The sequence below is a fragment of the Leopardus geoffroyi genome, chromosome B4, assembly GCF_018350155.1.
Source record: "Leopardus geoffroyi isolate Oge1 chromosome B4, O.geoffroyi_Oge1_pat1.0, whole genome shotgun sequence".
Lineage (NCBI taxonomy): Eukaryota > Metazoa > Chordata > Mammalia > Carnivora > Felidae > Leopardus > Leopardus geoffroyi.
The window spans coordinates 83234707-83355188 of record NC_059341.1 but is presented as its reverse complement, the minus strand read 5'-3'; the positions used below and the strand labels follow the sequence as shown (position 1 = coordinate 83355188).

General features: G+C 47.8%; 7 protein-coding genes, 2 long non-coding RNA genes, 1 other non-coding gene and 1 pseudogene across 35 annotated transcripts; 3 read left to right on the top strand and 8 right to left on the bottom strand.

Annotated features, from left to right (window-relative positions):
• The first annotated feature begins 5125 nt into the window (after positions 1-5125).
• ANKRD52 (ankyrin repeat domain 52) lies at positions 5126-22581 on the top strand. Of its 3 annotated transcripts, none has more exons than XM_045463626.1 (28): positions 5126-5283; positions 5608-5691; positions 6171-6249; positions 6470-6540; positions 7553-7753; positions 8558-8645; positions 8788-8930; positions 9232-9444; positions 9690-9768; positions 10088-10202; positions 10385-10467; positions 10574-10691; positions 10898-10966; positions 11143-11283; positions 11360-11440; positions 12649-12760; positions 12966-13037; positions 13306-13507; positions 13769-13856; positions 13933-14050; positions 14658-14877; positions 15079-15166; positions 15275-15358; positions 15467-15612; positions 15832-15914; positions 16113-16195; positions 16378-16469; positions 16907-22581. In XM_045463626.1, the coding sequence occupies exons 1-28, from the start codon at positions 5257-5259 to the stop codon at positions 17155-17157; spliced, it is 3231 nt and encodes a 1076-aa protein (XP_045319582.1). In that variant the 5' UTR covers positions 5126-5256; the 3' UTR covers positions 17158-22581. The 3 variants fall into 3 exon arrangements, with proteins under 3 accessions (XP_045319582.1, XP_045319584.1, XP_045319583.1); XM_045463628.1 differs by having other exon boundaries at positions 5140-5283; positions 16378-16531; positions 16907-17061; XM_045463627.1 differs by lacking the exon at positions 12966-13037 and having other exon boundaries at positions 5140-5283.
• On the bottom strand, positions 18977-28224 carry SLC39A5 (solute carrier family 39 member 5). 2 transcript variants are annotated; one of them, XM_045463629.1, is made up of 12 exons: positions 28097-28224; positions 27315-27423; positions 26759-27113; positions 26063-26246; positions 25058-25220; positions 24711-24880; positions 24327-24467; positions 23847-23943; positions 23588-23761; positions 23392-23472; positions 23058-23248; positions 18977-22801 (listed from the first exon to the last, which is right to left on the bottom strand). In XM_045463629.1, the coding sequence occupies exons 3-12, from the start codon at positions 27040-27042 to the stop codon at positions 22658-22660; spliced, it is 1629 nt and encodes a 542-aa protein (XP_045319585.1). In that variant the 5' UTR covers positions 27043-27113; positions 27315-27423; positions 28097-28224; the 3' UTR covers positions 18977-22657. The 2 variants fall into 2 exon arrangements, with proteins under 2 accessions (XP_045319585.1, XP_045319587.1); XM_045463631.1 differs by lacking the exon at positions 23392-23472.
• Positions 28225-28364: 140 nt separating this feature from the next.
• Positions 28365-34160, bottom strand: NABP2 (nucleic acid binding protein 2). Of its 4 annotated transcripts, none has more exons than XM_045463645.1 (7): positions 33650-34160; positions 31891-31992; positions 31404-31542; positions 31218-31289; positions 31004-31085; positions 30846-30909; positions 28365-28896 (listed from the first exon to the last, which is right to left on the bottom strand). In XM_045463645.1, the coding sequence occupies exons 2-7, from the start codon at positions 31967-31969 to the stop codon at positions 28697-28699; spliced, it is 636 nt and encodes a 211-aa protein (XP_045319601.1). In that variant the 5' UTR covers positions 31970-31992; positions 33650-34160; the 3' UTR covers positions 28365-28696. The 4 variants fall into 4 exon arrangements, with proteins under 4 accessions (XP_045319601.1, XP_045319602.1, XP_045319600.1 ...); XM_045463646.1 differs by lacking the exon at positions 33650-34160 and adding an exon at positions 32417-32534; XM_045463644.1 differs by lacking the exon at positions 33650-34160 and adding an exon at positions 32071-32520.
• A 174-nt stretch (positions 34161-34334) lies between these two features.
• Positions 34335-63103, top strand: RNF41 (ring finger protein 41). Of its 4 annotated transcripts, XM_045463634.1 has the most exons (8): positions 34347-34528; positions 35057-35168; positions 37263-37447; positions 54701-54813; positions 58249-58520; positions 59215-59350; positions 59823-59926; positions 60767-63103. In XM_045463634.1, the coding sequence occupies exons 4-8, from the start codon at positions 54724-54726 to the stop codon at positions 61116-61118; spliced, it is 954 nt and encodes a 317-aa protein (XP_045319590.1). In that variant the 5' UTR covers positions 34347-34528; positions 35057-35168; positions 37263-37447; positions 54701-54723; the 3' UTR covers positions 61119-63103. The 4 variants fall into 4 exon arrangements, with proteins under 4 accessions (XP_045319588.1, XP_045319590.1, XP_045319589.1 ...); XM_045463632.1 differs by lacking the exon at positions 35057-35168 and having other exon boundaries at positions 34335-34528; XM_045463633.1 differs by lacking the exons at positions 35057-35168; positions 37263-37447 and having other exon boundaries at positions 34356-34528.
• Positions 48980-49443, bottom strand: LOC123590440 (annotated as a pseudogene).
• A 9597-nt stretch (positions 63104-72700) lies between the features above and the next one.
• On the bottom strand, positions 72701-74636 carry LOC123590441. The gene is made up of 2 exons (XR_006708760.1): positions 74000-74636; positions 72701-73757 (listed from the first exon to the last, which is right to left on the bottom strand). It is a non-coding gene; the product is annotated as an uncharacterized LOC123590441 (long non-coding RNA).
• On the bottom strand, positions 73784-73865 carry TRNAS-CGA. The gene has a single exon. It is a non-coding gene; the product is annotated as a tRNA-Ser (tRNA).
• Positions 74637-94521, top strand: SMARCC2 (SWI/SNF related, matrix associated, actin dependent regulator of chromatin subfamily c member 2). Of its 12 annotated transcripts, none has more exons than XM_045463619.1 (30): positions 74638-74826; positions 76915-77034; positions 78151-78236; positions 78705-78786; positions 78888-78980; positions 79582-79651; positions 79882-79951; positions 80640-80715; positions 81021-81152; positions 81252-81367; positions 81747-81871; positions 82907-82966; positions 83088-83125; positions 83411-83541; positions 83810-83881; positions 85926-86039; positions 86515-86668; positions 87354-87446; positions 87683-87799; positions 87892-87954; positions 88296-88554; positions 88789-88950; positions 89213-89277; positions 89476-89611; positions 89694-89860; positions 90278-90412; positions 92039-92420; positions 92715-92798; positions 93078-93143; positions 93695-94521. In XM_045463619.1, exons 1-30 carry the CDS (start codon positions 74716-74718, stop codon positions 93769-93771), a joined length of 3456 nt encoding a protein of 1151 aa, XP_045319575.1. In that variant the 5' UTR covers positions 74638-74715; the 3' UTR covers positions 93772-94521. The 12 variants fall into 12 exon arrangements, with proteins under 12 accessions (XP_045319579.1, XP_045319575.1, XP_045319574.1 ...); XM_045463618.1 differs by having other exon boundaries at positions 87680-87799; XM_045463623.1 differs by lacking the exon at positions 87354-87446 and having other exon boundaries at positions 74637-74826; positions 87680-87799.
• A 1367-nt stretch (positions 94522-95888) lies between these two features.
• On the bottom strand, positions 95889-100370 carry MYL6 (myosin light chain 6). 4 transcript variants are annotated; one of them, XM_045463636.1, is made up of 10 exons: positions 100332-100370; positions 99757-99834; positions 99560-99625; positions 99189-99450; positions 98700-98727; positions 97692-97835; positions 97289-97462; positions 97122-97199; positions 96783-96827; positions 95889-96085 (listed from the first exon to the last, which is right to left on the bottom strand). In XM_045463636.1, exons 2-9 carry the CDS (start codon positions 99771-99773, stop codon positions 96799-96801), a joined length of 798 nt encoding a protein of 265 aa, XP_045319592.1. In that variant the 5' UTR covers positions 99774-99834; positions 100332-100370; the 3' UTR covers positions 95889-96085; positions 96783-96798. The 4 variants fall into 4 exon arrangements, with proteins under 4 accessions (XP_045319592.1, XP_045319593.1, XP_045319594.1 ...); XM_045463637.1 differs by lacking the exon at positions 96783-96827; XM_045463638.1 differs by lacking the exons at positions 99189-99450; positions 99560-99625; positions 99757-99834; positions 100332-100370 and adding an exon at positions 98980-99088.
• Positions 99340-107110, bottom strand: MYL6B (myosin light chain 6B). Of its 3 annotated transcripts, none has more exons than XM_045463641.1 (8): positions 103546-107110; positions 101883-102117; positions 101117-101144; positions 100736-100879; positions 100332-100505; positions 99757-99834; positions 99560-99625; positions 99340-99450 (listed from the first exon to the last, which is right to left on the bottom strand). In XM_045463641.1, exons 2-7 carry the CDS (start codon positions 102069-102071, stop codon positions 99597-99599), a joined length of 642 nt encoding a protein of 213 aa, XP_045319597.1. In that variant the 5' UTR covers positions 102072-102117; positions 103546-107110; the 3' UTR covers positions 99340-99450; positions 99560-99596. The 3 variants fall into 3 exon arrangements, with proteins under 3 accessions (XP_045319597.1, XP_045319599.1, XP_045319598.1); XM_045463643.1 differs by having other exon boundaries at positions 99588-99625; XM_045463642.1 differs by lacking the exon at positions 103546-107110 and having other exon boundaries at positions 101883-102133.
• A 3798-nt stretch (positions 107111-110908) lies between these two features.
• Positions 110909-119861, bottom strand: LOC123591642. The gene is made up of 3 exons (XR_006709439.1): positions 119539-119861; positions 111806-111812; positions 110909-110921 (listed from the first exon to the last, which is right to left on the bottom strand). It is a non-coding gene; the product is annotated as an uncharacterized LOC123591642 (long non-coding RNA).
• Positions 119862-120482: the final 621 nt, after the last annotated feature.

Sequence of the window (120482 nt, the reverse complement as noted above, 5' to 3'; positions counted from 1 at the left end):
GCACCTGGGTGGCTCAGTCCGTTAAGCATCCTACTCTTGATTTCGCTCAGATCAGGATCTCACCGTTGGTGAGATGGTTCCTGAGATGGATCCTGGTGTCGAACTCCACGTCAGGCTCTGCTCTGACAATGCGAAGCCTGCTTGGGATTCCCTCTCTCTCAAAGTAAAAAAAAAAAAAAAAAAGAATGGTGGTGCCTGCTGTTGCATTTAGAGATATTTTTGCTATTACACTGCAAGCCCTTCCTCTGCTTTTGTTCTAAATCTTTGGTCACATTTCCAAATTCAGGAAAACTTTGTGTGAAAGGGAGAAGAAGGATAAAGTAATTAAAGACTGTGTTGCCTTTGGGGTCTAATTGGTGTGGAAGAGAAACATCTTGCCTAGAAACAGGGACCTGGAAACAGATATAATTCCTCCATCTCCCTCATCTTTCTTGAAAGGAGCATTAATTGCATTAATTGGCATTAATTTTAGGACTTCCACTGGATATTGATTAATTTAAAATTTTTTTAGATTTTATTTTTTTATTTTTTAACGTTTATTTTTGAGAGACAGAGCATGAGCAGGGGAGAAGCAGAGAGAGAGGGAGACACAGAATCTGAAGCAGGCTCCAGGCTCTGAGCTGTCAGCACAGAGCCTGACGCCGGGCTTGAACCCACGAACCGTGAGAACATGACCCGAGCCGAAATCGGTCGCTTAACCGACTGAGCCACCCAGGCACCCCTAAGATCTTATTTTTTAAAGTAATCTCTGTACCCAATATCAGGCTCAAACTTACAACCTGAAATCAAGAGTCACATGCTCTACCAACTGAGCTAGTCAGGTGCTCTGGGTTGCTTTAAATTTTGAGCCCACTTTATTTGGATCTCAAGGAACAGGAGCCATCCCTTGAACTCTGGCTTTCATTTAACATTTTATAAGGAAGGTATTTTAATCTTCATTTAAAAAAAATTTTTTTTTCAACGTTTATTTATTTTTGGGACAGAGAGAGACAGAGCATGAACGGGGGAGGGGCAGAGAGAGAGGGAGACACAGAATCGGAAACAGGCTCCAGGCTCTGAGCCATCAGCCCAGAGCCCGACGCGGGGCTCGAACTCCCGGACCGCGAGATCGTGACCTGGCTGAAGTCGGACGCTCAACCGACTGCGCCACCCAGGCGCCCCTTTCACTTTATATTATATATACATGAAGCCCAAAATTGGTGAATGATCGATCTTGCCTCTTTTTCTCTTCTAACATTTCTTTTACCCTCAGCACCCCTGCCCCCACCACCAGGATACAGTGTCTCCTTGCAGTTCAAAGATGATAATCTGGAGTCACTTTCAGATGGCCATGTGACCTTCAGGGACAGATTTACTCTTTCCAGCCCTGCTTCCTTGTCCCGACCCACTCCCTCTGACTAAGGACTTACACATGTGAGACAGCTGCATAGAGTGAGGAGAAAGGATCTGGCTTGGTAAAAGACAGAAATTAACCCGGATACATGACTGAACTGTGACCTCATTAACACTATTCTTTTAGAGTTAACTGCCACAGAATCCCCAAGGTACAATAGGCCTGCCAAGTCAATTTGCTTATTGTCCCCCTACTAATTAGATTAGCTAATTACTGCCATTTAAACTTTTCCTAGTTCATTCTTTGTACTTGAACAACCAATTTCCTGCCATTTCCCTGTCATTCTACATTGATAACTTCCTTCAAGTACTAACTCAAAACACACCTCCTCTAAGAAGACCCTCTTTTGACTGAACCCATCCCTGAACATTACTCCAAACACATAATGCCATGTAAAATAGTGTGTATCCTATATTCTCTAGTTGTTTCATATGTATATGTATGTTCTTCTAAGTTCCACAAAAATAGACACCTCTATTTACTTCCAAACCAGTTAGTATGGGGCTGTACTATGTATTCAACAATGGTTGAGTCCTCAATCAGCATTTGTTAAAAGAATGAAAACTGAGGCTTAAAAACAGGCAGGTATCTGCGTAGAGTTACCCAAATGTGAATTCAGTAGTTGGATCACAGGACTGTCTTCATAGAAGGGCTTTGCTACCACTTCCGGCCTCCTCTCAGATTTTTTGTATCTCCCTGAAATTTGGACGTATCTGTGTTACCTACATCATATCCCTTTTTTTCCCTACTGGGAAATCCTCTTTCTCTGCTCTGAATAATATTAAAAATAACTCTTGTAGCCCTTCCTCCTCCTTCCAGCTGCTCAGAGAACCCGGCTGGCAACCTCCCTTGTTCACCTCTACTCGCGCGCCAGAACCAGGCACGTGACCCCAGCTCAACCCCTGACTCCAATTCCTCAGGTTACCAAGAGCTATTTCAGGCAATAGAGGCCACATAGTCCCCTCCTCCCCATCCTCTGGGTCATATCCTAGCTTAGCCCTTCCTGGAAGGGTCTAATAGTCAAGTCAATATGTCCCAACACACATACCCATCCGATCTCCAGCTACTTTCAGTTTCTATTGCTTCAGCCTCATCTTTCTCCTCCTCATCAAAGGTCAAGTGCCTAGGAGTGCCTGGGAGGCTCAGTCAGTTAAGCATCTGACTCTTGATTTCAGGTCAGGTCATGATCTCACAGTCTGTGGAATCAAGCCCTGCATAGGGCTCTGTGCTGACAGTGCAGAGGGTCTGCTTGGGATTCTCTCTCCCTCGCTCTCTGCAACTGCCCTGCTCACTCTCTCTCTCTCTCTCAAAATAAATAAATAAACTTAAAAAAAAATGTTAAGTGCCTGTTCCTGCTCTGTTAGAGCTACAAAGAATAATGTATACCCTTGCCTTTAGAGAGCTTCAAATCTTTTTTCATAGAAAACCAAACAAACCCAAAGCAATATACAGTCCTGTGTTGGCTTTGGCTAAGAAGGAGTTTAAAATCTATTCTGAAATGTTGGACACTTGTATGTCAAAGGTAAAAGGTGAAATGAGCAACAAAGATGTGCAGTTTAAACCTGACTTCTACAGTGTAAATTAAATATGTAAATGTTAAGGAAGCCCAACAAAAGAGAAAGAACCTGTTAACTGGGGAATACTTCCTGGAAGAGGTAAGTTTTAAGTAATATTGTAAATTTTATTTTCAATATGGTAAAAGTTAAAAAAATTAGGGGCACCTGGATGGCTCAGTCAGTTAAGTGTCCAACTCTTTTAAAAAAAAAATTTTTTTTTTCAACGTTTATTTATTTTTGGGACAGAGAGAGACAGAGCATGAATGGGGGAGGGGCAGAGAGAGAGGGAGACACAGAATCGGAAACAGGCTCCAGGCTCTGAGCCATCAGCCCAGAGCCTGACGCGGGGCTCGAACTCCCGGACCGCGAGATCGTGACCTGGCTGAAGTCGGACGCCCAACCGACTGCACCACCCAGGCGCCCCGAGTTAAGTGTCCAACTCTTGATTTCGGCTCAGGTTATGATCCCAGGGCTCATGAGTTTGAGCCCTGCGTCAGGCTCTATGCTGACAGCGCAGAAGCTGCTTGGGATTCTCTCTGTCCCTCTCTCTCTGCCCCTCCCTTGCTCGTGCTCTCTCTCTCTCAAAATAAATAATTAAAAAGTTAATTTATTTTATTAAAAAAAATTTTTTTTAATGTTTATTTATTTTTGACAGAGACAGAGACAGAGACAGAATGCAAGTGGGTTAGGGGCAGAGAGAGAGGGAGACACAGAATCCGAAGCAGGCTCCAGGCTCTGAGCTGTCAGCACAGAGCCCCACATGGGGTTCAAACTCACGAGCTGTGAGATCATGACCTGAGCTGAAGTCGGACGCTCAACCAACTGAGCCACCCAGGCGCCCCTATTTTATTTTTATTAAAAAAATTTTTAAAAATCTTTATTTATTGAGAGAGAGAGAATGTGAGCAGGGGAAGAGCAGAGAGAGAGGGAGACACAAAATCTGAAGCAGGCTCCAGGCTGGAGCTGTCAGTACAGAGCCCTATAGGGGGCTGGAACTCATGTGGGGCTCAAACTCACTAACCGTAAGATCATGACCTCGGCTAAAGTCTGAGGTTCAACTGACTGAGACACTCAGGCATCCCTAAAAAGTTAAATTATTAAAGGTGTATAGTAATAGGTAGTTTTCCCCCTCATTCCTCATTCCCTGTTCCCCAGTTTCTCTTTCCAGGAAAAAGCACTGGTATCAATGTCTTGTGTATCTTTCTGTTGGGAATCAAGACACCAAAGGCAATGAAGGGCATAGACTGTTAGAGAGCAAAGGAGGGTTTTTATATCTCTGTCTTGACAGGGGGCCAGCTTGCTACACTTCTTCCTAAATGTATTCCCTCTTAGAACATATTGAGTTGCTGAGCTCTGAACAAGACCCTGGATCACCTTTTCTAAATGGCACCAATTTTTCAACATCACTTTTCTTTCCTCTTTTCCTTTTCTGGGTTGGGAGGACCTCCATCCAGATCTTGCCTGATTGGCTGTTCTCTGGCCTCTCCAATACAGGAAGGGAAGCACCCCCACCCTTTTCTGGGGAGAAGCCGTAGAGCCTTTTAAAGTGTAGCCGGCCTACCACCTTAACCTGGCAATGGAGTAATTGGGAATTCGAAAAGTGCTTCTTCTGTTGGCTTTGGAGGCCTTCTTCCGCTGCCGGCTGTCCCAGCTTATTTGTGGGGGATTTTCTGCAGCTGGAGAGTCCGTTTTGAGATTTCTCTCGGCAGTTTGAGCACTTTTGCTACTTCCTCTCTCCCCAACTCATGTCACTGCCAGTAGAGATACGAGTCTTTCTTCTCTCTGGGGCTATTGCCATATATAATCCCCAGATCTCCACGCCCCTGTTTCCCCAAGTCTATGGGGGGGGGGGGGGGGGGGTTCGGGGGCATGTAATCGCTGACGGGAGGAGTTAGCTCCGGCGGAGGCATTGTGGTGGGAGGCACCGCAGGGCCAAGGCTCGGGTTGCCGGTAGGGTCTTGTGAGAAAAACTCCTGGGCCTCCAGACTGGAGCAGAGAGCACACCACGGCGGCTTGGGGAGCCAGGGAACCAGAGCGCGAAGTCGGGGGTGCCGGGGACGTTCCCGGCGCCAGGGCGGGGCGGAGGGCGCCAGGCCGAGAGCCGTCTGCGCGGCAAGAGCCCCGCGGCCCGGCCCAGGACGGCCGCCAGGGAGCGCTGCGGGCTCCCGCTCGCCCGCCCCCCGGTAGGCGGGGCCGCGCTCTCCCCGCAGCCGCCGCCGCAGCCGCCGCCTGGGCCGCCCCGTGTCCCCGGTGGAGCCGCCGCCGCCGCCGCCGGGAGCTCGATGCGGACGGAGCCCGGGCCGGGCCATGGGGATCCTCAGCATCACGGACCAGGTCAGCCCTTCAGTCCTTGCCCGCTTCCTCCTTCCTGAGCCCGGCGCAGCCGCCACGCGAGCCCGGGGATGTGCGGCCTAGGCTGGGCCCGAGCCCGGGGCTCCCGCGGCTCCCGCCCCGCCCCACGCCGTGCTCCCCTCAACCAAGCCGGTGTCCTTGGGGGCCTGGCGACTGGCCAACACACCGCGGGAGTCCCCTGCAGCCAGGACCCCCGAGCGGAGCCCCTCCAGCGACGCCCCTCATCAAACCAGGTGTCCCCCCACCCCAGCCCCCCACTCCTAGTTCCGCTCCGGCCCGCTCTTTGAACGCTGGTTCTCCCTGCAGCCGCCCCTGGTCCAGGCCATCTTTAGCCGAGATGTGGAGGAAGTGCGTTCCCTCCTCTCGCAGAAGGAGAACATCAATGTACTGGTGAGTTGGGATCAGGGAGAATGATGAGCCAGTAATCTGGGCCCTGGTGTTCTGGACCCCTCCCAAACAGTGGGGCGGCTCCGTGGCTCCTTGGCTAGGATGAGGCCGCAGCACTTTCTACCCTGGGATGGGCGCCTGCTCTACATTTGGAGATGGAGAACAGGTCAGGCTTGAAGCATAGACCAGTGAAGCTAAAGATGCCCAGAAACGGTGTTCTCTCCTGAACCATTAGTGTTTGCAGCGCCCCCACCCCTCCTGGAAGAAGGAGACTGCTCACAGCCCCCTGGCCCTGACCCCTTGACTCCTGACTCTCTGACTCTGACTCTGCCCTCCCTAGGTTCTTGTTTTAATTTAGGATTGGGATTTAGGAGGCTGTCGAACCTATGGGAAGAGGTGGGGAAAGGCCTGGAGCTCTAAGACTGGGGCTGGGGTCTGTGATAGTTCAGCGTCACAGCCACTGTTCTTTTCTGCCTTCCCAGGACCAAGAGAGGCGGACCCCATTGCATGCTGCTGCCTACGTAGGCGATGTCCCCATCCTCCAGTTGCTACTGATGTCAGGTGAAAGTGGGGAGCTGGAAGGTGTGGCACATAGGGAGGGGACCTGAGGAAAGAGCCTGTTTTGTTTTTGTTTTTTTTTTTTTTTTGTATCTAAGAATTGTTCTCTGGTGTTTGGTCTGGGAGAGGCTTCATCTCTATCCATATCCCCTGGCCTGATTACTGGCTTCCATCCCCACTTGCTGTCTACCTCCCACCAAAAGAGGAAATTATATCCCCATAGGTGCTAATGTCAATGCTAAGGACACACTGTGGCTGACCCCTCTTCATCGTGCTGCTGCTTCCCGAAATGAGGTATTGGCATCCTATGTCCTTTCACCCTTCCAAAAGAGGATGAGTTGGTTAAAGGTGGAAGTTAAGGATTGGAGAGCCTCAGCTCTCTGCCCTACAAGCTGATCTACCCCTAGGTCAGGATACTAGACCTTGGCCCCTCCCTCCTACCCCTAGAACTGGCTGGTAAGGGGGGGCTGAATGTTGCCAGCTGATGTGACGTCAGGGGAGAGCTTAACACTGGGCTGGCAGACTGCAGGGGGCCCTGCTGCCAGGCCTGAGTGACTCATCCTTCCCTGGGGGGCCACCTTGGAGTCTGATCCCCCTCTGGGCACTGAGATTTCTTACCTTGTGATGGAGGGATTGGGGGTAGTGATGTGTTGCCTTCCTGCCTCTCAAGCAGCATCAAAGTTGACAGCACAGGGGTCAAACTTGCCTCATCAATTGGGTCCATCAACCTTGAAGAGCAGGAGGAAAAGGAGACCTCCCTCTTGGTTTGATGGTCACTTCCCTGGCTCCATCCACCAGGGGGAGGGACTAAGGCCAACAGGAATAGGGTGTGTTGTGATTAGGAGGGACATTTTAGCCTGGGTTTTGGAGAGGAACCAGTATCTGTTTGCTTACTGAGGTAACGGAAATGATTTTGGTGCCTATGGAAGGACTGAAGGAGGGTATTCGGGGCATTAAGGCAGGAGTGTGTATTTTTCCTAGAAATAGTGAAGGATTGGCATCCTCTACTTTTGCTTGGTAGTAGCTATATGCTTGATCAGGGTCTGAGTTGGGGAGCGATACCAGGTGACTTGAGGAAAAGGAAGGGGTATTTTTTCCTCAGCAAGGTAGGGAAAATTTTAAGTTCTAGAAAGATCCAGAAGATGGGAAGTAGGTATTGAGAGGCTATGTATGTTGGAAAAATGAGAAGACACTCTGTGCTGGGGGGATGGGGCCACATGTGCCAGGCTGACCTATTCTTCCCTCCACTATTGTTTTACCTCCTGCTCCCCCTGTATTTTCTTTCTTATCCCCTGCTCCTTAACAGAAGGTGCTGGGATTGCTGCTGGCACATTCAGCAGATGTGAATGCCCGGGACAAGCTGTGGCAGACACCATTGCATGTGGCTGCCGCCAACCGGGCCACGAAGTGTGCTGAGGCTCTGGCACCCCTGTTGAGCAGCCTCAATGTGGCTGACAGGAGCGGGCGCAGTGCCCTGCATCATGCAGTGCATAGTGGGCATCTAGAGGTGAGGACCGCTCTAATCTGTGCCTGGTCTAGTGCCTTCCCTTTGTCTTTGCTTCCCTACCCACTCATCTTCCTCTGCTTCTGGGTCATCAGGTCTGAGGAAAAGCAGCCTGGATGACTATATAAGCACTTGGGCTCAAGCACCAAACGAATGGTCGGGTTAGATTGAAATTTTTGACTTGGTCTTCAAGAGGGTGATAAACTCTGAAGTTGCATGGAAAATGTTTGCATACATGCCTTTTTCTGAAGCGAGTGTCCATGTCTTTCAAAATGTTTTTGAAGATTATTCAAAAGAATTTAAGAACCACCAGCTCATGGGGTGCCCAAGTGGCTCAGTCGGTTAAGCATTCAACCCTTGATTTCAGCTCAGGTCATGATCTTATGGCTTGTGACTATGGGCTCTGGCCACATTGGGCTCTGTGCTGACAGCATGGAGCCTGCTTGGGATTCTCTCTCTGTCCCTCCCCTGCTTGTGCATGTGCGCTCTCTCTCTCTTTTTCTCACTCTCAAACTAAATAAATACACATTAAAAAAAAAGAAGAACCACCAAATCAAATGAAAACACTCCCTTGAGTTTCCCTCAAACTTCCAACTCTCTCTGGGATCTCCTTCTTAGTCTCTGCTTTCTCTGTTCCCTCTAGTTCTCCAGATTGTTCTGTTCAAGAACAAAGACATTTGGGTGCCTCAGCCTTTTCAGGAACTGAGGCTTCTGCCCTTAGGTACATTGAAAGCATGAACCTGGCTTAGGTACCTGCCCTTAGGTACACTGAAAGCATGAACAGGTGTGTTTCATATTCTGATACAGACGGTGAACCTGCTCCTGAACAAGGGAGCCAGCCTGAATGTTTGTGATAAAAAGGAGCGGCAGCCTCTGCACTGGGCAGCTTTTCTAGGTGAGAAAGGGTTCATGGGAAGAGTAGGAATTTGACATTTAGGATTTCCCAAGGTAGGGATGGGGATTGCAGCCTTTGGAGAGAGACGCCCAGGGTCTTAGCTCACCCTCCACCCCCTTGAGAGCTTCTTCTCTCTTCCTAGGGCATCTGGAGGTCCTGAAACTGCTGGTGGCACGGGGAGCAGACCTCAGCTGTAAGGACCGCAAGGGCTATGGGCTTCTCCACACAGCTGCTGCCAGTGGCCAGATTGAAGTGGTGAAGTACCTGCTCCGGATGGGGGCTGAGGTCAGGGTGCTGAGCACTGGGGCTGGGCACTAAGGGCATGGAGTTGGAGGTCAGAGTCTGTGTATGGAGACATGAGGGTGCTGGGATTGTTGGAGTGGTTTTGGGAGGTGGGCAGGATATGGTGAGATATGGTGAATAATGCTTACCGTAAGTAATAGTGCCCTCAGTCTATCGAGTCAGGAACACGAGGTATCTCAGGCAGTTGTTGGGATTCTGGGATTTTCTAGGTTATCTGTGCCAGCTTCCACTTTGTTTAAACTGATACCTCCCTATCCCTTTACTTGTACCCCTGAAAATCCAGATCGATGAGCCCAATGCTTTTGGAAACACAGCTTTGCACATCGCCTGCTACCTGGGCCAGGATGCTGTGGCTATTGAGCTGGTGAATGCAGGAGCCAATGTCAACCAGCCGAATGACAAGGGCTTCACGCCGCTGCATGTGGCTGCAGTCTCTACCAATGGCGCTCTCTGCTTGGAGCTGTTGGTCAATAACGGGGCTGATGTCAATTACCAGGTACCTGAAGGGATGAAGCTGCAACCTAGCTCTGGAGGTCCTGACCATATCTTCCCCTCTGCATAAGTCTGGGGAATTGTCCACTTGCCTCCTGGGTTGATCAGACCTTGTCAGGGACCCGGGAGAGTGTGGGCTGAGCAGATGTCCATATGACCACTCCGTCCTCAGAGATGTGTCCTTTCAAAGGGGGGAAGAGGGTATTCCCTGTGCTTTGCACTGAAAAAAAAATTGCCATGTTTTCACAGAGCAAGGAAGGGAAAAGTCCTCTGCACATGGCTGCCATCCATGGTCGTTTCACCCGCTCCCAGATCCTCATCCAGAATGGTATGGACTTGGGAGACTTTGTCCCCCGCTCCCTTCTCCTCCCTCCCCCGGAGAACTCATCCCTAGAAACCCTTTTCTTTCCTTAGTCTACCTCCCATATCTTCCAGTCAGGATCGGCACTGAGAGCTCTGAGCAAGGCACCTGTAGAAATGGCCCAGGTCTGCATGCCCCATCCCCTGAGGCTTACAGACAAGATAACACATGTGGAATGCTTAGCTTGGGATGTGGCACATAACGAGCACTTGTGTGGTAGCTGACTGGTATGAGTGGTCTGGAGCCTCAGGTCTGCCTGAGTTTGTGTGTGTGCATCCCCTCACAGGCAGCGAGATTGATTGTGCTGACAAATTTGGGAACACGCCACTGCACGTGGCTGCTCGCTACGGACACGAGCTACTCATCAGCACCCTCATGACCAATGGCGCGGATACCGCCCGGTGAGTCAGGGCCCCTTAGATCTGTAGTGTCTGCTCACATCAAACGTGGAGGCACAAAGAAGCTTGCAAAAGGGAAGCTTGTGGAACCTCACTGTCTCCTAGGCTGGTGGGGGGCCACAGAAAAGAAGTCTGTAACTGGTCCCTCCTTGACTTAAGGACTGAGTCCCTCAACTTCTCTCCAGGCGCGGCATTCACGACATGTTCCCTCTGCATTTAGCTGTTCTCTTTGGATTCTCTGACTGTTGTCGTAAGCTTCTTTCCTCAGGTATGTGCTGACTGGTTGGGGGGTTGGGTACGGGTGGGTGAGTAGAGGCCTTTTCCCACTCTGTTCAGTGCCCTCAGATGGGATCTGTGCTGTTCTGGCCCTGCAGGTCAGCTGTACAGCATTGTATCTTCACTCAGCAACGAGCATGTGCTTTCAGCTGGGTTTGACATCAATACGCCTGACAACCTTGGCCGCACCTGTCTTCATGCTGCTGCTTCTGGAGGGTACGTTCTCTTACTTCCAGGTGCTGAGAAGAGATCTGGGCAAGGGTCTGGACCCTTCTCTGCTGCCCGGGTCTCTCTGCCTGTCACAGTGAGAGCAATCACAGCAGAAAGGGCTGTCCAGTGCCATCCTTCCTTAGCCCCTCCCTGTGCCTCTGGCTCCTCTTTGAGGCTCTCGTTCTCTTAACCCTCATCCTCTTCCCTTTTAGGAATGTTGAATGTCTTAATTTGCTGTTGAGCAGTGGAGCTGACTTGAGGAGGAGAGACAAATTTGGAAGGTGTGTCAATATGCAGCAGTAGGCACGGGGAGTGTCCTAAAAGAGAGATAAATGGTGGAGGGAGTGGTAGCAACTTGGAGACTAAGTGAGGAGAGTATTGCAGAGCAGCTTTAGGCTGCTCGTGTGGTTGCATTTGGGTCTGCCCTTGATTCTTTTATTCATTCTTTTCTCCTCAGGACCCCACTGCACTATGCAGCCGCCAATGGCAGCTACCAGTGTGCAGTCACACTGGTGACTGCTGGGGCGGGTGTCAACGAGGCCGACTGTAAAGGCTGTTCTCCCCTCCACTACGCTGCCGCCTCTGACACCTACAGGAGGTGAGACTCTCACTTTGGCCTTCTCAGCCCTGTTCACCTCCGTGAGCCTCCCCTGACTTCACTCTCTGTCCTCCAGAGCGGAACCCCACTCATCGTCCAGCCACGATGCTGAAGAGGACGAGCCACTGAAGGAGTCCCGCAGGAAGGAGGCCTTCTTGTGAGTAGCCAAGAAGACCCCTGGGATATACTTTCCCAGCAGTGCCAGCTCTGGTCCCATGATTCTCCCATCCACTCCCCGTCCTGCCACCTCATTTCTGCTGCTTGCTGTTGGCCAGCCAGCAGTGTGTTGGGAGCGATCTGAGCTTAATCCTGGACTAAGCATTGTGGGTGAAAACAAAAGTATGAGACACAGTTCCTTCCCTCAGGGAACGGATGGTCTTCTTGAGACAATCAGAAAAACTTAACGCACAAAGCCTTTTATTTATTCCACAAGATTTAAGTGAGGATTTACTTATTAGGTACCAAGTACTGTGCTAGATGCTAAGGATAAAAGACAAATTACCCCAAATTTCTGCCTTTGAAAGCTGATGATCTGTTGGGAAAGATAAATGAAAGGGCACTTACGCTTTCTAATGTAGAATGTTAATGATAGAGAAGATGATGCAGAGTAAATGGGGACTGTGTCCTATGTTCACAGTTTGTCTATAAATCTAAAAGTGTTGTGAAATAAAACATTTTTTTTAAAAAAGGATACTTACAATCCAAGAAAATCCAAGCTTTGACAACTTAACCTCTCTGTGCCTCTGTTTCCTTAACCATCATAAGGAATAAGAGTAGTAGCTGCCTTGTGGGGTCATTATGAGGATTAAATGATTTCATACACATGAAGTGCTTAGAATAGTACTTGACACATAGTAAGTGCTAAATACTAGATTATTATTACTGCTAGTCGTACTACGCTATGAGAAGGGTACCAAGGGAGTACAGAGGAAGAGGCACCTCACTGGGAAGATTAGGGAAGGCCTCACAGAGGAGAGGATGCTGGGACCGAGTTTGAATGAGTAGGAATTCTTCAGATGGGCTGGAAGGAGAAGGCATTCAAGGCAAGGGGTCAGCGTGTCTGGAGGTAGGGGGAAGTGTCGATTGGCAGGTTGATAACATAATTATGCTCTAGGTTCTCTAGGAGAGCGTTCCAAGGATAGAGAAAGGCATTGGAGCCAGAGTAGTTCAGAGCTGATGTGAAGGAAGTGGTGGGTCTCAAGTGGAAGGGTCGAACGGGCAGGAGTTAGCCTTCCTAGAGCAGCGGATGGGTGTTGGCCAGCTAGGCCTGGAGGAGCTCCCTTGCACCTCTCCTCTGCTTTGCCCGCACCTGGGCCCTCACCAGCTGGGCCTGTCCCTGCCTCACAGTCTACCCCTGCCCCCCAGCTGTCTGGAGTTCTTACTGGATAACGGTGCAGACCCCTCCCTGCGGGACAGGCAGGGCTACACAGCTGTGCACTATGCAGCCGCCTACGGCAACAGACAGAACCTCGAACTGGTACGTGTGGGATCTGGCCTGGAGGAGAGGAAGCAGGGGCAGGGCTCATAGTCACCTTTGTGTCTGTGAATTCTGAAACCGAGGGGTGGTTGACTCAGATATGGTCTCTAGGTCCAGGGGTGTAGGGCATTACTGTGGGTAGGGGACAGGGGATAACATTTTGGGAGTTTGAGAACCTCAGCGCCTACTCTTCTGTCCGTTGCAGCTCTTAGAAATGTCCTTTAACTGCCTGGAGGATGTGGAGAGCACCATTCCAGTTAGCCCTTTGCACTTAGCTGTGAGTCCCAGGTCTTTTCCTCTTGCCTTCCTTGTCCCTGCCTGCCCTTTGGTCCACACACAGGTGCTTCTGCTATCCTGGCTTCTGCTTTCTTGGGGGGACGTGGCAGGCAGGCAGTGCCCAGGGTTGGGTGTAGTGTAGGTGAAGAGTCTGAGGGACCCAGGGAGCTCATGGGGAGGACTGCTGCCTGGAGTTTCCCCAAGGGGCCCAAGAGCAGAGTGAGGGCAGTGTCCCAAGCTGTTTCCATTGGTTGCCTGCTCCCCTCCAGGCCTACAACGGTCACTGTGAAGCCCTGAAGACACTGGCTGAGACGCTGGTGAATCTGGATGTAAGGGACCACAAGGGCCGGACCGCGCTCTTCCTGGCCACTGAGCGAGGCTCTACTGAGTGTGTGGAGGTGCTTACGGCCCACGGCGCCTCTGCTCTCATCAAGGAGCGCAAACGCAAGTGGACACCCCTGCACGCTGCTGGTTAGTACCCCCTTTAGGCTGCTGGTACCTCCCCTTGCCACACCAGGCCTTGGAGACTGGTCCCAGATCCCTCCCGAATGGGATTGGGGTTGGGAGTGGAGCAGGGTGAGGAGAACTTCAAGTCCTGATTCGTGGCTTCCTATCCCCCAAGACTTCAGCCTGCCCCAGGTCCTTCCATGATCTCCACCCTGGAGTCCTTAATGCTTGACCTGGCTGCCTCCTTCCCCTTGACCATGCCCTGACACAGGCCTTTTCTCTTAGCTGCCTCTGGCCACACTGACTCCCTGCACTTGCTGATCGACAGTGGGGAACGCGCCGACATCACTGATGTCATGGATGCCTATGGACAGTGAGTGTGGGCCAGGGGTAGGATGCGGGTTTTCCTGTCCCTGCTGGCCCTCATCTGTCTCCCACCCCCTCTGTAGAACCCCACTGATGCTGGCCATCATGAATGGCCACGTGGATTGTGTCCATCTGCTGCTAGAGAAAGGATCCACAGCTGATGCTGCTGACCTCCGGGGCCGCACCGCCCTCCACCGTGGGGTGAGTGACCTCCTGGGTGGGGCTGCTCACAGACAGGTCTGGACATGGGAGCACAGGACCCATCAGAAGTAGGACAGCAGATTGCCTAGCAGGTGGGCCAGGATTTTGTGCCCAGGGTCTTATTGGGTCTTACTACATTTGCTCCAGGATGAGTACCTGACATGTGTAGCTGATCTCTCTGATTCCCTTGCTTTGTAATCTCATACAGCCACATGCTCACTACTCACACTCTGCTCCAGGATACCCAGACTCTGGTCCTGGCCCACTGGATAATGATGCCACTGTCCCAGTCCTTCTCCGTGATCACCTGTCCCAAAGCCGTCTCCTCTTCATCCCAGGGGACTCTTTGATCCCTTAGTCAATTGCAATTACCTTGCAATTTGTCCCCCCACTACTCCAGAGTGCCCTAATTCACTCTTGCCATTCTGGTTGTCTGTTGGCATAGAGAGAATGCAGGAAGGAAGGAGTCCTAACATTTAGAGTGGTTGCTGTGAAAATAACGATCGGAGCCCTGGAAGTGGTTCTTATGCCTGGGCCAGCTCCAGTGACTGGCTGTTTGAAAGGGAGTGGCCCTTCACCCTCCCTCACACCATCATGTCATCCACAGGCAGTGACTGGCTGTGAGGACTGCCTGGCTGCCCTGCTGGACCACGATGCATTTGTGCTGTGCCGAGACTTCAAGGGCCGCACCCCCATCCATCTGGCCTCAGCCTGCGGCCACACTGCAGTGCTGCGGACGCTGTTGCAGGCCGCCCTTTCCACAGACCCCCTGGATGCTGGCGTGGACTACAGTGGATACTCGCCCATGCACTGGGCCTCCTACACTGGTGCGGGCCTGGGGCCCTGGCAGCATAAGAACGGGAGTGCGATATGGGGGAGGACAGACCAGAACAGAGACCACAGACCCGTGGATTGAGGGAGGGACGTGGGTTAATCTTGATCTGGAAGTGGAATGGAGTGTCCAGAGATGTTGGGAACCTTGTTGTCATCTCTCTCCACCCCCACGGCTCTTCCTTTTTCCTGCTCAGGACATGAAGATTGTCTGGAGTTGTTACTTGAACACAGCCCGTTTTCATACCTGGAGGGAAACCCCTTCACTCCTTTGCACTGTGCAGTGTAAGTCCCTTCCTGTGCCTCAGCCCCACTTGAGGTTCTGTGACCCGGGCTTAGGACAGGCATTCCATTTTTCTTGTCCTTCCTGTTGACCCTTCCTTTCCCCCCCAGAATTAATAACCAGGACAGCACCACAGAGATGCTGCTGGGAGCTCTGGGTGCCAAGATTGTGAACAGCCGAGATGCCAAAGGACGGTGAGTGGTACAAGGCTTGGGGAGAAGCCCCGGTCACCTCTGGCCTCCTTTTTCTGCTCAGGCGAATGAGCCCTCTGTTCTCATTCTGCCCTGACCCCCACACTGCAGGACCCCTCTTCACGCCGCTGCCTTCGCGGACAATGTATCTGGGCTCCGGATGCTACTGCAGCATCAAGCCGAGGTGAACGCCACTGACCACACTGGCCGCACTGCGCTCATGACGGCGGCCGAGAACGGCCAGACCGCTGCTGTGGGTGTGTAGGGGCCACGTGTGGAAGGGAGGAGCTCCCCCTTGGGTTTCTGCGAGATGGGGCAGCCCTGCCTGTGGGGCTCAGGAAACAGGAGTCATGTATTTGGTTATTTCCCTCCTCTGCAGATGGGATGCAAAGTATATGCAGATGGAAGGGCCGGGAGCCATGAGGGCTGCTGCTCTGGAGGGAAGGCATCACTCCTTTGCCCCCTTTCTCTTGCAGAATTTCTGCTGTATCGAGGGAAGGCAGACCTTACTGTGCTGGATGAGAACAAGAACACTGCCCTCCACTTGGCTTGTAGCAAGGTGTGGCCTGGATTGGTGGTGGTGAGGGCCACGTAAGGGGGTGGGCTTGATGAAGGGGGTGGGTCTGCCCAGTTGGAGAGAGGACTGGAGTGGCAATCAGGATTGTCCAGCCTGTATAGCTTTTTGTCCCCTGAACCCTTCCCAACTCCTGCTCTATAGCCTGTCTGCCTCCACTCCATCTCTGTTCTTCTTCCTCAGGGCCATGAGAAATGTGCCCTCATGATCCTGGCAGAAACCCAAGACCTTGGCCTTATCAATGCTACCAACAGTGCGCTGCAAATGTGAGTTCCCGGGGAAGGGGGAGCCTGGCTAGGGGAGGCAGATGGGTAAGAAAGAGCCACATGCATTCTGGGGGCTCTCTAGAGCTCACAGTATCTGTTCAGCAGTCTTGCTACTCTGGCTGGGTGTGAAAAGGCAGCTTGGATCTCACTGATTTCTCGTTCTTTTTTTCCTTTCTTCCAAGGCCACTCCACATTGCTGCCCGGAATGGTCTAGCTTCTGTGGTGCAGGCCCTGCTAAGTCGTGGGGCCACAGTGCTGGCTGTGGATGAAGAAGGTGGGTGGGGTCCAGAGCCCCCCGCCTCTCCTGGGTTTGGGGTCAGGGACATTCTTCAGGAGGTGACTTCTTAACTTTGCTATAAACTGGGTTTTTTTCCCAGGGGAACTCATCAGAGCAGGGACCCAATACCAATACGCTAGCATTTCTGAGGGGAATCTGACAGAACTAGGTGGAGCCAGCAGGGTCCTCAGGAGGACCTTCCACACACCTCAGCCTCCCAGACTTCTGTCCCCTGCACTCCACCCTTTACCCCACACTTTGACAGTCTGCCTGTCGGTGCCCCTGGGCCCTCGTAGCCCTTGAATTCTGATTGTGCTGGGCTCTTGCCCACCTTGGCTACCCTCCACAGATGAGAGCTCAGGGCCTGGCAGAGGGTGGATGGGGCCCCGGGGGTACAGGACCCTGTGCCTCAATTTTCCCCCTCCACCCTGCAGGTCACACCCCAGCGCTGGCCTGCGCCCCCAACAAAGATGTGGCAGACTGCCTGGCCTTGATCCTCTCCACCATGAAGCCTTTCCCACCCAAGGACGCCGTCAGTCCTTTCAGCTTCAGCCTGCTCAAGAACTGCGGCATCGCAGCAGCCAAGACGGTGGGTGGCTGCGGCGCCCTGCCCCATGGGGCCTCCTGCCCCTACAGTCAGGAGCGGCACGGCGCCATTGGGTTAGACGGCTGCTATTCGGAGTAGCCCCCCATCAGTGTCCCTCCCCCTGCCGGTGGCTTGATATCTTATTCTATTTATTTAGAAAAAGTCTATACATTTAGGGCACTTTAAAGGAGAACACGACTGGGTGGGGGGGGACAGAGGGGGGAAAAATGCACTGGGGAGCAGCTGCTCACCCCTTTGCCACACCATCCTGGCCTGGCAAGGGTCTGGGACCAACAGGGAGCACCCCAGGCCCTTGGTACCCCCAGGGCAACCCCTTCTGCCAAGTGTCCCCAAATGATTGCTAAATGCCTGGCTACCCTCTCTTTTACCCCATCTCTCAGTTCCCCCTTTCTGCTGCCAACTCCCCCCACCCTTTCCTCTGTTTCTCCTCTTTGTGTTCCGCTGCCCATGCCCCTACTGCCAGGCAGATCCCTCCTCTTCTTCCATACCCATCACTGCCTCCCTGCTCGGCTGGCCCCTCCATCCCCGCAGCAGTGAGAAGCCTTAATTTCTGGTACTGTGTGAGCACTCTGGGGGTGTCCCCCTCCCCCTTCAGGGGCAGCTAGTGGATGAGGGGGGAGGGTATTTAGCACTGGGGCCTGGAGCTTTTCCCCCACTTCTGTACCCCATCACCCCTAAAGTTCAAATGCAGAACACTTGAAGCAGCAACTACTGTACCTGGGCCCCAATCCTGCACTCTCCCCTGGCTCCTCATATGCAAATCAAGGGCTGGTTCTGCCCCCACAGCCTGCTCCTCCCTGATTCCCTTCCACTCCTGGCCTGGTCCCCTAACCACGCACTTTAACCTTGCTTCTTTCTTTTAACTTCTTTTGGGAGGGCAGAGCCTGTGGCCATTCCCTCCCTGGCTCCCCTCTCCCTTAACTTTGAGCTTGTCATGAATTTTTAAGTAAGCATTTTATCCTTTAGGGGAAGAAACAAATTAATATCCTGCCCATTTCAAGACCACAGCCCTAGAATGTCCTGTGTGTTTCAGGCATGTGTTTGCATGTGTGGGGAGGGAAGGACAATATTCTTCCTCCTGTGCCCCCCAAACCCATAGTTCCTCTGTACCCCCACCTTCCGTTATGTCCAAGAGTACCCACCGCCCCCAGTCACTCCTGATCTGAAGCCAAAGATGGTGGGAGGGGCAGGGCAGACTAGGGACCGTGGCTACTCGGGACCCAGGCTTCCCCTCTGGTGTGAGGATGAAGCTCTGATCTAGGGAGTGACGAATACACACTGAGGCTTGGTCCCTGCCCTCCCAGCAGCGGGGAGACATGGGATTGAGCTAGGGGCTGCACTGAGAAGATTCCTAAAAGTCGCACCCCAAAAGCCAAACTGGGCCAGAGTGAGGAGGGGGCAGTTTTCTCTCTAAATGTAGCATTGAATTTGGCCCTGGTCCCTTCAAACGCCCTGTCCATCCATCTCCCAGCTAAGCCTCCTGGACAGTTGGACCCGCTCCCATAGCCCAGTGTTCCCTTCCTCACACTCAATACCTCAGCCAGGGGCCAAGACACAGAACTTGAATAGAGGTCATGCCCCCTCCACCCCCACAGTGCATCCTTGCCCAGTTTGGCTGCCATCAGTATTGTCCCCTGAGAACTGGACAGGCTTTGTTTACACAGTACAGGGTCTCCTCCGGGGGATTCCTCAGTCTCCTCCCCTCCTACGCCCCCTCACGCTTGCTTTGTTCACAACCTCACCCACTTTTCAGTTGTTTTTCCTGCAAGTCTTGCCACCCTTGCCAAGGGTGGGCTGAGGGGGGAGGGGGTATCCCAGGGACCCCTGCCTCGCTAACAGATACCCTTAACCATACCTCATGCTGGTTCCCTGAAGCCTGGGGTGTTTGTCCAAGTCCTTTTTGTTTTTTTGTTGTTGTTGTTGTTGTTTGGCTTTTTTTTTGTCATGGTCTCTTTTTATCCCCTCTGTCTGTGTCTTGCTTCCCCTAACCCTCAGTTCCTAAACCATTTCAAAGCTTCCAAATGACCATTATTGGTAAGAAGGATTGTGCAGCTTTTAGTTTTTATTTTTGTTTTCAAAGCCAAAGGGCCTTGCGATGCCCCTCTTGCCCACCTCCCTTCATACCCTGCCCTCCCCTATACGACAATCAATGTGACCTCTCTTAAGGGCTGCAGCCCCCCCCCCCCCCCCCCCCCCCCGCTGGTTCTGCAAAGCTTGCCCCTAACTTTAACTGTCTCTCCTGAAATCTTCCCATTCCACCCCCTCCCTCTCATTTTGGTGCTGGGAATTAGGTGATGGGGGGGGGGGGGCAGGGGGAGCAGAGAGATAGATTCTCCAGAGAAGACTCTTGGGGTATCAGTCGTGTTCTCCTTTATCAATGTTTGGCGATGACAGGAAGATTCTGAGTATTTGTCAGGAGCCCCATTGTTTTGCTAGATGAGATTTCTGGTGGCTGCCTGTCCCCCTGCTGCCTCTTCAGCACACGGTCAGCAGTGCTGGGGCAGGTTGTGGGGAGTCCTCTGCCTCTCCTCATGTGGCTATGAGGAGGCGTGGAGGATGAGCAGCCTCCTCTCCTTATGCCAAAGGAAATCCCACACCCCACCCTGGGCTCCCCAGCCCCTAGTGTTTTTTGAAGCGTTTTGACCATTCTCATGGCGACTGCATATTTATTTTAATGTTAAGATTTTTTTTTTTTAAACCTCTTTGACTTAAACGGGTGTGGAGAAGTAAAACAGGCAGAATGCCCCCCAATCTTAAGGGGGTAGGGTGGGGAGGAAACACCTCCTTCCCTTTGCCCTCCCTCTCCCCTCCCCCTCTCCCCACCGCAGCTCTAAAGCACTTGCTTCAAGTAATAAGCACTTTTGAGAAAAGGCCTATTTTAAGTGAGGACCCTGGGAGCAGCCCCAGGTCCCAGCAAAGGAGACAGAGCGAGGGCTACATAGGAGACAGGGAAACAGGTGTGTGAATCAGAGGGCGAGATAAGAGCCAGTTTTTAGTTTCTGATTTTGGGGAGATGTTTCTGATTGGGCGGTGGCTTTGGTAGGGTTGTGTACTATCCTTCAGAAAAACAAATGGCACAAACTGTGGGTCCCAGGATGGGCCAACAAACCCGGGTCACTGCCACTGTCCAACTGAGACTGATGGGCCACCTCCCCCACTGTGGCCCCCTGAGCCATAGGACTGCTGAAAACCACTGAATGTACAGCCCAGGTTGGGGTGGGGAGCAGCCCCTGGGGGAGGGGGCTTCTCCTTCTGTTTGGTGCTGTGGGGGGTGGGAGAGATGAGACTGAGGGACTGCCACCCCACTTAGACATGTGTTCCTTGGGGTGGAGGGGCTGAGGAGGGTCTACCTCCCTCTCCAACCCCGGCATGGCCCCTCTTCCTTCCTCATCCCTATCCGTTTTGACTGTAAGTCCAGCTCACCTTTGCCTTCAATATGTAACCAAAGGAAAACTCAATACTGTTTCCACCGCTGTCTGCCCACCCGAGCACCTTCTTACTCCCTGGACCTTAGAAGGGGAGAAGGGGCTGGGGGTGGGGTGGGGGGCGTGGGGCCAGAGTGAACGGTTCTACAGCTGTATCCCCCAAACCTCTCGGGTCTTGGAAGGGACCCTGAGAGGTGAGGCTGGGGCCTAGCTGGAGGGGCTGGGAACAGGCACACTCTGTATCTTGTGCACATGAGTGTTTCTTTGTCTGAATGACTCCAGTGACTACGCTCCAGCAGGGAGGCCCCTTCCTCCTTCCCTCTCCACCGTTTCTCCCCCTCTCCCCACACCCCGTGTTCATCCCCACCTCCCCTTCCCACCGCAAAGGAAAATAGCCTTACAGACCCTAGCCCAGAAGCCCTCCTCCTGGGGCAAACCAGTATGGGGCCCCATCCCGCCTAGTTTGAACCCTACCTTTTAAGAAGGAGGGATAAGGAGCAAAGCAGCCCCTTCCCCTCTAATCGTGGTGGCTCCAGCCCTCCGTGGCCTTGACCCAGGTTGGCCAAGGGCGGAGGCAAGGAATCTTTGAGGACCAAGCCCAGTGATCTGGGAAGAGGGAGGTGGAGAGGGAAGGGCCTGACTTGGGGACTCCCTCCTCCCGACCCAACCCTAGAGAAGCGACCAAATCCCAGAGATGGGAGGAAGCTGGGGTGGGGAGGGTCTGCTCTATGAATTACTTGAAGGTACTGACTCCGAGGCTGCTGTTGCCCACTTAGGTGTGAGGGGGACACTGTCACTGCATTTGGGAGGGCAGAGGGCGGCGGGTGACGAGAGCATGTGCCCTTGGCCCTCATTTACTCCTGCTAGGCCCTTTCCCTGGGGAGCCTGGCTTTGCCCCCAGGGAAATCGGGGAGAGCCTTCCCCTCCCATCTCCATCCCTCACTCTGGGCACCCTCTCCAATTGCACTAAAGTAGCTGTTGTGCCAGTCTTACCCCCACACCAGGGTGGGGTCTCTGCTTCCAGTCCTTTCTCCCCCGACTGCCTCCACTCCTGTCCCGGACAATCTCCTTGTTCCCCTGTATTCCTGGATAGCTCAGCTTTGTATGTGTGTGTTTTGGGGGTGGGGGTGGGTTCTGGCTGGAGTGGGTTCGCTAGGGGTTTGGGAAGGGCTAGGGGAAAGATGGAGGACAAAGTCTCCTACCCCCTTCCTCAACTCCAAGCCACAGAAACCTGGGAGGGAGGGTGCCTACTCTCGCTGCCGTGTGTCTTGCAGATGTGCCAAAATGGGGGTGGGGGGGGGGGGAGGGGAGGGTGCCTGGCAGAGCGGCCCCCAGGGTGGCTCTCTCAAAGCAATACAGTTCCTCCTGCCTGGGGGACGGCAAGACAGGGGAGAGGGTTGGGTTGGGGACCTGGGGGTTCCCTGTGTACAGCTGTGTATATTCAGGGGTGTTCTCTGTCTGGTACCCGCTGTGGGCGTCTATGTGTGTGTGAACCTCCCCTTCCCTGTGCCCTGCATGACCTGTGATGCTGCAGACACCACCATCCTGTGTGCAGGGGTGTGTTGGGGGCACCGAGGGGCATGTTTCATGTCCTGTTGCACCCTCCACCCTGTGACCCATGTACTCGGTTGTAGGAAGTAAAGAGAACTGAGCACAATTCATTGGATTCTAGTTGAATCTTTCTCTAAGCAATTTTCCTGTTCTTGCCCTTTTCCCTGCCCCGGATCCACCTGTGGTGCTAGCGTTGGGGTCAGGGGTGTTTAATGCTGGTGGGCAGCAATAAAGGGCAGATCCGCCCAGATGCCTGTATCCCCAGGGTGCTGAGGGCAGCAGGAAAATGTGGGGACCTGGCGGTGCATTTGCCCCACCCTACCCCTCCTCCCTGGGCTAAAGCACAATGCGCTCCCTGCAGATTGATGCACCTTGCACCCTCCAGGCCCCTGCTCATGTCCTCCCCCGACCTGCTTTGAGCCCTCCTCCCACACTTCCTGGTTTTCTATGCTGTTTCGGTGCAAGTACAACTGTCGTAGTCATGGCTTTGGGATGGGTTCTGTTTATTAAAATCCTATTGCTCCTACTGGCCCTGTGTCCCGCCTCCATTCCTGTGGTTGGGGGGAAGGAAGGGCAACCTGGCGCCTTTCCACTGGCCCCCATCAGCCATCAGAGACCAGGGGCCATAGCTGCTCCTCCAGCATGGCTATGGTGAGCATGAGGCTGCCCCCCAGCAGCAGCCCCAACCCCTGCAGTAGCACATGGAGCGTAGGGAGGGGCTCGGGAGGCCGAAGCAGGGCTGGTAGCTGAAAGAAAAAAAGAGCATCAGGATCCTGGCATTGTCTCTGCACCACCCCACGTCAAGCATGAGAAGGAGGCGTCAGAAAGTACTGGCAACCCCTCTGAACTCTTCCAGGCCCTTGTTTCTCAGACTCCACCCAGCCTGGGTCCAGCACCTTTCCAGGTAGCCAGTGGTGGAGGCGGAAGGACCCATACGTCCCCCTCCGCTGAACCCACCTCCCTGCCTCCCTTGCTTTCCCTGCACTACCCCACACCTCTCACCATGTCCACAAGGGCCACATAGAGGAAGACCCCAGCAGTGACCCCAAACACCCAGGAAGTGAGAGGGACAGGGCCCAAACTGAGCCCCACCCCCAGGGCTGCACCCCCTAGTCCCAGGGCTCCAGACACCAAACTCAGCAGCAGCAGCCTCCGAAAGGGCAGCCCTGCTCGGAGCAGCATCGCAAAGTCACCTGTGAGGAAGAGACGACAGGGTGGGAGGGACTAATAAGCCAGGGCCGTCCCTCACCCCTGTCACCTGCCAGCCTCCTAAATTCCACCCCTTGGAGGCCTCTCCTTTCTAGAGTCCACCCCACCACACTTCTGCCATTCCTACCCAGTTCATGGGGTAGCTCATGGCAGAAGACTGCTAGGGTGGTGCTGAGGCCACTGGAGAAGCCATCGGAGAAGGCAGCACCTGGGGTTGGCAGGATTGGAGGTCATCAGCCTGGGAGAAAGCTCTCCCCAGGGGCACAGGGGCCTGCATTCCTTTCCCTCCCCCACTTCCTGGTAGCCCTCTCCTCCCATCACACCTATGGCCAGCCCATCAGTGAGGTTGTGCAGACCGTCTCCCAGGAGGACCATCCACGTTATATTGGCATCACCACCACCCTGGTGCTCGTGACTGTGGCCTTGGTGCCCAGTAGGAGCTGGGACTGGTGGGGGCTGGCTGTCCTGCTCCCCACGGCAGCCCTGAGCTTCTGGCTCTGCAGGAAGGACAAGAACAGTGCCAGTGGCTGCAAGTGAGAACCGGGAGCTGGGAGCCTACTCTTCATTTTCTCTTCTGGTTACCTGGAGCTGCCTGCAGGGGCTGAAGGGCCATCCCACTGCCATCCTCCAGGTCCAGGGCTGGTGCTCTGAAATCCTTTCTTTTTCGCCTGCAGCATCTCTGAAATGGGAGGGTATCCCTCCTGGTGGAGGAGGCAACAGAGCCAGGGGCTAAGGAGAGGCCTGGCTACCAGCTGGGAAAGTGAACACCTGGGTTCACCTCTGGCACTTGGAGATATTTTTTGGCTTTTCCGCTCTCTTCCCAGGTTGGCACTCCTTGTTTCTTGTTGACTTGAACTTGGGAGAGGAGGCCGCTTGGCCAGGAGTCCCAGGTCTATGCTAAGGAGCCCCCTACCCACTCTCTGTTAGTTGTCAGGACTGCACACTCAGGAAAACATCAGCGCACCAGGAACACACCCCACACCCTCACCTCCTGGCTTGCGTAGCCAGTTCTTGGCCAGGACTCTAGTTTTGGCAGGAGGAGGAGAAAAGGGTATCACTCACTGGCCTGAGCCCTCTGTGCCGCAAAAGCCCTAGCACGTTCTCCAGCACAAAGAGCAGGAAGAGACCTCCGAGTACCGACAGTCCTGGTCCCAGGTCCTCCTCTGGTTGTCCGTTAGGTCCAGCATGCTGCCCTCCTTGTGCCTGACAGAGAGGGGGTCAGGGCAGACCCCAGAAGTCCCCGCACCTGACAACATCCCCCTCCTGTGTGGGACGTGGCAAGCCTTCACTCGCTACTAGAAGGCAGCTGTGGGCTGAAGCTGAGGTTGGGGAGTGGCTCGTGGGATCTGACAGGAATAAGGAGGGGATGTCCTATGACTGGGAACACCTTGGGTACGTGGAGGCTGCCCATCACGGGGCAGGGAGCAAGGAAGGGGCTTCACGTACATGTGGCAGCAGGTGTAGCAGTGCATCCCCACAAAGAGTGCCCACGGCCAGGGCCCCCAGGAAACCCAGCAGGGGCCGTAATAGACGAGGTCCCAGGAGCCGCAGCAGCAGCAGGGAGAGGGGAGCAGGGAGGCTGAGCAGCAGGACTGCCAGGGCGCTATGAACCAAGGCTGGGGAGAATCAGGGACTGAAGTTAGGCTAGGGTTGGAAGGAGGGCCTCAGAAGAAATGCAGGGCAGAGATACACTGCAAAGGGAGGCAGGACCCCGACAAACCCATCTTGCTTGGCCAGGGGCCCACTCCCTGCCAGGGTTCAAGGCACCCTGCCACCCACTCTCACCCACTGACCAGACAGAAGATCCCCTGAGGGGGTTGGGGTTGGGGCCTGGATGCAGACACGGCTGTCGATCTGATAAAGCAGGGCTGGACACAGCAGAGCAAACTGACGAGGGGTCAGAGGAGCAGCAGGGCTCAGGCCAAAGTTGACCAGCAGCTGGGAGCCATTCAGACACTAAGGGAGTTGAGTTAGAGGTCATATATTGGGGCATTGCTGAGAACTGTGATCTTTAATGTCTGTCCTTCCATTGTATGGATTCTTGGGTCTCTCCAGGATCCCCTTTGCTTATGCTGGCAGGTGCATCAGGGACTGGGGTGGCTCCACAGGATCAGTGTGTTAATTATTAGTGGATATTCAATCCAGTGCAAATATTCAATTCAGTGCAGGTTGGGTGCTAGTAAACATTGCCACCATCTCTCTCCCTCCCAAGCTCCTGATGATTTCAACGATTTGGTGATGGAGTTGGTTGGACAACTAGAGCACTCCATGGCAGAATCTTAGAAGGGAAAGAATCTGAAATGCCATCCAACTTCCTCACAACAGCCCTGTTACATGTTCATCCAGGCTTGGCTTGAGTGCTTCCTGTGATGGGGTGCCCACCCTCACCAGGCCTGCTTCACAGTTAGCTTTGGCTGCCCTCTGGTGTACATGGAACATGTTCACTGCCTTTCTGGCTGAAGACAGCCATCTACTCCCTGCAGGTTTCCTCTCCAGATAGCCAGCCCCAGATCCTACCCTCAGCTATTTCTCTGGATTCTCTGCTTTGCCACCAAGTGTGGCCCCTAAACCTGTCCTTGGAGACTTGGGTGTGGGTTCATGTGCGCTGAGCCCAGAAGAAGTGTATTTCACTCTTGGAATAACATACCCTAAGATCACATCTGGATTGGTTTTGTTTTTTTGTTTTTTTGTTTTTTTTTTAATTAACTGTATTAAATTACTCTTTAAACAATTTCAGGCCATCTAAATCCCATAGTCCTTCTCCCCCCAACCCCCACCCGGGAGATCAACAGACTCACATCCTCATTCAGATGGTCAGCCAATGAATGGTCCAGCAGCAGAAGTCTGTGAAAGAGGTCCAGGCCAGAGGGGGCTGGCCCACGGGGCGATGCTGGGGCCTTTGGCTCCTCTGGGTCACCCCACTCTGAGGGACCCAGAGGCAGCCCAGCCCAGACATCCACACTCAGCTCAGGGTCCTGTGATCTGGAGCAGAGGGGATAGCAAGCCAGACTTACTCATGTTCTTTAAGAAACTCCCCTTGAGGTTCCTAGGGTGCTTAGGGGGAAAGGGAAGACCAGCCACTAGCTTGAGTTCCTGGGACCCAGAAATCGTGGAATGTCAATTCTAGAAGGATCTGAGAATTGTCAATTTATAGGAGAGTCTAGGAATGAGGGGTGTGAGGGTAAGAGAAATGGGACTGGGGGGAGAGCAGCCAAAATGCTATAAATTGGGAGCCGAGTCAGCCTGGAGACATTGAGCACTGGGACTAAGAGCAAAGAATTGTAGGGTCCGGGGATCTGGAAGAGTAGAGAATTAGAAAGCAGTAGAGGCAAAGGGGGCCTTGAAAGAATACTAGGAGTCAGATTTTGAAACATTTGTAATTCCAGAAATCTGACTTTAGGAAGCTAGAGGTCGGCAACTGGAGACTGATCCAAGCACTGAGAAGAGGTGGGCATGTGGCATTTTGGGGTAAGGGAAGGAAGGGTTAGTAGTACCTGTATGTGGAATTGTCTCCAACTGGGGGTATAGCCCGACCAACCGGAGGTCCATGGTGTCCTAGGCGAAGTCCCTGAACTCGGCCTAGCCCCAGGCTGTGGAGAAGCCGCGCTAGGCCCCCGGCTGTCAGTGTCCCGTTCTCCCCATACAGGCCAAACAGCTGGGCCAAGTAATGGTTCTGCTCCTGCTCAGCAGGGCCCAGGTTGGGGGCTGAGCCCCCTGCCAAGCCCAAGGCCACCCACACACACAGGCCAGCCAGCAGATGACTCATTGGGGGCCCCATTATTGGGGGCAATGGGTTAGAGGCTCTGGTTCTGGCTTCTATTCCCCTTGGAACATCCTGAGGACTGTGCCCTGGAAGAACAAGGAGAAAGGGCCTGGGCTCCTGCTCTGCTGTCCAGCTCAGGCCTTCTGTTTTTCAGTTTCTAGAACACCTTCCTTGACCCAGAATGCTTCCCTCACCTGATCCAGAGCTGACTTCTCATCCTGTCCTCCAAACTCCACCCCTCAACCCTGCCTCACCTCTCTGTCCCCCTTCAATCCACAGGGCCTCACCCTCATTGGCAGTGTGAGAGTCGTCACCTCAGGTCCCGGTCAGGCCTTATTGTGGACACTAAGAGGTTCCTGAGTCAGGGAGGGGAGTGGGGCTCAGCCTCCAGGTGCCCTGGTGGAACGGAGGCCACGTCAGATAGAGGGCTGGGATGGACAAACGCCGCCCCCCTCCCAGCCCACCTGCCTTGGGGCGGGGTCAGGGAGGGGAGGGGCCAGTGTGGGAAGGTTCACATCAGAGAGGAGTTAATGGTTCACTGGTCTCTGGGGTGGGGGTCAAAGGTCAGTCTTGGCTGGGGCCCCTGAGTAGGGAGGGGCCACCCTCTGCCCCTGGAAAAGCCACATGGCTAAGGAAACCCTGAGCCTGGCCTTTTCTTCTAAATAACTCACCCCACTAAGCCAGTTGTACCATTTTAACCTTTCCCTGCATATACTCTCACCCCCACCCTCCACACCTTATATCTGGTACTGGGCTTCCTCCATCTCCAACCTCCATCCCCACAATCCCCGGGAAAGTGGGATTCGGGTGTCCCTTAGCTGGAAAAGAGGCAAAGAGGCAGATAAGTGGCAACCCCAGGTGCATGGGGAGGAAAGCGTTCTTAGCAACTCCTTGTCCCAGCAGAGTAAGAGCCAGAGCTCTGGAAATAGATGATCAAGAAAGGGGAAGCCCTGGTGGGAAGAGGAAAGAAATATCTGGGCTCCCTGCAAATGTCTGACCTGGCTTAAGATCAGGGGAGCACAGTCTGATTAGGGCAATTAGTCCAGGGGGCCCGAGGTTTTGGCGTTACCTGACAGCAGGAGACTGGAAGGACGCCCAGAGGAAGGGGGACACAGCCTTCTTGGCTCCAGCTGTGGGGGGGTAGGCAGGCAAGCGGGCAAGGGTCACCTGCAGGGAGGGGGCAGGGGAGGGACACTACCTTAAAGGGGCAGGCCTGCTTTGCCTAGGCTTCCTTACCTGTAACTTGTCTTCCTTCTATCTCCTAGGGACACCCCACTTTCCCACATGTCTGACTGCTAACCTCTTCATTTTCCCACGAAAAGCAAAGGAGTCCAGTACAGAGTGGTAACATTTATTAGGAAGGAGATATTCGATTTGATTTCCACATCACACACACAAGAAACAGACTGTGACTGTCGTTTCTAAAGGGAAAGAGGGCAGAGGGCCTTGAATCCCCAGGGATAGGCAGATCTAGCTGGGTAAGGCAGGGAGCATGGGCTTAGGGTGGATAAGGCCAACTGCTCACCACCCCTCCAGTGAAATTCAGTGGATAAAATACTGCTGCCTATCCACTCCCACCCCCCACAAGCCAGCAGCCTAGTAAAAGGCTGTGTTCTCTAGGAGACACTTGGGCTATAGTGGGTGGTGGGAAGGGAGGAAGAACGTCTTGCTATCTCTTGCTGCTCCTCCGGGTCTCTTTGCCGTTACTGACAGGGTTGCTGGAGGGGCCAGGAGGGCCGGCAGCTGTGTGGTTGGGCTGGCTTCGGGTAATTCGGGTGCTGGGAGGGTGCGAGGGTGCGTGAGGCGGGTGCGGGCCACCACCAGGACCTGGTGGGGCACTCAGTCCATTCCCGTTCTGGGTCTCAGAGGCTAGTAGTGGGAGAAGGGGAAGAAACACAGGAATTAGAAAACTAAGGTAGGAGAGAGGTCCATCCCCAAGGCCTCCCTCTGTGCCCTAGAGAGTAGCACAGTCTTCACCAAGCACAGCGGCACATTCGGGCCAGCTGGACCAGTTGCAAAGAGCAGGGGTTGTACAAATGGAGCCCTGAGAAGACTCAATCATTTGGGAAGTTGCTACGTGAATCCTAGTGTGATATTCTTCTCTTCCATTCACCTTTGTATCATGGAGGTCAGACCTAGCATTCGCTGTTTAGCTCTAGGCTTAAGGACCTCTGACAAAATGCCCCTTTGTCGAAAGTCTTTGTAAAACTGGAGAAGCATGGGAAGGGGAAGGACCCAAAGCTTCTGTGTTATGTAAGAAGCAGCTTTAAAAAAGGAAAGTGTGGTGGGTATCACGATGATACATACATTTTCATTTTGGAAAATAAAGATAGGAATAGGGAAAAAAAAATATTACGCACACCCTCAAAATGATAAGTAACATTTTGGTGTATATTTCACATGTTTGATTGGAGCCAGGTGTGTGAGATGATTTCCTTGAGCTCCTACAACTGTGCACATCACTACCCTTGCCCCTACCAGTGTGTCATCTGTAGGACCATCTCCTTCATAGACTACAAGCTCCTAAAGGCAGGTGCTGTGTTTTTATTCCTTGGCATTCCTCATCTGTGTTTGTCAAATGAAGACAGAGGCCTTCCTCTCTTATACAGAGGGCACTATGAGCCCTAAAAGGGGTAGAAGTCATAGGCTAGTGATTCTTAAACCACATATCTGCTTGGACCCAGGCTGTTCCACCAGACTAAGATATCTGTTGCCAGAATGGAAAAATAATGCCTTTTCCTCAATTCACAGAAAAAGTTAGGAGTACATAGGGAGTTAATGTTAAGTTCTTACGCCAGACATGCTTTTTATTAAGACTTTTGCACCTGTTAGCAGATAACAAAGTGAACAAACATCTGGCAAATGAGCATTAGGACCAAACAGGCTTAAATGTACCTTATTTAAAATACTTTTTATAAGTTATAGTTATGGAGACCTGGACATATGTAACAGTCATATTTTCCAGTGAAAATATGGATGCTGATTTTTATGGTGGAATTAAATGTTATTTCATGGTGTTTCCAAAAAAACCATGATCCCAGTGGTTCTGACACAAACAATTCTGAAAACCATGGTAACTAGGGATGGAGACACAGACTGAGCAAGGGTAGAAGCAGCCTGAAGCCTAGTGTCACAGGGAGAAACCTAAGACACAGATCAGAGGCAAGAGGAGTCGAACACCCAGGCAGTAGTAGGCTCAGCCGGGAGATTACCCAGAAGGAGAAAAAGACCAGTGAAACCCAGTTCCTAAAGAGAAGCCAGGGGACAAAGGAGGTGGTGTTGGTGGGTGATTCTAATCAAAAGCAAGAGACCAAAAAACAGGGTCTTGGAGTATATCAGATGGAAGAATCCTAATCCTGAGGTCCACAGGCTAGAAGAAGGGTCTTTAGTTTCAAGAAGAGTGGTGACTCCCCAAAGTGAACTACTAGTTAGGTGCCCTAACTCTGTACAGTGTAGACTGCACGTTAAGTCATATACATCCATGTTAGAGCCATGTAACGAGTCAAAAGGACAAGGGGGAAAGGGCAAGGACCTGCCAGAGAAGAAGCAGAGAGAAACAAGCTTGAATAAAGGAGTGCAATCTTGTTGGATAAACTGTTTTCATTTGTGTCCTTGAGTGGTAGTGGCAAAAAAGTACCAGAGCTCTATCAGTGACAGAAACAGGTCCCCAAATCTTTTCCCCACAAGGACTTGCAAAAGAACTGGGAGAATTAGGTGGAAGGGGATACATGGAAAGAAGACAAATTGGGAAAAAGGATGAGGGCAATGCATCTTTCCATGCTAGGGAGAGAACCAGCGGATGGAAGGGAAAGGTTTACCTGGAGAAACGGCAGGGGGTCCGGTGGTAGGCTGGGGAGCCGTAGGGCTGCTGTCGTTCTGGACCTGAAGGCACAAATTAAATACTCAGACCTTGTTCCCTACCATGCTTCTTGGCTGGACCTACCCTCCTTCCCCATATCAAGGCCATGGGACTCACCGTCTTATTGGGTGCCTGCTGGGCACTGTACTCTGGGTTTGGCTCACTGAAGTTAGGAACCTCAGAATAAACCATACAGAATCTGCAAAGGGAGAAATTAGTTAAAGCCTCAGACCCAGCCTCTGGAGGCCTGAGAAAGGTCTAGATACAAGACATGGACTATATGCCCTTATGCTGGCTGGTGCTTCTGCATCCCAATCCCCAAAACACTTACTCTCCAATCTTTTGAAGATCACCCCCACGTCCAGTGTATAGTGTCAGACAACCTTTGAATACTGAAGCGTACCTGTGGGGGCATGAAAAGTAGGACTCAGAGTACTCAGAAGAGTTATAGGGACTGTTAACTCTAACCCCCTTGACTGTTACTAGCCTTGGATAGCCAGGAATAACCAGGAGTTACCCTTTGGTGAGCCGAATAATGTCTCCAGGCTGGATCAGGTTGCCCACGTCGTCCCACACAGAGATATTGATGCTGCCCGTTTTGTCCGCCACCTTGCAGGTCCGAACCTCGTGCCCGTCCTTTGTCTTGGTCACTCGGCCTGGAGGGAACAGACAAATGTTGGGGTGGAGGTGAAGAGAGGGTCAGAGGGATGAGATCTAGATATGGGTGGGTGAGGGGGAGTGGAGGGACAGCACCATGGAGAGGGCACTGAGTGGAAAGAGGCCTGAGTGGCGCTGGAGGCTTGGATCTGGCGAGTTCCATCTACTCTGCACTCGACTACAACTCTCCAGGCCAGGGTGTAGGAGATTCCGCGTAAGCAGCGTTTTGGGGTGCACCCTGACATCCCGGTAGCTAGTTAACAGAGGAGGTGATGCTCTTCCCCTCCTGCCCCCTCCCCAACCCTGAGAACCCCCGCGCAGGGGTCCCACCATCCCAGAATAGCCACCTGTCTCCAGCACAATGAAGATGAGGTTCAGATTCTTGAGCCCAGGCTTGATATCTTTAACGAAGGTCTCCGTCGTCATGCTGCCCGAGCCTCTGCACTACACTAGAAGGGGGAAAGGGGAATGATGGCTCAAGGCTTGGAGTCTTTGCCCTTATGCTCCATTTCCCAAGGCCTACCTACCACACTAGGCTGGGGTCAGGCAGCCGCAAATCCTCTAATTCTTCTAAAAGGTTATAAACCAACTTCCCCAGGAGCCTCCAACTTCAAGATCAGAATTTCAGGGTCTCTGTATAGGCTGCTTCGGGACTGGAAGGCCCCGTCCCGGGATGCTCTTTCGGTCTCAAGCCCAGAAGTCGGGGAGCCGACGGAGACGGGGGGGGGGGGGGGGGGGGGGGGGCGGGTAGGGAAACTGGTGCAGACCCAAGGAATGGAATTTTACTCGCCAAACCTTCCCGAACCCTCATCCGGACAACTCAGGACTCGGTCCATCCCCTCCCCCGCCCACAGCCCACCACCCACCACCCACCCAGCCCGCAGGCCGGACAGTGCACGCAGCAGAGCCGCCCGCAGGGGGAGCCACAGGCCCCGCTGCCGCCGGATGCAGCGCGGTGGAACGCGGGAGTACGGACATTCTCGGAAGTTTCCGGCTGGCCGCCTCCGACCAATCAGCACTGTCCCGGCGCGCCCCGCGCCCGCCGCTGGACCCCGCCCAGCCAACCGGGATCCAAGATTCACGCGCCGCAAAAGGGGCGGATTTTAGGTATTAAAGGAGCCTGGTAGGTGGTTGGCTTGGCCAGGAGAAAGATTGACCACCAGGAGGCGCCTCGAGTCCCACTTTTCCTTTCCCTTACTGGGAGGATGTACCTAGGCTCTGAAATTTTCTCTTTAAGACATGACACTGGAGAAAGGACCAGAGGTTTTGGAACACGGTGGTCAAAAGTCTGAAACAGGCTCCGCACTTGTTTTCTCGACAATTCTTAAATATGTAATTGCATTTTGCAGACAAGAAAACGTAAGTTATATAAAAGGCAGTGCTTAGCACACAGGTACTTTCTTTTCCCACTGCTATAATCCTTATCTCTATTCCTGATAAGGGGGTCCTCATTTTTTTTTTTATTTTTTTTTTAAGTTTATTTATTTTTGAGACAGAGAGAGACAGAGCATGAACGGGGGAGGGTCAGAGAGAGGGAGACACAGAATCTGAAACAGGCTCCAGGCTCTGAGCTGTCAGCACAGAGCCCTACGCGGGGCTCGAACTCACAGACTGTGAGATCATGACCTGAGCCGAAGTCGGCCGCTTAACCGACTGAGCCACCCAGGCGCCCCTGGGGTCCTCATTTTTAATGCACGACCCAGCGCGGTCAGGGTTTTGGAAAAAGTGGCCTTCACACCAGAGGCAGACACCCTTTTTGAAAGAATGGAACCCGGGGCACAGAGAACAGCATTTGCATTAGTCTCTCCCAGAGTCTGAAAGACACCTCTTCCTAATGTACTTCTCTCACTAGATCCCAGGGTCCGGCCCGCCTCCTCTCCCAGACCCCAGAGGATTTAACAGAGGAGGCCCAAACCTTTAGTTCCCTTTGGGACTTGTTAGAAAATCAACAAAAGGTTCTAGTTCTGTAATGTTGTGTATAAACTAATTACATATGTACAAAGCACTACCATTTGTTTAGCGAATATCCATAACAAATACTGTTTAATATCAGATTAGCTTAAGAGGTCATGTAGTTGTAATGCTTTGGTTTAATTAATCCCTTACCTTCTAGAGAGCTTTAGGCTCCGCCTTGATTTTCCTCGGATCCCAGGTTCTCTCCTGCCCACACCCCTCAACTACGGTGTCGTATCCCAAGGAAATCAAGGCACAACCTAGGAAGAGGGACATTTTATCTCCCTTCCCTCCCCTTAGGTGCTTCAGGGAACTCTATGAGTGTCCGGAGAGCCAACGTAGACACAACAGGAGTGCGGCGAGGAGAGGTAGGGAACCCGTTGGGCACCTTAGATTAAAGCTTTGCGGTTAGACACTCCAATTCTCCACCCCGTGGTCGCCGTATCCACTCCCGTGACTATAAGTCATAGGTTCGGGAGGCTCCGGGATGCTGACCACCACTCTAGTAACGGGAGATGGCAGGTCACACTGCAGGCCAGCCTCCTCGCAACGATCTCGCATCTCGTGGCATCAACTTTAGATGGGACTCGTACACCTCTCCAAAGCGAAGCCTCTGCCTCCCGGGAGCCAGCCTCCGGCTCCGCCCCCAACACTCATGCTGGGAAGAACATAGAGTTCTCCCTCCCAGATGACTATATAGTCCTCGTTGGGATCATAAAGATTTCCGGTGTAGAGAGGAGGCCCGGCTAACCTTCCTCCCTCCTCGTTGGTCGCTCTTGGCGTCTAGTCTAGGTCCGAGTTAAACAGAGAGGCGGAGTTTGGTGACGAGATTCCGCCGGGTTGCGTAGCAGTGGTAGGCGGGGCAAGGATCCGTCTCACAAGGCGACGAGTGGTTGGGACCTTTCCTCTCCTTCCCCTTCCCCTTCCCTTCCCAGGAAAGGCTGGGACCCGGCACCCGAGCTATTCCGTGGCCGCTGCGGCCTCAGCTCCAGCCGGGCCGGGGTACGGAGAGTCCAGACCGCTTCCAGGGCGGTGCGTACTGCGCCTGCGCCGGCTTCCACCTACAAGAGGGTGTGGGAGGGGAGGGGGCGATGCCCCACCGGGATTGGGGCACGGGTTCGAGATATTGGAGGTCAGGAGAAGGGTTAGGAGTAAAGGTGGAAAATGGAGCAAGGGAACAGGGATAGGGAGGAGTCGGGAGGTGAGAAAGGGGCGCTGGAGGGTGGGTTGCGGGGGAGGTCCATTGGAGTAGGGTAGCCTTAAGTGCGGGAGGGGTCTGGGCTGGCTGGAGGACAGGAAAGAAGGGACCTGGGGTTGCAACGTGGTATTTAAATGGGCAGTGTTGACGGGTTGAGAGGGGAGGAAGGGAATATTCTGGGGGCCAGCCTGGGCAGGGGTGGCGGAACCTGAACCCCCGCCCTCGAAGCGCCATAGCTTGGCTCCTCTCCCGTGCCTTGTCTTTGGCAGCCTTGTCTTCCTTCTCCATTCCTACCCCCCCTTCCCCTCCCCCCCTCCGTGAAGGAATCTCACATTCCTTACATCCCTTCCTTGGGTTTGCAGCCAGGCCCTTTATGCAGACTTCACTCACCGGAAAGCCTTCCCCAACCCAGAACTCTGTGAAATTGGGGAGTGGGAAGGAGGGGGCTGGAGAAGGAGCAGAAAACTAAGAGAGGTGAGAGTGTTTTGCTTGAGGGACTGACAGACATCTTCCCCATTCACAAACTGACTTCATTCCACCTAACAAGTGTGGCTATTAAGGAGCCACTGTTCATGGGGGATGGGCTGTGATAGTGACAGTCTAATCACTTCCTATACAGGTGGTTTTAGAGTCTGACAATAGGACAAGAAACTGATAGTGTTGCTGGCTGATAGTTTCCCTCCAGATAGGAATGGGGTAGGCTAGTGTTAGGGAATCTGAGTGATATGATAGTGGTACTACCCTGTGTGTCCAGCTGACTTTGTGGCTGGGCCTGGTTCCTAGTAATTAAAAAGGAACCAAGCTTCTTTCAAGCATTTCCTCACCTGCCTTCAGTACTCTTAAATTTATTTTGCATTCTATTACTACAAAACCTTACCTGAGACATAGCTGTATTCAGTATGTTTTGACATTTATTATGTCTCTGATTGTTCTAGTACAACATATTAGGTAGATAAGGCAGGTATCTTCCCTACTTGTCGGGTGAAGACATTAAAAACTATAGAAGGGATAGTTGGCTTGTTTAAAGTCATACAGTTGGCAGAGCTGGGACCACAACCCGTCTCCTGACTCCTGGTCCTCCTCTCAGTTGAAAAATCCTGTTTTGTTCTGGCTAAGGAAGCATCAGAGTAAGATTGTTTTTTTTTTCCCCAGAGTGGGTAACAGTTTGCTTTCTGAGTCTGGAGCTTGTCAGTAGAAGACTGAGTATAGCCAACAGCAGTGGTTCGTGGAAGCATTTCGTGGAGTACAGGTGCATATGTCAGGCTGTTGGGAGATAGGGTGTTGTCAAAATGGAAGCAGCATTATATTCTCCTTTGTGTTATGGATGAGGGAGAAGCAACTCCCACCCCCAACCCCTCAAATAGAAAGTGGGTCTGGCATTGCACATTTATCTCTCTGTTAGTTTAAAAATGCCACGCTAAAACGTGTTGTGGCTGATGAGTATAGTAAACTAATCAGTGTGTGTGCCAGGCTCAGAAGATGAAATAATCTCAGTTTTATGTATAAAAATTATCATCATCCTATTCCTTTGTTATACAGCCCTTAATCTATTGATAGCCATGTGATGTTGACAAGAGGAGTTGGAATAGTTGCTATGCTCCTGTGTAGTATTGAGTAGATCTCTCAGCACCCTTCATCTGAAGCCTTGTCCCTCTTGGTTCCATTCTTTTAGTAATGAGAGTCTAGTCTGCCTAATCATACTGCTACCTCTAGTATTCCCAGTTGCCCACTCTGGAATAATTTCCTGTTTCACTGTCTCTTCATTAAAAAAGAAAAAAAAAAATTTTAGTGTTTATTTATTTTTGAGAGAGAGAGAGAGAGACAGAGTGTGGGCAAGGGAGGGGCAGAGAGAGAGGGAGACACAGAATCCAAAGCAGGCTCCGGGCTCTGAGCTGTCAGCACAGAGCCTGATATGGGGCTCAAACCCATGAACCTCGAGATCATAACCTGAGCCGTTGGACATTTAACCCACTGAGCCACCCAAGCGCCCCCCCCCCTACCTTTTTAATAAAGCCTGATACCCTCAGGAATATTTTCTGACTTGGGAAGTAGAATCACACCTGTATGAACATTCTTGAGTATCTTCTTATGAAATAGTATTTTCCAGTTGGAGGGTGGGATTAGAATTCTTTTTACATGAATTCAGTAATTTATGTGAAAGCATTTGGGAAACATTTAAGCATCATACTGTGCATATAAGGTATCATTGATCTGTGCGTTGTATAGCCACAGATCTGGAATCATTGACATTATTTGTGGTTGTGTACACCGAGTAAGAGAATCTTTCTGTCTCAAACAGTGCTTCTTCTTTATATTTATTCTTGTCCCTTTCTTTGCCTCTCTCAGCTCTGTTTGAATCTCTTGGACTGTGTGTGTGTGTGATTTCTTAGCCAGTAACCTCCATCCTTAGAAGTTAGTGCTGTGTCCTCAGCTCTGAAACCTGTAGGCCTTAATGGAATTGTCTCCTCCTCCTCCTCAACCAACTGCCAGATCCAATCTGTCTAGTCTCACTGCCAAGTGGAGGTAGTTCCCCTGACTCACCTTTTTCTTCCTTGTTCCTATTAATAGAGTGCTCCTGATTGTGACATCACATCCATCCCCTTGGCGATGGAGCTTGTCACTAGGAAGGAAGACTCAGTCGGAGAATAGCCAACAAGATGGGTTACTGGGAGCGTCTCCTGAGTGGCACTGAGTGGAGGCATCAGGGGGTTGGAGCCTTGTGAACAGGGAGCCTACCCCCCAACACTTGGAAGGTAAAGAGCCTTGATTCAGAATCCCATTCCAGAATTCAGGTCTCTTCTCATCCTTTCTGAGTTCCTTCTGCTTTTGAAAACCTGATTCTTGAAATTCTTCTGCATAAAGCTTTCTGTGATTAATCCACATCAGTCTGTTCTTTGCCTATTTATATCTTACAGTAACCTTTACTTGGAAAACTGCTTAGTAAATTTTATGTGTTTTTAATGTGTTTTATATCTTGCATATACTCACTCATTGGACTCAAGCCTACACCTTAGTTTGAGGACAAGGATTGTGTTTTCTGTATCTTTTACATGCCTCTTTTGGCAAGGGGGCTGTGTATAGAGGATGAAGATGAGATTTGGGGCAACCACACAAAGAGTGCTTGGTGCTGGTGACTAAGTGGGAGGTCCTTGCTGCCCTTTGAGGCCTAGTAGGCTTCCCTTCAAGTGTTAAGTACATTCTTGAATTGTGTGCCCTCCAGATTCTTTTGTAAATTGAACCAATTAAAATATGCTAAAGGAATTTTAATTTTGAAATCCTTTGTGGTGGGGTGCATGGCTCACTCAGTCAGTAGACCATGTGACTCTTGATCTCAGGGGACTCTTGATTGTGGGATCATGAGTTCAAGCCCCCTGTTGGGCATAGAGCTTACTAAAAAACTAAATAAGTAAATCAACCAATCAACCCACCTACCCCCACTGTGGTAAATCTAGTATGGATCACAGCATTCTAGAATTAAACAGAACCTTTGGGATAATGTAGCCCATCCCCTCATCTCACAAGTGAGGAAATTGAGTTCCTCAGAAGTAATTTCTCTAAGAGGAGGAGTGACTTCAGTCTAAGGACTCTGCTGCTTAAAGAAAAAAATACCACTTCCTTTCACTTAAAAAGTCGAGAAAGTTGAGGTGTCTGGGTGGGCTCAGTCAGTTAAATGTATGACTTTGGCTTAGGTCATGATGTCACGGTTGGTGGGTTCAAGTCCTGTATTTGGCTCTTTGCTGTCAGCATGGAGTCCACTTCATATCCTCTGTCTCCCCCTCTTTGTGTTCCTCCCATGTATGCGCTTTCTCTCTCTTTCTCAAAAATAAACAAACATTAAAAAAAAAAAAGGCGGGGCACTTGGGTGACTCATTCGGTTAAGCATCCTTAACCGCCTTCGGCTCAGGTCATGATCTCTCGGTTCACGAGTTTGAGCGGTTCACGAGTTTGAGCCCTGTTTCCAGCTTTGTGCTAACCGCTCAGAACCTGAAGCGGCTTCAGATTCTGTGTCTCTCTTTCTGCCCCTCCCCCACTTGTGCTCTGTCTCTTTCTCTTTCTCTCTCTGAGAAATAAATAAACATTAGAAATTTTTTAAAAAGGGGCTGGGTGCACCTGGGTGGCTCAGTTGCTTTAACAGTCTGACTCCGATTTCGGCTCAGGTCATGATCTCATCGTTCATGAGTTCGAGCCCCACATTGGGCTCTGCGCTGACAGTGTGGAGCCTGCTTGGGATTCTCTCTCTCTCTCTCTCTCTCTCTCTCTCTCTCCCCCTCTCTCTCTCTCTCTCTCTCTCTTCTCTCTCTTTCTGCTCCTCCCCTGGTCACATACTCTCTCTCTCTCTCAAATAAACTTAAAAAAAGTCAAGAGAGTTGCCTAAAAAGAGGAAGGTCAGTTAGTCATAAGGCACCTTGTATAATGTAATTACCCCTAATTTATTTTTTCAATATTTTTTTCTTTTTTTAAATGTGTATTTTTGAGAGCAAGAGAGAGAGAGAGAGAGAGAGAGAGACAGAGCAGGAGTGGGGGAGGAGCAGAGAGAGAGAGACACAGAATCCTACATAGGAAACACAGGCTCCAGGCTCTCAGCTGTCAGCACAGAGCCTGACTCAGGGCTCAAACCCACGAAGCATGAAGTCATGACCCGAGCCAAAGTTGGTTGCTCAACTGACTGAGCCACCCAGATGCCCCTACCTCCTAATTTAGATATTTTTGTTTTATATGCTGAATCTCAGAATCATGTAATTTGTAGAGCACCTTAGAATTTATGTAGTCCAAGATGCTTCATTTCTTGTGGAGTATGGAAACTGAGGCCCAGAGAGGTTAAGTAATTTGCCCAAGGTCACACATTTGGTCCGTTGTGGAGTTAGAACTGGGTCTCAGGTTTCTGTATTCCCAACTCAGTTTCCTTTTTTTCCATTCACCGAGAGACAGGAAGATTTGTAATGAAATGTGAGACCCTTCACCAGTTAATTTTATTCAGTAGATTGAAATTCCTAGACATTACCTGTTTCTTTACACTGGAGCAGGTTATGGGGCCCTCTAGCTATGTGTCTGGTGGTTTGTAGTAATTGGGGCTAGAGAATCCTCAGCCTCTGCACATCTGTTGTAGTCAGGGCAAGGAGAAGGGAGAATTGATAGAAGTGAGTCTACAATACGTATACCTGGCCTTTACCTTTATGCTTTTGCCAAGGATTGGTAACAGCATGTCCTTTTTACTCTAAAATATGGATTATAGTTAGAGTGGCTTCTCTGATATTTATCTTTGTGTGTGTGGGCGCTCACATGCTTCTGACAGAAAGAGACAGTGTGCGTGGTTTGCACATCTGTTCATGGGTTCAAGAAACCCTGAATAAAGGAGGCTAAATGTTCAGGTTCCTTTAGGAACAATCTGTTTTGAATTCCTAGCTCTTTCCCGAGGTAGACCAGAGGAAACAACTGCAACAGCAGGTTAAAAGGGTATAGAAAGGGATAGGAGAAAGCTCTTACATTTTTATGGTAATACTGACCAGAACTATATAGAGAGACCCCAGTATAACAGTAAGGAAATAAAGTAACATAACATTGAGTTCTGGCCTACAGAAAAGAAGGCTGGGAATGCAGTCTTTAGGATGTTCAAATTAGGGAGGTTGGCCAAACTCCTATAAGCCTGAAGGGACAGACACCTCAGTGCTACTTTAGTTCAGCTCCCCAGTTGAGTGAAACCTTCCAAGGCCTTTTTTTCTACAACTCAAGGAAAATATCCAGGAAACTGTGCTTCCGGTGGCTATGGTCACTGGCTGTGACTCTTGAGGTCCCTGTGGTTTCAGTTTTATTAAGGTTTCTGCCTCCAGGGCAGTGAGCAGTTGAGTTCTTGTGGGGCATTCCCCTTGGAATGAATGAAAGCCTGCCCCTATGACAGCCTCATAGCCATGTTCAGAGTCCCAGAGAGTAGAAAGAATAATCAAGGAGCCTAGCCCATCAGCTTGATTATCTGCTTGAGGGCAGGGCAAGGAGCTGGCTTCCAAGGTTGTATATGACGTTTGTTTCCTACAGATGACAAATAGGGAATACCCTACTCAGATGGGAAATCTAAATTTCCCCTTAATTCTTGAGGCTGCACCCCTGAAAGAATGCAATTGTGTAAGAGTGGGTAAAATGGGAATCTCTGAGCACATAGAGGGACTTTTGATTTAGAAAGAACAGTGGCCAGCATCTCCCTAGAGCTTTGTAAACCCTGACTTTTTGGTGGTAACCTTGTAGCTCCTAACCCTAACTCATGGCTTCCCATGTGCTCTGGCCATCCTTTGCTAACAGAGGCAAGTTCTGTTCTGTTTATTTTGGGATGGGAGATGTCCTGAGACCCCATTAAGATAAGTTGCAGAATTTGTATTCCTCCTTGAGACAATGTTGTTAGCATTGATTTAAAATGAAAGTGCAGGGGTGCCTGGGTGGCTTAGTTGGTTTAAGTGACTTCAGCTCTGGTCATGATCTCACGGTTCATGGGTTCGAGCCCCATGTCAGGCTCTGTGCTGACAGTTCAGAGCCTGGAGCCCGCTTCAGATTCTTTGTCTCCCCTTCTCTGTGTCCATTTCCCGCTCACACTCTGTCTCTCTCTCAGAAATAAATAAACGTTAAGAAGAGTTAAAAAAAAAAAAAAAAGATAAAACGAAAGCACAACTAGGTATTTATTCAGAGGATACAAAATGCTGATTCGAATGGGTACATGCACCTCAATGTTTATAGCAGCACTATCAACAATAGCCAAATTATGGAAAAAACCCAAATGTCCATCACCTGATGAATGGATAAAGAAGATGTGGTGTATATATATACAATGGAATATTAATCGGCGATCAAAAAGAGATGAAATCTTGGGATGCCTGGGTGGCTCAGTCAGTTAAATGTCCAACTTTGGCTCAGGTCATGATCTCATAGTCATGGGATTGAGCCCCACTTTGGGCACTTCTCTGATGGTGTGGAGCCCGCTTGGGATTCTCTCTCTCTCCCCTTCTCTCTCTGCCCCTCCCCTGCTTCTGTTTTCTTTCTCTCTCAAAATAAATAAACTTAAAGGGGTGCCTAGGTGGCTCAGTTGGTTAAGCCTTTGGCTCTGGTCATGACCTCCCAGTTTGTGGGTTCGAGCCCTGCATTGGGCTCTGTGCTGACAGCTCAGAGCCTAGAGCCTGCTTTGGATTCTGTGTCTCCCTCTCTCTCTGTTCCTCCACTGCTTCCTCTCTCTCTCTCTCTAAAAAATAAGTAAACGTTAAAAAAAAATTAAAAAAAGGAAGAAAAACAATGAAATCTTGGCATTGGCAACAGCGTGGATGGAGCTAGAATATATGATACTAAGTGAAATAAGTCAGTCAGAGAAAGATAAATATCGTATGATTTCACTCATGTGGACTTTAAGAAACAAAACAGATGAAAAAAGAGGAAAGGAAGGAAGAATAAGATAAAAACAGGGAGGCAAACCATAAGAGACCCTTAAATTCAGAGAACAAACTGAGGGTTGCTGGAGGGGTGTTGGGTGGGGGGATGGGCTAAATGAGTGATGGGCATTAAGGAGGGCGCTTGTTAGTGTGAGCACTGGGTGCTGTGTGTAAGTGATGAATCACTAAATTCTACTCCTGAAGCCATTACACTATATATTAACTAACTCGAATTTAAATAAAATTAAGAAAGAAAGAAAGAAAGAAAGAAAGAAAGAAAGAGGAAGGAAGGAAAAAAGAAAAAAAAGAAAGGGAGAAAGAGAGAAAGAAAGGAAAGAAAGAAAAGAGAAGGTGCAAGAGAGAAAGTGCAGGGGCGCCTAGGTGGCTCAGTCAGTTAAGCGTCTGACTCCTGATTTCGGCTCAGGTCATGATCTCACAGCTGTGAGATCGAGCCCCAAGAGCCCACACTGGGCTCCACACTGGGCCCAGAGACTACTTGAGATTCTGTCTCTCTTCCCCCTGCCCCTCCCCCTTGTGCATATGCACTCTCTTACAAAATAACTAAAAAAATAAAATAAAAACAAAAGTAAAATCTTAGCATCTAGATTTTTTTAAAACTTTTTATTTATTTTGAGAAGGAGGAAGTGAGAGAGAGGGCATGAGTGGACGAGGGGCAGAGAGAGAAAATCCCAAGCAGGCTCCACACCGTCAGTGCAGAGCCAGACATGGGGCTCGAACTCAAACTGAAATCATGACCTAAGCCAAAATCAAGAGTCAGAGGCTCAACTGACCCGACCCCCCAGGCACTCCTCTTAGTATTTAAATTTTTTAATGTGTACAGTAGGGGCGCTTAGGTAGCTTAGTCAGTTAAGTGTCTGACTTTGGCTCAGGTCATGATCTTGTGGTTCTTGAGTTCCAGCTTCTGAATCAGGTTCTCTACTGTCAGTTCAGAGCCTGCTTCTCTCAAAAATAAACGTTAAAGGAGCCTGGGTGGCTCAGTTGGTTAAGCAGCCAACCTTTGATTTTAGCTCAGGTCATGATCTCATGGTTTGTGAATTCGAGCCCCACTTCGAGCTCTGCACTGATAATGAGGAACCTGCTTGGGATTCTCTCTCTCTCTCTGCCCCTCCCTTGCTCAAGCACTCACATGCACATACTGTCTGTCAAAATAAATAAATAAACTTAAAAAAATAAGTGTTTAAAAAATATGTACAGGGCACTTGGGTGGCTCAGTCAGTTAAGCCTCTGACTTCAGTTCAGGTCATGATCTTGCACTCTGTGACTTCGAGCCCCATGTCGGGCTCTGTGCTGACAGCTCAGAGCCTGGAGCCTGCTTCAGATTCTCTCTCCTCTCTCTGCCCTTCTGCCTCTCATGCTCTGTCTCTCTCTGTCTCTCTCTCTCTCTCTCTCTCTCAAAAAAAAAATAAACACTAAAAAAATTTTTAAAAATGTGTACAATACACATAATTAAGTTTTATTTTTTAAAGATTTTTAAGTCCTTTCTGAGCCAGGTCTCCCTAATTTTATTTTATAAATTGTTTTTTATATAAATGGGACCAGGACACCTGGGTGGCTCAGTCATTGAGCATCTGACTGTTGATTTCAGCTCAGGTCATGATCCCAGGGTTATAGGATCTAGCCCCATGTTGGGCTTCTCACTAAGCGTGGAGCCTGCTTGAGATTCTGTCTCTCTCTCTCCTTCTGCCCCTCTCTCCCATGCTCTCTCTCTCTCTCTCTCTCTCTCTCTCTCAAATTAAAAAAAAAAAAAGGGACCATACTATTCATAAAACATACATTTTGCAACTTGAATTTTTCAAATTGGGAGGCAGCTTAGCAGTGGTTAAAAGCTTGGCTCTGGAGCCAGTCTGCCTGGATTTGAATCTGGCTCCACCACTTGTTAGCTGTATGATTTCGGACAAGCTTTTTAACCTTTGTGCATCTGTTACTCATCTATAAAATGTGGATAATGACGGTCCCAACCTCATACAGTAACTCATAGAGTTGTAGGAATTGGATGAGTTAATATTCAAGAAATGCTTAGAATAATGCCTAGTGGGGAGACTGGGTGGCTCAGTCAAGCTTCCAACTTCGGCTCAAATAATGATCTCACAGTTTGTGAGTTCAAGCCCCAGCCTACTACTTTGGATCCTCTGGCCCCTGCCCACTGGCCTGCTCTCTCTCTCAAAAATAAACATTTATTTAACAGAATTTTTTTTTTTTTAACAGAATTTTTGTTAATGTTTACTTATTTCTTAGAGAGCCCACATGAGTGGGGGGAGGAGCAGATAGAGAGGAAGACACAGAATCCGAAGTAAGCTCTACATGGTCAGCACAAAGCCTGACTTGGGGCTTGAACTCACGAACAGTGAGATCATGACCTGAGCCGAGGTTGGATGCTCAACCGATTGAACCACCCAGGTGCCCCCTTAAAAATAAAATTCTTAAAAAAAAAAATACTGGGGCGCCTGGATAGCTCAGTTGAGTGTCCCACTCTTGGTTTTGGCTGGAGTTGTGATCTCTTGGTTTGTGGGTTTGAACCCTGCCTTAGGCTCTGCGCTGGCAGTGCAGAGCCTGCTTGGGATTCTGTCTCTCTCTCTCTCTGTCCCTCTGTCGCGTGGGTGCACTCTCTCTCTCTCTCTCAAAATAAATAAACTTTTCTGGGGTGCCTGGGTGGCTCAATCGGTTAAGCGTTCGACTTCACCTCAGGTCATGATCTCGCGGTTCACAAGTTCGAGCCCCGCGTCGGGCTCTGTGCTGACAGCTCAGAGCCTGGAGCCTGTTCAGATTCTGTGTCTCTGTCTCTCTCTGCCCCTCCCCTGCTCGTGTGTGCTCTCTCTCTCTCAAAAATAAATAAAATGTTACAAAAATAAATAAACTTTTAAAAAAAGTACTAAAAGTAGTACACTTAGAGACAGCTTCTCTGTATCCTCCTAGAAGCTCTCCAGTATAAATGCATACACACGTAATATACTTTTTAACAAAAACGGTACTATATCATATATAACAAGCATAAATATGTCATTTTGTCATATAAATATATAATAAGATATAAGACAAGATATATACAAAGTATATTTAAGTAATTTAAATAAATTATTAATAAGAAACAAATATATCTAAGTCATATTAATGTCTCCTGGTATTGCATTTTTTTTTTTTTTTTTAATTTTTTTTTTTTCAACGTTTATTTATTTTTGGGACAGAGAGAGACAGAGCATGAACGGGGGAGGGGCAGAGAGAGGGAGACACAGAATCGGAAACAGGCTCCAGGCTCTGAGCCATCAGCCCAGAGCCCGACGCGGGGCTCCAACTCACGGACCGCGAGATCGTGACCTGGCTGAAGTCGGACTCTTAACCGACTGCGCCACCCAGGCGCCCCAAGTATTGCATTTTTTAAAATCTCTTTCTTTTTAATGTTTGTTTATTTTCGAGAGAGAGACTGAGTGCAAGCAGGGGAGGGGCAGAGAGAGGGGGAGATACAGAATCGGAAGCAGGCTCCAGGCTCTGAGCTGTCAGCGTGGAGCCCGACATGGGGCTTGAACCCACAAACTGTGAGATCATGACCTGAGCCAAAGTCTGTCGCTTAACTGACTGAGCCACCCAGGCACCCCTCCTGGTATTGCATTTTATAGATGTAAGGAATTCTGGATATTTGTGGTGTTCTTGATTTTTTTGCTGTTATGAACAACACTGAAACAACCTAGTACATTGTTTTTGCACCCTTCTAATTATTTCCTTAGGCTAAGTTCCTAGAAGTAGGATTGCTAGATAAAGGGTATATACTTTTTGGGGATATTTACTGTGTTTTTGTTGTTCTCTTTAAAAACATTTTTACTAGCGAAGTATAGTTGACATATAATGTTATATTATTTTCAGATATATAACAGTGATTTGACAGTTCTGTACACTCATTGCTTACCACCATAAGTGTAGTCCCCGTGCAACATTATTACAATATTGTTGACTTATTCCCTGTGCTATCCTTCTATCCCCATGACTTGTTTTGTAATTGGAAATTTGTACCTCTTAATCTCCTTCACCTGTTTTACCCATCACCCCCACTTACTGCTTCTTTTGTTGTGATTCAATTTGATCAACTTTTTCTTGCGAGAGTACCTTTTTTCCAGACCTTATTATAGTGTAGACATGTTATGTGTGTATGTTATGTTATTAAGACATGTATAGTATATGACTCATTTAGTGAATGTTTTGGACATATTTGTTTTAACCTTAACACTTTTCTTTCACAATTTAGGATAATTATAGATTTGTTTCTTTATTTGAATATTGGATTCACACGGAGAGAAGATCTTTTATTTTTTTTAATTTTTTTTTTTTTAACGTTTATTTATTTTTGAGACAGAGAGAGACAGAGCATGAACGGGGGAGGGTCAGAGAGAGGGAGACACAGAATCTGAAACAGGCTCCAGGCTCTGAGCTGTCAGCACAGAGCCCGACGCAGGGCTCGAACTCACGGACCGCGAGATCACAACCTGAGCCGAAGTCGGCCGCTTAACCGACTGAGCCACCCAGGTGCCCCTGTTTTTTTTTTTCTCTTAACGGTATATCTTGGCAGTTGTTTCATACCTGGTGCTTTTTATTTTTTTATTTTTTATTATTTAAAAAAAAGTTTTTTTAATGTTTATTTTTGAGAGAGAGAGAGAGAGAGACAGAGTGCAAGTGGGGGAGGGGCCTAGAGAGAGAGGGAGACACAGAATCTGAAGCAAGCTCCAGGCTCTGAGCTGTCTGCACAGAGTCCAATGCAGGGCTCGAACTCATGAGCTGTGAGATCATGACCCGAGTCGAAGTCAGACACTTAACCGACTGAGCCACCCAGGTGCCCCTTTTAAATTTTTTTGAGACAGTGATCAAGCAAGTGGGGTTGAGGGACAAGCAGAGAGAGAGCGGGGGCGGAAGAGAGAATCTTAAGCAGATCCTGTGCTCAGCATGGAGCCCAATTCGAGGCTCATCCTGGGATCATGACCTGAGCCAAAATCAAGAGCTGGATGCTCAACGACTGAGCCACCCAGACACCCCCATACCTGGTGCATTTTAAAGGCAGCAATGCTTTTTCTCCCCCCTCTGATAAATGTTATAGCTATTGTAGAGAAACCAAATTATAATTTATTTAATTAAATACTAAATTAGATATTGTGAAGTCAGCAGTTGAACAGATGAATTACAGATATTTTATTTTTGCCTATCCTATAGAGGCTACCTTAGGTACCTCCTCTTCTTGACTTTTTCTCTTGCCCCTCCTCCTCCTCCCAACTCTGTGTGTGTGTCTGGACTTAGCAGAGTGGCAGTAGCTATTATTCAGGACAGACTAACCAGTCATAGGTTGTGTTAATTGAAGTAGAGAGGAAAGGTGGTAATAGCCCTTCTGTAGCCCATATTGGTCAATCCGCATGCAGAGCTGTGGGTACCCTGTTCTAGAGGGATAGGCATTCTAGAATGCTGTGACAAAAATGAGTCTGAGCTGGATATTTCTCATCTGTGCTCTTGCTGCACCGTATCTTGACCTTTCCCAGGAGCGTCTAAGCACAGGGTGATTGACTGTTTGGTGCTGTGGAGAGGATTCCAGCCCTGGATGTTAAACCAGATGGTCTCTTATAGTCCATTCTAATTCAACAAACATAAGACTCTTAACCAGGTCCATGGGAGAAACTTCTGGGTATGCTCAAAATCTGTCTTTTATTTCTGTACTTCAAAAGTAAAAGCATTCCTGTATTTTTTAGTCTCGAGTAATTTCTAAATTTAAAAAGTATATATATTTTTTATAATATAGGAGACTGTTTAAAATTGAATTGTGACTAAAAAAAATGAATGCCTACTAAAGTATTTGGTGCTAAAAGTGGAAGAAAAACATCCTTAGCCTCACACCCAAGTAAAACCACTGGTAACGTTTTAGTGATTCTTTCTGGTCTTTTAATGTATGGGTTATTTATAAGTACACGTAAAGTTTGCTGGCACGATTTTTGAGAACTGATCTGGACTGCTTTTTGTGCCATTCTTCCTTCCTGCTTCAGACGTGTCCCTCTTCCTGTTTAACATGTTTCTGGATCTCCTGCCTACCCCTGCCTCAGTGACCAGATTCTCTCCTGTCTTACTTCCCCTTCTTCGCTAGCATTTTCCTCTTGGTACATCAACATCCACGGGCCTTTCTCATTGGAAGGAAAAACACCTCCACACAACCCACTTCCTCCACCTCCTGTTATCCTCCAGGTAGTTCTTTTGAAATCAAGCTTTTGACAGAGTTCTCTGCAGCCCCTGCCCCTCTGCCTCCCTTCTTGTTCACTCAGAACCACTGCAGTCTGGCTCCCACTTCATGCTGCACTACATTGGCTCTTCACAGTGCCTCCCAACTGCATGCAGCCGCTATCTGCCCTGGTGTCCGGTCTCACCTCACATCCTCACATTTCTTTCTTTCTTTTTCTTTCTTTCTTTCTTTCTTTCTTTCTTTCTTTCTTTCTTTCTTTCTTTCTTTCTTTCTTTCTTTCTTTTTTTACAAGTGGATCAGTTTATTAAGTAGGAAGTGGAGAAAGTGGGGCACAAATAGAAGTATGTAACACCCAAATTGAACCAAATCTGAGATTCCTGAAAAAACATCTTTAGGTTACACAGTTGGCCACTTCTCCCCTGTTGACACAGGGGCTTATCAGGGGAGATGAGGGAATAAGTCAGGTGACAGGATCAGTGGTTGCTTCCTGGGGCTGGGATGGAGCTGGGAATGATCTCTGTGGAATTTTTTTTTTTTAATTTTTTAAATTTATTTTTGAGAGAGAGACAGAGCATGAGTAGAGGACAGGCAGAGAGAGGGGGAGATACAGAATCTGCAGCAGGCTCCAGGCTCTGAGCTGTCCACGCAGAGCCCAGCGTGGGGCTCACACCTTGGGAACCGCAAGATCATGACGTGAGCCGAAGTTGGACGCTTAACTGACTGAGCCACCCAGGTGCCCTGATCTCTGTGGAGATCAAGGCCAGGTCTTGAGCTCAGGATCAAGACTTCATAGCGGATGCAGCCAGACCAGCAAAGATGGCTACAACCATGAAGCCCTGCACAGCAGTCTGGGTGCACATAATGAGCTGAGGACAGTGGCTCTAACCCCGATGGAAGCAGTAGAGGCTGTAGGTTAGGGCGGCCGGCCGTGCACAGCCAGCCTACAGTTATCACTGGGTTCTTGAGGGTCTTGCAAAGGAACTTTTCCCTGAAGCTTTCCAAAGTGCTGCAGACACTGGGGCTAAAGCCCTCGGTCACTAGGGGCTGTGATGGTTCAAAGGGTGCCTCCAGAGTAACAGGAGCCACCATGTCCTGGGGAACAGCTTTAGGAGAAAATACTGATTTTTTTTTTTTTTTAATTTTTTTTTTTCAACGTTTATTTATTTTTGGGACAGAGAGAGACAGAGCATGAACGGGGGAGGGGCAGAGAGAGAGGGAGACACAGAATCGGAAACAGGCTCCAGGCTCTGTCCTGGCTCCAGGCTCTGAGCCATCAGCCCAGAGCCTGACGCGGGGCTCGAACTCACAGACCGCGAGATCGTGACCTGGCTGAAGTCAGACACTTAACCGACTGCGCCACCCAGGCGCCCCTGAAAATACTGATTTTTTTATTGTTATCAGTCTTGACTGCAGCTTTTGACTCTTCCTTTCCTCCTCTAAGCACTCCACTTCCTTGACTTTTTTTTTTATTGTGGTAAAAAACACATAACGTAAAATTTGCCATCTTAACTGTTTTTGAGTATACGGTTCAGGAATGTTAAGTATGCTCACATTGTTATGAAACATCTCCAGAACTTTTTTTTATCTTGCAAAACTGAAACTCTGTACACATTAAACAAAATTCCCCTTCCTCCAACTCCCTTGACTTTTATGAGCCCCTTCTTGCCAGAATTTTCTCTTATCTCTGGTCAGTCTCAGACTTTAAAAAAAAAATTTTTTTTGTAGGCTTCTTTTTTTTTCCCTTTCCTTTTAAATGTCATTATTAAAGTATTCTCATGCACTATTGGTGGTAGTGTAAACTGAAAAGGCCTTTCCAGATGATAGGGAGTATATTATCTAGGAAAATAAATCATAGTCATGTCATTCAACCCAGCAGTTTTTCCTCTAGGAATCTGTTTTAGGAGAGAGATTTGATCTTGTGCTCAAAAAAAAATCATGTTACCAAAGTGTTAATTGCAACATGATTTGTTTCAGGGGTAAAAAATGGCAACCAGACAAATGTAAGTCCTGAGGGGAATGGCAAAATACATTGTAACCAATGTTTGGACTAGTAGATTGGAATTAAAAAAAAATTTTTTTTTTAATGTTTATTTAGAGAGAGACAGAATGCAAGTAGGGGAAGAGCAGAGAGAGAGAGGGAGACACAGAACGGAAGCAGGCTCCAGGCTCTGAGCTGTCAGCTGACTTTGGCTCGGGATATCTGGTTCGTGAGTTCGAGACCCGCATCAGGCTCTGTCCTGACAGCTTGGAGCCTGGAGCCTATTTTGGATTCTGTGTCTTCCTCCCTCCCTCTCTTTCTGCCCCTCCCTTGCTCACACTCTCTCTCTCTCAAAAATAAAATAAACATTAAAAAAAAAAAAAAAAAAATAGGGTGGCTCAGTCGGTTGGTGGTCCGACTTCAGCTCAGGTCATGAGTTTGCAGTTCATGAGTTCAAGTCCCACATCGGGCTCTGTGCTGACAGCTCAGAGCCTGGAGCCTGCTCCAGATTCTGTGTCTCCCTCTCTCTCTACCCCTCCCCCACTTGGCACTCTGTGTCTCTCTCAAAAATAAAAGTTTTTTTAAAAAATTAAAAAAACTGGGGCTCCTGGGTGGCTCAGTTAGTTGAGCGTCTGACTTTGGCTCAGGTCATGGTCTTACGGTTCGTGAATTCAAGCCCCATGTCGGGCTTTGTGCTGAGCCTGTTTTGGATTCTGTGTCTCTTTCTTTCTGCCCCTCCCCTGCTCGTGCTCTGTTTCTCTCTCTCTATCTCAAAAAGTAAACATTAAAACAAAAAAAAATTTTTTTTAATAAATAAATAAATAAATAAATAAATGGAGAATGTAGTCATGTATTACTTGTGAAAAAAGGAAGGTAAGAAATAAAGCAAAGAATCAGTGCCCCCCAGGGTTCTATATTCTTCAGACCCTTCCTCATATTCTGTTTTTATTCTGTGTACTTTCCCTGTGTGGCCTCTCAAAACCCCTGGTGTCAGCTACCATCTTCAAGATTTCTACTTGGAATCTCAAACTCTACATGTCCAATACTAGGATCATTGTTTTTATTCCCTAATTCTGATCTTTTTATTTAAATTCTTATTTTGGTAAGTAAGAATCCACCATTAACTATCCAAGGCAGAAACAAAGGAGTCATATACATTCTTCTTTTAAAAGAAGAAAGAATAGGGGTGCCTGGGTGGCGCAGTCGGTTAAGCGTCCGACTTCAGCCAGGTCACGATCTTGCGGTCCGTGAGTTCGAGCCCCGCGTCAGGCTCTGGGCTGATGGCTCAGAGCCTGGAGCCTGTTTCCGATTCTGTGTCTCCCTCTCTCTCTGCCCCTCCCCCATTTATGCTCTGTCTCTCTCTGTCCCAAAAATAAAAATAAACGTTGAAAAAAAATTTTTTTTAAATAAAAAAAAAAATAAAAGAAGAAAGAATATAGATTCTTTCTCTTAATTGCCTTTATTTGAGCCTTTATACTATTTTTTTTAATGTTTACTCACCTATTTTTGAGAGAGAGGGAGAGCACAAGTGGGGAAGGGTCAGAGAGAGAGAGAGACAGAGAATCCGAAGTGGGCTCCAAGCTCCCAGCTGTCAGCTCTGAGCCCGACATGGAACTTGAACCCACAAGCTGTGGGATCATGACCTGAGCCTAAGTCAAATGCTTAACCAACTGAGCCACCCAGTTGAGCCTTTATATTTTTCTGAATTTTTACAGTAACCTCCTAAAAAGGTCTTTCTCTTACTCTTGTCTTCCCTACCGCCTACTTTTTCTACACTGCTGCCAGAATTATCTGACAAACAGAAAACCGATTATGTCAATTTCTTTTTTTTTTTTTTAAGTTTATTTATTGATTTTGAGAGGGAGAGATACAGCACAAGTGGGGGAGGGACAGAGGGAGAGAGAGAGGAGAATCTGAAGCAGCCTCTGCACTGTCCGCACAGAGCCCAATAGAGGGCTCAAACCCAGGAACCATGAGATCATGATCTGAGCCAAAACGAAGAGTCAGACACTTAATTGACTGAGCCACCCAGGAATCCCTGATCATGTCAATTTCTTAATCAAAGGATTAGAGTTAGTGTCACCTGGAATGATACAAATCAACATATGCTTCTAATGTGATGTATTAAGAACACAGTATTACTTCCATGGCATTTTTGTCTAAAATGAAACCTGAATTTAATCATGAGGAAACATCAGACAAACCCACACTGAGAGACCTTCTCATTTAACTGGACTGTATTCTTAAAATACCAAGGTAATGAAAGACCCAAAAGTGTTAGTAACTTTTTCAGATTAAGAGAGTTTAAAGAAGCTTCACAATTCAGTGAAACACAGTCTTGAATATTGTTTTGCTAAAGGAGATTATTGGGACAAGAGGCAAAATTGGAAAGGGGTTAGTAAATAATAGTATTATGTCAATGTTAATATCCTGATTTCTATAATTTTACTATCATTATGTAAGAGAATGTTCTTATTTTTAGGAAATACACAGTAAAGTTATTTAGGGGTAAAGGCAACAAGTTTATAATTTATTCTCCAGTAGCTCAGAAAATTTTTATCTATTCACATTTATATAGAGAGATTATAAAAAATATGGTAGGGTGTTAACATTCAGGGAATCTAGATGAAGGGTAAATGGGATCTTTTTACTATTTGTGCAACTTTTCTGAAAGTCTGAAGTTGTCAGAATAAAAATATATAAATGTATGTCAACAAAAGAAATCCTTCAGGTACTTCCATAGCTTTCAGGTTAATTTCAAGTATAGTGTAGTGTCCCAGGGCCTTCAGTGCTGGCTGCTGCCCACCTCTCTCTACTCATCTTCCAGCCCATCTCTGCCTAAACTCTCAGCTGACTTCTTGCTTCTTCATGCTATTTTATCTACCTTAGAAGTCCCATAGGGTTGTGGGAGAGGGATGGGCTAAATGGGTAAGGGGCACTCAGGAATCTACTCCTGAAATCATTGTTGCAGTATATGCTAATTTGTATGTAAATTAAAAAAAAAAAAAGTCCCATCCCCTGCTCCACAATGCTAACTCATCATTCTTTAAACCAGTGGTTCTGAACCAGGGGTGATTTTGTCCCCCAGAGGATATATGTCAAAGTGTAAAGACATGTTCGGTGTCACAACTGGAGGACTACTACTAACTTTTGGTGGGTAGAGGCCAGGGATGCTGCTAAACACTCTTCAGTGCAGGCCAGACCGCTACAACAAGGAACTTTCTAGCTCAGATGACTACAGTGCTGTGATTGAGAACACTTGTTCTAAACATACTTTGAGAGCCATTTCTCAGAAGTCTTTCTGACCATCCCAAGTCTGGTTTAGAATTCTCTCTTCTGTGTTCCTTTAGTACCTTGTGCTTTTCTCTTCCTCATCACTTATCTCAGGGGGACTAGGTTTCATTAGGCTTATTGGTATATAGATGGCACTCAGTAAGTGTTTGTTATTTGAATACTGTGTAGATTGTTTTACAGTAAAGTTTTTGGCTAAACTTTTTAAAGTTTTTTTTTTTTGTTTTTTTGTTTTTTTTTTTTGAGAGAGAGTGAGGGAAAGAATGAGCGGAGGAGGGGCAAAAAGAGAGGGGGACAGAGGATCTGAAGCAGGTTCCATGCTGACAGCAGCAAGCCTGATGTGGCGCTCGAAACTCATGAAGCCCAAACTCCTTACATAAGACTTCTCATGGCAAGGCCCTTGCTTGCCACTCTAGCCTTGTATCTAGTCACTCCCTCCTTTGGATCCTTCAGGTCAACCTTTTTCTGAACCATGTAGAGTTCCCTGAACCAATCATATGCCCTCTTCTGGGCTTTTGAATGTGCTGTTTCATGTGCCTAAAGCCCTAATGCTAATGCCCCACCCTGCCCCCATCCCCAATACCTAGCTACTCTTGTTTGTCCTGTTGGTGACACCTACTCCTGTAAAACTCAAAACTACCCTCTCCTTTTAGCCTGGGTTAGGTATCCACATCTCTTGCCCTCATAATGCCCTGTCAAACATTTATCACTTTTTTTTTTTTTTTTTTAATTTTTAAAGTTTGTTTATTTTGAGAGAGGGAAAGAGAGAATCCTAAGCAGGCTCCACACTGTCAGCACAGAGCTCAGCATGGGGCTCAAACTCACAGACCGTGATATCATGACCTGAGCCGAAACCAAGAGTTGGACACTTAATTGACTGAGCCACCCAGGCACCCCTGTCACTTCATATTTTAAGTGTATGGTTATGTAATATCTTCTACCATTAGAATTAAGTTTCTTGAGTCAGATTTCTTTCTCCCAAATGACTGGCACATAGTAGGCTTTCAATGAATAATTGTTGGACAAATGAATGGATCTTGGCCATGAGTTCCAGGTTGGCACATATTTGTAGGCTTCTTCTGAACTGGCCTCTTTTTCCTCTTGCTCCTTCCAGGACCTGGGTTTCAGTGATGAGACATGGGGTATGATGTAACCCGTTTCCAGGGGGATGTTGACGAAGACCTTATCTGTCCTATTTGCAGTGGTGTCTTGGAGGAGCCAGTCCAGGTGAGTCGGTCTGGTGGCAGGTTTGGTGGGGCACTAGATGATAGTAGAGCTAATAAAAATGTTCATAAGTAATGGGACCAGTGGGAAGTCACTGTGTTCTGGCCTCCCTCCCCCATTTCCCCCTCCCCCACCCCCTTGGCAACACACACATACAGAATAGAGGTTTGGTGCAGAGGAGCAGTGGCAGCTACAAAAGGAATAGGGCCTTTCAGAGTCCGTCTAGAGGTGGATGCCACAGAAGTCCAGCGCTTCAGATTTTCTTCTGAGGTCACTCTGAGATTTATTTTGCTATAAAATGGTCACCTGTTTTCTGTCTTCTGACCGTAGCTCAGGAACTTCCCTTTGTAGGGGCTCTGACTAGGTTCCGTGTTCCTACCATGTTTGAACTTCTGGACTCTCCTAAGTTTTCTCTGTATTTTGATGATGTAGTGTTTCAGTTAATCAGCGAATCTGCCTGCAAGCCTTTTCATCTTGCCCTACTCTCTAACAAAGAGGGAGTAGCGAACTGTATGTACTGTCCTATTTCCTTCTTGGGACTTGCTGGAAAAAACAATTAAAAAACAACTTTTAAAATTTTTTTTAAATGTTTATTTATTTTTGAGAGAGAAAGTGCAAGCGGGGAAGGGGCAGAGATAAAGGGAGACTTCAGGCTCCCAGCTGTCAGCACAGAGTTCGACGCGGTGCTCAAACTCACAAACTGCGAGATCATGACCTGAGCCGTAGTCAGTCACTTAACGGACTGAGCCACCCAGGTGCCCCTTAATTTTTTTTTTTTAATGTTTATTCATTTTTGAGAGAGACACACACACACAAAGTGTGAGCAGGGAGAGAGTAGAGAGGAGACACAGAATCCCAAGCAGACTCCAGGCACCGAGCTATCAGCACAGATCCTGATGCAGGACTGGAACTCACGAACCCTAAGATCATGACCTGAGCTGAAGTCAGACGCTTAACTGACTGAGCCATGCAGGTGCCTCATGGAAAAGACAATTTTTTTATTTTTTAATAGTTAAAAATTAATGAGGAGAAACTCATGATTAACAGGCAAGTATAAGTGGGATGAAGTCTTAACAGTAGCATTCATGGGACATCATCCTGCATGGTCCTTATTGCCTGCCCTCTGTAAATACCAGTGTATCCTCTGGCAGTCCTGGCTGGCTAGACATAATCCCATTTTCCAAACCAGGACACGAGTCAGTGAGGTCTCACGGCCCTTCCCCAACTCATTGCTTATACAGCTCCTGGGGGCTCCTCTTGATCCTTTGAGTATATTCTTATTCCAGTGTTCAACCAGTCAAAGGAGCACTGAGCTGACTGAAAGGTGCCTGAGCTGACTGAAAATCCGACTGCATTCCAATGGCAGCTAGCCCTGGACCTATACCCTGTCTGGGCCTTTGCAGCCTACTGCCAGTAGAACTATTGGCTGGGTGTGGAGCAAACTATTGGTGGTGTCGAGAGGTCATGGGGTGTGTCAGTTCCTTCCCTTCCCCTGGCAGGGCCTTGTCTGTTTTCTGGCACTATCATTTGAGGTGAGTCACGTGTGGCGAAGTCAGTGTTGGTTCATAACTGTAAGTCAGGAGTTGCCCCCCCACCTCCACCTTTTGGGAGTAGGCCAGGAAGACCTCAGGATGCCAGGTTACCAGACACATATCCAAGGGTAGAAGGCATCTGCTAGGAATGCTGATATCCCTACGTCATATTTATTTAATTTTTGAATAGGTGATAAGTTCATATGGTTCAGAAACCAAAAGAGTAGAAAGAGGCATACCGTGAGAACTCTTACTCCATCCTTGTCCCAGCCCATATAATCTCCCCATAGTTAACTCTTTTTATTATTAGTTCATTTGCCCAACTTTCTTACGTGGAGCATAGCACATTCTGTATATTTCTGCAGGGGTGGCAGGATTGGATAGAATGGTCACGAAAGAGGTGACAGTCGGGCTGAAATCTGAATGATAAGGGGATGTTCATGCTAGGTTTTAGAGGAAGAGCATTTCGGGCAAAGAGAAGCTGCAAAACCGGAGATGCTGAGGCAGGAGTGAGCTGGGTATAGACAAAAACAGAAACGAGGTCAGACTGGCCTGAACACAGCACTGGGAACATGGTGTGTAGTGAAGAGAGGTCAGAGGCACAGGGCCAGATCAAGCAGAATTGTATAGGTCCTGAGTAGGAGTTTGGACTTATTTTAAGTACAAAGGGAAGCCATTGTAAACTTTTAAGCAGGAGTGATATGATCTAGTTTGCATTTTTAAGTGATCACTGTGGCTGACGAATGTAGAATGAATTATAAAGGGGTGAGGTAGAAGTAGGGAGACCAGTTAGAAGACATATTTAATAATATAGGTGAGAGATGATAGTTTGAACTGGGTTAGTGGCAGGACAGATGGGGAAAAGTGGACAAATTTAGGATTGTTTTTTGGAGATAGGATCTGTAAAGATTTTGGAAAGAATCAAATATATCTTTGAGTGAAAAATAAAAATCTATTGACAGTTGCATTAGTGACATTGTGAATGACTCCTTCCGTTACGAAGCCTTTCTTTGTTTTGGTCTTTGGTGCCTGTGTGCACCTTGGAGGCAGAACCTGTCTTGTTTTGTAAGCACCTAGCAGAGTGTTTGGGAAATAGCACACCATTCGTTCATCAACAACTACTAAATGCCTACTGTGTTTGTCCCATGCCAGAGGCCAGGGAATCCTCTCACTTTGAGTGATTAAACTTTAGAGGTTATCTGATTTATCAAAGAAGTAAGCTGAAATACGATCTTTATGAAATTGAAAAGAATGTGACTCTATGAGAAAATGGCTCTGTTTGGGAGGATAGGCCTCACCATTGGGATTCAAGGCAATGCCTCAGGTCAGCCCTCATAAAATAGGAACCTGGGCCCACACAGAGAGAACTCTTAACTTCTCACCAGGAGTTCAAGGTGCTTGTTTTGTTTTGCTTTCTTATATTGCATTTTTGCCAGTAAATCTCTTCCCTGTGTCCTCTCTACTCATCCTTCAAGACCCATGTCAAATTATGTCCTCCATAATAAATACATGCCCTGATTGACCTAGCCTAGAAAGATCTCACCCTCCTTTGGATTTCTTTGGCAGTTATTGTGTATGCAATCCAGTTGGCAATTAATAATCGACTGCCTTGTGTCATCTCTCCTATTGTCCTGGAATATTATTTATACCTCTTATTGTTACATAACTTTTTACTTGTTTGTCTTATGTCACAATTCGTTTGGAATCTTGAGCACAGGAAACCTATCTGAAGCCTGTCCCTACACAATGTCTTGCCCATAGTGCATCTGTCCTTCCCTGTGACCCCCAGGGACCTCTGGCCCTGGAAGCTGCTCAGAGGCTTGAGTAGCTTTGCGGAGTTATCATATTCAGGCTCTTAGCTCCTGCTAATTCTCTTGTGCCCCTTTTGCCCTGCTCTCCCTTCTAGGCACCTCATTGTGAGCATGCTTTCTGCAATGCCTGCATCACCCAGTGGTTTTCTCAGCAGCAGACATGTCCGGTGGACCGTAGCGTTGTGACGGTCGCCCACCTGCGCCCAGTACCTCGGATCATGCGGAACATGTTGTCAAAGCTGCAGATTGCCTGCGACAACGCTGTATTTGGCTGTAGTGCTGTTGTCCGGCTTGACAACCTCATGTCTCACCTCAGCGACTGTGAGCACAACCCCAAACGGCCTGTGACCTGTGAACAGGGCTGCGGGTGAGATTACTTTCCTTCCCCTGCCCCATACAGATAAGGACCTTCCCATTTATAACTCCCCCTCTCCCCCCACCCTTTTTTCCCAGATCCCTTGCTCACCAGCTAAGGCAGTTTCCTGTGCACGTACACAAGGAGTGTCCTTGGCCTCCCTGGCTCTCTACCCCAAGATCTCACTTCGTGCTGCTTTTTCAACTGTGATCTTTTTGCTCTTGCTTTAATAAAAGAAACGAGGCAGCAGTTCCCAATCTGTGTGCTAACACTAAGGATTGATTTCCTTTATTCTTCCTTTTCAGCCCAGTACTACTTTCTCTTTGTCAGATTGACTGCTCTAATTTCTAGCCTTCTCATATTTCCTCTTGCCCTGTTCCTTTCTTTCTTTGGGGTGTGAAATAGTTGATTACATGCTGATAGCCAGGGCTGTGAATCTAGGGCTTCTCAGAAGGAATGAGTGAGAAGGAAAGGAGAGCCATGTGGTAGATAAAACACTGTCTTAGAAAGGGAAAGAGGCCCAGAGAAAGTAGATAGCAAAAGGATGTGGGGGGAGCTGTGGAGAAGGAAGTGAAGGGAATAAATAAGAGGGGAGGCCTGAATGTTAGAAATCTGGGGTAGAAGAAAGCCCACTCAGCAGTTTTGTGCCTTTGCCCACATGTCCCACTGAGCGTTTCTGTTGTTTGTTTCCCACCCTGGGTGGCAGCCTGGAGATGCCCAAAGATGAGCTGCCAAACCACAACTGCATTAAGCACCTGCGCTCAGTGGTACAGCAGCAACAGACACGCATCGCAGAGCTGGAGAAGACCTCAGCGGAGCACAAACACCAGCTGGCGGAGCAGGTAAGGCCCAGAGAACATAGGGGAGAACCTGTCCTTAATATGCAGACATGTGTATATAACAGATGTGTGACTATGTATAACTGCATGCGTGTGTCTGTGTATATGTGCAGAGAGCCATGGGTGAGAAGCACCAGTGTGAGCATGCAGCTCGGTGCCTGTGCTTGTGTGCCTGGGTGAGTGGATACTCTGCCTCTGGCTTGGTAGGGAATCAGATTGGAGCTCGTCTCCCTTTCTTTCATCCCATCAATGTCATTCATTCACCTAACATTCATCAAATGCCTTCTCTAAGAAGGTACTCAGCTAAGCACTACGGATACAGCTGTGAATGAGATAGTCATATCCCTGTCTTCCTGAAGTGTATAGGTCTGGTTTTTCCTCAGATCTCTCAGTTGCCCTCATTCTCAGACTATCTTCTGTCTTTCATCTGTTGTCTGCCCTAACCATCATCCCTGGTTCTCCTTCCCTCCAACAGAAGCGAGATATCCAGCTGCTAAAGGCATATATGCGTGCAATTCGCAGTGTCAACCCCAACCTTCAGAACCTGGAGGAAACAATTGAATACAACGAGATCCTAGAGTGAGTGTCACTCAGGACATGGAGTCACTTGCTCCACATCCTGGCACCTAGCCCTGAAAGGAGGAAGCGCAAGGGATGGCAGAAGGGCGGGTAATAAAAGGGCTGGGCTGGGGCCACCGCTTTTCAGATGTTGGGATGAAGGATAGGGACCAAGGAGAAGAGGATAACTCCCAGCCCCACTATAGGATCTCCTATTCTATTGGGTGGATGGAAGGGAAAGCTTACCCAAGTATTCAGTTCATTGAGACTTAGGTGAGTACCCACATGTACAGAGCCCTGTATTAAAGGCTGTGGAGTGCGAGGAGGGCCAAAAAGAAATAGACATTGTCCCTGTTGTCAGGTAGCTTACAATCCAGAGAAGACAGTCAGTGCAAATCCAGGGAAAGGATCTAACATGCAGCATAAACAAGCAAAGTCTAGAATCCCTTTCAGTGCTAGAGTCCCATGCAATTCATAGACTAAACTCTTAAGTGTGAATCAATATATAGAGAGTAAACAGTGCTGCGTGGGACACAGTATAGAGGAATAATCACTTCATTCAGTAAACATTTGTTGAGCACTTAGTACGTGTTAGGCACTGTGTGTGTTTAGTATTGGGATTTTTAAGAAAAATGACAGAAACTCTGCACTTTTGAGTTTCATCTGGTGAGTGACATGTGGTGACTCACATGCGACCAACTAGGGAAGGATTTAGAGTTTCTGAACTAGTGATGGAAAAAGGAAGATGGGAGATTAGGGTTAAGCTGAGCACCGAGTGGGTGGTCATTCCTATTAGGAGAAAAAGCCAATGAAGAAAAGGGGGATGAGCTGGAATGACCACCTTCAACCCCCTCCACACAGGTGGGTGAACTCCCTGCAGCCAGCAAGAGTGACCCGCTGGGGAGGGATGATCTCGACCCCAGATGCTGTACTCCAGGCTGTAATCAAGCGCTCCCTGGTGGAGAGTGGCTGTCCTGCCTCTATCGTCAACGAGCTGATCGAAAATGCCCACGAGCGTAGCTGGCCCCAGGGTCTGGCCACACTAGAGACAAGACAAATGAACCGGCGCTACTATGAAAACTACGTGGCCAAGCGCATCCCTGGCAAGCAGGCTGTTGTCGTGATGGCCTGTGAGAACCAGCATATGGGTGACGACATGGTGCAGGAGCCGGGGCTTGTCATGATATTTGCGCATGGTGTGGAAGAGATATAGGAGATCTCGATGGGCTAGCAGGAAGAGATGGCAGTCAGAAAGCCCATCGCTCCAGCAGCTGGTCCCTGAGTCCTCCCTACTACCCATAGTACTGTGGCTTACACACGGGCCACATGTTTCCCTGCTCTTGTGGCACTGAAGGGCCCCGGGGCACTTTGCTCAGCCTTTCAGGTGGGAAACACAGATTCCTTCCTTTTACATAATTTCTTCCCCTAAGATGTCTGTAAATTTTCAGTCAGTTTGGAAAAGTCCTCACCTCTATATCTGTTTTCCTGCCTAGGGTCCCTGGTTCTAGATATTTTTAGAAAGCACAAAGAATTTTCTCTAGAGGATCAGGGTGGAGTGAGGAATATCTAATCGTTCCCCCTCCTCCAAAACCAGGGAATCAGAGCAGGCAGGCCTGTTGACACTAAACAGCACTTAGAGGGCAGCTCTGGGGAGCAGACATCCTGAAGAAATGGTAAGGGTGGAATCAAAGCCCTAGAAATAAATAATGAGGCCAGTAACTGGCCCTTAGGGAAAGACTGGACCTCTGTGCCAAGCAATACTCTGTCCAGCCCACCTTACAGGTGCAGGCTCCTGCTGGTTCTGCAGGTGTGCAGGTTAGGATGCCGAAAATTTCCAGATGAGCTCTTCTTTCCTACATTTTCTCATAATTAGGGAATGACAGGGTTGGGAATAGGGGATTAGTCTGTTGAGGTGGATGTGTTCAGCAAGAAGCAGCTCTCTGGCTTTTGCTGAAATCAGGTAGGCACTGCCTCTGGCATGGGCCGTAATAGTTCCATAGACCCCTCTCCAGCCCTGTGATTGTAACTAGTTATTTTGATAATTTCCTTTGGCCATTGTTTGTATTTCCTTCTCTCCCCTGCTCCTTTTTTTTTTTTTAGAATGGCCTGGTTATGGCTACCCTACTTTTCCAGTCCAGCCACATTGTTGGCAATCTAATTTATTTACTTTTTTTTTTTTTTTTTTTAAGAAAGGAAAAAGAAAAAAAAATTAACAAAGCTTAAAACTTTCTTTTGATATTCCTATTGTGGGGGTTCTGGATAGGGTGGGATGGGACAGGGATGGGATCTGTTTTATATTTTTCCTTTTCAGCACAATCTTTGGCTTTAATATAAGAAGGGCCCAAGGGAGTCCTTGGCTGAACTTATGTCTGCCCCAACCCTCCATAACCCCATCTGAGATGAGACACTTCTTTTGTTATTCCAGTGATGGATGTGACAGTCCAACATCAATGCCTGTGCCCTCTGAACTTTGCTCCAGTCCTTCCAGGGGTCTCCTTGTAAAACTCTGTATTAATTTTGAAGACATTGCCATCCCCCCAACCCCCAGTTTCCTTGGAGATACATAGTTGGATTCTAAGCTTCACCAGGCAAGATGGGAGAGACATGATATCTCTGTGTCTCTGAGTACAGGCTGTGCTTTGTCTTACCCATGCCCTCTGAGAACTTCAGCTCCATTTTAGGCTACCCGGGCATTCCTTGATCCCTAGCTAGGGTGGCTAGTAGAGCTAGAGAAGGGGAGGGATAGAGGGTGTGATTATTCTAATATACCAGTGGGAGTGGGGTTGAAGACATATGGCCATATAACAGTTTCTTCTCTCTTTGGAGTTTTATTCCAGGCCAGCTTGCCTGCTATAGGTCTGGGGAGTTGGGTCATGGCTCCACTGGGAATGGGGTGGAGGGATACAGCTTGAAGGGAGTAGGGAACAGTCCTGTGTTCCAGCTCCAGGACATTGTGCTCAGGAATTTGAAAACGCTGCTATACTTAGTCTGGTTACTACATTTCTTCCACTCCCCTCTGACCCTGCCTGCCTTACTGAGGCCCATACTCTCCTGTCATCACCTTCAGACAGAGCCAGGAAGCTCAGTTAAGGCTTCCCTCCCCTTTGCACTAGTGTCTCTGCGGGTTGCTGGTTGTGTTATATGTGCTGTTCCATGGTGTTGACTGCACTAATAATAAACCTTTTACTCAACTCTCAATTCTTAATTCAACATCACTCCCCTTCTTGTGATGCTTTCTCCTCGGCTTTGCCCTTTCTCTCACCTTGATTCCCCTTACTTCTTGCTTTATAACCTACGTTTGTCGTAGAACTAACCTCTGTTTTAGGAGGATGTCTGTCTGGGAGTGTGCACCTCACTTTGCTCTGTGTGCTCTCCTCCCACTTTCCCTCCTGTCTCCTGTTCTGTAGAAGCCAACATGTTCTCTCCAGTGACCTGAACTCTGTTTTTTTTTTCCAGGGTTTGCCTTTGCCCAAATTCCATGTCTTCCCTAAGTGTTCCTGGGGTTTTAGGACAATTTCAACAGAAGAGATGCATGTACCTTTCTCCATTGTCCCACAAGCACCTTTGCTTTGGAATCTGGGATTCCATCGCAGTCAGGGATGCCTCCACTACCCAGTGTCTCCTAGCCAGGGAAGTAAATGTGAGGAAAGGAACCTGGAATGATGGAACCTGGTGTGGTTGTCAAATCTTGATAAACCCTTTCACAGGCATCTGCTGCCACCTTCTCCCTGCCATGAGAAAAAGAAAATCTTTTTCCCCCAGTAGTATATTTGCAATTTGTTGAGCATTTATGATGCACTTCCTGTAAATCCATTAATACCCTCGATACTCTAGTGTGGTTAAAAAACAAAAGGGCATAAGGACATTCCTGTGCTCTGAATCTGCTACACTTTCATGTGCACAAGGTCTGATTATAAAACACTGGTGAACACATACATACACTATATATATATAGTGTCTAGTGATACCAGGAGTGCTTTTTTTTTCCCCCTGAAGCTTATTCAAAATTACTTTCAGAACCTGTTGCTCATTCTTGTGAATGTCACAAATGGTGCCAAATCAATCTGTTAGGGTATTTCGGTTTTTGGAAACAATATTCATTGAATATTCTGCAAGGAACTCAGGTGGGGATGGGTGTCATGTAGCGCAATGGCACCTACTTTCAAAGGATGTATTCCATAATGGAGATAAGTATATAGGAATAATAAATGTGGTAAGTAGAGCTACAAGCAATATGTGAGCAGAGGGAAGATAAAGGCACCGATTCTGATGAGTACCAGGAAATACTTGTTTAGGAGAAGTGGTATTTATTCTAGATCAGAGGTTGGCAAACTAAAGATTGCATCCCACTGCCTGATTCTGTAAAAATGTTTTACTGGAACCCAGCCATGCCCATTTGTTTATGTATTGTCTGTGGCTGCTTTTAGATTATAACAGCAGAACTGAGTAGTTGCCACAACACTATGACCCACAAAACCTAAAATATTTGCTACTTGGCCCTATAGAAAGTTTGCCAGCCCATTGTAGACTTTTAAAGTCAGGAGAACGGGTGGGGAAATACAGAGGGTTGGTTTTGATTCTTTACTTCAGTGTGTTAATTTGAAGAATCGGAACATTTTCCTACATTGCCAACATAACATGCTTAAAATTAACAATCTATATTCACACTTCCCTAACTGGTTTAAGAAAGTACTTTTAGAGCTAATTTTTGTCCAGCCCTGGATCCAATCCACGAACCATGTATTAACTATCTTTTGCACTCCTGCAACAATCTTTTTTGTAACACTGATTTGTTGAAGAGATTGGGCCAGTTGTCCTGGAGAGTGGTCTTTTTGGATTTGATTGATTGCTTCTGCGCGGTGCCCTTTAACTTCCTCTACCCTATTTTTGCTAAACAGAATTTGATCCAGAGCCTGAGAGATTCAAGTTAAGCAGTTCTGAGGATAGAAGACATCACAGGAGAGCTGTTCTGTGTTGTGTAACATCAGGTGATAGGCCCAATTGTCCCACCGTTAGTCTGATCTCTTCATGGTATACTTATATGGTTGAGAGGTTTTTTTAAAAGCTGCTCAGGTGCCCTGAGAAGGGGGCAGCTGGCAGTGCAGTTCAGGTGGGTTGCTGCCGTACTGCAACAGGGGCCCCATATTGTCAAATCTTATTGCTTCTCAAGAACCATTGGACATCCTAATGTTTATTCTAAATGCTACAAGTTTTCAACGTTGGCTTAATTAAAAAAAAATTTTTTTGTGGGCCAAAAAAAACAGGGTCCACCAGTTTGCAACCTCTGCTTTTAGGTTGAGACCGTAGTGTGAATAAAAACAAGTTATGGTGAAGGATATATTAAAGAAGGAAGACACCAGTGCAATCTGGAGCATAGAGTTTGTTGAAGGAAATGGTGGAAGATAAGACTAGAAATAATTTGGGGCCAATTCTTGGGGGGCTTTGAATACATGGCAGGGAATTTGGTCTTTAATTTTTCAGGTAAGTTTTTGATGAGGAGTAACCTCCAACTCATGATTCTGGTGGCAATGGAAAGACTGAAAAATTGGTGACAATACCAAATAAGCTTTGCAGTAAATCATGCAATAGGATGAGAGCTTGAAAGAGCAGGAAAGAGGACAAGAGACAGGGAATAAAGTTGACAGGCCTTAGTAACTGACTAGATTCACTCAGCCAACACTTAGGGCATACCTGTTATGTGCCACACGTGACATGTATTTGAGATGCACAAATAATTGAGAAAAAAGTCCTTAAAGGAATTTGCAGTTTAGTAGGTGACAGACACTTGAACAAAGGAAATGTAAAATAATATATTGCTAATAAGGACTAAGTACAATGGAATGATAGGAGGAAAGGGTTCAACTACCTACTACCAATGGTGAGATGCTTCTCAGAAGAATCACTTAGGGATGGGGATGCCTAGGTAGCTGAATCGGTTGAGTGTCTAACTCTTGACTTTTGGCCCAGGTCATGATCTCATGGTCATGAGATCAAGCGCTGTGTCCAGCTCTGTCCTGGGCATGGAGCCTGCTTAAGATTCTCTAGGGGCGCCTGGGTGGCTCAGTCAGTTAAGTGTCTGAATCTTGATTTCGGCTCAGGTCATGATCTCATGGTTCATGAGTTCAAGCCCAGCGTTGGACCCAGCATAGAGCCTGCTTGGGATTCTCTCTCTCTTCCCCTCCCTCCTCTCTCTCAAATATAAATAAACATTTAAAAAAAAAAAAGTTCTCTCTCTGCCTCTCCCCTGCTTACTCTTTCTCAAACATTTTAAAAAGTGACCTTTCAAAAAAATCCTTTAAAAGAAGAATCACTGGAACGGAGTTCTGAACAAGATCAGATACTGGCAGTGAGGAAAGAAGGTTGTTCATTTATCATGATTTGGGCACTATTGTAAGTAGCAAACATCTCATCATCCCAACGGTTTTTTTTTTTGTTGTTGTTGTTGTTTTTAATTTTTTTTTTTCAACGTTTATTTATTTTTGGGACAGAGAGAGACAGAGCGTGAACGGGGGAGGGGCAGAGAGAGAGGGAGACACAGAATCGGAAACAGGCTCCAGGCTCTGAGCCATCAGCCCAGAGCCTGACGCGGGGCTCGAACTCACGGACTGCGAGATCGTGACCTGGCTGAAGTCGGACGCTTAACCGACTGCGCCACCCAGGCGCCCCCCCAACGGTTTTTATCAAAAGGTGCCTATTGCCATCTCCATTTTCTATGTGGGAAATAGCCAACAAAATTCGCATAGCTAATGATTAGAACTGGGATTTGAACCAAGAAAGTCATTTCAGAGCTTGAGTTCCTAACCAGTGCACATAACCAGGGTCACGGAACCAAAGATGAGTCACAGATAAAAGACAGATTTCTCCTGTGAGAATGAAAGATAGGGTCATTATTAACCTGAATAGGCAGGAGGAGAGGATAAGCAGGTTTCAACGGTGAAGTAATGAGCTCAGGTGGGGAACGTTGGGTTGAAAATACTATCACATAAAGGTATTTAGCCAGTAAATGGAAACGTGGATCTGGGGCTTAAAAGCATGTGGATTTGGGAGTTATCTGCCCAAAGGTGGTCAAGAAATTGTAGGAATGAATGCCAACACCAAAAGGACAGGACGAAGGCTAAGAATGGGACTGGGGGTGGGTGGATTCCAGAAGTAATCTGGAATACTGGAAAATAGATGCATGATAAAGTTGGCTACTGCTGCAGCTTAAAAAAAGATTTAGAATGATTTTTTTTGTATGATAATAGGATTATAGTGTGTGTGCGTCTTGAGTACAGTTGACAAGTAATGAATCATTTAAATGTGGCTCATAAACTAGCTGTGAAGGAGTTCCAGAACTGTTTTGTGCAACGATGGCACTGCATAGTCACATAAAAGCAATTTTGGATAAGGTCTCCTAATTTGTCACTGAAAAGTTTAGTAGGGGAAGGCATTAGCTACTCAGTTATAAGAGAAAGAACTTCATGAGAGAAGGTATTAAGTTGTCAATGGAGATGCTCAGCCTGATTAAATTGGGGGTATGTCGCTGGGAAGAATTAAGGATTTTTGAAAAATGGTTGAATTTAGGCAGGATGTGTTGATCACAGAAGCATGTTTCTCTTTTTGTTTTAAAATACCTTTTTTTTAATGTTTATTTTTGACAGAGAGACAGAGCACCAGTGGGGGAGGGGCAGAGAGAGAGGGAGACACAATCCGAAACAGGCTCCAGGCTCTGAGCTGTCAGCACACAGCCCGATGCGGGGCTGGAACTCAAGGACCGTGAGATCATGACCTGAGAAGTTGGATGCTTAATCGACAGAGTCACCCAGGTTCCCCTAAAGTATTCTTTTTTAATGTTTATTTTATTTTTGAGGAAGAGCAAGGGAGGGGCAGAGAGGGGGACAGAGGATCTGAGGCAGGCTCCATGCTGACAGCAGAGAGCCCAACACAAGGGCTCCAACCCATGAACTATGAGATTATGTCCTGAGCCAAATTTGGAAGCTTAACCGACTAAACCATCCAGGTGCCCCTAAATAAACATAAAAAAAAAAAAAAATGTATCTCACGATACTTAAATGTGGTTACTGCAGAAAAAAGTATTTACTCTCTTGAGCAACACTGCTGATTTATAAAACCTAATATCTTAATTTTTCCAATAAAACTCTTCCCTACCATTTTTTTGTAAAAACATTAATTTTAAAATTCAATGTATAACACTTCCATTCTATACATGTGGGCCAATATTAATCCTTCCCCTTCTACAAATACTTTTTTTCCCCCCACAAATACTAAGTTTTTGTTTCAGGTTCCCCAATGAGCAGAATAAGAAAGGCAAGATGAGATGGAGCAAAAGAAAGCTTAAGAGTTGTCTGGTTAGCCTCCAGATTAAAATATAACCAAGAGTGACATTAAAACAACCCCTTCAGGAGCCCTCAGATTTCCAAATAGCTCTGAGGCTCAGAGTCTTTGATTTGCCTGGAACACTGTAGATCATCCAGATCAACTACCATCATGAAACCAAAGTCATGAACAAGATTCTATATACCCTCTGCTTGATTGTCTCTAAGAAAGTCGACCATCATCTGAGTCCCATGGTAGACACCTTCTATTACTAGATATTGAGTCAAAATCTACCTTCCTGATGCTTCAGCCTATTGAAACCCAATAGTATCTTCTGTTATTCTGTTTCTGTGTGACAACCTTCCAATTAGATGAAAAGTTGGCTGTCCTGTCCTTCCTAAGGCTTCTTCATGCTAAACACCCACAGTTCTTTCAGTATCATTTCAAGTTCCTTCTCAATTCTGGCAATTGACCAATGGAAACACTGAGAACCCTCAGGGCAAAATCAATGTGACTCTTATAGTGGTGAAACTGGGGCACCTGGAAGGCCACTGTAACAAATTAGATGATGTGATGGAAGAAGAAATGATTGATGAATCATGGGCATGGGAGAAAAGAAAATGTCAGATTAATTCTTAAGATTGGAAACTAGATGGAATTGAGAGAATAGTATTAACAGAAATGGGAAACGTCGAGAATGTCATCTTGGGAAAGGAGCAGTTTGTGTTTTGGGTGACATTAGGTCAACTATGAAGTCATAGGTAGCTGAAGGTACAGGACCACAGTTTGACTTGGGATTTTTGTCTTGGAGGAGGAAAAAGAATGGAGCTTTTGGCAGAATTCCATAGAAGGAGGGAGAAAACAAATGAGATGGAGAAACAATGTTCTAAGAGAAGAGAGTACAGTGTCTCTGAAGTCCAATAAGAAATCAATAGTTTTGGGGGCACCTGGGTTGGCTCAGTCAGTTAAGATATGATTTTGGCTCAGGTCATAATATGGTTCGTGAGTTTGAGCCCCGTGTCGAGCTCTGTGCTGACAGCTCAGAGCCTGAAGCCTGTTTCAGATTGTGTCTCTCTCTCTCTGCTCCTCCCGTTTGCACTGTGTCTCTCTCTCAAAAATAAACATTTTTAAAAGTTTAAAAAAAAGAAAGGAAGGAAAAAAGAAAGAAAGAGGGAGGGAGGAAGAAAAAGAAAGAAAGAAAAGAAAAGAAAAGAAAGAGAAAGAAAGAAATGATTTCAGGGCTCCTGGGTGGCTCAGTCGGTTGAGCATCTGAATTCAGCTCAGGTCATGATCTCTTGGTTCGTGAATTCAAGCCCCACATCTGGCTCGCTGCTGTCAGCACAGAGCCTGCTTCAGATTCTCTGTCCCCCTCTCTCCCCTGCACCCCCCCCCCCCACTCTCTCAAAAATAAATAAACATTAAGAAACTGAAGGTTTCAGGGGCACCTGGGTGGCTCAGTTGGTTGAGCATCCAACTTCAGCTCAGATCATGATCTCACAGTCTGTGGGTTCAGGCTCCACGTCAGGCTCTGTGCTGACAGCTCAGCGCCTGGAGCCTGCCTGCTTCGGATTCTGTGTCTCCCTCTCTCTCTACCCCTACCCTGCTCATGCCGTCTCTCTCAAAAATAAATATTTTTTAAAAATTAAAAAAAAAGAATCCAACTTTAGCTCAGGTCATGATCTCAGTTTATGAGTTCGAGCCCAGCATTGGGCTCTGCACTGACAGCCCAGAGCCTGGAGCCTGCTTCAGACTCTGTGTCTCCCTCTCTCTCTGCCCCTCCCCCTTTCACACTCTGTCTTTCTCAAAAATAAACATTAAAAAAAAAAAAAAAGAAATCGAAGTTTTCAAAGTTAGCAAAGGTTTTCACAACAGAGTATTAAGATAGTAAGAAGCTAGAGGCAGAGAGTATACATTTTATTCAAAAAACAGAAGTAGAGATGCCTGGCTGGCTCAGTTGGTGGAGCATGCAACTCTTGATCTTGGGGTTGTGAGTTCAAGCCCCATGATAGGTGTAGAGATGGGTGGAGGTGTAGAGATGGGTGGCTTAGTTGGTTAAGCATCTGACTTCAGCTCAGGTCATGATCTCACCATTCATGGGTTCGGGCCCTGCATCAGGCTCTGTGCTGACAGCTCAGAGCCTGGAGACTGCTTAGGATTCTTTGTCTCCCTCTCTGTCTGCCCCTCCCCCCACACACACTCTGAGTCTCTCTCAAAGGATAAATAAGCATTATAAAATTTTTATTTTATTTAAAACACTTTTGGGGCGCCTGGGTGGCTCAGTCGGTTGGGCGGCCAACTTTGGCTCAGGTCATGATCTTGCAGTCTGTGAGTTCGAGCCCCGCGTCGGGCTCTGTGCTGACAGCTCAGAGCCTGGAGCCCGTTTCGGATTCTGTGTCTCCCTCTCTCTGACCCTCCCCCGTTCATGCTCTGTCTCTCTCGTCTCAAAAATAAATAAACGTTAAAAAAAAAAATAAAAAAAAATAAATAAAACACTTTTTTGTGTTTATTTTTGAGAGAGAGGGAGAGACAGAGTGTGAGTGGGGGAGGGGCAGAGAGAGAGGGAGACACAGAATTTGAAGCAGGCTCCACACTCTGAGCTATCAGCGCAAAGCTAGACTCGGGTCTTGAACTCATGAAACGTGAGATCATGACCTAAGTCGAAGTCCAATGCTTAACCAATTGAGCCACCCAGGTGCCCCATTAAAAAATTTTAAATAAGGGGCACCTGGGTGGCTCAGTCGGTTAGGCGTTGGACTTCAGCTCAGGTCATGATCTGGTGGTCAGTGAGTTTGAGCCCCGCATTGGGCTCTGTGCTGCCAGCTCATAGCCTGGAACCTGCTTCAGATTCTGTGTCTCCCTCTCTCTCTGCTCCTCCCCTGCTCGCTCTCTGTCTCTCAAAAATGAATAAACATTAAATTTTTTTTTAAATTTTTAAATAAAATAAAATAAATAAAATAATCTAAAGAAAAAATAGAAGGAAGTAGAAAACAACATGATGATTTGGAACTGTCAAATAAAGGTGTAGTTTTGTTCTGATTTAATGGATTGATCCTGTGCAATTTGAATGTGTTATGGAAGGATGTTTATGTAAGTTTCCTTAGGACTTTGAAATGAGTGGGCTTTACAAGCCTATGTGGAGAAGGTAACTTTAGGGCAAATGAGCAAAGTCAAATACTGAGCCAGAAACTAAAGAATGCCTGGGGGGACCTGATCATATAAGTCAAGGAAAGGTATAAGGATAGAGGATTTGTTGGGATAAAGGGGTAAAGTGAAGGAATTGAGGAGTTCAGGTGGGCTGTGGGGATGGTAGAAATTTATCTATTGTACATGAAGGTTTGAAACCTTGGCCTCTCACCTATGACAGTTACAGGGAAAATATTTGAGAGCGAAAAGTATGATCTCCAAACACCAAACAACCTCTGCTAGCTTTTCCGTCCAGATCCTCCATTTTGTAAGCCATGGTGCCTTCTTCCCTTCACAATATAGTTGTTGGTTGCCCTCTGCTGGTCAATTTTGGTCTTGCCTCTCCAGACATTTAAATCAGAGCATGCGCAAAATGGCATTTGGTAGGAAGCTTGAGTACTGAGCCTGTTAGTTTATTAATTAATTCACTACATATTTGCTCACATCTGTGTATAAAAACCTAGTAAAGGAAATACAAAAAAAAACAAAATACACAGTCCAAACTCTCAAGAAGCTTACAGTCCAGTCTGAATGAAGATTAAAACATGTATACGTAACTACTGTAAAAACACATAGAGGGGCACCTGAGTAGCTCAGTCAGTTGAGTATCCAGCTCTTGATCTTGGCTCACTCAGCTCAGGTCATGATCTTATGGTTGGTAGGATCTAGCCCTGCATTGGGCTCTGTGCTGACAATGTGGAGCCTACTTGGGATTCTCCCTCTCTGCCCCTTCCCCACTCACGCTCTCTCTCTCTCTCAAAATAGACATTAAACACAGACACACAGACACAGACATAGACACACACACACACACACACACACACACACATCCATTTACTCAACAAAGATTTTTTTTTTTTAATTGAGTGGCTTATATGTGCCAGGAATTTATGTCCTACTGGGGAAGATTGGGGTATTGTAGGTGACAAGTAACTAGAGAAGACTTCTCAGGACAACTGACATTGAAGTAGAGGTTGAGTAGAAGGTGAGGATGAGAAAGATTATTTCAGGCGGAGAACAGCATGAACACAGACAAATACTATACCAGGAATGCCAGTGGATAGAATGTAGTGAATGTGAAAGAATGGTTAGTGAAAAGGGACCAGGTCAGGAAACCCAAAAAGCAGCCATGAAAGGGTTTAAGGTCTCTGGCTACGACTGGATGCTTTAGTGCAGCTTTCCATATATTAACTCATGTGGTCCTCATAACCCTACTTTCCTCATGAAGGCCCCAGCAAGTAGTGGGTCTAGCCTGCCCTCACCCTGAAAAAAATGGACAGACTTAAGACATATTTAGGAAGCAGAATAAATATAACTTTTAATTCTTACAGAAGTGTGTCAAAGGAGATTCCTTGCATGCAACCAGGTGGATGGTGGTGGTAGAATGATGGGTTCCAGCTGGAGGAATCAAGAGCTTCAAGGAGGAAAGATGGAAGGATGTGCAGGATGGGAAGGGATAAATGATGGGGTATGAAGGAGGGAAGGGTACAGTGGTGAGGGTGATCTCGGAGAGAAGAGCATGAAAAAGGGTATGAAGGCAGGAAACTGCAAAGTGTAAGTGTGGGGAAAGCTCTATGAATTACTACTGAACTCCCTGCACTTGGGGAGATTCATCTTGGAGAAGATGCTGCTGTGCAAGAAATGAAATACAAAAAGAACATCCTCAACAAGTATCGCAGATATTTCCTATGATCAGAAATTGGTGGGGGTGGGGGTGGGGGGGGAGGAAGAACACGGTAAGGTGAGTACAGGAGGGTTAGAGGTCAGAGAAGGAATTAATTCCCTAACCCGGTTAATACACAGAAAATTTAGAACAGTACTTAGCACATAATGAGCATTCAGTAAGAAGTGTTATCTCCCCACACTCCAGCTCCAGCCATTATGTTTCATAACATAAGCTGTTATGTTTGACAGGCTACTCCCTCCTAGCCCAGTGATTTCTGAGATGCGCCTCCTCAAAAAAATCCAAATGAGAGTATGCTTTTTCCTGGGTCTCAGTTATAATCAGACTTCTGGTCATGAAATCCAGAGATGCCCTCTCTTCCTGGAAATTCTAATTTTAACTATTACAGCACAGGAGGCATTCAGATTTCCAAAAACCTAACCCTTCTTCAGCCAAATCCTTTGCTATTCCCTTCCCCAAGAATGAAACGTGTGTCAAAGCTCTAACAAACCTGAAGTTACAGAACTGCGAAGGTGTCCAGTATCCTAGCAGCCGATACAGTTGTGCAAATTAAGCTTCCCATGATCACCTCCATCCGTCCCAATCCAGGGGTGAGACCTCTCAGCTATTTCTGACACAGAAAGGTAAATGCTGGAAAGACACGTGCGAGGGGAGTTCCTTCTACGTATCCTGAAGGAGAGGGAAAAAAAAGCGGCCGTCACGAACAGGATTCGAACCTGTGCGGGGAAACCCCATTGGATTTCGAGTCCAACGCCTTAACCACTCGGCCACCGTGACTTCCAAAACTATGTTTTGCCGCGCGCTTACAGAAGGGGTCCGCACTGCGACCAGGGAGGGAGTGTGGCAATGGGAAGCCGACTCCGACCACATACAGGATGTGTATCCTGGGACCCCCGCCCTTCGCCCCTTACCTCGCTTCTATGCCGCTCAAAGGAACAGTCGAGTGGACCGGGTGACTCAGGGAGGGAAGAGGGGTCTTAAAGAGCGTATGCTATTTAGAAAGCGATGGCGAAGCCTGTGAAGGAAGCAGTTGGAGGGAAGGGACTGGGACCCAGGGTAGCAGCTAGAGGACTCCTCGGGTTAAGGAGTGAGAGGGGTGCTGTGGGAGACTCAGGAAGAGTTGAAAAGGGGAACTCCTGGGGATGGATGAAAGAGAGGAAGTTCTTGGGGAAAGGGGTCTGGGGTTCCTTGGAATTAAGGACTCCATGAGGGGTTGGGAATGTGCTGTGAGCTGGGGGCGTCCCCTTGGGGTAGGAATAGAAAGGTTCCCCATTCCCTGGGCTGAGAGGCAAAGGGGCAGGAAAGGCTTCGTGTCGGGTACAGAACGATCTCAGGGGAGTGGGCGCCCCCTCCAGGAAGCGGCTGCCTCCCCAACTCCCGTCGCCTCCGCCGCCACCGCCGCCGCCGCCGGGGAGACCGCCAGGGTGGGTCCCGCGCCCGGCGCTCGGCCGTCGCCGTGCCCAACCGGCCGGCAGGGGGCGCTGCGCCGGCCGGGGCCGGCCCAGGCGGCGGGAGGCGGCGGCCGCGGCGGCGGGAGGCGGCGGGAGGCGGGCGGAGGAGGAGGCGGAGGAGGCGGGAGCTGAGCTGAGCGGGGCGGGCGGCGGCGGCGGGGCCCGAGCCCGAGAAGATGGCGGTGCGGAAGAAGGACGGCGGGCCCAACGTGAAGTACTACGAGGCCGCGGACACCGTGACCCAGTTCGACAACGTGCGGCTCTGGCTCGGCAAGAACTACAAGAAGGTACGCGGGCAGGGCCGCGCGGGGGCCGGGGGCGGGACAAAGGGACCGAGGCCCCGCAGCTCCCCCCGGATCCTGCCCACCCTCGGGCGGCCCGCGGCCCCTCCCCCGCGGCCTCCGGAGCAGCCCCAGCGCGCCCGCCCGCGCCCCGCGCCCCTCCCCCCAGCCTCTTTTGCCGCCCCCCCCCGCCCCTGCAACCTGGGATTCCAGCCCCCGCCCTCCCTGCTGCGCCCTCTGCCCCTTGTTTTTCTCCACTGCCCCGGCGGGTCCCGGTGCCAGCCGCCCACCCTCTCCTGGGCCAGAGCCTTCCCGGCTTTTCCGGGAGAGGCAGCCGAGGGTGGACGGGGTGTCTGATGTCCCCCCCCCCCTCCTACACACACACACGCCCCAGCGTGCCCGCCACGGTGCCCGCCAGAGCTCCCCACGGAGCCAGGTACCGGTAGGCTGAGGCCTCCCTAGTGCTTTGTGTATGTTCGGAGAGATGATGAAAGCAGGACGGTAAACAGCCACAGAGTAGGCCCTTGGCTGCTCATCAGCCCTAAGAAGCACCCCCCGCCCACCTGTCTCTACCGCTTGTCCCCCACTTTCATCCAAGGGGCAAGGAAACCTCTTGGGAGGCAGGGGTATAGCAGTTCCTGGGCAGCGACCTCTTAAACCATTCCTCAGCTTCACAATGAAGTCACCGGGCCACCTGGCCTTGCACTGCCTTTGGTTTGGGGTTCAGAGGCTAGGACAGCTTTATATCTCTGGCCCCCTGGCTCGGAACTGGAGATAATAAGGTAGTGAACAAAGGGTTCAAAAAGCCTTACCTGACTTTTCTGTCAAACCTCTTCCTGGTGGTGTCTTTGTCTTTAGGCCTCGTTTAAAGGAACATCTATACATAGGGTTTTTCTGTGGAGATAGTCTGCCTCTTCCTTTTTCACTATTCCCAGTTAGAGGTTCTGTTTCTGGTTTTCCTTCAGCTCCTCAGTTCTTCCTGCCCAGCTTTGCAGCCTGTCAGAAGTGTGATGGGTTGTTTAGGAGAACGCCCCTCTGATCCTGCTTATGGCCCTATCTCAGAGGTCTCTCTGAGTGTCAGAATCCTGACAAACAGCTGCTGGGTCTGTGGCTTTTGCCTGTACCCCAGCATGAGGCTCTGGTTCCCCAGCCTCTTCCTTTGACCTTTTTGGAAGGGAGATCAGTCTAGGGGCTTAGTCTCTGGCCCTGGGGGGATTGACAGCCTGTGAGCTTTCAAATTCAGCTTTCAAGTTCTTAGCTCTTTGTCAGTTACCTTTTCCTTCAAGGCTCTCTTTACATCTCCCACTGAGAAGAGCACTTTTCTCTGTGATTAGGGTTGAGGAAACAGGGGTCAGAAGGTAAAGAGAAAGTTAGCCTGTTGGCTCAGATTTAAATTAGAACAGAAGGCTAGGATACTAGGTAGCATAATATGGAAATGTGTAAGAAGGCCCAGGGTTGCTTGTCTCGGATACAGTTTCCCCCGAAAGGATAGATGTTTTCTTGCTCTTTCTCACCAGGCTGGGTCTTAGTAGCTGGTCCTTGCCATCTAGGAGAGCCTACGAAGACTTTTGTGCCCAGTTCCTAGTAGAAGCAGAATGCACAAACTCAGCTCTCAGTCTGTTTGCCTTGCCTCACTTCCTTGCACCTTTCGTATTAAGCTGCGTTCTAGGGGGGAGTCTTGGCCTTCCACAGAGTTACCCCAAGAAATACACTGTTGTCTTGCTTAGAGCCTCAAAGGTGTTGCTTCCATTGCCTGATCTTAAGGAACCTTCAGAATTTTACCACCTTCAGTGTTGTTAACTAGAAATCAGGGTCCTTCAACTCCAATCTCAGGGTGTAGCTGAGAAAGAATAGGAAGTCTCTGTGGCCTCCAATGCTGGCAGGTTGGGCTGGGGGCAGCAGAATGTCACCTTTGGTGAGGGGCTTAGAAGGCTTCCCTTCTGCCATTTTCTTTATAGAAACTAGACATGTGGAGGAAGAAGAGCCTATTTTTTCTACCCCAGATGTTTCTAGAGCTCCCTGGGAAGAAATAAGGGAGATAATGGACAATTCATCTGGAGTCTCCTTTTCTTACCTTTCCCTCTGTCTTCTTAGTATATACAAGCTGAACCACCCACCAACAAGTCCTTGTCTAGCCTGGTTGTACAGCTGCTACAGTTTCAGGAAGAAGTTTTTGGCAAACATGTCAGCAATGCACCACTCACTAAACTGCCGGTGAGTGCGAATGCATGGGGAATCCTCCAAACTGGAGAGGGAGTTGTGGGGGTTTTGTAAGTTTTATACTTTTTGAGATTTGAGTAATTTCCTATCATCCCTGTCCCTGGTCAGGGCATTACTGGCTTGCCCTAGTCCCCAGTTTACCGCTCTCTTTGTCTTAGTGATACTTTGTGCAACAAGGCACGCCTGGGTGGCTCAGTCATTGGAGCGTGTGGGGGTTGTAACTTTAAGCCCCACGTTGGGTGTAGAGATTACTTAAAAATAAAGTCTTGATATTTATGTATGTATGTATATAGGCTCCACGCCTAGCATGGAGCCCAACACAGGGGTTGAACTCATGACCCTGAGATCAAGACCTGAGCTGAGATCAGGAGTCGGACACTTCACCGACTGAGCCACACAGGCACCCCTAAAAATAAAATCTTAAAAAACAAATACTTTGTGCAGTAGGTTATCTCAGCGTGTCTGAGCTCATACGTGAAACTCTCGTGGCATGGTTAATGTTGACTTATTTTTGAGAGAGAGAGCGCAAGCTGAGGAGGGGCAGAGAGAGAGAGAGAGAGGGAGACACAGAATCCGAAGCAGGCTCCAGGCTCCAGGCTCTGAGCTGTCAGCACAGAGCCCGACGTCGGGGCTGAAACTCACAAACTGTGAGATCCTGACCTGAGCTGATGTCGGACGCTTAACCGACTGAGCCACCCAGGTGCCCCCTCTTATGGCATGGTTAAAAGGGATTTGGATGAGATTTGGATTTGCACAGGCTTGTGTTCAAATCCTGGCTCTGCCACTTGGTGCTCTGTGATCTTGGGCAAGTCATTTAAACCTTTTGAGTATCTAGCCCTTCATCTCTAGATGGGATTAATATCTCTACCTTGTAGGGGTTCTGTAATGGGTGATGAGGTAACCAGTAAGTACGTGGCACAAGGTGGGGCTTTGTGAATACTGGTTTCTTTCTCCCCCTTCTTCCAGGCCACAAGATACGGTGGCATAAGGGTTAAAGAAGTCCAGCTTGGAGAGAGAGATTAGTTTTGCATGGGATTTTGTGAAAGGGTTGTTAATAAGAGAATCTAGGATGTAACTCTCACATACTTTTTTCCTATTTCAATTTTGTAGATCAAATGTTTCCTAGATTTCAAAGCAGGAGGCTCCCTGTGCCACATACTTGCAGCTGCCTACAAATTCAAGAGTGACCAGGGATGGTGAGATGCCTTCTTCTCTGTGCTTCTTACATTTAGAGGGACTCCCCCTTTATGATTTCCTGGGGTCTTTCTGGGATGGGAGAACGTAGGTAGACCTTCTTGCGAGTCTCTTACTTTGCTAGGTCAGTAGGTGTGACTTGCTAGGTCAGAAAAATGGCTGAGAACCAGAGCCAAAATAGTGTCTAAGAGCAAGTGAGTATGTATGCGTGTATGTGTGTGTGCATCAATGTGTGTGTTGTAGAGGAAAGGGGATTCTTAGGTTGGCATCTCAAGCTTTTCTTTGTCCTTTTGGACTAAGTACAAATGATTCATGGAGTCGAGCTTAGTGAACCCCAGATCCCAGGCCATTTTGGCCACTGTTGTGAGCAAAACTGCTTTCTGATTTCCCATGCTAAAAAGTCATATACCCTAACCTCATCCTCAGACCTGATCTGTAACACTCACTATAAGTTATTGCCTCTTTTCAAGGCGGCGTTACGATTTCCAGAATCCATCACGCATGGACCGCAACGTGGAAATGTTCATGACCATTGAGAAATCCTTGGTGCAGGTAATAGTCAAGAACCTCCCTTGTCCATCTCCTTTCCCTCAGTGAAAATCCAAATCACGCCTTTCCCATGATCCCATCCCATCTCTTTCTTCTCCCCACAGAATAACTGCCTGTCTCGACCTAACATTTTTCTGTGCCCAGAAATTGAACCCAAACTGCTAGGGAAATTAAAGGACATTATCAAGAGACACCAGGTGAGTGGGTGGGTCAGGCGAGCTTTGGAAATTCCATGACTGTCTTCCTGATCGTTTCAATACAATAAGCAGCCCTCAGGTGACCTGTTTTCTACTGCAGAGGTGCCTCTGCCTACTTGGGAAAAGACTAGGCTTAAAGCCTTGAGCTGCTTTTTCTCTGTTTGCTTCTCCCACCTCCCAGTCTTGACAGGTTTAGATCACTGTTCCTAGCGGCTGCATTGGCCTGGGGGTACGGAAAGCCAGAGATTGCCTGATTTCAGAGGAATGAAACCTTTACTCTGGAACTCTATAATAACAAGCAGATATCACTGCTGGGGACATATAGTCAACTTTACATTTCCCATGTGTAGATTATCTGTTCAGAGGATTATCTGCAGCAACTTTTAGTTCTTTGCTTTTCTTCGTTATTAGCACAATCCCAGCCATTTCCCTCTGCCTCTCAGCTGTTGTGTGCTTAAAAAAGGCAAGCCAACTTTAATACCATTTTGAGCAGAATATGATTAGGAAGGCAGGTCTGTGGTTAAATCTTATTTTGGTTTATTTATACCCATGAGTAATTCGGAGGGCACCATATTTACCTACTTTTCCTTGTGCCATGCAGGGAACAGTCACTGAGGATAAGAGCAATGCCTCCCATGTTGTGTATCCCGTCCCAGGGAACCTGGAAGAAGGTGAGACCTGGGTTTTCTTGGCCACTGCAGTGAATGGCTTAGACTAGCAGTGGGGGCACTGCTCAGCCCCTGCACAGTGCCTTGGCACCTCCTCTTTCCTTTCAATTCTGAGCCCTCCTACTGCCTTATATCCCTATTTCCAGGTCCCTGGCTGCAACACAAATTGTGTACTGTTATTTTCTGTATACCCCTTTAGCTTACATCTCTCCTTGTTCTGTTTTTACCCCCAGAGGAATGGGTACGACCAGTCATGAAGAGGGATAAGCAGGTTCTTCTGCACTGGGGCTACTATCCTGACAGGTGAGGACAGGGTCTTAGGGCAGGTTTAAGTATGAGAGCCAGACTGAGAAGCCCTAGAACATCTAGCAAAGCAAGCAGGCTCTCTTTTGGGGTTATTTTTAGGTCTGTTAATTTGTTCTTCTATCTATTATGAGAATTTTGTCTTGGGAGAGGTTTGGACTTATTAAATGAGGCTTAGGCTAAAAAGATTTGGGCTTTATGTGTGAAACGGCTCTTCCAGTATAATTTATGGTAAGTAAATGTTAGAAACAATCTAAATGTCTAACAATGGGAAAATGTTTCAGCAATTTGTTTATCTACTCAGTGGACTATTATGCAGCCATTGAGCTGATAGAAATAACATGGATAATTTGTAGGTAAATATTAAATGCTAAAAAGTAGGATTGTAAAATAACACTAGTGACATTGCAGTTATGTAAAAACAAAATGGTACAGAAAAAATTTACTGGGAAAAATATATACTGAACAGTTGTGTTAAAGGGACTCTTTTCTTTCTTTTTTTATTTCTGAAATTGTTTTTATTATTTTATAATGAAAATAATCCCAATATCAATTGGAAAAATAATCATACCAAAAAATAACCTAACAACCCAATACTTTTTTTACAAATGAGAAAGGTAAAAGATTTGCACTTTACTTTTCCACAACTCCATCCCATTGATCTGACTTCACGAATTTCCTATGGCAGTTACGACACTTGGATCCCAGCCAGTGAAATTGAAGCATCTGTGGAAGATGCTCCAACTCCTGAGAAACCTAGGAAGGTGAGCATTTCTTGTCCCCTAAAGTACCCCAAAAAGTATCCCAGAGAGTGCTTGGCTGGCTCAGTTGGTAGACTGTGTGACTCTTGATCTCGGGATTCTAAGTTCAAGCCCCATGTTAGGTGTAGAGACTACTTAAAAATAAATTCTTAAAAAAAAAAAAAAAAAAAGTGGTTCATACCAGGACCAGACCACCATTTGGAGATGAAGCACAGGCTCCTGTACCTTTCAGCTTTTCTGTTCGGGGTCCCCAGACAGAGCTGTGGCTTTCAGGCTTCTTTCCAGCACAGTCTGTCTTTGTACTTCAGGTTCATGCAAAGTGGATTCTGGACACAGACACTTTCAATGAATGGATGAATGAGGAAGACTACGAGGTGAATGATGACAAAAGCCCTGTCTCCCGCCGAAAGAAGATTTCAGCCAAGACGCTGACAGATGAGGTTAAAATTCCTCTTCTTTTTACCTTGATCCCTTAATCTTGGAATAAGTCTTCAGTGGGGCTTGTTGGCTGACATTTGCTCCAATTCTGCAACCTGCAGGTGAACAGCCCAGATTCAGACCGACGGGACAAGAAAGGGGGGAACTATAAGAAGAGGAAGCGCTCTCCCTCTCCTTCACCAACCCCAGAAGCTAAGAAGAAAAATTCTAAGAAAGGGTATGCCATCCCCTACCCTGCCCCCACCTTCACCATTCTCTCCACACCATGTTGAAGGAAGGGAGGACAGATTCCTTCCCATAACCACCTGGCCCTGACCTGGGTAGGCCATATTCCTGTCCATGTCCTGAGAGGGACAATGAGGTCTTCTTTAGCTGCCTGGTTGTTATTCTGGTTGCAGCCACTAGTAGACTCAAAGAGAGCTAAATCTTCAAGTGCAAAGCCTTTGTACTTCCCAGTACTCTATAGTGATGGGTTTCTGGGTATGCTCAGTTCCATCTTTGGGATTCTCTCTTGCTTTGCTCCCCTTGAACCTCAACTTCCAGGGACTCTTTGTCCAAAGATGACTGGATTCTCTTTCACTCCCTTCCCTTCCCAGTCCCTCAACACCTTACACCAAGTCAAAGCGTGGCCACAGAGAGGAGGAGCAAGAAGACCTAACAAAGGACATGGATGAGCCTTCACCAGTCCCCAATGTAGAGGAGGTGACATTGCCTAAAACAGGTATGGGCCACAACAAACCCCTGGGACCCACCTTTGGAGAGGGCTGATTTCCCAGGCCCAGCTCCAGGTCTTAAGGAACTCTCCCTTCAGTTTAGCTGGTTATTAAAATTATTTTCATCACCATGGACAGTCCTCTGACATCATATCCATATCTGAGTTGTGGACTGTGCTTTACGCCTGACAGTAGTTGTCTCCAAACTGTTTTTGATCATGTACCCCCACTAGTAAAGTATTCAAGTATAAATTGTACATGTCTACTGTTATTCCATTACTTTAGAAACACTATTAAATACATGCAAACATTACCTAAAAATGGGAAAATGTAAAAGATAAGATTAAAAAACAAATGTAAAGAGAAGTTCTACTATTCTTTGCCTGTATTCCAGTGGACCATGTTTTGTATCCTATGTGAGAACCCCACCTTGGAGATCATTGCTCTGTGGTGCTAAAGAGTTGTACAGTTGTAAATGTGGAATATGATCTGTATTCCATAGACAAGCTCAAATAATATCTAGGAGTGTATTTCAGGGGTGGGGGTGGGGGTACTGAGAGAGAGGAGTTCTGGCTTCCACCTCCTCGTCAATCACAGCAGCTCTCTTCTGTATTCATGTTTTTTCCTGAGCTATTGGGTATGGATTCAGTTAAGGCAAGTCCTCTGCTTTAAAAAGTGTTGAAGATCCTACCATTCCTCTACAGAGTGATTTGGTCAGACTCTGTCCATTAAGAATTTACAGACACATAGGTGGAGATAAGGAGACCTGTCAAAGACAGAAATGATTTATGCACGTCCATAGAGTAAAAGATGCTTCCTTATAGGTAAACAGTTAAGTGAATTTTGGGTGGGGGAAGGAGGGAAAGTGGCGGGTGAGATTCAAGCCCTACAATGACTGTGCCTGGAGGCAGTTACTGTTTTTTGGGATTAGATGCACAGAAGTATTTGGAGAAAGCGAGATCTCTAAGACTTGTTAAAGGTGGAGAGGTAAGGGCTTGATTTGGGCAGAACCTGTCTGGTAAAATGACTCTCTTTCCTGGCAGTAAACACTAAGAAGGATTCCGAGTCAGCCCCAGTCAAAGGAGGCACCATGACTGACCTGGGTAAGAAGGAGAGGGGGCGCAGCTGTCACCTTCCCCTAGCCTCCCGCGGCTTTTCAGAAAGTAGGATTCTCCTGCCCCACAGGAGACTCCAACCTTCTATTTTACTGCCCCTCTCTTTCAGATGAACAGGAGGATGAAAGCATGGAGACCACGGGCAAGGTGCAGCCAGTTTAGAGAAGCCTTCTCTACCTCTCTATGGGACTCTGATTTGTGCTTATAAAGTTCCTGATACTCAGAACTTTCCATCGCCCCAAGTTTTCCCACCTTAGACTAGTTCTAGCTATTGTTCAAAACTCAAAACTCTGACCCTTTCCAAGTTCTGGGCCTATATTCTTCATTCGCATACCCATCCTTAGTGCCCACGTTCCTGGGGTGTGGGAGAAGCAGAGGGTCGCCAGGGGCAAAATGGGAATGCTGTGTGGCTAGCAGCCTCTGTACTTGTAGGATGAGGATGAAAACAGTACGGGGAACAAGGGAGAGCAGACGAAGAACCCGGACCTGCATGAGGACAATGTGACTGAACAGACCCACCACATCATTATTCCCAGCTATGCTGCCTGGTTTGACTATAATAGGTATTTTTTCTCCATCTTCTCATGCCTCCCTATTTCCTTGCCTTCTCTTCCTGTCTCCAAATAAGTTATTTCTTCATTAGCCAGACAGACTGGGGTATATTTCAGTTTTAGGGGAGCTCCTGGTCTCTTTGAGTCTTACAGCCCTGTGGGAAGTTCTCCTCAAGGAACGAAGAACTGTGTTCTCCCTCCCTCCCTTCTAGCTTTTACCTCTCTTTGGGGCTCTCATCTCCACCAGTGTCTTCTTAATCGATTCCGTTTTCTCTTACAGTGTTCATGCCATTGAGCGGAGGGCTCTCCCTGAGTTCTTTAACGGCAAGAACAAGTCCAAGACTCCAGAAATGTAAGGGCATCTCAGCTCATGATTCTCTTTCTCCCTCCTGTCCCTGATCACCTTTCCTGATCTAGCACCATCCAGTTTGGCAAATATTTCTTGAGCTTCTTCTATGAGCCAGGCACTATGGTACTCTTACAAAGACACGATCTCCGCCCACAGGAAGCCCTAGCCCAGCACTGTGGCCTCAGTAGCATGCTCTCTGGGATTTGCCTGGGGGCAGTATTAAGCATGGTTTTCTGTACAAAATGGGTACCTGCTCTGATGCCTCCATTTCTTTCAACAGAATACAGAGCCTCAGGTCATGATCTCGTGGTTCACGGGTTCAGGCCCCACATTGGGCTCTGTGCTGACAGCTCAGAGTCTGGAGTCTGCTTTGTGGATTCTGCCTCCCTCTCTCTCTGCCCCTGCCCAGCTCATACTCTGTCTCTCTCTCTCTCTCAAAAATAAATAAAACATTTCAATAAAATTAAATAAATAAATAATAAAATGCAAATAGCATAAATAATAGCTTTGACTAAAATGTAAGTGACTATTACCAGGCTGGTCTCGAAGAGTAGGTTTTAATAGAAAAACAAGAGGAACAGCTCTGAAGTTCCAAGCCTTTGAATTAAGGGATGGAGAGGGCTCTCTGGAGAGAAGTGCTATGTAAAGTGCAGGCTTGGGGCTTGGAAGTCTCTATCTTCTTCAAGGTGTTGCCTCAGGCTAAACCTGTTTGGCTTTGGATGAGTCTTGACAATCTTCTATGGTTAGAGGTGCTCCAGGAGAAATACCACAATGAGAAGGGTGAGAAAGCTTTGATCCCCCTAAGAACTGAATGAGCCTGCTTCTCAGATGTTCCTTAGCTTCCCCTCTTTGGGGCCATCTTGCCTTCCCACTGTGTTTCTTTCCCTGTAGCCTGTGGTTCTCTCCTCTTCCCAGGGAAAGCAGTATAGGATGAAGCCTTGCTTTCTCCAAAGGAAAAGGCAGTGGTGACCCAGTCACATGAGTTCAACATGGTCTGTAGGCAGGGTTGGATTTAGAACTGTTCTACACTTTGCGGTCTTGATGTAAGATAGTAAATAGTGATAATTGCCTGTATCTATTGAAAGTTTATCTCCCAGACACTATCCTATGTGTCTTACATGCATTGACTAATCTTCACATTACCTTTAGAGGTAGGTCCTATTATCCTCTCCAGTTAACTGATTAGGAAACTGAGGTACAAAGAGGTTAAGTCACTTGATTAAGATCACACAGCCAGTAAGTAGAAAAGCCAGGATCTGAATCCTTTATACTGGCTCATGTTCTCAAACTTTATGGCACACCACATAATAGCTACCATTTACTGAACTCCTGAAATGTGCCAGGCACTGTACTAGATGTCTGTAGACGTTTCTATTCTTCAGCAGATACTCCACTTTACAGATTAGGAGACTGAGGTTCAAAAAACTTAAGTAATTTGCCCAAGTCCAGGTAGAACTGGGATTTGAACTTAGATCTTTCCACCTTCAAAACATATATTATTTTTTATTCTTTTATTTTATTTTTTTTTTAGGGAGCTCTACACCCAATGTGGGGCTTGAGCTCATGACCCCAAGATCAAGAGTCACAGGCTCTATCAACAGCCAGATAGAGCCTGTGACTCTTGATCCCTGGATTGTGAGTTCAATTGAGTGTAGAGCTTAATTAAAAAACAAAAACATATATTCTTTATACCACATCATGTTGACTAGTTGGAGGCATGGATAGACCCTCCCCTTAACACCTGTCTTTGGAAATAAAGGCACCTTTCTTCTGTTTTTATTACTTGTTCAAAGGCTGGATAAAACTTCCCTAACTACAGCCAAGGAGATAATTCATTTCGCTAAAAACCCCCCATCAAGGAAAATGTAGCAGTGTTTGAAGCCCTCGCATCTAGTAAACCCTCAGTGTTTGCCGAGGCAAATGATCTGCTCTTTCCTCTTTGTCGCACAGGAGGGATCGTCAGCCCTTTTATCACTTTTCCTACCCTTTAGTCCTCAATGGACTTATTTTTTCTTCCTCTTGTTCATCTTTCTGTCTCTCTCCGAAGCTACCTGGCTTATCGAAACTTCATGATTGACACTTACCGGCTGAACCCCCAAGAGTATCTTACCTCCACTGCCTGCCGCAGGAACCTGGCGGGTGACGTCTGTGCCATCATGAGGTGGGTCTGCAGCTGAGGGGAAGGGGGTACATAAGGATGTCTGCCCACAGATGTCTCTTGGCAGAAGGGGGGCTGCCAGCAAGGAGCGTAGGGGAATAAGAAGGAAAAAAAAAAAACACCTCTAGAGAAAGGCAGAGTTCATATTCAGGGCACGCGTGACTTGAGGGAATGGCAGTGGCATTCTCTGGCATGTGGGAAAAAGGAGAAGGAGTACGTCTGTAGTTGAAGGATCCTGCTTCGATTTTACTGGCTATCCAGGAGAAGAGGTCTAGTAGGTGAGTGGTTATGGAGACCGGTCCCCGCTGGATATGTAGGTAGACCTGGGGGTCACTGGCATTTAGGGTGTGGGAGGAGATGGGATCTCCCAGGGAGCAGAATGAGCAGAGAAGAGGGCTGAGGAGAGGAAGTGTTATGCCCCACTTCTGCCCCTTTCTGGCTGTCCCATGTGACCCTGTCTCCACCTCTGTCCTCCCAGGGTCCATGCCTTCCTAGAGCAGTGGGGTCTTATTAACTACCAGGTGGATGCTGAGAGTCGACCAACCCCGATGGGGCCTCCGCCCACCTCTCACTTCCATGTCTTGGCAGACACGCCGTCAGGGCTGGTGCCTCTGCAGCCCAAGACACCGCAGGTAGGGTGAGGGGCTGTGGGGCAGGGTCGGGTTGGGAAAAACTGGGCTTCTTTGGACTTTTCTTTTTCTGGTTTTTTAGGGTAATGGTTCAGGAGTGTTTTGAGGCTTCTTCCTTTTCCATGGGATGCAAAGGGCCACAGGAATCAGCCCGTGTGTTTAGCACCCTCTCTCAGCCTCTGTACCTAAGACTGTGAGGACTTGCTGAGGGAGAAGAGATGCTCCTTGTTCTTGAGGAGCAGACAGGCCAGGGTAGGGCACGGAAGAGATAGAGAAAGATGGCTGAAAATGAAGTTGCATGAAATTTTTTAACTTTGTCATGTTTCCAACATTTTTTTTTCCGTTTTTGCCTCATAATTATGATCACTTCCATTTTTTTCCACTTCCATTTCATACATTACAAAAATTAAGAGAAGACAGAATATGTGGCTTGCCCAAGATCACAGAGTACCAAATCTAGGATTAGAACCTAAATTGTCCAGCTCCTAAGGGAACCTGTAAAGATATTTGTGAATATAAATGGGTATCATGCCAACTACAGATCTAATTAATCATTAAGGGAACATGGAACAGTGGCATGAGTGCCCCCAGAGCTTGCGGGCCGCCCAGCATTTGGTCTTGAGGCCTCCAGGGCCTTGGCCTGGTCATTTCCTGCCCAGCTTCCATGACGCCAAGCTCTGTCTCCCAGGGCCGCCAGGTTGATGCTGATACCAAGGCTGGGCGAAAGGGCAAAGAGCTGGATGACCTGGTGCCAGAGACGGCTAAGGGCAAGCCAGAGCTGGTAGGTGGGGTGTAGGCCCCGCTGGGCTTCTTATTTGCCCCTTTATTGGGGGGCCCCTGCTCGGGGAAGAAGAGACATGAGAGCAGAGGAGCTACAGCAGTGAGGGAGGAAGTCCCACTCAGGGGTGTCCCTGGCTTTGGGAAGGAAACTCCTTCTGTCTGTTTTCTCTCTCTGTCTGCCCCTAGCTCCTGCGGTCACTTGTACTCACCTCTTTCTTTTCCCTCCACAAATAGCAGACCTCTGCTTCCCAGCAAATGCTCAACTTCCCTGACAAAGGCAAAGAGAAACCAACAGACATGCAGAACTTTGGGCTGCGCACAGACATGTACACAAAGAAGAACATCCCCTCCAAGGTACGGGGGTGTGGGCCGACTTCAGGGGTGGAGCACCTTCACTCTCTGGAAGTCATGGCCTCCTCTCTCTGACCTGCGTGTTTCTCCTGCAGAGTAAAGCTGCAGCCAGTGCCACTCGAGAGTGGACGGAACAGGAGACCCTGCTACTCTTAGAGGTAATTTGGGCAAGGAAAGGAGAGTTCTATGAAAACAGAAGTGGCCAGGGTGCCAGCTGCACCTGTGAGTGCAGAGAGCGTGATCTTGTCCCCAGTGTATCTCCTCCCCGCTGCCTGCTGCACCTGCCCCAGGGAACAGCTCCAGGCCAGGCATTTGGGCCATTTCATTAACTCCATATCCTTTCTTAGTGCTACTTGGAGATTCCCCTGGGACCCAGCAGACTCCACAAACACCACAACACAGAGATCTTTGAAGCCCGCTACCCTTAGTAGGATGGGGGGAGTTGACCTTCAAGGAAAGTGGCTAAGTAAGGAAGTTGTGTCTCCACCACTACCACCAGGCACTGGAAATGTACAAAGATGACTGGAACAAAGTGTCAGAACACGTGGGAAGCCGCACGCAGGATGAGTGCATCTTGCATTTTCTTCGTCTTCCCATTGAAGACCCGTACCTGGAGGACTCAGAGGCCTCCCTGGGCCCCCTGGCCTACCAGCCTATCCCCTTCAGTCAGTCAGGCAACCCTGTTATGAGCACTGTTGCCTTCCTGGCCTCTGTCGTCGATCCTCGAGTCGCCTCTGCTGCTGCGAAGTCGGCCCTAGGTAATGTGGAGGGGTCCTGGCCTCTTTGGTTTGAAGGGCTGGTTACTCAGACCTTGAAAGCCCCTCCAGTTTGGCTGCCTTGCTGGCGTTGTCTGCTGCTGGCGTCAGCTCAGGCACCTGTCTAGCTCCGTGCTGGTCTAGATGAAGAGATGGGTTTGTGAGGCCGCTTTCATAGGGACAGTTAGAACTGCCTGCCTGCCCCCGCCCCAGCCTTGTCCTCTCTGGATCTTGCAGAAGAGTTCTCCAAAATGAAGGAAGAAGTACCCACCGCCTTGGTGGAGGCCCACGTTCGGAAAGTGGAGGAAGCCGCCAAAGTGACAGGCAAGGCGGACCCAGCCTTCGGTCTGGAAAGCAGTGGTATCGCCGGAACCACCTCTGATGAGCCTGAGCGGATCGGTAAGGCCTGGAAAGTTCCCAGAGTTCTCCCCTGTCACGAAGACCCAGAGCCACCTCATATCCTTGTGTTGTCCCTGCTTCGAGTTGTCGAATGAGGACAATTGGCAGGGCTTTTATTTTCCCCAGGACTCCATCTTAGGGACTGTGGCTCCCTGCCAGTCCTGTCACTAAGATTTTGGGTAGGAGAGGGGGCTTTTGGAAAAGTGTCCCAGAGACGGTCTCTGTATCAGACATTTCCCATTTCCTCTTCCCACGGGCCTAGAGGAGAGCGGGACTGATGAGGCACGGGCGGAGGGCCAGGCCACAGAGGAGAAGAAGGAGCCCAAGGTATAGTGTCAATGAGCTGGGCTGGGAGGGTGGAGGTGCTGGCGTGGCACGGTGGGGAAGGGGGTGCTGGGCTTAGGTGGGGCTGTTGTCTGGAGTCCAGGTACCTCCAAAGTGCGGGGTGAAAATTCATTTCCCAGTCTGGGCCCTTTGTGTGAGTAGCAGCTACCCTGATATTGTCTACTTTCACTGGGACTTCAGGAGCCCCGAGAAGGAGTTGGGGCTGTCGAGGAAGAAGCGAAAGAGAAAACCAGCGAGGTTCCCAAGAAGGATGAAGAGAAAGGGAAACAAGGTGACAGCGAGAAGGAGTCAGAGAAGAGCGATGGGGACCCAATAGGTGAGCTTCCCAGCATGGTGGTTGGGGGTCCAGGAAGGAAAAGTGGGGCTGTGGGGCTGACCCCACCTTTTTTCTGACGCAGTCGACCCCGACAAGGAGAAGGAACCAAAGGAGGGGCAGGAGGAGGTGCTGAAGGAAGTGGTGGAGTCAGAGGGGGAGAGGAAGACGAAAGTGGAGCGGGACATCGGCGAGGGCAATCTCTCCACCGCCGCTGCTGCTGCCCTGGCTGCTGCCGCTGTGAAGGCCAAGGTGAGGGCCAGAGACCCAGAAGACCCCCAGGGACGGAGCTGCCCCCTTCTCTGATCTCCCTTCATCTGGAGGAAATCTTTCTGTGCTCCTCACTTCCATGATCCTGGTCTGTTTTCTTCTCATTTTGATCCTGAGAGGGAGAGTTGGTCATCTCTTTTCTAAGCTTCTTGAAGCTTTTTAGCATTAGGCTTGTTTTTACCCTCTAATTATTTGATTTTGTCTTATCCTTTGCTACTCACTCTCTTTTTTTTTTTTCTTTCATATTCTTTTAAGAATATGAATGCTTTGCTACTCTGTGGGTTGTGACCACAGCAAGTTCTTTCTTAAAACCTGTCAGCCTCCGCCTTGCCACCCTCTCCCTGGCATGTCTCCTGCGGGGCCCTCCCTCTCATGTGCTGCCCTCCCTGCCTTCCCTAGCACCTGGCCGCCGTGGAGGAGAGGAAGATCAAATCGCTGGTGGCCCTGCTGGTGGAGACCCAGATGAAAAAGTTGGAGATCAAACTCCGGCACTTTGAAGAGTTGGAGACGATCATGGACCGGGAGCGAGAGGCAGTGAGTAGCATCCCCTGCTGGCCAGTGGAACCTGGGGCCACACCTTGCCTCTGAGCTATACCTTGGTTTAGGATGGGGGTGAGCAACAGTGCAGAAAGCCTGAGAGTAACAGGACTTCACAGCAGAGGAGCAGGAGGAGTTAACTCCAGACAGTTAAGGACAAGTGACCCACAGGTGAAGCTTGGAGCCGGAGGTCCCATAGAATGTTAGCATCATGGGGCAGAGATCTTAGTTGTTTTTGTTTTTTGTTTTTGTTTTTTAATTTTTTTAATTTTAGAGAGCATGAACAAGGGAGAGGAGCAGAGAGAGAGAGAGAGAGAGAGAGAGTCTTAAGCAGGCTTAAGCGTGGAGCCTAACTCGGGGCTTGTTCCCTGGGCACTGGGATCATGACCTGAGCTGAAATCAAGAGTGGGACACCCAGCCAACTGAGCTGCCCAGCCCAGGCACCCCCTGGTTTTTTTGTTTTTTAAATTTAGTTATTTATTTATTGGGAGCAAGAAAGAGAGAGCAAGACACAAGCAGGGAAGGGACAGAGGGAAAGAGAGAGAGAATTTTAAGCAGGCTCCATGCCCAGCTCTAACCCCATTGCAGAGCTCATGACCTGAGCCAAAATCAAGAGTTGGACGCTTAACCATCTAGTTATTTTTTTGATTGCCTCATTTCCAGGTCCTCGACCAGTGTTTTACCCATTGTAGAGTGTGAATATCGTTGAGTGAGTGAGCAGGTTTAAGGGATGATGAGAGGGAGGGGGCTTCAGATCCAGGAGGTAAACTTGGAAGGGGGATGGGATGGACAATGTATTAAACCATTTTTTAAAAAATTTTATTTACTTAGAGAGAGAGAGAGAGAGCGCGCGCGCATACAGACAGGGGAAGGGCAGAGAGAAGCAGAGACAGAATCCCAAGCAGGCTCTGCACCATCAGCGCAGAGCCTGATGTGGGGTTTGAACTCACAAATGTGAGATCATCACCTGAGCTGAGATCAAGAGTCGGACGCTTAACCAACTGTGCCAGTCAGGCACCCCAAACCATTTTGTTTTTGAGACCATATAAAAAGAAATAGAAAACAGGGATCCTAACCTCAGAGAACCTGCAGTTTAATTGGAGATATCCAATATTCAATACAGAGGCATCAAAAAGTGAATGCTTAAAGTATCTGACAAATTCAAATTAAAAGATTCTAAGTCACGTATATAAGTCCTGAGATATAACAAAATAAAGGCAAAGCTCGGAGGCTAATGAGTTGATCTGGGATGGCTTCCTAAAAGTGGTGAGTGTTTTAGCCAGTTTTGGGGGAAGAAAACGCAAGTTGACAAGAGGAATTGGAAGCGTTTTCCAAATGAACATAATGTCAGATTCAAAGCTTCGAAGCTGAAATGAGTAAGGGTCCCCACTAGATTAACTCCACTGCAGTGAGAAGCCATGTGGGCAGCCAGAAGACATGGTCATGGGAATTCTTAAGGGGAGGACAGGGGAGGGCAGGGCAAGCCCAAGCACAAGATTTACATGTGATGTGGGGAACTGCCAGAATGAGAGGCTGGATTTGTCAGAAGACAAAGCAGGGGGCAAGGTGTTTGCCTTTGTGATCTTGTGAACGTGGGTAACGGTACTCAATTGGCACTGGCAGCTGGAGTATCAGAGGCAGCAGCTCCTGGCCGACAGACAAGCCTTCCACATGGAGCAGCTGAAGTACGCAGAGATGAGGGCCCGGCAGCAGCACTTCCAACAAATGCACCAACAGCAGCAGCAGCCACCACCAGCCCTGCCCCCAGGCTCCCAGCCTATCCCACCTGCGGGCACTGCTGGGCCACCCGCAGTTCACAGCTTGGCCATGGCTCCGGCCTCTGTGGCCCCTGCTCCTGCTGGCAGCGGGGCCCCTCCTGGAAGCATGGGCCCCTCTGAACAGATTGGGCCTGCAGGGTCAACGGCAGGGCCGCAGCAGCAGCAGCCAGCTGGAGCCCCCCAGCCTGGGGCGGTTCCGCCAGGGGTACCCCCCCCTGGACCCCATGGTAAGTTCTGGGTTCTGGAACCCTTGCTGACTAGAGGGCTCCCTCAAAAGGGATCTGTGACAGGACTGGAAATTTCTGCAGATGGGTTCTCTCTCACCTCTGTTATATCCTTGAGACAACAGCAATCCTGCCCCAGACCCAGAGCTTTGGAATTTTATTCCAGGGATTTATCACTTATTCTCATATCAGGAAAAGTGGTGCTGAGGAGTGGCTAGGTTATCCTTGCTGGGACAGTGAGTTGGTAAGGGAGGTTTTATGCCTCTAACCTCCTTGGTCTCTCCTTTGTGTTTCCAGGCCCCTCACCGTTCCCCAACCAACAAACTCCTCCCTCAATGATGCCAGGGGCAGTGCCAGGCAGCGGGCACCCAGGCGTGGCGGGTAATGCTCCTTTGGGTTTGCCTTTTGGCATGCCGCCTCCTCCTCCTCCTCCCGCTCCATCCATCATCCCATTTGGTAGTCTAGCTGACTCCATCAGTATTAACCTGCCCCCTCCTCCTAACCTGCATGGGCATCACCACCATCTCCCGTTTGCCCCGGGCACTCTTCCCCCACCTAACCTGCCTGTGTCCATGGCGAACCCTCTACATCCTAACCTGCCGGCGACCACCACCATGCCATCTTCCTTGCCTCTCGGGCCGGGGCTCGGATCCGCCGCAGCCCAGAGCCCTGCCATTGTGGCAGCTGTTCAGGGCAACCTCCTGCCCAGTGCCAGCCCACTGCCAGGTGAGAAGGGTCCTGGAGGGGAGAAGGGTGAGGGAGAGGGGTTACATGGAGGGATGGGGGGCAGGTAGGGGGAAGGGCTTAGGCACGAGAACTCCACAATCCTTTTTGAACGCTCTGGTAAATTAGAATACAGGGGGAAGGGCCTCTCTGGCTGTCCTCCACCAGTCCCCACCCTGGCAGCTGCCACCTCTGGGATGACGTTGGGGCCTTTCACTGGTGGGTCACGGAGGAGTCCTAAGGCACAGCATCTCAGTTGTAAACTTGAAAAACAGCTACCTGTTTGCATGATGATTGGCATCCCCTTTGCTTGTTCCCATCACGTTCGAATGCCCCATTTAGAGAGTTTCCTTGGGGGCAGGAAGATTTGGGGTATTTCAGTTTTCCCAGTATGAGGTGGGAGAGGGTGTTGGGAAATGAAGTTGTACATTGTGGGTACCTCAGTCACCTACCCACCCATTGCATGCCATGCCCAGTTCTGTTTGTCTGTGGTGACCTGGGTCTGGATCCCTTTCCTGCTCACCCTAGCTGATTCGTCTTCCTTTTCTCCACAGACCCAGGTACCCCCCTGCCTCCAGACCCCACGGCCCCAAGCCCAGGCACAGTCACCCCTGTGCCACCTCCACAGTGAGGAGCCAGCCAGACATCTCTCTCCCTCACCCCCTATGGAGATCAAGGTTCCAGGAACAGCCCTCTCCCCACCACTGGGACCCTTCCCCAGCCTGGAGAGTTCATCACTACGTAAGGAAAGCTCCTCCTGCCCCTCCAAAGCCCCCGCCATGCCTGTCAGGGGCATGCATTTTTATATTGGATTATTCAAGGACTTCTGTTTAAAAGATGTTTCTAATTTCTGGGAGAGAGGATAGGATGGGGATGCTGCCCTTGAAGAAAGGGCTGGGGAAAAGTGTTTCTACAAGGTTCTAATTAACCACTTCTAAGGGTGCACCCCCTCAAAGCTACTGCATTTTTTATGGATAAAACAAAATTAAGCCCTTTAAAGGAAGTAGAGAGATAAAAAAGCCACATTGCAGCTTCCTCCACCCACTCAAAACAAAACAAAACAAACAAACAAAAAAAACACCCCACCCAACTTTTACATTTTTTGGAGGAGGGAGGTGACAGGAAAGGGGGATTTAAGGTTCTGGGAGAGCTCTGGGGATAGAATAGGGTGCCGAATCTGTCTCTTCCAGCCCCCCCCCCCCCCCCGTTAGTGACCGAATCAATTCCCCACCCCCCTCAGCCGCCCCATCCCCAGTTTATTCCTACTAATCTCTCCTGCTGCTTCCTCAGTGTTGCTGTTCTAGGCCACCCCAGCTCAGCCAATGACCCCTTTCCCTCTGAATGTCAGTTTTGTGTTTTTAAAAGTCACCTGCGTAGTTGATGTCAGCGTATGTGTATTTGGTGGGGAAACATATTTTGGGGATTCCTGTGGTAGGTAATAGAGGAAGAAAGGGCACTGTTCTTCCTCCTCCCTGGGCCCTGTCACTGGGCTCCTAGAAGACATGGAGAAGGGAGCTAGAGAGGATGGGGAGTTGTTAACCTGAATTTTTCAAAAAGCACTTAAGCACCTCCTTATGACTTGGTGGGTCACCCCTCTAACCTCTTCCCTCTTCCCCCAGTACTATCAGAACCTTGACTGGTAGCTAGGGGTTCCCTGGGATTTAGGGACAGTGGAGGGGTGCCCGACCTAGGGTAGTGCCTACTGCCAACTTGCAGCTAGGCTCTGCTCCCTGGATTCCACTGCCTCCCCTACCGTCTCTCCCTTCCATATCCTTGATGTGAAGGCAGATGGGACTCCAGGCTCTCCACCAATTCCTTCCCGGTCCCTCCCACCAAGCTTTGTTCCTCACGTCCCGTGTTTCTCTTCCTCTGCGTCTTCGCACCTTTCTTCTGTTCAAAAGTTTTCTGTAAATTTTTTTCTTTTCTTTTGTTTTCTTTTTTCTTTCTTTCTTTTTTCTTTTTCTTTTTTTTTTTTTTTTATAAATTAATTTGCTTTCAGTTCCATCTTGTGAATGCCTTCTGTGTTCTCTTACCTGTGGCTGTCAGGCAGTGGGATTGGGCTGGGGGGAGTCTTCCAGGAGTCCTTCCCAGGGGCTCGCACCTGGGCTGGAGAGGCACTGAGCAAGCCAGGCACAGATACTGGGCTTCTCTCCACAACAGGCTAAAGGCAGCACAGCGGTCAGGACTGTGCACTGGTATGGGAGCTGGGCAGAGGCTCTCACCTGCCCTAAAAATAGCTGTTTGAGCTTGGAAGGACATCCTCACAACCTGGAGATTTTGTATACTTATCCTTTCAGAAGTAATGGCTCCATTCCTTCCCTTATTAGGCGGGAAGAAGGCAGGCATCTCACAGACTTGTTATTATTGGCCCCTAGCCCTGCCAAGGTGACGGACAGGCTCAGGCTGTGCTAATATGGCCTGGCTTTAGCTCTATTCACACACTCTCTGGGCTTCCTCCACAAAAGGACTTCAGTGCTTGGGAGGGTAAAGGCTGGGTTTAGCCAGCTGGAGGGCTAGGAGAGGACTCAGCTGGATAGGATAGAACAAGGGTGGCCAGTCTTGGTCCTACAGGGATTTATGGCTTCTTTAATCCCCCAAGGGGTAGCCTTTGTAGCATAAATGAATGGGGCCAGCATTTCTTCAATGACAAAGATGGATCCTTCAAGCCCTTTCCCAGCTTTCCCAACCCCTGGTCTATTGACCCTCTCTCCCCCTCCACCCTGCTTGGGAAGGAAAGCAGAACCGCACTTAGGGGCAAAGAGCAAGTTTATTTGGTGAATGCTGAACGCAAATAACATCCAAGAGAGACAAGCTAGCAAAAGTGCTTGTGACAAGAGGACCTAGGAGGCCTTTAGAGCTACATGCACATTATCAACACAGGGGAAGGTATGGGGCTTGGGCACACCAGGAACATCCTCAGCCATTCAGCACCATGCGGACGAGCTCTGTGGATAGAAGAGAGGGGTGAGCCAGGGAGTAGGGCAAGGGGAGGGGTCCACCAGGGGCCAGCAGACCACAAGACCACAAAGGTAGCATAAGAACGTGCCCACAGAACCCAACCTTGGGTTTGTAGAGGCCACCTTGGGTCTTCCCAGTTCTCTCAGCCCCCAGCTTCCCTCCCACCAGCTGTTAGCTTCCCCACCCTCTCCCCGAGCAGCAAGAACACAGCAGAGGCAGGAAAGTTCTCAACTACACCTACAGCTACTGTCAGCCATTGGCAGGAGAAGACAGAGGTATGGGTTAGGGTACCTCCAAGCTGCCCAGCAGAAGGAAAAAGACTATTGAGCTATAGCAGCACAATGGGGCAGGCAACCAACCCCCCTATGCCAACCACCTGTGCGCCAGGGCCAAAGGATCACCCTGAAGCAAGACGGAGACAGGCTGGTGTGAGTTCCCAGACACCAGCACCCTGGGCCCTATGAGCAAAACCTCAGAGCCCATTTTAGGAGAAAAGGAGGTACCACACCCCCAGGCTGTCTTCCTCTTTGAGGAACCCCTCCCCTCCCCAGTCAGCTCCATGCAGAAACATGCTAGGAGGAAGTCAGATGGTAGTAGGGGAAGGGCAGGGGCTAGAGAGCAAAGGTTGGGAAGAAAAACACCAGGGAGGACAACTAGAGAAGGGGAGGCTGGGAGGAGCCGTACCCGCCCCATGGGCCCGTCACCCCGACAGGATATGCCTCACAAATGCTGCAGGAAGGAAGAGACATTAATGGTGAAGACAAGACACAGACATGGGGTGAAGGGGTCAGGTGGTGGGGGAACAGACATTCCCTTTATTTTACTTCCCATTCTTTCCCCACCCTTCACACATTACCCCTTCCTTTCTTGTCATACCCCTGTGGCCTCCCACTCCTGGGCTGGGCTGGGCCCTGCCCCTTGCCTCGTTCTTTTTGGAGCCCAGGGACAGAGAAAGCCCCAAATACTGGGCGTGACCTGCTTATACAACTGCTTTCTCCACAAGAGCCCCAATTCATCCCTCACCTTCATAGTTGATACAACCATTGCTGTCCTCATGTCCTGCCACCAGCATCTCTACTTCTTCCTCTGTCATCTTCTCACCTGCAGTGGGAAAGGAAAACATTTTGGGAACTGGGTAGCAGGTGTGTTATCAGGCGGCACTGCTCAAAGAGCCAAGGGCAGAGCCTTACCCAGCGTGACAAGGACATGCCGGATTTCAGCACCCATGACGGTGCCATTCCCTTCCTTGTCAAACACCCGAAGGCCTTCGACATAGTCCTCGTAGGTGCCCTGGTCCTTGTTCTTGGCCACAGTCTGCAGCATGGGCAGGAAGTGTTCAAAGTCCAGCACCTTCACATTCATCTCTGCCATAAAGAAGGTGGAAGGAAAGTCACACAGGTTCTCAGAACTGAGGAGACTACAGGGATCACAAGTGAGCAGGCAGCTCCCACACAAGGCAGGAGAGATCCAGTGGGATTTGCTAGTTGAGACAAACCTGCTTGAGTTCTGGGCCTACGAAGATAAAGGGAAGCTCTCAGCTGAAGAACTGTAGGCCCATTACCACACTGAGAAATTGTTCTTGAAGACCCTCACCATCACTCTTGGGATTCCCCAGGACCTTGAGCACCTCGGCGTTGGTGGGGTTCTGGCCCAGGGCCCTCATTACGTCCCCGCATTGGCTGTACAGGATCTTGCCATCCCCTGTTCGGTCAAACAACTGGAAGGCTTCCTTGAACTCTGAAGATTCAGATACACATCAGCACTGGGCATGTGGGGGTTAACCCAAAACCTCCCTGACATCCCCTTCTGCCCAGTGAACATTGATCATGCTGAGGAAACCAGATATTTATACCACTGTACACTGAAGTCCGCTAAGAGGGATCTAATGTCCCTGTCTCCCAACTCAGGTGTCCCACATAATGACACAGCCTTCTTCCCCCGCCTTGGCAGAGTGGTAACATCCATTTACACGCCCCCTCTGCCTACAGCAAGCCTGCCCAGCCTCCTCACAACTCTACTCAGGGCAGGAATTTGCCACCGCCCTGTCTGGGTCCTGTCCTTATAAGGAAGTGGGAGCAGCAGCCTGGGACAGGGGTCATCCCAGCCTGCCACTTCCCACCCCTACTGTACAGAAAGAGACATTCGGAGGATACAACTATGAAGTATCCTCAGCAAATTCCCCGTCCCCAGTTTCACAAAATTCCAGGTCACTGCTTTTTACAATCTTCACAAATCCAAGCTGGGGGAGGGGAGTTATCACAGGAGGAGAAAAGAGGCAGAAGCTGATTAAGGGACAGAGGAGTGCAGGCAACTTAATACACCCTCCCCAAACTCCACACACAGCAGGCATTAGGTGACCAAGTTGTTTCACACACCCACACCACCTAAAACTCACCCGGGGCTTGGGGCTCGAATCTAGAGTGCAAGGGGAGGGAGGAAGAAAGAGTGAGAAAAGAAAATGGAGGATCCAGAAAGAAGGGAATCCGGGAAGTACTTCCCTGCCGGTACTGAAGAGATGACAGGTGGGGTTATGGGATAGGTGCTAGAGGCGGGGGTCCCAATCCCTAAGCATGACCTCAGTAGGGGTCAGAGATTACCTACCTGCAGTTTGATCCTCGGTGAAGTCACACTGCTCAGAGAAGAGGGGAGCGGTCAGCATCTGAACTCCAAACCCCCAAGCTTCTATCCCAGTCCCACAAACTGAACCACTAACTCCTGTTCCATGCTGGGGACTCACTCACTTCCCGGCAGGACAGGCCCCCAAACTTTCCAACCCCACCTCCGACCTTCCAAGCCCTCAGGTTCCCTTTGCAAGCCCCTACCCCCGACTTCCCGCCTCTTGCCCCACATCCCGCTCATCCTTCCAGGCCCCGGGCCCCACCATCTTGACTGCTCTGCTCTGCGGGACCTTTTCCTGCAGTAATGGCTCCGGCTCCCGGCCCAACCCTAGTCTTCGTACGTTCCAATGACGTCACCCTCAGCTGATCCGGCCAATAAGAATCCCGGTCTGGCCTTATGCAGATAATATTGCTACATTAGTAATGAGGTGGGCGGGGCCCGCTGCTTCTCCTTCCTCTAGAATAGCCCTACCTGAGGGGAAGAAACTGCAGAAGTGTATCGGGTAGGGCACACGGAATCTGTTCCTCCTTGCAGCAGGAAGATCAGAGGATATCGGATTGGGGAGAGGAGAACCCTCCCTTCCCTCCCCACCTCTGAAGAAAGCAAGAGTCGGACGCCAAGGGAGGGTTGAACTGTGTCTTTATTTTGAAACAATAGGTGGCCTCCCAGTGGCAGGAACGTGCTTCCGCCTGCCAGGGAAGGGGGGGAGGGGCAGTGTCCGGCCCCACTGCATCTGTGGAAAAAGATGAAAGTTGCCAAGGCCTGTCGCGCTCGCGCCCCAGGACATGAAAACGCACTTCCCTACTTTTCTACCCAGACTGAGGGAAGGATAGGAAACTTGCCTCCCCAGTCGGAGTGGGAGGGCCGTACCAGTAGAGCTCAGACGCTTAGGATGTGCTTCAGGAAGGCTGCAGAGAGGAAGCAAGAGGGGTTCAGAAGCAGGCCCTTGGATAATCCATCTGATTTTAGATAATCCAGGCCCTTCGTCCCCCCACCCACATACCGCGAGCCTTCTGTCTCCTCTCCCCTGTCCCCTCACCTTCGTAGTTGATGCATCCATTGCTGTCCTCATGTCCTGCCAGAACAGTCTCCACCTCCTCTTCGGTCATCCTCTCTCCTGAGCCACAGACACAGCATTTTAGTGCCTGCCCTCCCTCCCAAACCAGGCCACTCTCTTCTGGATGATAGCTTCTCTTCTCCCACCCTTGAATACTTGGTTCATAGCAACAGAACCCCGAAGGAATCCTCTCCTTGTAATGCTAACACCTTGAATGTCTTCCTCCATCTTGCTTTCCATTTCACCTGCATGAGCTCTGACAGAGGGAAACTGAATTCCAGAGGGTTAAGGGGCTACCAGATCACAGAGCACAAGCATCTCTTTCACAACAGAAAATCAGCTCATCCCCTTTCCTCTGTCCTTTGGGAGGCATCCGCATCTACCTTCACCTTACCTTCTGCAGGAAGAAGCCCTTTAGATTCTGCCCCCTCTGACCTTCCCAGTCTTCTGCCCATGACCTACAGGACCATTATTCTTCCCTGGCTCTGCCTATTTGGCTAACCTTCTTGGTCCACCCCCTTCTCTCCAACCCACAGGAGTTCTGGTCCTTGCCTCACCCAGGGTAGTGAGGACATGTCTGAGCTCTGCTCCCATGACTTTGCCGTTCCCCTCTTTGTCAAACACCCGAAGGCCCTCCAGGTAGTCCTCATATGTGCCTTGGCCCCGGTTTTTGGCTACCGCCTGGAGCATGGGCAAGAAAGTTTCGAAGTCCACACGCCGGGACTTCAGCTCTGGAAGTTAGAAAGGGGAGAGAGAGGTCACTGTAGAGTCACCTTGGACCCAGCTCCCGTTCCCACCACGAAGGCTTTCATTCTGTTCAACATCCAGGATGTTTTTCTATATTGTGTTTGACAGTTTTTTAAGTCCAGAGACCCACCCCAGCATCCTTTGTGACCTTGCCAACCTTCCTCAGTTCCACCACCACATTGAAAACTCACACTGTTCCAGGCATCCCCCTCACCATCACTCTTGGGATTCCCCAGGACCTTGAGCACCTCGGCGTTGGTGGGGTTCTGGCCCAGGGCCCTCATCACGTCCCCACACTGGCCATACAGGATCTTGCCATCCCCCACTCGATCAAACAGCTCAAAGGCCTCTTTGAACTCTGAAGTATAAGGAGCGGGTCAGTGTTGACCAGAGGTTCCCATCCACCCCCCCACCCCCACCCCCCAACAGAAAGTAGGTTCAGAAACTATGTGCTAAAGCTGGGCAGAATAGGAGACACAAAGACGACTAGCATGGAAAGTTTTAAGGTTGGGACCGGAGTTAGGGGAACAGAAAAAGGATCTGACCATGGGCTTGGGACTAGACAGTGGGGCTTAAGGGACCAGCTTCTCCTCACCCTCCAGCTGGTCCTTGTTAAACTCGATCTGTGGAAGAAAAGAGCAGGTGAGGAGGGATGACAGGGCTCATTCAATCTGTTTCCAGCACTCCTCCCAACCAACTGGCAGCCACTTCTGGGGAGGGGCCCAAAGAGACCAGGCTGGGAGCCCAGCCACCTCAGTCCCATTCCCAGCTCTGGACCTTGGGAGAATCCCAAGAGGAGGAATTATGGGGGGAGGGTTTCCTGGGAACAGGGTTAATCCCATGCCACCTGTTCCCCTCCCTCCAGTGCCCTGAGCCCTGCATCCCTCACATAACTGGGGGCTGAACAAAGGCTAAATTTACCCCTGGCCCCCAGCTGTGATTGTCTAACAAGTCTGTCCTTTTCAGCCTTCCCTCCTGGGGTTCAGAGCTGTGGCTTTTAGAATTGAACAGTCAGTCAGGCACAGGCAGCAGCTCCCTCCCTTCACCTTGAAATTGTCCTCAGAACCCAGATGTTCCCCATGTCACAATCCCTGCCTCCAGCAAGGGGGTCAGTGAGAGAGAGAGAGTGTGTGTGTATGTGTGTGTGCATGTACCCACACACATTATAGTTTATAGGGAGAGAACAACAAAGACAACATCAGAGTCATAAGCCTGATGCTTCCAAATGGGAGACTGAGAGGAATCTCCAATATCATTCCAATGCTGCTGACTCCCTATCTTCCAGATACCCCAATCCCCTAGGCTGTTTCCCACCCTGTACCACCCGTTCCAAATTCCTTCCTCACTTTCCTGGGACTCACCACCACTTTGGAGAGATCGATGGGGGGCTCCTGGGTTTTCTGAGGGGCTGGAGGGACAGCTGGTGCTGGTGCTGGTGCTGGCTCAGCCTTGGTCTTGGCTGGAGGAGCCCCTGCTGCTGGTTTGGCAGCAGGCTTGGAAATAGAGGGTCCTGCTGGTTTCTTCATAGGAACATCCTTCTTGGGAGGCATGATGTCCGGTGGCCAAAGGACAGTGTGCCGATGGGGGCACCCATCTCTGTTTAAATAGCCAGGGAGTCTGGGATGTCAAGGGGCGGGGGCAGGGGCAGGGAGCCAGTTGGCGGTGGGGAGGGTGAGATAGAGGAGAGATATGCTGGCCTGTCCTGGACTCCTATGGTTCAGGACTCCTGCCCCAAGGTCTTCTCTTTTCTGTTCACTCAGCCCCAAATGCTGGCCAGAACAATGGCCCCTTTGGGGGCAGGGGACGGAAGCCAGAAACTGCCCAGAATGGGGGAGTTAACCTCTGGGATAAGGGTAGGATGATTGCCAGTGACAGACATTGATACAGGGGTGAAGCAAAAAAGGGAATCCAGGCATTCCAGGCCTCAACCCCCTGGCACAGAGTAGCCCTGTTTTCTAGTAGCTTTAGACTCTTCAAGGCTGAGGCAGGGAGGGAGGCCTTATGAACTGGAATTGTTAAAGTGGGGACTGTGATGGGCACCTGGTTGGCTCAGTCCATAGAGCATGTGACTCTTGATCTGGGGGTTGTGAGTTTGAGTCCCACATTAAGTGTAGAGACTACTTAAAAATAAAATCTTTAAAAAGGGGGGGGGGGTCCAAGAGCAGTAAAAGGTGGGAAAAAAGCCTCTCTTACCACCGATGAGGAGTAGGGGTAGTTGACCCCACAGTCTATTAATCCCCAATACCTACAGTCCCTGTCCCCCTCCCTCCCAGCCCAGAACTGTAATTGTGCACAATATAGATAAAGAATAGTAATAGAAAGAGGAGTGTGACACCCCCATTGTCTCCTGTTCCTAGGATTGTCTTAAGGATGAGGGTGGGGGCCAGGATCTGGCTTAACGCCCACCACCCATACCTTTTTCCACAAGCCCATGGTTATGCAAGTCAGACAAAGGCAGGGTGCCTGCTGAACCTACAGGGACTCTGTGGTGCACCTGAAGGGAAGGGTAGGCCCTGAGACCCAAAGGGCCTAAATTTTAAAATCTTTAATCTGAAAGGATGTGGGAGGTCCTATGGGCTCCACGGGTACTCATCTCCCAACCAAAGGGACAATAAAAACCCTGACTCTGGGGCTAGCTTCCAAACCTTGCTGGGGACACTAGAGTAGGGTCTAAGTCAGAGGCCATAGGTATACAGGAGGTGTTGCTAGCTACTTTTGTTCTAGGGGTAAGGAAGAAAAGGATTTAAGCAGCATTCCGAGGAAGATAGTGATTCCACGTAGATCCTGGGGTTCAGAGAATTGGCGCCCGGTCTTCCACTTGCAAAAATGCGTCTAAATCTCATTACTGAACATTGTCCCATTTTAGAAAAATCAGAATCATTCCACCCTTCCAGAATACATCACAATCACACACACACACACACACACACACACACACACACACGAACACGCACACCTTCAATAAAGCTTAAATGAAAGGAAAGATGAAAGGAAAGAATCCCTCTCCAGCTGCCAAAAACTCACCCTGCGGGATCCAGGTAAGGGCGGAGGCGGGGCGCTGGGAGGCTGCGGGTCCCGAAGGGTTAACCCCAGAGGCCTCGGAGCATGCCGGGAGTCGTAGTCCTCGAACGCCCGCGGGCTCACGGGATGCGCTCGCGGGCTCACGGGATATGCCTCTCTCCAGCTGGAGAAACACGCCCAAGCAGTGGCTTCCGGCAGGTGGCAGCGGTTGGTGATTCAAGATCTTTTGGCGCCCTTCTTGTTCCGGACCTAAAAGGCAATGAGCAATATACAGACCCCTCCCCTGACCCTAAAACCATGCGACAGCCACCCCCCCCCCGCCCCTGCCAGGATATCTCCCTTGCTTAGCCGTGAGTTCCCCGCTTAGTGTGGGCTGGGATACTTCCCTTGATCCGCCGGTGGGAGAACGCCGAACCGGGGGGAAGGCTGAAGCCGCTGCCGGCTGGATGGAAGGCACAATGGGAAGCATTGCCGGGAGAGAGGGGTGCGGTCTCCTTCTCTTACTCTTGCGATTTGGTAGAGAGCAGAGGCTACTGAGTTGCTGTGTGTCTTGGAACAGTACCTTCAAAGTTTTTCTTTTCTTCTGTTCCTTCTCTTTCACCTTCTTCTTCCTCTTCCTCCTCCTTTTTTTTTTTTTTTTTTTTTTTTGAAATGAGCTGGTAGTTGAAGTATAGGTTAAGATTTGGAATTAAGCCTGGTCTCCTGCCTCAGTTTCTCCTGAGGTGAAGTTTCTCCATACAGCGGACGCGTATGCATCCGGCACCCCATCGGGACCTCACGGGTCCGCCAGGAATTGGAGGGCTGAGCCCTCCAGCCCTTCAGTCTGTGACACCTCTGCCAGCATTGGACATCTCATTCCCCACACCATTATCAGAGCACCCTCCCCACCCCCCATGCTGGGAAGGAACCAACCCAGTCAGGCCCCGAGTCAGTAAATGTCGTGGCCGCGCAATTGGTGCTGGAGGCTGGGGCTACGTGGGCGTGCAGACAGAGGATCAGAGTAGAAAGCCCCTAAGAGGTCGGGAGGGTAAGGCCTAAATGAACTTCACCGGCAGTAGTAAGTGTTTGTTGGTTGGGGAAAGCTGCTCCGAAGAGTACTACTCTTCTATGGCTTGTGTAACAGAAATCACAATGATGATGAAGGGGGGGATATTAGCAACTATCCCTGGAGGCGTCCAGCAAGCCCTTACTGCTCAATTGAGGGGCTAAATTATCTCCTGTAGCAAAGGGGGAGCTAAGGAAAAATGAGCTCAAGACTACTCCGCTTAGATTGGAATCCAGGTTCTGCCAGGTATTTGCTGATAAACTCCAGCAAGTTTAGTTATATCTGTGTGCCTCAGTTCCTCCATTTGTAAAATAAGGATAGTAGTACCTACCTTATAGGGCTGTTGGGAGGATTAGATGTGTTAATATCTGTAAAATAGAAGAGCCTGGCACAGAGTAAGTAGCATATAAGCGTTCCTGAAATAAATGTCCTTTAATCTTCCCAACATATGAAATAGTTGGCATTTCCCCATTTTACACCCGTAAAGGATCATTAGTAGGCATGAAGAGATGGAGCAAGAAGAAATACATTTCTCGTAAGTGTTTGGTTACAAAGCTGGGGAAGAACTGCATTACAGATGCCTTTTTGTGTCCTTCAAAATGTCTGCGGTTGTTGATTTGGAGGAGGTAGTTTATCTGATTTTTTTTTTTTTCCTCTTCCTCTTGGTCTGTCTGTAGCCTTCTTTGGCATTTTGCCAAGTTAAAGCACTTATGGCATCATCTGACTTTCTGGCATTTTTGTCTGCTTTATAGAGAAGTAGAGCAAAGAGAAAAGATGAGGACTCTTGGCAAACAGATTGGAGGACTGTCCTTCATTTTTTGTACTATTCTTGTCTTTTAATCATAAATAATGCAAACTGAACTGAACATGATCTTAACTCAGCATAAGTGATCTATACAGCCTGTATGTGGATTTTCTGTGACAAATCTGTTTTTTCTCGTGTAGCATGTGACTAATATGTTTTTTTTTGGGGGGGGGGATTGCATATTTATTCTAAGATTAGTTTGAACATATTTGGGAAGGGCATATCTTTAAAAGAAAAATGCACATTAAAAAACCTAATAGCATAGGGCTACTGGGTGGCTTAGTGGGTGGAGTGTCTGACTCTTGATTTTGGCTCAGGTCATGATCCCAGCGTCATGGGATTGAGCCCCAGCATGGAGCCTGCTTGAGATTTTCTCTCTGTCCTCCAACCCTGACCATCTTCCCTGCTCATGCTCTCTAAAAAACAAAACAAAACAAAACAAAAAAAGCAAAACCCTAATAGAACAACTTTAGGAATCACACAGCACTATAGATCTTCAGTTACTTGAATAATTGTGGTTCACCCTGTAGAGCTTAATTGTAATTGTGGGTTCACCCCATAGAGCTTAACTAGCTCTTTAAACACTAGCTAATGTGTTACGATGTATAATCATTTAGGAAGAGAGAACATTATTTCCTATGTAAATGGGAAAGAATTTGTTAAGAAAAATATCTTCGGTCCTTTGGCATTTTGACCAGGAAGTGGTATTCATGGTAACCCATAATAGAAAGAAGGAGGATACAAAGAATGTTTTATGGCAGACGGGTAGTTTATAGTCTTTTCAAAGACCCATTTTTATAGGCCCAGACTAGATGCAAGATACAAGCAGAAAAATAAATTTGTATGCTAAGTTTCATTTTTTTAATGTTCTAAGACAGTGGATCTCAGACTTAGCTGTTCTTCAGCATCTCCTGGGAGCATTGTAAACAGACAGACTTCCAGACTGCCCCCAAAGATTCTGACTCTAGGTCTGTGTTAGGGCCTGGGAATCTATTTGGAATCTTTTTAGCTACTGGGAAGGACAGAGAACAAACTAACATAGGTAAGTACAGCTTTAATAAGAAGAGTGATCTTTCAAAATGTGCGTTTGATCATGTCATCTACCTAGAATCCATCCATGTATTCTGATAAAGACTAAATCTTTAGTTGGCCCACAAAACCCAGCAGTGGTGTACCAGCCACACCTACTATCTTTCAGATCTTCAGTGTCATGTTGCCTTTTCTCAGGTTGTTGCCTCTGTCTTTTAAGTCTCAGTCACCTCTCACTACCAACACACATACACTTTCCAGAGTCAAGCAGAGTACAGTGCCTGGCATGTACTGGGCACTCAACTATCTGTAAAATGTATGGCTATCTGACTGAAAGGGAAGAGTCAAGGATGGATACTGATACTAGTAAGTTGATAAGGAGATGGATTGGGGATTAGGAATATGGAGAGAGATCCCATGTATTTTTGCCATGTATTAGAATATGAGATGATTGATTTGCTAGAAGAGGAAGTAGGAATAGGGTGCCTGGGTGGCTCAGTCGGTTAAGCGTCGGACTTCGGCTCAGGTCATGATCTCATGGTTTGTGGGTTCGAGCCCCTCATCGGGCGCTGTGCTGACAGCTCAGAGCCTGGAGCCTGCTTCAGATTCTGTGTCTCCCTCTCTCTCTGCCCCTCCCCTGCTTGCACTCTGTCTCTCTCTCAAAAATAAATAAACATTAAAAAAAAAAAAAAAAGGAAGTAGGAAGAGATAGCTTGAGACAGTAGTGAAGGTTTGAAATAAGTGCTATGAAAAGTGGGAGACAGTTTCCTGGAAACCATTCACAAATACTCATTTGACATTTACTGAGTGCCTAGTCTGTGTTCTTACATAAACTTGCTGAGCAGCATGGAGGGTGGGTGTACTAGGAGATCATGAATTTGTAGCGATACCAATTCATGAGGCAGTTACTTCCTCCTTCCAACAGTACTCAGCTGCTTGGATGATTGAGCCAGAGCAAAGAGGCAGCTGGCATGATAATGGGTTGGAGTTTTGTGGAGTAGGGATGATGGATGAACACAGAGGCAAGGAAGTTGAGAGTCTGAGTAAAAGAGGGTTTGTGGTCCAGGCCAAATAGAGGAGTGAGTGTAAAAGTGGCCTATTAGGGGCTCTTGGCTGGCTCGGTGGGTAGAGCATGTGGGCATAGAGCTTACTTTTTAAATTGTTTTTCTAAGTTTGTTTATTTGTTTATTTTGAGAGAGACAGCACAAGCAGGGGAGGAGCAGAGAGAGAAGGAGAGAGAATTCCAAGCAGGCTCCACTCAGCCAGCGCAGAGCCAAACATGGGGTTCAAACTCATGAAACTGACCTGAGCTGAAACCAACAGAAGCTTAAACACCTGAACCACCCAGGTGCCCCATAGTAGAGCTTACAAAAAACAAAACAAAACAACTAAGAAAAAAAGGAAAAAAAAATTCTATTAGATTGAGAGAATGTAAAAAGTCACTAACAGGCTTGAGTCTCAATGAGGTTGAAGAAGTAAGATGGTTGGAGATCTCAGAGCTGTAGTTGGAGAAAATAGTGCTTTTGAGATGAAAATTTCAAAGGACATAGAGGAAGACAGGAACTAGTTTGAGTCGCCATGGAGTGAATGATTGAAAGGGTAGGGAGGTGAAGATTTTTGGATCTGAGGAGAACGTGCCTTATGGCTTTTTCAATTGCAAGTAGCAAAAAATCTGACTAAAACTAGCTAACCAATAAAGAGGATTTATTGGCTTATGTAACTGAAAAGTCAAGAGGTAGGATGGGTTTCAAGTTCATTTTGATCCAGGGGTACCTGGGTGGCTCAGTTAAATGTCCAACTTCAGCTCAGGTCACGATCTCATGGTTTGTGAGTTTGAGCCCCACATCAGGCTCTGTGCTGACAGCGTGGAGGCTGCTTGGGATTCTCTCTGCCTCTCTCTCTCTCTCTCAAAAATAAAAAGTTCATTTTGATCCAGAATTTAATGAGATAACAAAAAGATCCATTTTCTAATTTTCTTGCCACTGTCCTCCCATTTGTTAGCTTCTTACTTGGGTTCCCTCCTGTAGCCATATCTGGCAAGGTTGCACAGGTATCATATCCTTATACCACAAGAGGAAGAAAGTGAGCTTTTTTTTTTTCTTTTCTTTTTAAGTTTGGAAATATTTATTTATTTATTTATTTATTTATTTATTTATTTATTTTTAAGTAAGCTCTATGCCCATTGTGGGACTCGAACTCAAGTGAGATCAAGTGTTGAACGCTTTACTGACTGAGCCAGCCAGGCACCCAATTTTTTAAAACAATCATTCATTCATTTATTCACTCATTCAGTATTATTTTTTAAATTTTTAAATTATTTTTTAATTTATTTTTTGAGAGTGAGAGACAGAGTGTGAGCAGGAGAGGGTCAGAGAGAGAGGGAGACCCAGAATCTGAACAAGGTTCCAGGCTTTGAGCTGTCAGCACAGAGCCTGACTGTATTTACTTATCTTTTTAAAAAAAAATTTTTTTTTCAACGTTTATTTATTTATTTTTGGGACAGAGACAGAGCATGAACAGGGGAGGGGCAGAGAGAGAGGGAGACACAGAATCGGAAACAGGCTCCAGGCTCTGAGCCATCAGCCCAGAGCCTGACGCGGGGCTCGAACTCACGGACAGCGAGATCGTGACCTGGCTGAAGTCGGACGCTTAACTGACTGCGCCACCCAGGCGCCCCATGTATTTACTTATCTTTAAGTAGGCTCCACAACCAGTGCAGAGCCCAATGCGGGGCTTGACCTCACAACCCTGAGATCAAGACCTGAGTCAGACACTCAACCCAATGAGCCATTCAGACGCGCCAAGAGTTCCTTTTTTTTAATGGCTACGTAATATTTCACTGTATGTATGTACCACATGATCTTAATTTATAAAATACATATTCCTGTAATCATGTTAGCTTTTCCTCCTTGTGTTAGCTCGTGGTCTTAAAGAAGGCTCTTGCAGCTTCAGGCATCACATCCTTCCAACAGTGACCCAACCAGAAAGGAAGGAGGCAATGAAGGCTTTCTTCTGTTGACACTCCAGTCCCCACATCTTATTGACCAGATCTGGGGTCACACAGACCCACCCCAAGTTACAGGGGAGGCTGGGAGAGAGTATACAACAAAGAGGATCATGATTAATTCCCTAAGGCTGGCACACTGCCACCAGGAATTCTCTGGGATTCTGTATGTGGGTAAGGGGCAAATGGCTGTTGGGTAGGCAACTGTATTGCCACACCCATTTAACTACGGCACTTTGGGCCAGTAAAGGCACATTTCAAGACAGTAGTATTTGCAAACATCCGTGACAGTGTACCCATATGTAGTTGTATCTGCCTTTCTCTGGAAGAGGCAGGCATCTTGTATGTGTTAGTAGCCAAGACCAGCTGTTTGAGAAATAACAGATGTGCATTTATTTACTTCTTGTGATTAATGACCCTTAATTTGTTCCAACTTCTTATATATTAAGTACAACAATGTACTGAATTATGTCTCATCTTGCATTTAATATGTAAATCAATACCTCCCTTATATATCCTGAACTGGAAAAGGTTAGGAAAGATTAGGGACCCTTCAGGGATGGGAGAATTTGTGCCATGTCCTCTAGTTTTCTGGAAATGTAATTACTTGAAGTGATGAACTAGGTCAAGAGTGCTTCTTCAAATCACACAGTGCAAGATCCCTGTTTATATTATCTGAAGCCAGCTAGAAGAGCGGGCCTTGGGCCATATGCCCAGTATTGAACAACTAGACCAGAGACTTTATTTATTATTATTTTGATGTAATTTATTGTCAAATTGGCTTCCATGCAACACCCAGTGCTCATCCCAACAAGTGCCCTCCTCAATGCCCATCACCCACTTTCCCCTCTCCCCCACCCCCCCCCATCAACCCTCAGTTTGTTCTCTGTATTTAAGAGTCTCTTGCCTCCCTCCCTCTCTGTTTGTAACTTTTTTTCCCCCCTCCCCTTCCGCCATGGTCTTCTGTTACGTTTCTCAGGATCCACATATGAGTGAAAACATATGATATCTGTCTTTCTCTGACTGACTTATTTCACTTAGCATAATACCTTCCAGTTCCATCTACGTTGCTGTAAATGACAGGATTTCATTCTTTCTCATTGCCAAGTAGTATTCCATTCTATATATAAACCACATCTTCTTCATCCATTCATCAGTTGATGGACATTTAGGCTCTTTCCATAATTTGGCTATTGTTGAAAGCATTGCTATAAACATTGGGGTACATGTGCTCCTGTGCATCAGCACTCCTGTATCCCTTGGGTAAATTGCTAGCAGTGCTATTGCTGGGTCATAAGGTAGTTCTATTTTTAATTTTTTGAGTTACCTCCACACTTTTCCAGAGTGGCTGCACCAGTTTGCATTCCCACCAATAGTGCAAGAGGGTTCCCTTTTCTCCACATCCTCGCCAGCATCTATAGTTTCCTGATTTGTTCATTTTAGCCATTCTGACTGGTGTGAGGTGGTATCTCAGTGTGGCTTTGATTTGTATTTCCCTGATGATGAGTGACGTTGAGCATCATTTCATGTTGTCTGTTGGCCATCTGGATGTCTTCTTTGCAAAAGTGTCTAGTCATGTCTTCTGCCCATTTCTTCACTGGATTATTTGTTTTTCAGGTGTGGAGTTTGGTGAGTTCTTTATACATTTTGGATAATAGCCCTTTATCTGATATGTCATTTGCAGATATCTCCCATTCCGTCAGTTGCCTTTTAGTTTTGTTGATTATTTCCTTTTCAGTGCAGAAGTTTTTTTATCTTGATGAGGTCCCAATAGTTCATTTTTGCTTTTAATTCCCTTGCCTTTGGAGATGTGTTGAGTAAGAAATTGCTGTGGCTGAGATCAAAGAGGTTGTTGCCTGCTTTCTTCTCTAGGGTTTTGATGGTTTCCTGTCTCACATTGAGGTCTTTCATCCATTTTGAGTTTATTTTTGTGTATGGTGCAAGAAAGTGGTCTAGTTTCATTCTTCTGCATGTTGCTGTCCAGTTCTCCCAGCACCATTTGCTAAAGAGACTGTCTTTATTCCATTGGATATTCTTTCCTGCTTAGTCAAAGATTAGTTGGCCATACATTTGTGGGTCCAATTCTGGACCCACTATTCTATTCCATTAGACTATGTGTCTGTTTTTGTGCTAATACCATACTGTCTTGATGATTATAGCTTTGTAGTAGAGGCTGAAGTCTGGGCTTGTGATGCCTCCCACTTTGGTTTTCTTCTTTAGTATTACTTTGGCTATTCGGGTTTTTTTGTGGTTCCATACAAATTTTAGGATTGTTTGTTCTAGCTTTGAGAAGAATGCTGGTGCAATTTTTTAAAATGTTTTATTTTATTTTTGAGATAGAAACAGAGCATGAGCGGGGGAGGGACAGAGAGAAAGAGACACAGAATCTGAAGCAGGATCCAGGCTCCGAGATGTCAGCACAGAGCCCAACGTGGGGCCTGAACTTGTCAACCACGAGATCATGACCTGAGCTGAAGTTGGACGCTCAACCAAATGAGCCACCCATGCACCCCAAGAAGAATGCCGGTACAATTTTGATTGGGATTGAATTGAATGTGTAGATTGCTTCAGATAGTATTGGCATTTTAACAATATTTATGCTTCCAGTCCATGAGCACGGAATGTTTTTCCATTTCTTTGTGTCTTCTTCAATTTCCTTCATAATCTTTCTATAGTTTTCAGTGTACAGATCTTTTACATCTTTGGTTAGGTTTATTCCTAGGTATTTTATGGTTCTTGGTGCAATTGTAAATGGGATCGGTTTCTTTATTTCTCTTTCTGTTGCTTCATTATTGGTGTATAAAAATGCAACCGATTTCTGTACATTAATTTTGTACCTTGCGACTTTGCTGAATTCATGTATCAGTTCTAGCAGACTTTTGGTAGAATCTGTTGGGTTTTCCATGTAGAGTATCATGTCATCTGCGAAAAATGAAAATTTGACTTCTTCTCTGCAAATTTTTATGCCTTTTATTTTGTTTTTTTGTCTGATTGCTGATGCTAGGACTTCCATCACTATGTTAAACAACAGTGGTGAGAATGGACATCCTTGTCATGTTCCTCATCTCAGGGGGAAGCTCTCAGTTTTTCCCCATGAAGATGATATTAGCTATGGGCTTTTCATATATGGCTTTTATGATGTTTAAGTATGTTCCTTCTATCCTGACTTTCTTGAGGGTTTTTATTAAGAAAGGATGCTGTATTTTGTCAAATGCTTTTTCTGCATCTATTGACAGGATCATATGGTTCTTATCCTTTCTTTTGTTAATGTGATGTATCACATTGATTGATTTGCAAATATTGAACCAGCACTGCAGCCCAGGAATGAATCCCACTTGATCATGGTGAATAATTCTTTTCATATGCTGTTGAATTCGATTTGCTAGTGTCTTGTTGAGGATTTTTGCATCCACGTTCATCAGGGATATTGGCCTGTAGTTCTCCTTTTTAGTCGGGCCTCTGTCTGATTTGGGAATCAAAGTAATGCTGGCTTCGTAGAATGAGTCCGGAAGTTTTCCTTCCATTTCTATTTTTTGGAACAGCTTGAGAAGGATAGGTATTAACTCTGCTTTAAATGTCTGGTAGAATTCCCCAGGGAAGCCATCTGGTCCAGGACTCTTATTTGTTGGGAGATTTTTGATAACTGATTCAATTTCTTCAGTAGTTATGAGTCTGCTCAAATTTTCTATTTCTTCATGTTTGAGTTTTGGTAGTGTGTGGGTGTTTAGGAATTTGTCCATTTCTTCGAGGGTTGTCCAGTGTGTTGGCATATAATTTTTCATAGTATTCCCTGATAATTGCTGGTATTCCTGAGGGATTGGTTTTAATAAATCCATTTTCATTCATGATTTTATCTATTTGGGTCCTCTCTCTTTTCTTTTTGAGAAGCCTGGCTAGAAGTTTATCAATTTTGTTTATATTTTCAAAAACTAACTTTTAGTTTCATTAATCTGTTCTACTGTTTTTTAGATTCTATATTGTTTATTTCTGCTCTGATCTTTATTATTTCTCTTCTGCTGGCTTTGGGGGTTTTTGCTGTTCTGCTTCTAGTTCCTTTCGGTGTGCTGTTAGATTTTGTATTTAGGATTTTTCTTGTTTCTTGAGATAGGCCTGGATTGCAATGTATTTTCCTCTTAGGACTGCCTTTGCTGCATCCGAAAGGGTTTGGATTGTTATACTTTTCATTTGTTTCCATATATTTGTTAATTTCTTCTTTCTTTGTTAATTGCCTGGTTGACCCATTCATTCTTTAGTAGGATGTTCTTTAACCTCCATGTATTTGGAGGTTTTCCAAATTTTTCCTGTGGTTGATTTCAAGTTTCATAGCATTGTGGTCTGAAAGTGTGCAAGATATTATCTCAATTCTTTTATATTTATTGAGGGATGCTTTGTGACCCAGTATGTGGTCCGTCTTGGAGAATGTTCCATGTGCACTCGAGAAGAAGGTATATTCTGCTGCTTTAGGAAGAAAAGTTCTAAATGTATCTGTCAAGTCCATCTGTGGACCAGAAACTTTAGACATGTAATTTCCTCTGCCCTGTGTTCTTTGGGTTTCCTTCCTTAAGTTTCTGGGTCGGGGGGAGGGTAACTGAGACCTCTGGCTCATGACCAAGGCTTGAGAATCCTCTTAGGTTGATGGGAAGGAAACAGAGATGGCAGAAGAACCAGCAGCAAGTACAAAAGAGTTATTGAAAAAATAGGAGCTGAGTTAGCAGATGGCATGAAACTTAAATTCAGCTTTTGCTAATAAGGTGACATTGATAACTCCTTGTGGAACTGAGTTTATAAATGCTTTTTTATTGCCCCCTGAGCCTTTCCTCTCCTCCTAGTGGACAGACAGCCTCCTAAGGTTTATATTCTTCCAGAGAAGATGATAAAGCACCCCCACTCCCAATGCAGTTATGAAATCTCCAAGTTCCTAGTCCACTGACCCTGTTTTCAGTAATTCACTGTTTGTCCACTTCACTCTCCTTTCATGTGGTACTTAGAACAGATGGGGGGCACCTGGGTGGCTTAGTCGGTTAAGCATCTGACTTCGGCTCAGGTCATGATCTCATGGTTTGTGAGTTCGAGTCCTGCATCGGGCTCTGCGTTGACAGCTCAGAGCCTAGAGCCTGCTTCAGATTCTGTGTCTCCCTCTTTCCCTTTCCCTTCCTCACTCTCTCTCTGTCTCTGTCTCTCTCCCTCTCAAAAATAAACATTAAAAAAAATTTTTTTTTGAAACAGATGGGGTACAGCTTCTACAGCTTGCATTCTAGGAAGTGTCCCAAAAGAGGAAGAGTTAAAAGTGAACATATCTGAATGGTTGTAAAATATTTCTCATTTTGCTGCCCATCAGGTAGGCCTGAAGCCTTTTTGGATATGGCTAACCCTGCTACTAAGACACACTTTGAGCCCATGCTGTAGAACGGAGCTTCCAGGTTCACTGGCTTTAGGACTCCTTTCCCTGGAGAGCCCATGAGATCATAATGGTCAGCAGACAATAGATGGGTAACAGACTTGATTGGAAACTCAACAGTAGCTACTTCACACAGGTTCCTTGACCACCCTCAACAAAACCAACATTCTTTTTTGTTTTAAAATTTTTTAATGTTTATTTTATTTCTGAGGGGAAGAGAGAGAGAGCAAGCATGAGCGAGGGAGGAGCAGAGAAAGAGGGAGACACAGAATCCAAAGTAGGCTCTGTGCTCCAAACTGTCAGCACAGAGCCCTACGCGGGGCTTGAACTTACAAACCATAAGATTACGACCTGAGCCAAAGTCGGATACTTAACTGTCTGAGCCACCCACATGCTCCAACAGAACCAACTTTCTTGGTGGCTACAACCACACTACGTTCTGACCACTCCTTAAACTGGCATGGTTCATAAATTGAAAGGCTTTTTAAAAATTTTAACTTTCATTTTTTCCTGTTTTACTTAAAAACATTAACATTGAGGGGCGCCTGGGTGGCGCAGTCGGTTAAGCGTCTGACTTCAGCCAGGTCACGATCTCGCGGTCCGTGAGTTCGAGCCCCGCGTCGGGCTCTGGGCTGATGGCTCAGAGCCTGGAGCCTGTTTCCGATTCTGTGTCTCCCTCTCTCTCTGCCCCTCCCCCGTTCATGCTCTGTCTCTCTCTCTGTCCCAAAAATAAATAAACGTTGAAAAAAAAAATTAAAAAAAAACAAAAAAAACATTAACATTGATGTAGGACATTAAATTAGTGTCAGGTATACAACATAATGTTTCAATAGTTGTATACATCTCAGAATAATAAAGTAAGTCTTGGGGCACCTGGGTGGCTCAGTCAATTAAACTTCCAACTTTGGCTCAGGTTGTGATCTTGCATTTCACGAGTTCGAGCTCCACATTGGGCTCTGTGCTGACAGCTCAGAGCCTGGAGCCTGCTTCAGATTCTGCATCTCCCTCCCTCTCTCTCTCTCTCTGCCCCTCTACCACTCTTTCTCCCTCTCTCAAAAATAAATAAAAACATTAAAAAAATTATAGAGTAAGTCTAGTTAACATCCATCACCTTACATTATTACAAAAAAGGTTTTTTCCTTGTGATGAGAACTTTTAAGATCTCTTCTCTTAGCAACTTTCAAATATACGATACAGTATTATTAACTGTCATCACCGTGCTCTACATTACATCCCCAGGACTTAGTTTTTTTTTTTTTTTCTATTAAAAAAATATTTTTTAATGTTTATTTATTTTTGACAGAGAGAGAGAGAGACAGGACATGAGCGGGGGAGGGGCAGAGAGAGAGGGAGAGACAGAATCCAAGGCAGGCTCCAGGCTCTGAGCTGTCAGTACAGAGCCCGACATGGGGCTCGAACTCACAGACCATGAGATCATGACCTGAGCCAAAGTCGGACGCTCAACCAACTGAGCCACCCAGAACCCTCGCCCCCAACCCAGGACGTAGTTTTTAACTGAAAGTTTCTATCTTTTGACCACCCTAACCCATTTTTCCCATACCCCAACCCCCACCTCTGGCAATCACTGATAAGTTTGTTCTCTTTATCTATGAGCTCTTTTTAGTATTATTAGTATACTAGATTCCATATATAAGTATGATCACTTAGTATTTGACTCATTTGACTTAGCATTATGCCCCTGAGGTCTATCCATGTTGATATAAATGGTAAGATTTCCTGCTTTTTATGGTTGAATAATATTCCATAGTGTGTGTATACACACACATGCCATGCACATGTGCTACATTTTTTTATCCATTCATTCTTCAGTGGTCACATAGGTTGTTTTCTTGTCTTGGCTGTTGTCAGTAATGATGCAGGGACTATAGGGATGCAGGTATCTTTTTTTTTTTCACTTTTAAAATCATCTTTATTTTGGTTGCAAAGACACGCTTTACTTAATATTTTATTTGTTCCCATTTGGAGTCTCATAGCTTGCCATGTAAAACACTGACTTCACTATCAAACTGCTATATAAGAACATTGTTATAAAATACAAACTATAAACTAAGACAATCTTCTTTACAGTATTCAGATTAGTGCATCAAAAACAACATTGATTTAAAAAGGCAAGTGGTGGGGTGCCTGGGTGGCTCAGTCGGTTAAGCGTCCGACTTCGGCTCAGGTCATGATCTCACGGTCCGTGAGTTCGAGCCCCGCGTCGGGCTCTGTGCTGACAGCTCAGAGCCTGGAGCCTGTTTCAGATTCTGTGTCTCCCTCTCTCTCTGCCCCTCCCCCGTTCATGCTCTGTCTCAAAAATAAATAAACGTTAATAATAAAAAAAAAAGGCGGGGCGCCTGGGTGGCGCAGTCGGTTAAACGTCCGACTTCAGCCAGGTCACGATCTCGCGGTCCATGAGTTCGAGCCCCGCGTCGGGCTCTGGGCTGATGGCTCAGAGCCTGGAGCCTGTTTCTGATTCTGTGTCTCCCTCTCTCTCTGCCCCTCCCCCGTTCATGCTCTGTCTCTCTCTGTCCCAAAAATAAATAAACGTTGAAAAAAAAAAAAAAAAAAAAAGGCAAGTGGTTAATTGGCAAACATCCACTTGTTTTCTAATGAAGGATGGTACAAAATGGTATGCAGGGTAAACATTAAATTTTAAGTGTTAGTGCTCAAAAACAATAATTCTGGGGGGGCGCCTGGGTGGCTCGGTCGGTTAAGCATCCAACTTCGGCTCAGGTCATGATCTCACGGTTCGTGAGTTCGAGCCCCGCGTCGGGCTCTGTGCTGACAGCTCAGAGCCTGGAGCCTGTTTCAGATTCTGTGTCTGCCTCTCTCTCTGCCCCTCCCCTGTTCATGCTCTGTCTCTCTCTGTCTCAAAAATAAATAAATGTTAAAAAAAATTAAAAAAAAAAATTCTAGGAAAGTTGCTCCCCAAAAGTAATTCTGACCCAAGGATACACATGTAGCCATAATTCTGAAGGATTTCAGGGAAGGTAATTAATTTTCCATCCTAATAGCTGTGAAAGTACACAGCAGAATAACAAGTTGGATCTCCAGATTTCTAACATAGTATGAACTGATTTTTCATACTCTTCCTACAAATTACATTAAACATTTATAGTGACTACACATACCCCAGCAAACATCAGACTTAAACAGGTCCTATGCAAAAACAATTATCCTTAGTGTTTTACTAGGCAATCTACAGCAAATGCTTAGTGTATATACATCAGGAGGATGAGATATTCTAGGAAATTACTCACTGATTTCATTTAGACTGAACAAGGGTCTTAAGAGAAAACCAACAATAAAAGTTAAATAGATAATTTGTGCTGTTATGAACCAGAAAACGAAACAAAACACCACAAACAGGTGGGTTAACTTTAAGTTATTGAGAATATTTCCTCTGCTGGCCCATGTCAAAATTAAATTTGAGATTTTTTATTGAAGTCACACACATATGGGTGCATGTCACTCTGTGACAGAGACAGATGCACACAGAACACACACACACACACACACACACACACACACACACACACCTCTACCTTTAAATTTACTGATTCCAAAAGCTAAGTCACCAGGGCAAATAAATTATAAATGAAAAGCATATACATTGTGGACAAAACCTCAGTTACTAGATTGAAAAGCACGGAAGTGGGGCGCCTGGGTGGTGCAGTCGGTTAAGCGTCCGACTTCAGCCAGGTCACGATCTCGAGGTCCGTGAGTTCGAGCCCCGCGTCAGGCTCTGGGCTGATGGCTCAGAGCCTGGAGCCTGTCTCTGATTCTGTGTCTCCCTCTCTCTCTGCCCCTCCCCCGTTCATGCTCTGTCTCTCTCTGTCCCAAAAATAAATAAACGTTGAAAAAAAATTTTTTTAAAAGAAAAGCACGGAAGTTATGCCAGCAGTGATACTGAGAAAAACTTTCAGTATTAAAAAATATCAGATTGAATCCAAAAGAAACTTCCCCCTGCCAAATAAAAATAACAAAGTATGGGGGCCATCCTTTATTAATAATAGTAATAAACCATGATTAAAGGAAATTTCGTACATAATTTGAGAATGTAGTACAACAGTGTGCTCCTTTATAATTCAGCCTTTCACTCTCCATACGATGAGACCGAGAATTACAAGTCAGATGACAATGATAAAAATGATGAGGGGTTTTTCTGGATTTGCGCTGATATTCTGCTGCTCTTGACAGCTGCTGGTTTGCTTGCTGTACGTGCACCTCCGCGTTTTCCACGTTGGCTTCTATGCTATTACATCTCCTTGCTCGTGAATCATCATTCCCAAATCTTTAAATATCTCATTAATATCCATAATACCAGCTTCAAGTTGCCTAATAGAAGATTCTCTCTCATGAATAAGGCAGAGGTCATCCTCTGTAATATCTTCATTCTGCACCTGCACCTGAGGTTGAGCTTGCTTTCCCAGGATACAAGATTCCTTTCCTTTGAGCTGTCTTCAGGAAAACCACCAGATACTCTAGAACTGGCTCTTACTCGAGCAACAAACTCTTTCTGTTTCTCAGCAGCTTCCCTCTGGACCTTTTGAAAGTTTGTCAATGATGTCGTGAATTGAGCCACTAAGCGATCCTTCTGTATTTTCCTTTGATGCTGTTCGCTGGGGGTGGTGGGCAGGGATCCAAACTCTTTAATGTACCTACCGGTCTCTTTGGCAAGTTGGGTAGTATACTGCTGCTTCTGTTGCAACATTGTGTGATCTTCTGGATATTGGAAGAGATACACTGGGCCAGTAGGGCAGGGTCACCACCAACACCCGGAGTGTAAGACATAGCTGATTTGCTTATTCACTAATTTCATCAGATGTCACCTAAGCAGTCACCCCAACCTCCTCGGCTTCCTCCTCCGCTGGCCCCAGGCACCCACCGGCTCCAGAGCCCCCAGCTAGATTTTCAGCTGATAGGTATCTTTTTGAGATAATCATTTGATTTCCTTTAGATATATACCCAGAAGTGAAACTGTTGGATCACATGGCAGTTCTGTTTTTAATTTTTTGAGGATCCTCCATTGCTGTTTTCCCTAGTGGTTGCACCAATTTATATTCTACCAACAGTATACAAGGGTTCCCTCTTCTCACCAACACTTATTACCTCTGTCTTTTTGATAATAACCATTCCAACAGGTGTAAGGTGATTGTGGTTTAAATTTGCGTTTCCCTGGTGATTAGTGATCTTGAACATCTTTTCAGATACTTGTTGGCCACCTGTATGTCATCTTTGGAAAAATGTCTTTTCAGAGCTGCCCATTTTTTAATTGGATTTGTTTGGTTTTTTGTTTGGTTTGTTTTTTTTGCTATGGAGTTTTATAAAAGTTTTTTTTATATATACTTTGATATTAACCCCTTATCAGATACACGAATTTGCAAATACTTTTGCCATTCAGTAGTTTACCTTTTCATTTTGTTGGTTTCTTTTGCTTTGCAGGAGCTTTTAAGTTTGATGTAGATGATTATTTTTGCTTTTGTTGCCTTTGCTTTGAGTGTCATATTCAAAAACAACGTTGCCAAGATCTATGTCAAGTTGCTTATCGCTTATATTTTTTTCTAGTTTTTATGATTTCAGGTCTTTTTTTTTTTTTTTTTTAATGTTTTTTATTTATTTTTGAGACAGAGAGAGACAGAGCATGAATGGGGGA

What these genes read in the sequence shown, in the direction of transcription:
- SMARCC2 (XM_045463613.1), top strand. Translation starts at nt 74,716, where the DNA reads ATGGCGGTGCGGAAGAAGGACGGCGGGCCCAACGTGAAGTACTACGAG. An exon ending in CTCCTGAGAAACCTAGGAAG is followed by an intron (nt 80,716 to 81,020) that starts GTGAGCATTTCT and finishes TTTGTACTTCAG; the next exon opens with GTTCATGCAAAGTGGATTCT. An exon ending in GCCTGGTTTGACTATAATAG is followed by an intron (nt 83,542 to 83,809) that starts GTATTTTTTCTC and finishes TTTCTCTTACAG; the next exon opens with TGTTCATGCCATTGAGCGGA.
- NABP2 (XM_045463645.1), bottom strand. Translation starts at nt 31,969, where the DNA reads ATGACGACGGAGACCTTCGTTAAAGATATCAAGCCTGGGCTCAAGAAT. An exon ending in CTTCATTGTGCTGGAGACAG is followed by an intron (nt 31,543 to 31,890) that starts GTGGCTATTCTG and finishes TGTTCCCTCCAG; the next exon opens with GCCGAGTGACCAAGACAAAG. An exon ending in ACCCCCTGCCGTTTCTCCAG is followed by an intron (nt 28,897 to 30,845) that starts GTAAACCTTTCC and finishes TCCCACTACTAG; the next exon opens with CCTCTGAGACCCAGAACGGG.
- RNF41 (XM_045463632.1), top strand. Translation starts at nt 54,724, where the DNA reads ATGGGGTATGATGTAACCCGTTTCCAGGGGGATGTTGACGAAGACCTT. An exon ending in ACCTGTGAACAGGGCTGCGG is followed by an intron (nt 58,521 to 59,214) that starts GTGAGATTACTT and finishes CCTGGGTGGCAG; the next exon opens with CCTGGAGATGCCCAAAGATG. An exon ending in GAATACAACGAGATCCTAGA is followed by an intron (nt 59,927 to 60,766) that starts GTGAGTGTCACT and finishes CCCTCCACACAG; the next exon opens with GTGGGTGAACTCCCTGCAGC.
- MYL6 (XM_045463636.1), bottom strand. An exon ending in CTCCCACTCCGACTGGGGAG is followed by an intron (nt 99,451 to 99,559) that starts GCAAGTTTCCTA and finishes CTTTTTCCACAG; the next exon opens with ATGCAGTGGGGCCGGACACT. An exon ending in CTGCAGTTTCTTCCCCTCAG is followed by an intron (nt 98,728 to 99,188) that starts GTAGGGCTATTC and finishes TTCTCTGAGCAG; the next exon opens with TGTGACTTCACCGAGGATCA.
- ANKRD52 (XM_045463626.1), top strand. Translation starts at nt 5,257, where the DNA reads ATGGGGATCCTCAGCATCACGGACCAG. An exon ending in ACAGACAGAACCTCGAACTG is followed by an intron (nt 12,761 to 12,965) that starts GTACGTGTGGGA and finishes TGTCCGTTGCAG; the next exon opens with CTCTTAGAAATGTCCTTTAA. An exon ending in GACACCCCTGCACGCTGCTG is followed by an intron (nt 13,508 to 13,768) that starts GTTAGTACCCCC and finishes CTTTTCTCTTAG; the next exon opens with CTGCCTCTGGCCACACTGAC.
- SLC39A5 (XM_045463629.1), bottom strand. Translation starts at nt 27,042, where the DNA reads ATGGGGCCCCCAATGAGTCATCTGCTGGCTGGCCTGTGTGTGTGGGTG. An exon ending in CTGACCATCTGAATGAGGAT is followed by an intron (nt 25,221 to 26,062) that starts GTGAGTCTGTTG and finishes CAACTCCCTTAG; the next exon opens with TGTCTGAATGGCTCCCAGCT. An exon ending in TGCTACACCTGCTGCCACAT is followed by an intron (nt 24,468 to 24,710) that starts GTACGTGAAGCC and finishes CCTCTCTGTCAG; the next exon opens with GCACAAGGAGGGCAGCATGC.
- MYL6B (XM_045463641.1), bottom strand. Translation starts at nt 102,071, where the DNA reads ATGCCTCCCAAGAAGGATGTTCCTATGAAGAAACCAGCAGGACCCTCT. An exon ending in GGGGAATCCCAAGAGTGATG is followed by an intron (nt 100,506 to 100,735) that starts GTGAGGGGGATG and finishes TCTAACTTCCAG; the next exon opens with AGCTGAAGTCCCGGCGTGTG. An exon ending in ACATGTCCTCACTACCCTGG is followed by an intron (nt 99,835 to 100,331) that starts GTGAGGCAAGGA and finishes TCTGTGGCTCAG; the next exon opens with GAGAGAGGATGACCGAAGAG.